The 144,179-nt window shown below is 47.2% G+C and overlaps 1 protein-coding gene and 1 pseudogene across 1 annotated transcript; one reads left to right on the top strand and one right to left on the bottom strand.

Moving 5' to 3' along the window:
- Positions 1 to 50,095: 50,095 nt before the first annotated feature.
- LOC146754577 (uncharacterized) lies at positions 50,096 to 110,438 on the bottom strand. The gene is made up of 6 exons (XM_085527801.1): positions 109,193 to 110,438; positions 79,915 to 79,932; positions 51,162 to 51,218; positions 51,007 to 51,126; positions 50,571 to 50,893; positions 50,096 to 50,191 (listed from the first exon to the last, which is right to left on the bottom strand). Exons 1-6 carry the CDS (start codon positions 110,436 to 110,438, stop codon positions 50,096 to 50,098), a joined length of 1,860 nt encoding a protein of 619 aa, XP_085383927.1.
- Positions 110,439 to 110,609: 171 nt separating this feature from the next.
- On the top strand, positions 110,610 to 114,268 carry LOC146754576 (uncharacterized; annotated as a pseudogene).
- The last annotated feature ends 29,911 nt before the right edge of the window (positions 114,269 to 144,179 follow it).

The following is a 144,179-nucleotide window of genomic DNA, read 5'->3' as shown; positions in this document are numbered from 1 at the left end:
TGTGAAATACTCACGAGTCTTGTTCAGTTTTAAGTTGATACCTCCCAAATCCCTGCCTGATCTATCCCAGGGAGATTACTGGAATTTGCTCCATTCCTCAAAAGTCTGTTGTTAGATCCTTCACCGTGATTCTATCTATCCCATCCTATCTGTTTCTAACTCATTTCTTGTGCAAATATTCCCTATGAAAGATAAACATCAATAGAAGCAGCTTGGACATGGCATGCAGTTGATCACTGTTTTACTGTTCATTCAATTGCATCACCTTTCCTTCTGTTTGTTGGCCATAAATAAAGAGAATTCTTTCTTTTTCTGTGTGCAGCTGGTTCTCTGTGGAAAGCCAGTAGGAGTTGGTGCAAAGATGGTTTAGCACTGTGCGGGTGACAACAGAGGAGAAGAGTGATGTGAGGAAAAGTGATGCAAGTACCATGGGGCCAATGTGAGTAGAAATGTGGTGGGGATGTTGAGGAGCTTTGTCAACACATTAACAGAACAGAAGTCATTGGGACATCCTGGATCACTATCAGTTGCTCAGTGCTGCTTTAATGACTTGTTTTAACCCAACTATAAATAAATAGACTATAAGTGTCTGCTAGATTCTTCCTCCTTAAGCTCTCTCTAGATATCTCTCCATTTTGCTGAACAAGTTCTGAAAACCTGGAGAACAGGAAGGCACAAGGAACAAGATGCTCGTTAGGTTATAATGGGCCCCAGGGCGCATTTGATGCCGAATCGATCAATCTCCAGTGCAGAGTGAAGTTTTCACAGAGTACTCAGCAAGACAAAGGCAGAAGTAACAATGAAGATTCTTGGAGTATTAATGGGCCCACTGAGGGCCATTAGCAAGCAAGCTTCCCAAAGCACTAGTTAGAGCCGATAATTGGAAGCCATGACTCCAGTCAGGCAAAGGCACTGGCATGGTGGCTCTGATGCTAAGAAAATCCTTCTTTGTCTTAAGAAGCAAACAAGACAAGCCCGATTCCCAGACCCTTGGCAGGGAGATCCTGTCCCTCATGTTGGCTCTGGGCCCTTCCTGGGGCAGTGGGATGGAGGTCTGTATGATGTTAAATGAAAGACATGGGGACAGAAGATCCCAGGCTCTGCATGGGGTGCAAGGACGGTGTGAAGTTCATGTCCCGTGTGTGCCCTGTGTCTCATCACAGGATGTGGGATGTGAGAAGGGCCCAGTCTGAACAAGCAGTCAATCCCAATGAAACTCTGAACTTCAGATCTCTCAGTTCCAGTGCCCTCCTGTGCACACTCTGCCATAGTTTGATGTCCTTTCTATTCTGCATTGCCCAGAAATGCACCTAGTGCTCCAGGTGATGCTGGAGCAGCGCAGAGCAGAGGGTGACAATCCTTTCCTTTACCCAGATAGCAATAAATTGCTTGATGCACTTTAGGGGACCGTTGGCCTTCCTGGCTGTCTGGGCACACTGCTGACTCACATTCAATTTGATGCTGACCAGGACCCTCAATCCTTTTCAGTCAGACCACCCTCCAATTTCCCATATCCAGTCAGTGTTTATGTCCATGGTAGCCCCTACCGAGATGCACAAGCAGGCACTTGTTCTTGTTATGCTTTATGTACTTGGTGCTTAGTACCAACTGGTACCCACTTCTCTGTCTAGTCCACATCTCTCTGCAAGTCCTCTCCACCCTCAGTGGAGGCAACAGCACATCCTCATCTGGTCTCATCAGCAAACTTGCTCAGAACATCTTCTAGTCCTGCATGCAAGTCATCCACAAAAACATGAAAGAGAAGTGGCCCTAAAATGGAGCCCTGGGGAACCCTGACAATGACCATCTACCTGCCCGATGAAACACAATGACTATAGTCTGTTTGGCCTGACATACTGGCCAACTGTTTACCCACCACATTCTGTTTCTTTCTAGCCGTATGCAGAACATTCTGCCCAGAAGGGTGCTGTGAGTAGTCTCAAAAACTCTAATGAATCCTCTGGGATAACATTAGCTAACTTCCCTTGGTCAGCTAAATGGATAATCGTGTCATAAAAAGATCAGAAGTTAAACAGGACCTTCCCCTCGGGAACTTGAGATGGCTGCAACCAATGACAGAATTGTCCTTCAGCTGTTTTTTTCACCATCATTTTCTCCAGAATTTTACCAGGCACTGGAGTGAGACTGACAGGTCCATAGTTGCCCGTGTCGTCTTTCTTGCTCTTCCTTACCATAAGACTACATTTGCCAGCTTCCCATCAACTGGTATGACCCTAGGCTTATTTAGATGCAATTGAAATGAGAGCCCAGAGCATACTAAGGTGTCATCATTGCAAGAACGTAGATGAGCCATAGCTTTGCAGTGCCTTGAATTCTAGAGTATGCCACAGATGGAGCATAGAGAAAGACTGGCCTCATCTGTTGTTAAGCAGAATAACACTACATGATACATGGGGACTGTGTCTCTGCTCTGCTCACAGGGGAAAGGTGCAGGGGGTTGCTCTCATGTCAGTGCTCATATCTGAGGTGTGCGGTCAAAGAGGAGAGACCAGGCTCTTTTCAGCAGTGTGTGGAGACAAGACAAGGGGAAATGGACAGAAACTGGAGCATAGGAAGTTCTGCACGAATGTGTGCAAGAACATCTTTACAGTGAGGGTGACGGAGCCCTGGAACAGGCTTCCCAAGGGGTTGGGGAGTCCCTTTCTCCGGAGATATTCCAGACCCTCCTGGACGCCTACCTGTGTGCCTACCTGGTGTTCCCCAGGGGTCTGTGCTGAGGCCTGTCCTCCTCAGTATCTTTATTGATGACCTGGATAAGGGCATTGAGTGCATCCTGTGTAAGTTTGTAAATTACACCAAATTGGCTGGGAGTGTGGATCTCCCTGAAGTTAGCAAGGCCCTACTGAGGGATCTAGACAGGCTGGAGAGCTAGGCTGAAGCCAATGGGATGAGGTTAACCAAGACCAAATGCCACGTCCTGAACTTTGGGATTTGGAATGGACTGCCCAGGGGGGTGGTGGATTCACCGACCCTGGAAGCGTTCAAGGAATGATTGGATGTTGTGATGAGGGACATGGTTTAGTGGGAGCTATTGGTGATAGGTGAACAGCTGGACTGGATGATCTTTTAGGTCTTTTCCAGTCTTGGTGATTCTATGAATCTATGACATCCTGTCATTGTATGAATGCCCTCTTTGAGCAAACACTCTCTGAGAGGCCTCACCACATGTCAGGAATTAGTCACTGATCACTAGAAATCTGGTGTTAAATTCAACAGATTTCAAAGCTCATTCATGATACTGTTGTCTTTCAGGAGCTGTTGACCATGATGATGCAGGGAAACGAGTGGGAAGGATAAAAGTGACATCCTCTACTGCTCAGCTAGGTTGGGCTCATGGTACACAGGGAGCTCATAAAAGTGGGCAGAGATGTAGAGAGACAGCTGTGCCCAGGAGAAGCTCTTGTGCACAGCACAGCCTGCAGGTGACAGAAGGAGAGGAGAGAAATTGGAGTAAGCTTACAAGATATGTACTGTGTGAGCGGGCTGTGAGCTCTATGAAGGAGCATTGCTCACAGACCACGACACGGTAAGTCTCATGCAGTAGGCAATGTAGCTGCTTTTAATAGAGGGTTAACAAAATATGCGACATTCCATAGCAGCTTGGCTGCAGGTAATGCATGCTTCTATACTTTGGAGAAAGCCTTCTGGTCCATCTGAGGGCTTCTGTGCTGCAGCTAAAAAGCTGGGGGGGGGGGGGGGGGGGAGGGGGAGCAGCATGTCCCAGCACGGCTGCAGGCTGTTCAGCTGGGGCTGCAGGCGGGTGCCCAGGGCTGTCCTGCAGAGCAGGGTCCATGCTGTGCCCCAGGGGCTGTGTGCTGGGTATGGGACTCAGCTGCCTGCCAAGGTCAGCATGGAGCCTGCCTGGGCAGCTGCCCAGGGGTAGGAGCCCCCTGGCAGGACTTCTGCCACCACATCTGCTGCCTGGGGCAAGGGAACACAGCTCCACTGCACAACAGTATGTTTGTGAGGGTGCTTTGCTTGAGGAGAGTCAAGGCAGGGGGTTTCCTCTTCCTGTTCTGGGGGAATCTTAATTTTCAGTAGACTTGAATAATTCACTTAATCTGCAAACAGGCAGTTTTTATAGGATTCACACTGAATGGCACAGAGGCTGTTTTTGGGACTCTAAGAGCAGTTGGGTTTAAGGTATGAGACATGAAACACATGAAAATATCCAGGGAGGCGGAATAAAAAAATAAGAGGAAGGTTCGAGCTCCATATGCTGCTTCTGCTTAAGGAATGCTGAACAACATGAAATTAAATGCAAGTAATGGTGCTAGATCTACACTCTTGTAGGAGAATGAAAACATTTTATATTACTGCAGAAGGAGTGTCTCTGAGAATGGTCTGGACTTGTCATTACCTTCTGCACTCTGAACAGGACTCCAATCCAGGAACAGCAGATGCCCAACAGCAGCTCCATCAGCGAGTTCCTCCTGCTGCCATTTGCAGACATGCGGCAGCTGCAGCTCCTGCACTTCTGGCTCTTGCTGGGCATCTACCTGGCTGCCCTCCTGGGCAACGGCCTCATCAGCACAGCCGTAGCCTGCGACCGCCGCCTGAATACCCCCATGTACTTCTTCCTCCTCAACCTGACCCTCCTTGACCTGGGCAGCATCTCCACCACTCTCCCCAAAGCCATGGCCAACATCTTCTGGGACACCAGGGCCATCTCCTACGCAGGATGTGCTGCACAGCTTTTTTTTCTATCTCTTCTTCACGTCAGCAGAGTATTCCTTTCTCGCCATCATGTCCTATGCCTTCTCTACGTGCCTTCCTCACCTGGCCGTGGTCTCCCTTTTTGTCAGCACTGGCTTTCTTGCATACCTGAAGCCCCCCTCCATTTCCTCCCCACTCCTGGATCTGACAGTGGCTCTTCTGTATGCAGTGGTTCCTCCAACGCTGAACCCTCTTATCTACAGCATGAGGAACAGGGAGATCAAGCACGCTCTCTGGAAGGTGTTGCAATACGCACTATTCCAGGTTCGATAATATGCACAACTTTCTCACAGAATTGCCAGTGATGGTTCTTTATGTTCTATGCATCTTTGATTGTCTGTTTGTGTGTGAGATAGCAACGTGCAAAAAAAAAAAACAAAACTATGATTGAACTTATAAATAAAAATTTATTTCACTTCTTTCCTATCTACTTTCCATTTTCTCACTCAAAGAGCTCATTTAAACATGGAACCAGATTCCCTGAATAGTTTAAAAGTTTCCCAAAAGGCTTTCAAGTTAGACTTGAAATCTCTTCTCTCTTCCTTCTTTGTATGGGTCTGGGGGAGGTACAGCCACAGACAACGGCACAACATGCTCTTTTCATTCCTTTTCACTTTATCCTGCCACAGTGCCCTCAAGTCCTCTCATTTGTTCTGGATTGAAGGTCTTGTGTGTCTTGCAACAGTCCTGTACTCTACAGGAGCACACTATTGCTGCAGTCAGTAGCCGGCAATATGAACGTCTCTGTCAGAGCTGGTCTCCTTGCTGGCACTGCCATAACAAGAGGGCCCCTTCAGAGCAGGACCAGAGAACTGGAGGCCTCTTCCAAAGCAGATGTAAGGAATATACCTCAGGAGCTGCTCCCTGAGAATGCTTCAAGATGTTTTGTTGCTTTTTACTGCATGACTGGGTCAGATTGAAGAGTCCCAAGGAGATCTGTAAAAGACTCAGGGCAGTGCTGTAGTTTAAAGTTTATGGGTTGAGATAAAGAGAAAAAGAAAATGATAATAATTATGACAAATGTATTTATACATACATAATATATTTAGAATATTTTCACATATATGCAACATATGAATTAGCAAACATATGTGAATAGATAATAATACGTATGCATAACTGTTTGCAAGTCCAGGACCTGTTGCAGGGGTTTTAACAGCCACAGGGTTCACTGTAGGAGCTGAAGCGGCTGTCAAGATGCTGCAGGAACTGGAACAAGTGCAGAGCTCATTGCCGGGGCTGCAGTCACCACAGGACCTGTGACTAAATTGGAACAGCCACTGTGCTCATTGGTAGGGTTGGAGTGACCACAGGGCTGTACTTCCTGGCACCGTGCACCTCCCTTGGGAGGAATTTGTTTCATTTCCTTATCACAATACTTGGAACAGCTACAGGACCTGTAGCAGGAGTGACTGCAGAGCTCATTATGTGGGGTGGAATGACAGCGGTATCTGTCCAGAGCATGGAGCAACTGCAGGACATGTAGCAAAAACATGCATCTACTGCCTATAAATATGTAGATGAGTTCCTGTAGATTTGTTGAATATGTACGAGCTTGGTTTTGAGATATGTAATGATTCTGCATGCTAGTGTGCATGACAGGAGGAGTGATTCCCCTTTGCACCCTGCTCTGAATAAACACATCCCTGCTTTATGACCTAACCCTGGGTTATAGCGTTTGATTCCACAAGTCAGTTTGGTGACCCAGATGGGACCAGCTCTGTTTGGCTGTAGGACCAGCTGAGAGGGGGAACACTTTTGGCTCACCCCAAGATTTCTCTGCCCTACTGGAATGAAAGGAGAGTGCACACTGCAGTGGGACACTGGTGGAGAAATCCTACCAAGATGGGTGAGAGGGAACCTTCTCCGATTGCCAAGTTTACCATATCAGATCCACTGGTGAAATTGTAGCTAGGAGAGCAGGATAAAGAGGTTTGTTTTCTGGTGCAGATGGGTGCTTCTTACTACGCATCTATGACTTTGTAACAGCAGTAGAAACTATTGCCCCAAAGTGAAAAGTCTTGCTTTCTTAAGACTTTAATATTTGTTCTAGGTAAACAGGTAGGAATACATAGTTTTCTACATGCCGCATTCACCAAAGCCTTTGCTAGGGCAAGATTTACTAGAAAAAAAATGGAAGTAGAAATAAAGTCTAAAGGAAAAGTGGAGTCTGAGGTAAAAGAAGAACAGTTAAAAGAGATGCTTAGTTTAATACTGATCACTACCCCTGCAGGGACTAGGATTTCAGACAAAGTGAGTAAGTTCACCCTGGGGTGTGTGTTGTGCAAAACCAAGGAAGGGCTAAGAATGCAGCACCAATGGCATTCAGAATAAAGCAGGGAGCTCAGCCGGTTTGGATTACACAGTACTCCTTCATATACAAAGACAGGAAAGCAATCCAGCCAATAATTGATCATATTCAGAAACTCAGGTTGTTAATGGAGTGTGAGTCAAAAATACAACGCACCCATCCTCCTGATTAGAAAAATGTACAGGAACTACTGGATACTACAAGATTCAAGGGCTATCAACAGAACAGTGGAGGATTTATATCCATTGGTAGCATATCCCTATACACCGTTTACAAAATTATCAGGGGAACTGGCATGGTCCCTCTTGTGCCATCCCGTGGCACTCAGTCTGCGTTGCTGCAAGGGTTGGACTGAGGCACCAGCTCTGTCAGCCTCATCTCAATTTTGTTGTACCACAGCGGCATCTCCCGGTGGTGGGTGATGAGGTTGTAGAGGCTGTCAAATGCTCGGCTGTCAGTCAGAAAGAACCTGTGGATGCTGGCGTCCTGCTGCCGGTGGATGTGACAATGCTGCACCTTCCTATTACAAGAGACGGACAGAATACAGTCCCCAACCAAAATTTCACACTCCCTGACAAGAAAGGAGCCATTAGGAGCCCCCATCTCAGTGCAGTACTCTGTCAGCAGCCACTCAGCAATGTGCTGCCCACCGCGTGGCTCATCTTCCACCATTTGGCACTCTGCTGTCTGCTCCTCTGGATTCGCCATCTGCTCCTTTGTCAGACATGAACCCATGGCTCCTTACCGCTCACTTCAAGCCACCTCAGCTTTGGTGGGGCTTGCCAATGGTCTTTATAGCATCTGCTAACACCCACACTAGGTGTCTGGTGATTATGTTGAGAGGGTCTGTCTGGCATGGACAGTCACAGTCTTTCAGTTTTCTCCCTCCATGTCTGCTGAAATTAATGGCAGGGGGAAGAGCAGGGGGGTTTGGAGAGTATACAAAAATGGAGGACATGGAGGCACAGGCTTTGTTTCCAGACAGTAAATATTTAAAATGAAATTAAAAAACAAGATACCAAAAATTGATAGAGGTCTTAGGAGGGCAGATGGGAGAAGGAGGGTGGGTTAGGGTTCAAAACAAAATAATAGTCCCTATTATGCGCCATAATTATGGTTGAGCACAGGAAAACTTACAGGGGAACAGAGGCTCTTTATAAATAGCTGAGCCATAAGATTATGGCTCGGAGGTTATACACCACCACTGAATAGGTAACACAGCAATGTGAGGTTTGTTTGCAGAATAATCCTAGAACCAGCCCCAAGGTTTCTGTGGAACAAATAGGGAAGGGAATTCACCCTGTGCAACAGTGGCAAATGGATTTCCCTGAACTCCCAAGAAATGGATGGTTTCGTTATATGCTAGTTCTGACCAATACATTTCAGAATAGCCATATGGGATTCATTCCCTGACCATACTCAGAATGTCCAGCATAGGGAAAAGAGAGTGAATAAACCCTGCAGTTGTAATAGTTGCAGAAATAAAAGATCTCAGACAGGCATTTGAAATTGAGACAGGGTACGGGAATATGAATACCTGGGTAGAATGTATTAAATATACCGTCCAGAGTCTCAACCATAGCGATTGCTATGCTTCATCATTCATCAGGATGGCCTGTGGATCAGGTAGTACACCTTCCACTGCAGTGGACCCGGGACCTCCAAGGGATGTGATACATGATTACCCTGTATCAAAAGAAAGCTGCCTGAGGAAACAGAGCCTGTAAATCACTATCTTTTCTTCTCTCTCCAGTGCCTGAGGTGGATGCCAAAAGCCTTCCTGCATTCACCATGGCCACATGTAACCATACAGCTTGCCTCTCAAGGCAGGGTGTAAGAGCTACCAGGCCTACAGGGAATTTCTCCCTATGCAGTGAGACCCTGAATGTTATGGAAGATTCAGCAGGAAACTATTTGAGATTGGGAATCTGTAGAGCAGATCTCTGGTGGTGTTGCAGCGGGTGGGAAGATCTTACGGTTCACTCTCCCATCTCACTGTGAGGTACCTGTGCACTTGCTCAATGAGTTCTACCATTCACCCTGGCATTCACAAAGGGGATGTCACATAGCCCCTAAAGGAACAAAAGGAGCTTAGGGTTCTTCTCATTTGATGATGCTGTATATAGATACAGATTCAAATGGAGTGATCAGAGGTGTCTCTGATAAATTTAAGTTGAGAAATACAATTGCTGCAGGGTTTGAATCACTGTTCTGGTGGGTGACAATTAACAATGTGGGCTGAATTAACTACATCTCTTACAAACAACAAAAAAGAGAATCCGAACTACTATATTTGGGAATATATTAAACTACTTCATCAAGTATCGATAGATAGATATTTGGATTCACCCGAACTGTGGGAAAAACTTACTGGTTGGCTACCACATTTTGCATGGCTAAAGCAACTCTTTATTTCTTTGTACTATTGTAATCATCTTGCTGTATTTTGAAATGAGGTGTGCAATGTAAAACCTGTGGGAATAGCTATGAAGAATAGAAAAAGCACAAGCTAAGACAGAAAGTGGAGAGCAGAAGTTATTTGAAATCTTACCTTTCCCAGAATGTAATAATCTAGCAAAAGTATTTGCTAGGTCCAAGAAAAGTGGGGATTGAGTTCAAACAAGGGGACAATCTAAGGCTTAACTATTGCAGAGGGGCTTGGGTAAGCAGGATGTCAGGTCAGATAAGAAAAGAATATTTTGAAACTCCTTTGTCAGCGTTGTGGGCAACACTGGGCAAGGGACCAGCTGGAAAGTGTTTCAAGCTGAAGTCACCGCATAGTTTGATGAACAGCTGTGTGCTTCCTGCTGGATTGCGGGGTTTCTGAGAACATCCGACCCCAACAGCTCCAGAAATGTCGTACAAGAAGGAGGACAGACAGAGTCACTGCACATCCTTTATTCTGTTAAGGTTCACACAGAGCCTGATACATTATGTACAGTGTGTCTGGGCTACACTAAAAAGTTACAAACTGAAGAGGAATAGATTTGTGTAATGATGTTTTAGTGAAAAACATTACAGTATTAAAATAATAATAATAAAAATTATAGTTATAAAAATTGATCAGAACAAAACAAAACAAAGAGTTTGCATCAGTAAAAAGCTGCATTACATGACATGAATTCAAAAGGATGGGCAGTTCGATGTTTGTGAAACACATCTGGTCAACACTTTCCTCACTGCACCCTTGACCAAGTGGTTCCTCATGCTGTAGATGAGGGGGTTCACTGCTGGAAGTACCACGGAGAACAGAACTGCCACCACCAGGTCCATGGAGGGCTAGGAGACGGAGGGGGGCTTCAGGTCGGCAAAAAAGGCAGTACTGAGAAAGAGGGAGACAACAGCCAGGTGAAGAAGGCACGTAGAGAAGGCTTTGTGCCATCCCTGCTCAGAGGGCATCCTCAGCACAGCCACGAAGACCTGCACATAGGACACCACTATGTAAACAAAGCATACAAAGCCTAAACTTAAACTAAACATGATAAACACAACTTCCCTGAGATTTGATTCTGAGAAGGAGAGCTTGAGGATCTGGGGGATTTCACAGAAAAACTGGTTCACTACACTGCCTTGGCAGAGAGGCAGTGAAAATATGTTGGTAGTGTGCAGCAGGGAATTGAGAACCCCAGTGCCCCAGGCAGCTGCTGCCATGGTGGCACAAGCTCTGCTGTCCATCAAGGTCCAGGGGCTTGCAGATGGCAACGTAGCGGTCATAGGACATGATGGTGAGAAGGGAATACTCTGCTGACATGAAGAAGAGAAGGAAAAAGAGCTGTGCAGCACATCCTGTGTAGGAGATGGCCCTGCTATCCCAGAGTGCGTTGGCAATGGCTTATGGGAGAGTGGTGGAGATGCAGCCCAGGTTGAGGAGGGCCAGGTTGAGGAGGAAGAAGTACATGGGGGTGTGCAGGCGGTGGTTGCAGGCTACGGCTGTGCTGATGAGGTCGTTGCCCAGGAGGGCAGCCAGGTAGATGCACAGGAAGAGACAGAAGTGCAGGAGCTGCAGCTGCCGCGTGTCTGCCAACGGCAGCATGAGGAACTCGCTGATGGAGCTGCTTTTGGGCATCTGCTGTTCCTGGGCTTGGAGTCCTGTTCAGAGTGCAGAAGATAATGACAAGTCCAGACGATTCTCATAGACACTCCTCCTACTATACTATGAAAAGTTTTCATTCTCCTATGACAATATTCATTTAGCAACACTAATTGAATTTAACTTCATTAAGTTCACCATTCTATAAGCAGAAGAAGCATATGGAGCTTTAACCTTCCTTTCATCTTCTAATCTTATCCCATTTCCCTAAACTTCTTCATCTGTTTCGTGTCTCAAATCTTTACCCTCACTCCTGTCAAAATCCTCAGTCCCAACCTTTGTGCCCTTCACTTTCTATTCAGGAAACCTGCCTATTTGCAATATAAGTGCATTTTTCTTGCCAACAAAATAGATAATTTCAACTAGTACCACCCTTGGAAAGGTTCCATTTCGTAAAAGGAGAGGCTGAATACACTTCTCGTGTGACAGTTCACATAACAAGCAATTGACTGAAGAAGAATTGGGAGTCTCAGAGCTGTGTTTGAATTTGACAGACTCTTAGATTTCTGCTTCCAATCCTTTCGCCTTCCGTCCAAACAAGAAATAGAAAATTGCTACCTTGGCTCTCCTGTTTCAAAGTACGCACAGAAACTTTCAGTTGTGCAGTGGAGCTGTGATCCCCCTGCCCCAGGCAGCAGCTGTGGCAGCACAAGCCCTGCCGGGGGCTCCTTCCCCCCTCACGTCTCCCCGCAGCGCCCTGGGCAGCTCCCTGGGCAGGCTGAGTGCTGAGCCTGGCAGGCGGCAGAGTCCCATACCCGGCACACAGCCCCTGGGGCACAGCAGGGACTCTGCTCTGCAGGACAGCCCTGGGCAACCGCCTGCAGCCCCAGCTGCACAGCCTGCAGCTGTGCTGGGACACGCAGCCTTCAGGGCTGTGCTCAGACCCTGCAGCACAGAAGCCCTCAGCTAGAGCAGAAGGCTTTTAACACAGTAAAGAAACATGCAGTGCCTGCATGCATATCTGCTATGGGATATCCCAAATTAAGTTAACCCTCTATGAAAAGCAGCTCACGGTTTGCATTGAGACTTACCATGTCGTGGTCTGTGAGCAATGCTCCTGCACTGAGCTCACAGCCCACTCATACCGTACATATCCTGTAAGCTCTCTCCAATTTCTCTCCTCTCCTTCTGTCACCTGAAGGCTGTGCTGTGCACAGGAGCTGCTCCTGGGCACATCTGTCTCTGTGCAGCTCTGCCCACCTTATGAGCTCCCTGTGTCCAAGGAGACCGGAAAAGCAAGCAGCAGATAATATCATTTTTATCCTTCCCACTCATCTCCCCTGACATGTCCCTGGGTCCTCATGGCCAACAGCTTCTGAAAAAAAGCAGCATCATGACTGTGCTTTGAAATCTGCTCAGTTAACCACCACATGTCCAGTGGTCAGTGACTGATTGGAGACGTATAGTGAGTTCTACCAGAGTTCATTTGATGAATCACAAAGGGCACCCAGACAAGGACGGGGTGGTTTGGACATTCTCTGTGCAGGACAGTGATCCAGCTGAGGCAGTGCAGGAGTCTCATCCCTTGTCAGAAATCCTGGAGCTGAAATGGGATACAGCTCCCCACAGAACCACAGGAGCTGGGATTCCTCTGGTTCAGTTCAGAAGTGCACAAGGAGTTGCCTGCATGTGAGCTCCTGCTCTGAGTCCTTGGTCCTTCATCTGGGAGGCAGCTGCTCACACACAGACACTGGGTAATGCCCAAGGTGCCTGGGCTGCTCCTGATGTGTGCCAGTGTTTGTAAACCGTGTGGGAAATCCCTGAGATAGACACCTCCTTCCTGGGCATCAGCTGGAGGCCAGAGAAGGGTTAGCACTGGCTGTCTGGTGAATTCACTCGCAGCTGCAAGAACAGCACAGGGCCTTCAGGAAAGCCATGCCATAAGTGCATCTGTGCTGCTAAGTCAAATCCAAGACCCACAATGGGTCTAATGTCTGTGTGCCACCTTCTGCACACTGATACCATAGATGAGCTGCAAACCTGAGCTCCTTATTTGACCACAGGGACACAGTTAAATGGCTTCCACAACTTCACTGTAGCACAAGGGGGATACAGAGTCTTTAGGATGGATGGGCGAGGAGTCAAGGAAGGGCGACTGCCCTCTGTGAGAGTGCACTGAGCTCTGCTTTGGAATGGAAGAGCAACCAGGTCAGAGGTAATGGAAATGGCCAACAGAGGAGACCATCAGTGTCTGTTCCTGGCTTCTTGATCATGGAGAGCAAATGGAAGGTGCCCTCTGAAAACAGATGGGAGTCTCATGTTATCAGGCCATTGTCCCCTTTGGGAGCCTTTTGCACTCCAGTATCTGCTGCAGGGACAGCACAGCAGGACATGTGCCATCCAGCAAATCCGTGGAGAGCACAGATGGCAGCTTCTTGACCAAGCCATGGAGGAACCAAAGAGGAGAAGTTCTCTGCTGGATCTCATACTGTCCGGCAATGAAGGTCTGGTGGGAACTTTGAAGGTCAAAGGGGCATCAGGCCAAGTACAAGGCGTAAATGGATGTCTTTTTATTTATTTATTTATTTATTTATTTATTTATTCATTTATTTATTTATTTATTTTAGGCTGTAAGCTTAAATGATGTTCATAAATTTCAATAAAATTGAGACAAAGAATTAAAAACAAAGATCAAAATCAATGAAAATGTGTTAACCCTTCTCAACATGAGAAATTCTCATGAGTCTTGTACCATTTTAAGTTGTAAATATGAATCTGTGAGGTGATTTGATGTCTTTTTTTTTTTTTTTTCTTTTTTAATTCTTTTTCTGAAACTACGATGTTTTTCAGAACTGTGTTTGCTGGACATGAATGCCTTACAGTTCAGGGACACAGACACTGGTGCTAGTGCCAATGCTCTTTTTTCAATCAGATACCTCCCAATTATCTGTCTGATAACTGACTTTTAGGGGGATTACTCAAATTTGCTCCATCTCACCAAAGTCTGATGGACTGTGTTGTCATCTCCTTCACTGTGATTCTATCTAGCCCTACCTGTCTTTTTTTTTTTTCTTTTTCTTTTTCTATGTTGTTTTCTTCTCCATTTCCTTTTCCTTTTCCTTTTCCTTTTCCTTTTACTTTTCCTTTTACTTTTCTTTTTCCTTTTCCGTTTCCTTTTCCTTTTTTTTTCCTTTTCCTTTTCTTTTTCCTTTTCCTTTTCCTTTTCCTTTTCCTTTTCCTTTTCCTTTTCCTTTTCCTTTTCCTTTTCCTTTTCCTTTTCCTTTTCCTTTTCCTTTTCCTTTTCCTTTTCCTCCTTTTTCTCTTTTTTTTCTCTTTCTTTTTTTTTTTTTCATGATTTAAAAAAAGCATGAATTCTGAAAGTTGTTCATCAGTGTCAGTAAAATTGAAAAAAATAGTTGAAGACAAAGATAGAAATCAATAAGAACATGCTAACCCGTCTCAGTGTGTGAAATACTCACGAGTCCTGTTCAATTTTAAGTTGATTCCTCCCAACTCCCTGGCTGATCTACCTGTCATGGTTTAAACGAAAATCCACTTGCGTCTGTGACAGGGGCCGTGGGCTCTGCAGAGGCCCTAGGCCGAAAGGAAAAAAAGTTAATTAGGAAAAGAAAACAGCGGCAACAATCTAAGGAGGCACACTTATTTACTAAATACTATATCGAAATACAGGATAATACAATATAATACAATATAATTGAAAATTGAGCTAACGAATCAAGCAAAATAGGAGAGAGAATGAGTCCCATAACCGAGAGGCCTACTGTGAATCTAGGCAAAACGGTGAAGGCTCCCACACACTCCCCTGAACGCCAGAACTCGAAAGACCTCAGTCCAGCCTGCGACAGACTTAATATAGTGTCCAGGTCCCGTGACCTATCTCTCTGCTCATGTTGTTCTCTGAGAGATGTAGTCTTCTTCTGTAAGTTGCAGATTCAGTAAAATTATTCATTCTTTATATGATGTTATGATGTGGAATACTGATAGCAAAATTACAAAATTATTAAACCATGACACAATATCAGTTGCCCCTGTGGAAGGCAAGAAATGGAAACGGGTGTCCATTCAACGGCTGAGGTTTAACAAAAGCAAGTGTAGAGTCTTGCACCTAGGAAAAAATAATTGCATGCACCAGTACAGGCTGGGGAATGAGCTGCTGGAGAGGAGCTCTGCAGAGAGGGACCTGGGCTTCTTGGTGGACGACAGGTTGGCCATGTGGCACCAGTGTGCCCCTGTAGCCAAAAAGTCCAATGGCATGCTGGGGTGCATTAAAAAGAGCGTGTCCAGCAGGTTGAGGGAGGTGATCCTCCCCCTCTACTCTGCCCTGGTGAGGCTTCATCTGGAGTAGTGTGTCCAGTTCTGGTCTTGCCAGTACAGAAAAGACAGGGATCTCTTTAAAAAAGTCGAGCATATGGCCACAAAGATGGTGAAGGGCCTGGAGCATCTCCCCTATGAAGAAAGGCTGAGTGAATTGGGTCTGTTTAGCCATGAGAAAAGAAGACTGAGAGGGGACTTGATCCAGGTCTGTAATATCTGAGGTGTTATAAGGATGTCACGGGGGACAGTATCAAATGCCATGCTGAAATCAAGGTAGACAACATCCACTGCTCTCGCCCCATCCACCCAGCCAGTGAAAATGTCATTGAAGGTTACCAGGTTGGCTGACCATGACCTCCCCTTGGTGAAACCATGCTGACTACTCCTGATAACCTCCTCTTCTTCCAACTGTCTGGAGATGGCATCCAGCACAAGGTGTTTCATCGCCTTTCCAGGGACAGAGGTGAGGCTCCCTGGCCTGTAATTACCCGGATCTTCCTTCTTGCCCTTTTTGCAGACAAGAGGGACAATGGCTATCCTCCAGTCTTCAGGCAACTCCCCTTTTCTCCATGACATCTCAAATATGATAGAGAGCAGTTCAGCAATCACCTCTGCCAGCTCCCTCAGCAACCTTGGATGCACCTCATCATATCCAATGGCTTTATGAAACTCATCGTGGCCTAGGTGCTCACGAACCAGCTCTTCCTTAACTAAAGGGAAATCTTCCATTCCCCAGACCCTCTCACTAAGCTTCAGGGTCTGAGATTCGGGAGGGAGAGCTTTCTCACTGTAGACAGAAGCAAAGAAGGCCTTCAGTATCTCCACCTTCTCAGCATGCCTCATTATAAGAATACCCCTCTCACTTAGTAGGGGTCCCAAAGTCACCCTAGTCTTCCTTTTACTCTTAACATACTTTAAAAAACCTTTTTTATTGTCCATTTCAATGAGTGTCAACCCATTTATGTAATACTATGTTCTGCTTGTGAGGAAGCGTGTGAGGGAGGTGGGACAATCAGTGCTTGTACAGTGGCGATGTATTTATAACTGAACAATACACATTGTTTTACAGAAGGCATTAAGGGTGTGTATGGAAACAAAAAATATTGTTTCACAAACTGTTTTGATGGTATAAGACAGTGTAATAGTTGATGGCATATGGAAGTGTACTTGAGGGTATGTGGAAGTGTATCTGAGGGTACAAATAGTGGAATTGTTTACAGAGGAAAAAGGGTTAAAGAGAAAGTGAGTTTATCTGCACTGACATGAGAGCAAGGCCCCGCTCCGTTCCTCTGTGAGCAGAGCACAGCAGAGCAGAGCAGAGCACAGACACAGTCCCCATGTATCAGGTAGTTCTATTCTGCTTACCAAATGGATGAGCTCACAACAGAAGAGGCAGATCTTCCTCTCTGCATCTTCCATCTGTGGCATATTCTGGAGTTCAAGGCATTGCAAAGTTATGGCACATCTACGGTCTTTTGCTGATGACAACTTAGTGTGCTCTGGGCTCTCATTTCTATGGCATCTAAAGTCTAGGGTCATGCCAGTTGACAGGAAGCTGGCAAATGTTGTCTCATTGTAAGGAAGAGCAAGAAAGATGACAGGGGCAATTATGGACCTGTCAGTCTCACTTCAGCGCCTGGTAAAATTCTGGAGAAAATGATGGTGGGAGTTATGGAAAAAAAGCTGAAGGACAATTCTGTCATTGGTTGCAGCCAACGCAAGTTCCTGAGGGGAAGATCCTGTTTAATTTCTGATCCCTTTATGACTCGGTTATCCATTTAGCTGACCAAGGGAAGCCAGCTGATATTATCCCTGAGGATTTCAGTAGAGTTTTTGACACTACTTCTCACAGCACCCTTCTGGGCAGAATGTCCTGCATACGGCTAGACAGAAACAGAATGTGGTGGGTGAGCTGTTGGCCAATATGTCAGGCCAAACAGACTATAGTCATTGTGTTTCATCGGGCAGGTAGATGGTCATTGTCAGGGTTCCCCAGGGCTCCATTTTAGGGCCACTTCTCTTTCATGTTTTTGTGGATGACTTGCATGCAGGAGTAGAAGATGTTCTGAGCAAGTTTGTTGATGAGACCAGATGAGGAGGTGCTGCTGCCTCCACTGAGGGTGGAGAGGACTTGCAGAGAGATGTGGACAAGGCAGAGAAGTGGGTACCAGTTGGTACTAAGCACCAAGTGATTAACGTATAACAAGAACAAGTGCCTGATTGTGCACCTGGGTAAGGGCAACCCTGGACATACACACTGACTGGATACGTGACATTGGAAAAAGTTCTTACTGAAAAGGATTGGGGTCCTGGTCAGCATCAAATTGAATATGAGTCAGCAGTGTGCCCAGGCAGCCAGGAAGGCCAACAATCCCCTAAAGTTCATCAAGCAATTTATTGCCATCTGGGTGAGGGAAAGGATCATCCCCCTCTGCTCTGCACTGCTACAGCTGCACTTGGAGCACTGGGTGTATTTCTGGGCAATGCAGAACATAACAGACATTAAACTATGGCTGAGTGTGCACAGGAGGGCAAGGGAACTGAGAGATCAGAAGTTCAGAGTTTCACTGGGATAGACTGCTTGTTCAGACTGGGTCCTTCTCACATTCCACATCCTGTGATGAGACACAGGGCATACATGGGCACACATGAGACATGAACTTCACAGCATCCTTGAACCCCATGCAGAGTCTGGGATCTTCTGTCCCCGTGTCTTTCATTTAACATCATACAGACTTCCATCCCACTGTTCCAGTAAGGATCCTTAGTCAGCATGAGGTTCTCCTAACCAACGGTCTGGGGATTCAGGCTTTCGCCATTCTGCTTCATAAGACAAAGGAGGATTTTCTTAGCATCAGAGCCACCATGTCAGTGCTTTTACCTGCCTGTAGTCACGGCTTCCAATTATCTTCTCTAACAAGTCCCTTGGGAAGCTTGCTTGTTAATGTTCCTCAGTAGGCCCATTAATACTCCAAGAAACTTCACTGTTATTTCTGACTTTGTCTTGCTGAGTTCTTTGTGCAAACTTCTCTCCGCACTGGAGGTTGATGGACGCAGCAGCAAATGCGCCCTGGGGCCCATTATAACCTAAAGAGCCTCCAGTGCCTTGTGCCTTCCTGTTCTCTTCTTCAGGTTTTCAGGACTTGTTCAGGAAAATGGAGAGAGCCTGAAGAGCAAGAATCCAAAATGCAGTTATTGTCTATTTATTTAGAGTTTGTTTTATACAAGAAGTTAAAGAAGCACTTTGCAATTGATGTCAATCCAGGATGTCCCCATTGAGTTCTATTCTGTTTCTGAGTGGACAAAGTTCCTCCTCAACCTCCCCACCTCGCTTCTACTCACAATGGCCCCATGGGACTTGCATCACTTTTCCTCACATCACTCTTCTCCTCTGCCGTCACCCGCTCAGTGTTAAACTTCCTTTGTACCAATTCCCACTGGCTTTCCACAGAGAACCAGCTGCACACAGAAAAAGAAAGAATTCTCTTTATTTATGGCCAACAAACAGTAGGAAAGGTGATGCAATTGAATGAACAGTAAAACACAGTGATTAACTGCATGCCATGTCCAAAATGCGTCCAAATTCCAGTAATCTCCCTGGGATAGTGTCATGGTTTAATAATTTTGTAATTTTACTAACAGTATTCCACATCATAACATCATATAAAGCATGAATAATTTTACTGAATCTGCAACTTACAGAAGAAGACTACATCTCCCAGAGAACAACACGGTTAGAGATGGGTCACGGGACCTGGACACTATATTATCTCTGTCGCAGGCTAGACTGACGTCTTTCGAGTTCTGGCATTCAGGGGAGTGTGTGGGAGCCTTCACCGTTTCGCCTAGATTCACAGTAGGCCTCTCGGTTACGGGACTCATTCTCTCTCCTATTTTGCTTGATTCGTTAGCTCAGTTTTAAATTATATTGTATTGTATTGTGTTATCCTGAATTTCGATATAGTATTTAGTAAATAAGTGTGCCTCCTTAGATCGTTGCCGCTGTTTACTTTTCCTAATTAACTTTTTTTCCTTTTGGCTGAGGGCCCCTGTGGGGCCCACGGCCCCCTGTCACGGACGCAGGTGGATTTTCATTTAAACTGTGACAGATTTTGGTGGAGAATGCGTGCAAATTGAGTTGCTGTTTTTCTGTGTTTTCTTCTGTTGCTCTTTTAGCTTTTAACAGAGGTACGAGTTTTTTTTTCTGTTAAGGAGCTATCTTAGGTTTGAGATTCTGCACCTGCGAGCTTGACCTTGAAAGTCCAGGCGGACTGCCAATATTCCGGGAGATTTTGTAAACACTGCTGAGCTTTGCTTTTTTACTTTTTTTTCTCTCTATTGAAGAAAAAAAAAAAAGAAAAAAAAATGTTTTCTCTAGTAATTTTTTTTACAAGGGACTGCATGTCATTAGTTCCTCTTTTGTGATGCTCCAAACATATTGGACCATGTTTAAGCTAGCCACTTTTTCCTATGGAGCTATAGAAATGTATAATGGATTGAAAGCAAGGTTAGCAACGCTTACTTGGTATCTGCATGCAGAGAGAGCATCTAGTGCAACTAATAGTACAGAAATGGTGGTTTTTGGGCATGCTCCTCGTTTTCTCTTTGCATCATTTAAGCAGTCTTCGAATTACCAGTTGTCCCTGTGGACCACACTGTCAATTGTGTCAATCTCCCTGAACTTACTGTTGACTTTTTTACTTATTGGTTCTTGGATTTATTACATTAGTTACATCAGGAGGAAGTCTTCCCTAGAACCAGAGAATACTGAGTGGCAGGGAGTGTGGAGAGACTTTGGAGAGACTTTTAGAAGACAGACATCTTTAGTGTCATGGAGCTTTACTCCTGAACACTTAAAGAATCCTGAGAGTTTGACCGCATATTTGAGACAGGAATGTTGTGGCTCAGGCAGATCTAAGGAGGCACAAATGACTTGGGGCCTAGCTAATGCTCATCGGGCTTTATTCAATACCTTTCCTGAGAGGGAAGATTTTGAGGTTGAGAGAGAGAGTCTCAGGGCCGAGAATGAAAGTATGCAATCCAAACTCGACACCCTCCAGTCCGAGCACAACGCTCTCCAGTCTGAGCACAACGCCCTCTGGTCAGAGCACAGTGCCCATTGGTCTGAGTGTAACATTCTCCAGTCAGAGCACAACGCCCTCCGGTCCGGGTACAACACTCTCCAGTCCAAGTACGACGCCCTCCTGTCTGAGCGCGGCACTCTCCAGCCCAAGCACGATGCCTTGCAACCCAAGTGCGACACCCTCCAGTCCGAGCACAACACTCTTCATGCCGAGCACAGCACCCTCCGGACCGAGCACAACACTCTCCAGTCTGAGCACAACACTCTTCAGACTGAGCACAATGCCCTCCGGACCGAGCACAACACTCTCCAAACTGAGCACAATGCCCTCCGGTCCGAGCATAACGCCCTCCGGACCGGGTACAACACTCACCAGTCCAAGTATGACGCCCTCCAGTCTGAGCGCGACACCCTCCAGCCCAAGCACAACGCCTTCCAATCCGAGAGTGACACCTTCCAGTCCAAGTATGACACTCCAGTCAGAGCACAATGCCCTCCTGAACAACACTCTCCAGACTGAGCATAATGCCCTCCAGTCTAAGAATAACACCGTCCAGTTCGAGTGTAAAACCCTCCTATCTGAGCGCGACACCCTCCAGTGGAAGTACGACAGCCTCCAGACTGAGTTCGGTGCTGTCCAGTTCGAGCGGAACACTCTCCAAAACCAGCTATGTGCCCTCCGGGGTGAACTGAATGTATTTAACCAACTACCAGGGGCACATGTAGTCCAATTTGACCAGCCACTGGGGGCACATGAAGTCCAATCTGACCAACCACAGGGGGCACATGTAGTCCAATTGGACCAACCATCAGGGGCACCAGATACAATGTTGGTTGCCCCTGTAAGAGGGCGAAAGACAAAACGAGTTTCAACTCAGATAGAGAAAATGCAGAAGGAGTTAGAGGAGCGGAGGGAGTTAGGAGAGCAGGGAGACTCAGGAGAGCAGGGGGAGTCAGAAAAGCAGAGTAAGTTGGAGGAGCAGAGGATGTTAGAGGAGCAGAAGAAGTTAGAGGAGCAGAGGAAGTTAGCAGAGAGGAAAAAAAAGGAGGGTTACCTGGAGGAAATAATACAAGAGTCAGAGTCAGAAGAAGAAGAGGAGCCAAAAGCTAGATTTTCTTTACGAGAATTACTCGAGTCCAAACTTCTAGATGGGGCAGCCTCATTAACACAGTTGCCACCATCAACACCTGGGACTCTTGATAGAGCAAAAGGCGAGCAAAGTATTACGACCATTATTGAACGATCATTTAAACTGAGTGAAATTCGGGATCTAAGAAAGGATTTCACACGTCAGCCAAAAGAACATATGGTCACTTGGTTACTTCGATGCTGGGACAATAGTGCCAGCAGTGCATGGCTCGATGGCAGTTAAGCTCGCCAACTGGGTAGCATTTCCAGGGACTCACGTGTGGACAGAGGTATTGGCACCTGCCAAAATCAGTCCTACACCCTCTGGAAGTGGATGTTGATAGCGGTAAGAGATAGATTCCCATTTAAATGGGACTTGGAGCCTGAGAAAAAGAAATGGACTGATATAGAGAAAGGTATCCAATTTTTGAGAGAGAGTGCTCTGGTGGAAATACAGTACAGCTGCCACTTCAATCGTAATGACCCAAACCAATTACATGATCCTGAAACAGTCCGCGTTCCATGACAAATGTGGCGTGACATTACAAAGGCAGCTCCAGAAAAGCATGCCAGTGCACTTGCATTAGTATATGGCAAAGGGGAAAGGAAACCCCTTGTGAATGAACTAATTAGAAGACTTCAGGAACTTGAATTATTTATAAGCGCTACAGAAGTTAATCTGTATACTTCAGCCATTGTCAAAATAGTGGAAAGATTAAACAAAATGGAGGGAACACAAAGTGATATTATTGACAAATTGGCTAACGTGCCTGATGTAGATGAATCCATGGTTGTACCAGATGATGGAAACCAGGATTTCCACGATCGCCTATTGACAAAGCTAAACAACGTGAGTTCCTCTCGACCTGTATCATTGAAAATCTCAACCATAAAAAAGAGACGTCCTCGTATTCAAGCAAATGACAACGCTAAGACACCTCGTATTCAAGCAAATGACAACGATAAGACTACACGTCTTGCCTTGTTGTTTTTCCTCTGTAGTCATGGGGAGGACATGAAGAAGTGGTGTAATTCATCTACTTCTGCACTTCAGGCACGAGTGAAAGAATTACAGTGCAAAACAACCACCAAGGTGAACTCTTCCAAGTAGGGGAGAGTTCCAGTTGCTGCAAGCCACCGAGGTAAACAATAGAGGGGCCCTGCCCCCAGCCAGGGGGGGGAAAGGGACAATAGAGTATACTGGACTGTGTGGATTAAGTGGCCTGGCACATCTCAACCACAGAAATATAAAGCCTTGGTGGACACTGGTGCACAATGCACCATAATGCCCTCAAGTCACCAAGGGACACAACCAATATATATCCATGGAGTGACTGGGGGTTCCCAAGAATTGACTACGTTGGAGGCCGAAATAAGCCTCACTGGTAAAAACAGGCAGACACCCTATTGTGACTGGTCCAGAGGCTCCATGTATACTGGGAATCGATTACCTTAGGATGGGATATTTTAAGGATCCCAAGGGGTATCGATGGGCCTTTGGGATAGCTGCTGTTAACACAAACGGTGTTAAACAGCTGTCAGCTTTACCTGGTCTGTCAGATGATCCTTCTGCTGTGGGGTTGCTCCAGGTAAAAGATCAAGAGGTACCAATTGCTACCAAAGTGATTCACAGACGGCAGTACCACACCAATAGGGACTCATTGCTCCCCATTCACAAGCTAATTTGCCAATTAGAGAATCAGGGAGTGATTAGCAAAACTCACTCGCCTTTTAACAGCCCCATATGGCCAGTGCATAAAGCCAGAGGGGAATGGAGGCTGATGGTGGATTACCGTGGCCTGAATGAAGTCACACCTCCATTGAGTGCTGCTGTACCAGGCATGCTAGAACTCCAGTATGAGTTGGAGTCAAAAGAAGCTAGGTGGTATGCCACCATTGACATTGCTAATGCCTTCTTTTCCATCCCATTGGCTGCAAAATGTAGGGCACAGTTTGCTTTTACCTGGAGAGGTATTCAGTATACCTGGAAACGTTTACCTCAAGGGTGGAAGCACATCCCAACCATTTGCCATGGGTTGATCCAAGCCATCTTGGAATAGGGTAATGCTCCTGAGCACTTGCAGTATATTGATGATATTGTGGTGTGGGGCCATACAGCAGCAGAGGTTTTCAAGAAAGGGAAACAGATAATCCAAATTCTCTTGCAAGCTGGTTTTGCCATTAAGCGCAGCAAGGTGAAGGGGCCTGCCCAGGAAATCCAGTTCTTAGGTATAAAATGGCAAGATGGATGTCGCCACATCCCAGCAGATGTGATTGACAAAATCACTGCTATGTCTCCGCCCACTGACAAGACAGAGACCCAATCTTTTCTGGGAGTAGTGGGCTTTTGGAGAATGCATGTCCCAAACTACAGCCACATAGTGAGCCCCCTCTATCAGGTAACATGGAAGAAGAATAATTTCTCATGGGGTCCTGAGCAGCAGCAGGCTTTTGAGCAGATAAAACAAGAAATAGCCTGTGCCGTGGCCTTGGGGCCAGTACGGACGGGACAGGATGTGAAGAACATCCTCTACACTGCTGCTGGAGAGAAAGGTCCCACCTGGAGATTGTGCCAAAGAGCCTCAGAAGAGACCCGAGGCCGACCCCTAGGATTTTGGAGTCGAGCATATAAAGGGTCTGAGGAGCGCTACACTCCAACTGAGAAGGAGATCTTAGCCATGTATGAGGGGGTTCGGGCTGCTTCTGAAGTAGTTGGGACAGAGGTTCAGCTTCTTCTAGCACCTCACTTGCCAGTAATAAACTGGATGTTTAAAGGACAGGTTCCCTCCACCCATCATGCTACTGATGCCACTTGGAGTAAGTGGATTTCATTAATTACTCAACGAGCTAGAACGGGAAAACTCAGCCGTCCTGGAATTCTAGAAGTGATCATGGACTGGCCTGAGAGTAAAAAAATTGAAACACCACATACAGAAGAGGTATCACGTGCTAAAGAGGCACCACCATACAAGGAGCTACCAGAAAACGAAAAGAAATTTACCCTATTCACAGACGGATCATGTCGTATTGTAGAGAAGCATCGCAGATGGAAAGCTACTGTATGGAGCCCCACACAACAAGTTGCAGAGGCCACTGAGGGTAAAGGAGAATCAAGTCAATTCGCAGAGGTAAAGGCTGTTCAGCTGGCTTTAGATGTGGCTGAACGGGAAAGGTGGCCAATGCTTCATCTTTATACTGATTCATGGATGGTGGCAAATGACTTATGGGGGTGGTTGCAGCAGTGGGAAGATGATAACTGGCAATGAAAGGGTAAACCTGTTTGGGCTGCTGAACTATGGAAAGTTATTGCTGCCCAAATAAAGAACACTGTTGTAAAGGTGAGCCATGTAGATGCTGTCACGGGTTACTTAGATTTACCTATGCCCGTGACAGGGGAAGCCACCCCACGGCCCCCCCCCCGGGGCCCGGAAAGGAGGGGGAAAAGGGGAGTGGGATAAAACAGCGACAATCTAAGGAGGAAAAACTTATTTTACTAAATATGATATTGAAATACAAGATAACACAATATAATATAATTAAGGCTAACAAATCGAACGAAACAGAGAGAGAGAGAGAGTCTCCGAAAACCGAGAGGCCTACTGTGAACTCTAGGCGACACGGCTGGAATTACAAAACCATGACATTCCACCCCTTATTCTACATTATTACATCATGGTTAATATATACATATATATACATATATATACACGTATGTAAAATTGTGATAGCTAAATAGTAGAATTGCATGTAACATAACTAAATGTACAACTATAATAACTAAAATACACTACACATGCAAACATATATATATATAGAGAGATACATAAAATTATTGACTGCACTCCCCCAGCATCAAATTCCCTTGTGGCACACATTGAACATCCCCATTTTTGAAATGTGTCCCATTATCAGATTCAATTCTTTCTGGGGTGCCATGTCGCCACAGGACTTGTTTCTCAAGACCTAATATGGTGTTTCGAGCAGTTGCATAGGGCACTGCGTATGTTTCAAGCCACCCAGTGGTTGCCTCTACCATAGTGAGTACATAACACTTACCACTGCGAGATCGTGGCAAGGTGATATAATCAACCTGCCACGCCTCCCCATATTTATACTTTTGCCATCGCCCTTCCTCCCAGAGAGGTTTCATCCTTCTGGCTTGTTTAATTATGGCACATGTTTCACAATCATGAATAATCTGCGCAATAGCGTCCATGGTTAAGTCCACCCCTCGGTCTCTGGCCCACTTATATGTTGCGTCTCTTCCTTGATGGCCTGAGGTCTCATGAGCCCATCGAGCTAGAAATAATTCACCCTTATTCTGCCAGTCCAAGTCAATTTGAGCCACCTCAATTTTGGCAGCTTTATCTACCTGATGGTTGTTTTGTTGTTCTTCAGTAGCCCGACTTTTGGGCACATGTGCATCCACATGACGCACCTTTACAACCATATTCTTTGTTCGGGAAGCAATGTCCTTCCATAGTTCAGCGGCCCAAACAGATTTTCCCCTCCGTTGCCAGTTATTTTGTTCCCACCGCTGTAACCACCCCCATAAGGCATTTGCCACCATCCATGAGTCAGTATAAAGATACAGCATTGGCCACCTCTCCCGTTCCGCAACATCTAAGGCCAGCTGGACAGCTTTTACCTCTGCAAACTGACTTGATTCTCCCTTACCTTCAGTGGCCTCTGCAACCTGTCGTGTGGGGCTCCACACAGCAGCTTTCCATTTGCGATGCTTCCCTACAATGCGACATGATCCGTCAGTGAATAGGGCATATTTCTTTTCATTTTCTGGTAATTTGTTGTATGGTGGGGCCTCTTTAGCACGTGATACCTCTTCTGCTGGTGATGTTCCAAACTTTTTATCTTCAGGCCAGTCCATGATTACCTCTAGGATTCCTGGACGATTGAGGTTTCCCATTCGCGCTCGCTGTGTAATCAGCGTAATCCACTTGCTCCAGGTGACATCGGTAGCATGATGGGTGGAGGGAACCTGTCCTTTGAACATCCAGTTCAGCACTGGCAGTCGAGGTGCCAAAAGGATCTGTGTTTCAGTCCCGACTACTTCAGAAGCAGCCCGAACCCCCTCATACGCGGCTAAGATCTCCTTCTCAGTTGGAGTGTAGCACTCTTCAGACCCCTTATATGATCGACTCCAGAATCCCAGGGGTCGGCCTCGGGTCTCTCCTGAGGCTCTTTGGCACAATCTCCAGGTGGGACCTTTCTCTCCAGCAGCAGTATAGAGGATGTTCTTTACATCCTGTCCAGTTTGTACTGGCCCCAGGGCTACAGCACGGGTGATCTCTTGTTTAATCTGTTCAAAAGCCTGCTGCTGCTCAGGGCCCCATGCAAAATCATTCTTCTTCCGCGTTACCTGATAAAGGGGGCTTACAATGAGGCTGTAGTTTGGAATGTGCATCCTCCAAAAGCCCACTGCACCCAGGAAAGATTGTGTCTCTTTCTTGCTAGTTGGTGGAGACATGGCAGTGATTTTGTCGATCACATCTGTGGGGATGTGACGACGTCCATCCTGCCACTTTATACCTAAGAACTGAATTTCCTGGGCAGGTCCTTTTACTTTGCTTCGCTTAATAGCAAAGCCAGCTTGTAGAAGAATCCGGATTATCTGCTCTCCTTTTGTGAAAACTTCTTCTGCTGTATCGCCCCACACAACAATTTCATCAATGTACTGCAGGTGTTCAGGAGCACCTCCGTGTTCCAGTACAGTTTGGACCAACCCATGGCAAATGGTTGGGCTGTGTTTCCACCCCTGGGGCAAACGGTTCCAAGTATACTGAATGCCCCTCCAGGTGAAGGCAAACTGTGGCTTGCATTCTGCGGCCAAAGGAATAGAAAAGAAGGCATTGGCAATGTCAATGGTGGCATACCATTTGGCTGCTTTTGACTCCAGCTCGTACTGGAGTTCCAACATGTCTGGCACAGCAGCGCTCAATGGGGGTGTGACCTCATTCAGGCCACGGTAGTCTACTGTCAGCCTCCATTCTCCACTGGCTTTACGCACTGGCCATATGGGACTGTTAAAAGGTGAGTGAGTTTTACTGATCACTCCCTGATTCTCCAACTGGTGAATCAAATCATGAATGGGGAGCAAGGAATCCCTGTTGGTGCGATACTGCCGTCTGTGCACTGTCTTTGTAGCAATCGGTACCTGATGCTCTTTTACTCGTAGCAGCCCCACAACAGACGGGTCCTCTGACAGGCCAGGCAAAACAGACAGCTGCTTAATGTTGTCCATGTCTACAGCAGCTATCCCAAAGGCCCATCGATACCCCTTAGGATCCTTGAAATGCCCCCTTCTGAGGTAATCAATACCCAGTATACATTGAGCCCCGGGGCCAGTCACAATAGGATGTTTTTGCCAGTCTTTGCCAGTGAGGCTTATTTCAGCCTCCAGCACAGTCAATTCTTGAGAGCCCCCAGTCACTCCAGAAATATGGATTGATTCTGTCCCTTCATGACTGGAGGGCATTAGGGTGCACTGTGCACCGGTATCCACCAGCGCCTTATATTCCTGTGGTTCTGATGTGCCAGGCCATCGAATCCACATAGTCCAATAAACTCTATTATCCCTTTCCCTCGCCTGACTGAGGGCAGGGCCCCTCTATTGGTTACCTGTGATGACTGGAGCAACTCCACTGGTGGTTGGTATGTCTAGTAGTTCTTTCACCCGTGCTCGTAGTGCAGAAGTGGGCTGATCATGCCACTTCTTCATGTCTTCTCCACGGTCACATAGGTAGCGCCACATGGAAACACGCGTTGCAATCGTACTGTTGTTCTTTGCTCGAGCTGGGAAGCATGTGCGTTTAACAGCTGAGACTTTTGATGATGCAGGTGGGGAGTAGGACTGGACTAGTTTGATCAGATCCTTCATTAGACCTGGTGGCCCGTACGAGGATTGACCTTCATCAGTTGTTTCTGATACTATTACGGGATCATTACAATTAGTTGATGGAAACAATTTCTTGCACATTTCATCTACTCGGTTTTCTAGCCGTGAGATGGCAGAAACTGTGGCATGCAGTTGGGGGAGCTGCTGATCGGTGGTTTGAAGCATTATAATCAGCTCAACAACTCGGGGCCATCTGTCCACGAATCCTTTAGATCCTGATACCAATGACTGTGCAATTCTCTCTGGTGCTGTACTTGTGATTTTCTGCCACATGTCAGGATCGGCCCTCACTCTCTCAGGGTCAAGTTCACTTGGATCAGGGCTGTACAACATTTTCGCCATGGCCAATTCCCTCAGGCGCTGAATACCTTTTTGGACGGTATTCCAACTATCAAATTTAGGCTTCAAAGCATCCTTATAGGGGTACCTTTCTCTCACGGCTTCTAACAGCCGCAACCAGAGAGTGGCAGCTCCATCCGAACATCTGCTAATCCCTCTGTCGATACCTGCATCTTGGGCAATGCTTCCTAGTTGGCGAGCTTCATTACCATCTAGAGACAAGCTGTTGGCCCCGTTGTCCCAGCAGCGAAGCAACCAAGCAAGGATACCTTCATCTTGACGCCGTGTGAACTCCTTTCTTGAGCCTTGGATTTCAGTCAGCTTCAGAGGTCGACAATAGGTGATTTCCTCCTCATCATCAGACTCTTCTTCATGCCTCTTGGTTTTTGCCTTTGCTTTTTTCGGTTCTGCTCCATGCCCGGCACCTGGGTCTTCTGCTGCCCCCCCCGTGCTTCTCCTTCTTTTCGTTCTAGACGCATGGACACCCTTTTCCATTTCTTGCCTTCCACAGGGGCAACTGATATTGCTACTGATGCCTCCTGTGACTGATCAGAATTAACTTGGGCTTGAATCTCAGATCGGAAACTCTCTCTCTCCAGAATAGTATGATACAAAGCACGGTATGCATAAGCCAAACCCCACATAAGGTTTACCTCCTTAGATCTCTGACCCAAATACTCAATTTCTTAGGGTCCCTTAGGTGTTCAAGAGTGAAATCCCATGACACTGCGGGTCCCCATGCTTCTAAGACTTTTCCTAAACCTTTCCATATTCCCTGCCAGTCATCATTCTCTGGTTCTGGAGGAGACTTCCGCATAGAACGAATGCATAGGAACATATATGCATGCATTGATAGTGATAACATGAATGCAAGTATGAACCCTATCTCAGTTATTGAAAAGCGTGTGGAAATCTGAGAGTACAGCCTAAATAAAAAGGGTTTTTTTAGCCTGTACAATGAATTAAACATGGTGGTGTTTGTAAAATTGCCTGTTCCATCTGGGATGCAAGTACTTGTAAAATTGCCTGTTCCATCTGGGATGCAAGTTTTTGTAAGATTCACAATTCCATCTGGGGTATAGATGCCAAAATTCTGACCATACCACATATCGTAAAATTACCAGGCAGGTGTCTCCATCAGTATCCACCTTATTAGGCCATATACCTGCACAATTCCACAACACCAAATTATGGTGTTAATAGTTGACCAATACTTTAAGAAGATCATAATTGCTTTCAATCCCTTAAACAGAGCAACTGGGATGAAGATTGGATTCATAGCTGGCAGGCTCTGTAAAAGTCAGAGCTAGCTAGCTTTGCTCTAAGGGAGAAAGAAATCCCTTTGTTTTCTACACAAAAGTTAGATAGCAATGCTGAGAATGTGCAGCAGCCCTTAATGTTGACAATTTGTCTGGTATTTCAAGGTCACGTTCTCCGTGAGCAGCTACGGAAAGATAGCACTCCCAACACTCCCGTAACGAAGCTCTTTAAGAGCAAAGAGAGAGTCGTTCTAAAAGCTAAAAAGCTCTATGCCCGCATTCTCCACCAAAAATCTGTCACGGGTTACTTAGATTTACCTATGCCCGTGACAGGGGAAGCCACCCCACGGCCCCCCCCCCCCGGGGCCCGGAAAGGAGGGGGAAAAGGGGAGTGGGATAAAACAGCGACAATCTAAGGAGGAAAAACTTATTTTACTAAATATGATATCGAAATACAAGATAACACAATATAATATAATTAAGGCTAACAAATCGAACGAAACAGAGAGAGAGAGAGAGTCTCCGAAAACCGAGAGGCCTACTGTGAACTCTAGGCGACACGGCTGGAATGCTTCCCACTCTCCGAGAAGTTCGAGAGAAGAAAAAGGGCACTCCAGCCTGGGAACGAGATTACATAGAGTCCTGGTCCCGTGACTTATTGTTACTCCTGTTGTTCTCTGGGATATGTAGTCTTCTTCTGTGGACTGCACATTCAACAGAAGTATCCATACTTGACATGATGTTATGATGTGGAATACTGATAGCAAAATTACAGAATTACAAAACCATGACAGATGCTCATGTGCCTGTCCTCATAGGGGAGGTGCTCCAGCCCCGTGATCATCTTTGTGGCCCTCCTCTGGACCCTTTCCAAAATCTCCATATCTTTTTTGTACTGAGGGCTCCACACCTGGACACAGTACTCCAGATGGGGCCTCACAAGAGCAGAGTAGAGAGGGACGATCACCTCCCTATCCCTGCTGACCACCCCTCTCCTGATGGAGCCCAGGATCCCATTTGCTTTCCGGGCTGCCAGAGCGCACTGCTGGCTCATGTTTAGTTTCTCATCTATCAGGACCCCTAGGTCTTTTTCTGCTGAGCTGCTCTCAAGGACAACTCCTCCCAGGCTGTACAGGTGCCTGGGGTTCTTCCGGCCCAAGTGCAAAACCTTGCACTGTGCCGTGTTGAACCTCATTAGGTTCACCCGAGCCCAGCTTTCCAGCCTGTCAAGGTCCCTCTGAATGGCATTCGTTCCCGCGACCGTATCAGCTGCACCACTCAGCTTGGTGTCATCAGCAAACTTGCTGAGGGTGCACTCCATTCCCTCATCGATGTCATTGATAAAGATGTTAAAGAGCACCGGTCCCAAGACAGACCCTTGAGGGACACCGCTCGTTACCGGTCTCCACCTGGACATAGAGCCATTGACCACCACCCTCTGTCTGCGGCCTTTCAACCAATTGCTTATCCATCTAGTTGTCCACCCATCAAATCCACCTCCCTCAAATTTGGAGATTAGGATGTGATGAGGGACCATGTCAAAGGCCTTGCTCAGGTCCAGGTAAATGACATCGGTCGCCTTCCCTTCATCCACCATGCAACATACAAGTGGGCCAGAGACCGAGGGGTGGACTTAACTATGGACGCTATAGCTCATGTTATTCATGACCGTGAAACACGCGCCATAATTAAACAAGCCAAGAGGATGAAACCTTTTTGGGGGGAAGGGCGATGGCAAAAGTATAAATATGGAGAGGCATGGCTGGTTGATTATATCACCTTGCCACGATCTCGCAATGGTAAGCGTTATGTACTCACCATGGTGGAGGCAACCACTGGGTGGTTCAAAACATATGCAGTACCCCATGCTACCACCCAAAACACCATATTAGGGTTTAAAAAGCAAATCCTGTGGCGGCATGGCACTCCGGAAAGAACTGAATCAGATAATGGGACCCATTTCAAAAATTCTCTTGTAACCACTTGGGCCAAAAATCATGGCATTGAGTGGATTTACCATATTCCCTATCATGCACCAGCTTCTGGTAAGATTGAACGATTCAATGGGTTGTTGAAAACTATGTTGAAAGCAATGGGTGGCGGAACATATAAAAATTGGGAGAACCATTTAGCAGAAGCCACCTGGTTTGTCAACACTCGAGGATCTAGTAATCGTAATGGTCCTAACCAATCCAGCTCCCTACGTACCGTGGAGGGAGATAAGGTTCCTGTAGTACACATAAAGAGTGTGTTGGGAAAAACAGTTTGGGTCCTTCCAGCGTCTGGAAAGGGCAAACCTCTCCGGGGTACTGTCTTTGCCCAGGGACCTGGGTGCATGTGGTAGGTGATGGACAAAAATGGGAATGTCCAATGTGTACCACAAGGGAATTTGATGTTGGGGGAGTGCAGCCAATGATTTCTTGTAGATATATAGGTAGAGTCACAGAAATATTTGACGAATGTCCAATTAGGTACAGGACTTAAGATAGAGTGGATTAATGTTAAGGAAACACATTTTTTCTATATACCTTAATTAGGCATTCTGTAAGCAAGTTTTCCATCTGGACTCTATATCGTGCACTGGCTATGCATGTGTAGAGCACACATGGAAAGAAGTATAAGTCAAAAGGAAATCTGCTGTGGCGGCTGGGAAAGGATGAGTGCACCTTGATGTGGGGGACGCCCTACTAGCGCTGCCTTTCTCCTCCACCGCTGTCATGTTTTACTTTTTCTGGCAGTTTTGCCATGTTTCTCAAAATTAATAAATAATAGTGGTTTAGGTTATAGAGTTTTATTCTCAACTTAGGGATTTGTATGGAATAAATATAAATTGTTGAGAAAATAAGGTTGCTGATTACTCACAACTATACGTATGAGTGTGTATGTGTGTATAAGCATAATGTAATGATGTAGAATAAGGGGTGGAATGTCATGGTTTAATAGTTTTATTATTTTGCTATCAGTATTCCACATCATAACATCATATAAAGAATGAATAATTTTACTGAATCTGCAACTTACAGAAGAAGACTACATCTCCCAGAGAACGACACGAGCAGAGAGATAGGTCACGGGACCTGGACACTATATTAAGTCTGTCGCAGGCTAGACTGACGTTTTTTGAGTTCTGGCGTTCAGGGGAGTGTGTGGGAGCCTTCACCGTTTCGCCTAGATTCACAGTAGGCCTCTCGGTTACGGGACTCATTCTCTCTCCTATTTTGCTTGATTCGTTAGCTCAGTTTTCAATTATATTGTATTATATTGTGTTATCCTGTATTTCGATATAGTATTTAGTAAATAAGTGTGCCTCCTTAGATCGTTGCCGCTGCTTTCTTTTCCTAATTTACTTTTTCCTTTCGGCCTAAGGCCCCTGCGGGGCCCACGGCCCCCTGTCACGAACGCAGGTGGATTTTTCGTTTAAACCGTGACAGATTTTGGTGGACCATCAACCTTTCGGTTAACAGCTGGTTACTGGTGCCTCATGTGACTGATTAGAGTTGACTTGGTGATTTTCTTTTTTGGCTTGAACCTCAGCTTGGAAACTCTCTCTCTCCAGAATAGTATTATACAGAGTACAGTACGCATAAGCCAAACCACAAATAAGGTTTACCTCCTTAGATCTCTGTAAGCCACACCATCTCTGACTCAAATACTCACTTAATTTCTTAGGGTGCCTCATGTGTTCAGGAGTTAAATGCCACAGCACTGAGGGTTCTAAGATTTTTCCTAAACCTTTCTATATACCCTGCCAGTCAGCATTCTCTGGTTTTGAAGGAGACTTCTGCATAGAACGAATGGAGAGAAGTACATTCTCTGATATTGATAACATGAACGTGAGTATGAATATGAGAATGAACACTAACTCAGCTTTCCAAAAACGTGTGGCAATCTGGGAAGACAGCCTGGAAACCGGATTGAACATCGTGGAGTTTGTAAACGAAAAGACAGATGTTCTGAATGCCTTCTTTACATCTGTCTTTAAACGTCAGACCAGTTATCCTCAGGGTACTCCTCTCTCTGACCCGGTAGTCTCGGCTTGGGAGCAAACTAACCCCCCTGTGATTTTGGAAGAAACAGTCAAGACTTACTACTCCAACTGGACTGCCACAAGTCCGTGGGGCCGGATGAGATCTACCCGAGAGTGCTGAGGGAACTGGCAGAGGTGATAGCCAATCTGCTTTCAATTATCTAACAGCGCTCCTTGTTGACTGGTGAGTTCCCAGATGTCTGGAGGCTCACCAATGTGACTCCCATCTACAAGAAAGGTCGTAAGGAGGATACAGGGAACTACAGGCCTGTTAGCCTGACCTAGGTTCCAGGGAAGGTTATGGAGCAGATTGTCTTGAGGGAGATCACGGGGCATGCACAGGACAACTCGGGGATCAGGCCCAGCAAGAATGGGTTCATGAGGGCAGGTCTTGTTTGACCAACCTGATCTCCTTCTATGATCTAGTGACCCATCTGCTGGATGAGGGAAAGGCTGTTGATGTAGTCTGCATAGACTTCAGCAAAGCCTTTGATGCTGTCTCCCACAGTATTCTCCTGCAGAAGCTGGCAGCCCGTGGCTTGGATGGGTACACTCTTGGCTGAGTAAGGAGCTGGCTGGAGGGCCAGGCTCAGGAAATGGTGGTGAATGGAGCTCAATCCAGCTGTCAACTGGTCACGAGTGGTGTTTCCCAGGGGTCGGTGCTGGGGCCTGTCCTCTTCAACATATTTCTTGATGACTTGGATGAGGGCAACGAGTGCACCCTCAGTAAGTTCGCAGATTACACCAAATTGGCTGGGAGTGTGGATCTGCTTGGGGGTAGCTCGGCCCTGCAGAGGGATCTGGACAGGCTGGAGAGCTGGGCTGAAGCCAATGGGATAAGGTACATCAAGACCAAATGCTGCGTTCTGCATTTCAGCTACAACAACCCCGAGTGACACTACAGGATTGGGCCGGAGTGACTGGAAGACTGCGTAGAGGAAATGGACCTGGGGGTATTGATTGATGCTTGGCTGAACGTGAGCCGACTGTGCCCGGGTGGCCAGGAAGTCCAATGACATCCTGGCTTGTGTCAGAAACAGTGTTGCCAGCAGGAGCATAGTGGTGATTGTTCCCCTGTACTCAGCTCTGGTGAGGCCGCACTTCAGGTACTGTGTCCAGTTTAGGGCTCCTCAATGCAGGAAAGACATGGAGGCCCTGGAATGTGTTCAGAGGAGGGCAACAAAGCTGGTGAGGAGTCTGGAGCACAGGCCGTATGAGGAGAGGCTGAAGGAGCTGGGAATGTTCAGCCTGGAGAAGAGGAGGCTCAGGGGAGATCTCATTGCTCTCTATAACTTCCTGAAGCAAGGTTGTGGTGAGCTGGAGATCGGCCTCTTCTCTCGTGTTATTAGTGATAGGACCCGAGGGAATGGCTTCAAGCTACCGCAGAGGAAATTCAGGCAGGAAATTAGGAAGTATTACTTCTCAGAAAGGGTGGTCAGGCAGTGGAATGGACTTCCCAGGGAGGTGGTGGAGTCCCTGGCCGTGAAGGTGTTCTAGGAATGACTGGATGTTGTGTTGAGGGACATGGTTTAGTGGGAGCTATTGATAATAGGTGAACGGTTGGACTGGATGATCTTTCAGGCCTTTTCCAACCTTGGTGATTCTATGATTCTAGGACGGAGGTTAAACAGTTATTCAGGTATATCAGTGAGAGATCTGCCCCAAGGTGAGAAGGCTCTGCATGGCCTTCTGGAAAGCTGCCTGGAGCAGTGGGCACCCCCAGGGCTTTGGAATTTCATCTCCGAGCAACTACAGGATCCTGAGAAATTGGTAGAATATTGGGGGCAGGTCTGCTGTGGCACTGGTAATCCTAATCAGGCACAAATGACTGCAGTGTGCCAGGGCCTGCCCACACCTACTGAGCTGTGTTCAACACTCTTCAGCATCTTCAAGGGGAAGAGAGCTGGATCTGCTGACAGTGCTGCAGCCTCTGCAACTCCTGGCACAGACCCTGCAATAGCTCCAAGTTTTGCTACACATCCTGCAGTTGCTCCACGCTCTGGAAAGATCCCACTGTCACTCCACCCCTCATAAGGAGCTCTGCGGTCACTTCTGCTACAGGTCCTGTAGCTATTCCAAGTATTGAGATAAGAAAATGAAACAAATTCCTCCCAAGGGAGGTGCACTGTGCCAGGAGGTACAGCCCTGTGGTCACTCCAACACCTCCAATGAGCACAGTGGCTGCTCCAACTTAGTCACATGTCCTGTGGTGTTCCAGTTCTGACAATGAACTCTGAGGTCGCTTCAAATCCTGCAACAGCCGGACAGTCACTTCAGCTCCAACAGTGAACCCTATGGCTGTTAAAACCCCTGCAACTAGTCCTGGACTTGCAAACAGATAAGCATAGTTCATAAATGTTTGCACCTGCATATGTTGTATATGTGTGAAAATATACTCAAGATATTATATATGTATAAACACATTTGTCATATATTCCTTTTTTTTTTCTCTTGATCTCAACTCACAAAATTTAAACCACAGCACTGCCCTGAGTCCCTTACAGATCTCCTTGTGAATAGTCAATCTCTCCCAGTCATGCAGTGAAGAGCAACAAAAGATCTCAAATTATTCTCAGGGAGCAGCTCCTCCTTATATTCCTTACTATACTTACTATATTCCTTACACCAGCTTTGGAAGACGCCTCCTGTTCTCTGGTCCTGCTCTGAAGCAGCCCTCTTGTTATGGCAGTGCCAGCAAGGAGACCAGCTCTGACACAGCCGTTCATATTGCTGGCTACTGACTGCAGTCCCGGAGTGCTGCTGTAGAGACAACAGGACTGCTGTGAGACACACAAGACCTTCAGGCTTGCAAAACTGAGAGGACTTGAGAGCACTGTGGCAGGGTAACGAGAGCAGGAATGAAAAGAGCTTGTTAGACTGCTGTCTGTGGCTGTACCTCCCCATGACCCAGACATGATAAGAAGAGAGAAGTGCTAAGGAAAAGTCTGTTTTTAAAACTTTTTATTTATCTCTTAATATATTCAAGGAATATGGATCCATGTTTACCTGAGCACCTGGAGTAAGAAAATGGGAATTAGGTAGGAAAGAAGTAGTGAAATAAATTGCAACTTATTTGCAGATTACAGTATTACAAAAAAAAAAAAAAACCAAAAAGAATAAAACATAAAGAACCATCACTGAGTGTTGGGTGAGGAAGATGTGCACTTCATCGAAGTTGGAATCGTACATATTGCAACACCTTCCTAAGAGCGTGCTTGATCTCTCTGTTCCTCATGCTGTAGATAATAGGGTTAGTTGTTGTATTAGGCGAAATTCGACCCTCGGGATGTAACGTGATAGGCCTTCCCCTGCTGGGTCATGCATATGTAAAAAAGATAAGGATGAAACTGGATACCTATATAAGAGACCCTCACATTCCAATAAACGCCATTTTACCGCTGACCATATTGGTGTAACAAGCAGCTGTGACTTGGTCAGGGCCGTCGATACACATTCACAAAGGGACTTGACTTTCCAGGTTACCAGATTGAGGTAACAATTAGTGCCCTGTGTGAGGAAAGTCCTGGAGGTGAGTGTGCGATGGCTAAAACCGCGCTGATGGACGTGGTATCCACGGTTCGAGCCCTTGGAAGCACTCTCGGTGGGGTGCAAAGGGGAATGCAGCGCTGCGCCTATCCTACGGCCGATAGTTCGTAGAAGACCAGGAAGACTTCAGGTCTCTGGGTAAATGGATTCCGTCCTTAGAGTAGTATTGCAACTTTGTAAAACCTATTGTGGTAAGAATGCTCCTTCTAAGAAGGATATTGCCGCTGTTGTCTCTTGCTTGGAGTCGGCGCGGCTTTTACCCTCCCCTGGCGTTTTGCTCCATTCGGGGTGGTGGGACTCTTTCACTGAGGCCCTGCTCCAGAGAGCCACCCGCGAGCATAAAGCGAAAGAATTAAAAACCTGGGGTTTGGTCCTAGGTGCGCTTAAAGCGGCTAGGGAGGAGAAGCAAGTCCAGGCCATTGCGAAAGGGGTCTTTGGTCTGGATTCCGGGACATCCGGGGTCTCGGGGGGTGCGGGGGATCTGCTTTCTTGCAGTGACTCCGGATCCAAGATGGCGTCGGCCACGCCGGCTGTTTCCAAGATGGCCATGGCCGCGCTCGAAACAACAACTCCGGAAGAGAAGGCGGAAGCTGAGTCATCGGAGGAGGCGCCACCATCATATCCCCGCCTTTACCCCTCTTTGCAGAGCTTTCACTCACCCGAAGGGGGCGGTTCTTGTCCGGAGGGGGGAGGATTTATGGAGGCGGCGCGCCGTGGAGGCGTGGGCTCGCCCTCATACCCGCCCCCCTCAGAGGAGGGATCGTGTTCCAAAAAGGGGGAGGAACGGAAGGCTTTGCCCGGCCCCACTGGATCAGGTTCGCCTCCACGGAGGGAGGAGTTGTGGGGGGACCAAGAGTTAACATGCAAGCCCACTAATTGGGCTGACATCCAGGAATCAATGCGTGAGTTGGGGCTCAAGGAGCGAGATCATGCAGTGTTCCCGATTGTCGTCAGACAGGAGGAATCGGTTTGGGTACCTTTGGAAGCAAAAGCAGTTACTCGGTTTGCAGAAGCGATTGAGAAAAAGGGGCTGAGATCTCCGATGACACTAAGTGCCTTTGAGGCACTCATTGCCCCAGGTCCCCGACTCCCGTATGACATTGAGAGTCTAATGAGAGTCGTTCTCGAGCCAGTTCAGTTTACTTTGTGGAGGGAGGAGTGGATGATACAACTTAAAGCTATTGTAGCTGAGGCTGGACGTGATGCACAACACCCAGCTAATGGGAGGGAGGGGGAACCGAGAACTGATATAATGAGGCTTTCGGGAGTAACTGCGGAAATGGCTGGGTCCCTGGAGAGACAGCTTAGGCTCCTGCGCCCAGGGGAATTGCTTTCCACTACAGGGGCGGCTGCTACTGCCTTTAGAAACTTTATAAGAAAGGCAGAGCCTGCAGCCCCGTGGTCAGAGATTGCTCAGGGTCCCACAGAGTCATTCTCTGATTTTGCTAATCGATTGATACGAGCAGTAGAAGGATCGGATCTACCTAAGGACGCGCAAGCTTCTGTTTTAAAGGATTGCCTGAAGCAGAAGGCTCACAAAAATGTTAGGGACATCATTCGAGCTGCCCCTGACGATCTTGAGACTCCGGGTGAAATTATTAAGTATGTGCTGGACAAACAACAAACAACACCGCTGTCTAATGAGGGGCTAGCAAGCGCATTGCTTTCTGTCATGGCCATGCAAAATGGTCAGTCCAAGGGCAACTGCTTTAAATGTGGTCAGCCTGGCCATTTCAAGGTACAGTGTAAAGCTTCAGGTGGGCAGCTGAAGACTAACAGCAAGTGTCAAGCCTGTAATAGGCTGGGTCGTACAGCTCGTCAATGCCGAAAATACACTCTTATGCCGCAGGGAAACGAGAATGGGAGGGCACCTCAGGCCCAGGGTCCCTCCCCCAGTCAAGTACTTGGACCCCACATGTCATTGAGTTCGGCGCAGGGGAGAGTCCACATCTCTCACCCGCAGTGGCCTTAACTATGGATCTCAGTCAACGGCCTATAGTCAAGATAATTATGGCTTATATGGGACAATTGCCTTATAAAAAGATTCCTCGCTCCGTCCTTATCACAGCCTTGCTTGACTCAGGAGCGGATGTTATGGTAATAGCAGAAAAGGACTGGCCTCCATCCTGGCCAGTGCTTGATTTGACGAAATCCATCTCTGGGGTTGGGGGTACAGTGTCAACTGGCAAGTCAGCGGAACGGGTGGAAATCACTCTGATTAATAGGGACGGTTCCATAGACAAACCTGTACTGATGGGACCTCTGATTGGGTCTGTTCCAGGCACAATTTTGGGCCGAGACTTCCTTGATGCCTTAGGGGTTCGCATGACAAATTTATAGTAAGGGCCACTGTCTACCAATTAGCAATGAAACACGCTATTCCCTTGCGCTGGAAGCAGGATGCTCGTCCTGCTTGGGTAGATCAGTGGCCCCTTACTCATGAAAAGTTAACAGCGCTCAAGAAGTTGGTTTCGAGAGAGCTTTTTTTAGGTCATTTGGAGCCCTCTCTTAGTTCTTGGAACACTCCTGTTTTTGTTATCCGAAAATCTTCAGGGTCATTTCGGTTGTTACACGACCTTCGCGTGGTTAATGCACAACTCATCCTCTTTGGTCCGGTGCAACAAGGTGGTCCTCTGCTATCAGCCATACCGGAGGGATGGCCTTTGGTGGTTATTGATCTTAAAGATTGTTTCTTCTCTATCCCCTTAGCAGTGAAAGATCGGGAGGCCTTTGCTTTTACTGTACCCACTCTCAATAACCAAGGGCCTTCGGAGAGGTTCCATTGGAAGGTACTTCCTCAAGGTATGGCATGCTCTCCCACAATCTGCCAACTCGTGGTGGGAAGAATAATTGAGCCGGTACGAACATCACTGCCTGATTGTCGAATTACTCATTATATGGATGACTTGTTGCTTGCTGCTCCCAGTGAGGTTCAGTTACACGATTTGGAAAGGCGAGTGGTTGATGCTCTCACTACAGCGGGTTTTACCATCTCCCTGGAAAAGATACAGAAGGGGCCAGGGATTGAATTTCTGGGATATCGTTTTGGGCCCATAATGGTAGCTCCCCAGGGCCTGGATATTAAACCCCACGTTAGGACCTTGTGGGACGTCCAGAAGCTGGTGGGGGCTATTCAGTGGGTGCGCAATGCCCTTGGCATACCTCCACGACTCATGAAGCCATTTTATGATCAGTTGAAGGGTTTGGATCCCAGGGAAGAGAGAGCATGGACACAGGAAATGGATTTGGCCTGGCGGGAAATCCTACAGGCTTGTTCCTCCAATGTCCTTGCTCGATGGAGCCCTGATCGACCCTTGGAGGGGGCTGTCACCAAGTGCCAAGATGGGGCGGTGGGGATACTTGGACATACTCTGGGTTCCCGGCCGCGTCCGCTCTGGTGGCTGTTCTCTGTACAGCCAGTGAGAGCATTTACCTCCTGGCTTGAACAGTTATCCTCCTTGCTTCAGATTAGGCTTGCTGCTGTGAGAGCGTTAGGAAAAGAACCAGATATCATATACATGCCAAGTGCCTTCAGAAATGTCAACCCTCTGCCTGATGCCATTTTACTTGCTTTGCAAGGCTTTAGTGGAAAAATCTTCTACTCGGATTCATTGCCGATCTTTGAACTTGCAAAGCCCCTTCAGATTTCATTAAAGCTCAGGGTACTTGACACCCCGATGGAGGGACCAACTGTATTCACAGATGCCTCTTCTGCCACGGGTCAGGGAGCGGTGGTTTGGCAGAATTCATCCAATAGGTGGGAACACAAGCTGATAACAGATAAAACGGTCAGTGTTCAGGTGCTTGAAGCCAGGGCCGTAGCAGTGGCTTTACGTCTGTGGCCAGAAACTCCGTGTAATGTGGTCACTGATTCAGCATTTGTGGCTAAGTTACTGCTTCGCATGGGCAATGAGGGTGTGCCTAACACTGAGATCGCTTTCTTGCTGGAGGAGGCTCTGGTCTCCCGATCTGCATCTGTGGCCATTCTTCATGTCCGCAGTCATTCGGAGGTACCAGGGTTCTTTACAGCTGGAAACGCGGTGGCTGACCGGGTAGCGGGTGGACAGGTGCTTACCCTTCAAAAGGCACGTGACTTACACTCCTCTCTGCACATTGGAGCACGAGCTTTGCCACGAGCATGTTCCATTCCTCTATCCACCGCTCGAGAAGTGGTTCAAACATGCCCACACTGTAATTCAGCACCTGCGTTGGGGGCGGGAGTTAACCCCCGGGGGCTCTCTCCTCTAGATATCTGGCAGACTGACTTCCCTTTAGAACAACGTATGGCTCCAAAGCAATGGTTGGCGGTCACCGTGGACACATCATCGACGATCATCATTGCCACCCAACATACGCGTGCTAACTCTCCTGCTGCTCAGCAACATTGGGCCACTGCCATCGCGGTCCTGGGGGTGCCGCGACACATCAAGACAGACAATGGCTCGTGTTTCATCTCGCGATCTACACAAGATTGGCTTGAACGGTGGGGAATATCTCACTCTACAGGCATCCCTGGGAATTCCCAGGGACAAGCAATTGTGGAGAGGGCCAACCGCCTCCTGAAGGATAAGATACGTGTCCTTGGGGAGGAGGAGGGTCACAGAGGTAGGATCCCAATAGCCCAACAGGCAGAAGTATTGGCCTGAGCACTTTATGCAATCAATCATTTTGAACGAGGAGAGAGTAAGCACACCCCAATACAGAAACACTGGCAACCACGAATCATTGACGAGGGGCCACCAGTAAAGATAAAACAGGATGATGGTACCTGGGAATCAGGGTGGTCTGTTTTAGTTTGGGGCAGAGTTTATGCTGCAGTAAAGGACAGAGAATCGGGAAAAATATTATGGGTTCCATCGAGAAAAATAAAACCTGATACAGTGATCACCCATAAGGGTGTTCTGGGAGAAACAGAAAACTAATCGAAAAGCTGAGTACTTTCCTTCTAGGTACGGTTGATGGGAGCCCACCAGCTGCATCCACGAAGCGACCCCACTGGAAAAAGAAAAGGGACGAATGAAGAACAGCTGTCAGTACCCACGAGAAAGATATCTGTTACATCACTGACTGTGTGCCTTTGTGTGATTGTTTTTGTTATAAGGGGATGAGGTTCGTTTGTGGGGTCCTACAGCCAGAATTTTTGCATTTATTTTAGCTCTAGGAGTAGTTGTAGTCTATGCTTTTAGAGAAATTGAGAGGCTGGCATGCTGGCCCGTTAAGCTAATGCCACCACAGTGTTCCTATCATTTTAGTCTTTTTAGTTTTAAGGATTTGTTTACCTTGTTTGTTTCAATGTATTCAGGGTTGTTTACAGCGCATGATAATGAGCTGTGTAAGCCCAAGATGCCTTGAAAATACTAACTAAAGAACCACTAACATTACTATACACTGCACCACATACCTCTGCATGTTTACGCCACTTTTTAAATAACTCACCACAAAATTTATATATGAAAACTAACACTTTTATATGTTAGGGATAGTGTTAGCGGTTGCGTTGTTACGAATCTTGATTTTGTTGGGCATGGGGAAGGGGAGATGTTGTATTAGGCGAAATGCGACCCTCGGGATGTAACGTGATAGGCCTTCCCCTGCTGGGTCATGCATATGTGAAAAAGATAAGGATGAAACTGGATACCTTTATAAGAGACCCTCACATTCCAATAAACGCCATTTTACCGCTGACCATATTGGTGTAACAAGCAGCTGTGACTTGGTCGGGGCCGTCGATACACATTCACAATGGGACTTGACTTTCCAGGTTACCAGATCGAGGTAACAGTGTTGGATGAACCACTGCGTACAGAAGAGCCACTGTCAGATCCAGGAGTGGGAAAGAAACAGAGAAGGGCTTCAGGTAGGCAAAAAAGTCAGTGCTGACAAATAAGGAGACCACGGCCAGGTGAGGGAGGCACGTGGAGAAGGCTTTGTGCCTTCCCTGCTCAGAGGGCATCCTCAGCACAGCCATGAAGATCTGCACATAGGATACCACTATGAAAACAAAGCATCCAAAGATTAAACAGGCACTAAAAATGATAAGCACAACTTTCCCTGAGGTAGGAGCCAGAGCAGGAGAGCTTGAGGATCTGGGGGATTTCACAGAAAAACTGGTTCACAATGTTGCCTTGGCAGAGAGGCAGTGAAAACGTACTGGCAGTGTGCAGCAGGGAATTGAGAAGTCCAGTGCCCCGGGCAGCTGCTGCCATGGTGACACAAGCTCTGCTGTCCATCAACGTCCCGTAGAGCAGGGGCTTGAAGATGGCAACGTAGCGGTCATAGGACATGATGGTGAGAAGGGAATACTCTGCTGACGTAAAGAAGAAAATGAAAAAGAGCTATGCAGCACATCCTGTGTGGGATATGGCCTTGATGTCCCAGAGGGCGTTGGCCATGGCTTTGGGAAGAGTGGTGGAGATGCAGCCCAGGTCGAGGAGGGCCAGGTTGAGGAGGAAGAAGTACATGGGGTTGTGCAGGTTGCAGTCGCAGGCTACGGCTGTGCTGATGAGGTCGTTGCCCAGGAGGGCAGCCAGGTAGATGCCCAGGAAGAGCCAGAAGTGCAGGAGATGCAGCTGCCGTGTGTCTGCCAATGGCAGCAGGAGGAACTCACTGATGGAGCTGCTGTTGGGCATCTGCTGTTCCTGGCCTTGGAGTCCTGTTCAGAGTGCAGAAGATAATGACAAGTCCAGACCATTCTCAGAGACACTCCTTCTACTGTATTATGAAATTTTTTCATTCTCTTATTACAATGTTTATTTAGCACCACAAATAGAATTGAATGTCATGAAGTTCAGCATTCTATAAATAGAAGAAGCATATGGAGCTTTAATTTTCCTTTCATCTTCTAGTCTTATTCCATCTCCCTGGACTTTTTCACCTGTTTTGTGCCTCATATCTTTACCCTCACTGCTCTTAAAGCCCTCTGTCACAACGTTTGTGCCATTCACTTTCTGTTCAGGAAACATGCCTATCTGCAATGTGCATTATTCTTGTCAACAAAATTGATAATTTCAACTAGTTCCACCCTTGGAAAGGTTCCTTTTCGTAAAAGGAGAGGCTGAAAATATATCACGTGTGACAGTTCACATAACAAGCAATTGACTGAAGAAGAATTGGGAGTCTCAGAGCTGTGTTCAAATCTGACAGACTCTTAGATTTCTGCATCCAATCCTTTCGCCTAACGTCCAAACAAGAAATAGAAAATTGCTACCTTGTCTCTCCTCTTGAAGAGTACGCACAGAAACTTTCAGTTGTGCAGTGGAGCTGTGATCCCCCTGCCCCAAGCATCAGCTGTGGCAGCACAAGCCCTGCCGGGGGGCTCCTTCCCCCCTCACGTCTCCCCGCAGCGCCCTGGGCAGCTCCCTGGGCAGGCTGAGTGCTGAGCCTGGCAGGCGGCAGAGTCCCATACCCGGCACACAGGCCCTGGGGCACAGCAGGGACCCTGCTCTGCAGGACAGCCCTGGGCACCCGCCTGCAGCCCCGGCTGCACAGCCTGCAGCCGTGCTGGGACATGCAGCCCTCAGGGCTGTGCTCAGACGCTGCAGCATGGAAGCCCTCAGCTGTAGCAGAAGGATTTAACACTGTAAAGAAACATGCAGTGCCTGAAGCTTGATCTGCTACAGGATGTCCCAGATTAAGTTAACCCTCTATGAATAGCAGCTGAAATACCTACTGCAAGGGACTTACCATGTCATGGTCTGTGAGCAATGTTCCTGCAGTGAGCTCACAGCCCGTTCACTCTGCACACATCCTGTAAGCTCTCTCCAATTTCTCTCTTCTTTTTCTGTCACCTGCAGGCTGTGCTGTGCACAAGAGCTGCTCCTGGGCACAGCTGTGTCTTTACAGCACCATCCACTTTTATGAGCTCTTTGTGTCCCAGGAGCATGGCCCAGCTGAGCAGCAGATAATGTCATTTTAATCCTTCCCACTCATCTCCCCAGAGTTGTCCCTGTGTCCTCATGGCCATCAGATCCTGAGAGGCAACAGTATCATAACTGTTCGTTAAAATTTGCTCCATTATTCACCAGTCAATTTTTAACCTGTGATGAGTCCTACCAGAGGGTTTTTTATGAAACAAAAAGGGCACCGAGACAAGGATAAGGAGGGTTGGACTTGCCCTGTGCAGGGCAGTTATCCAGAGGAGACAGTGCAGGTAACTCATTCCCAGATAGAAATCCTGGGGCTGAAATTGGATGCAGCTTCCCACAGACCCATGGCAGCTGGGATTCCTCTGGTTCAGCTCAGATGTTCACAAGTAGTTTTACAGTGATTCTTTAATACCTTCTTTAAACAGAACTATAAACAAATAAACAGTAAATGTCTGCTGAATTCTTTGTCTTTAAGCTCTCTCCAGATATCTCTCCATTTTGCTGAACAAGTTCTGATAACCTAAAATAGATAACAGGAAGGCACAAGGCACAAGATGCTCTTTAGGTTAGAATGGGTCCCAGGGCGCATTTGATGCTGAGTCCATCAAACTCCAGTGCAGAGAGAAGTTTGCCCAATGTGCTCAACAAGACAAAGTCAGAAGTAACAGTGAAGTTTCTTGGAGTACTAATGGACCCACTGAGGTCCATTAGCAAGCAAGCTTCGCAAGGGACTTTTTAGAGCAGATAATTGGAAGCCATGACTACAGGCAGGCAAAGGCACTGGCATGCAAAGAAACCTCTCCTTTGCCTTACGAAGCAGACAGGTCAAGCCCTGATTGCAAGACCAGTGGTAGGGAGATCCTGTCTCTCATGTTGGCTCAGGGCACTTCCTGGGGCAGTGGAATGGAGGTCTGTATGATGTTGAATGAAATACAAGGGGAGAGAAGATCCCAGGCTCTGCATGGGGTGCAAAGATACTGTCAAGTTCATATCCCACATGTGCCCTGTGACTTGCGGAATCAAACTCTATAATCCAGAGATGGGTTATAAAGCAGGTATGTTTATTCCAGCGTTGCGCAGCGCCGGGTGCAAGGGGGATAGCTCCACCAAACTTGCACACCGTAAGGAGAAAAGTGTGTTACAGATATAGGTTAAGCTAATACATAATCAATAGTCTCCTCCTCAGTTTGATTACATATTCATTACATTCCCTATGGCTCCGTTCCCCGCAACCCCATTCCCTCATTCCCCCTGACCCCATTCCCCGCGACCCTTGCCGTTGTTTTGGGGTGAAATTCTTCTTCTGTTTTCTTCTTGGTGTTATCTGCTGGTACCATTCTCCCACGTAAGCATCGTCTTGCCCGGGGGTATCTAATCCTTCTTCTTGTCAGAGGTCTCTGGACAATTTCTTCTTATCTTTATTGCCCTCTTCTCTGGTTTTCTTTTGACTAAGTGTCTGTAATTCCCCCTTTCCCTGCCCTTTTAAATGTAAACTATCTACAGTTACCCTTTGTCTTGGTTTCTGTTAAGTTCCCCTTTCCCTTTCTATAGCAAAGTGTTACCTTACCACCATTTTGAGGCTTTGCTCACTCTTCACTGTGTCTCAGCGCAGGATATGGGGTGTGAGAAGGGCTCAGTCTGAACAAGCAGTCAGTTACAGTGAAACTCTGAACTTCAGATCTCTGAGTTCCAGTGCCCTCCTGTGCACACTCTCCCATAGTTTAATGTCCTCTGTGGTGCCCAGAAGTGCACCCAGTGATCCAGGTGAGGCTGTAGCAGTGCAGAGCAGACAGGGATGATCCTTTACCTCACCCAGATTGCAATAACTTGCTTGATGCACTCCAGGGGACCGTTGGCCTTCCTTGCTGCCTGGGCACACTGCTGACTCACGTTCAGTTAGATGTTGTGCAGGACCCCCAATCCTTTTCAGTCATACCGCTCTCCAGTGTCCCATACCTAGTCAGTGTGTATGTCCAGTGTTGCCCCTACCCAGGTGCACAATCAGGCACTTGTTCTTGTTATATTTTATGGACCTGGTGCCGTATGCAGTATATTCTGTGCAGAAGGGTACTGTGAGAAATAGTCTCAAAAGCTCTACTGGTAACCTCAACTATCTACCCTTGGTCAACCAATTTGGTAACCTTGTCATGAAAAGACCTACAGTTAAACAGGACCTTCCCCTCAGGAAGTTGTGTTGGCTGTGACCAATGACCCAATTGTTCGTCAGGTGTTTTTCAGTCACTCCCACCATCACTTTCTCCATAATTTTACCAAGAACTGGAGTGAGACTGAGAGGTCCATAATTGCCCCTGTCATCTTTCTTGCTCTTCCTTACAATGAGACAACATTTTCCAGCTTCCTGTCAGCTGGCATGACCCTAGACTTCTTTAGATGCCATTGAAATGAGAGCCCAGAACATACTAAGGTGTCATCAGTGCAAGAACGTAGATGTGCCATAGCTTTGCAATGCCTTGAACTCCAGAGTATGCCACAGATGGTGCAGAGAGGAAGATCTGCCTCTTCTGTTGTGAGCTCATTCATTTGGTAAGCAGAATAACACTATCTGATACATGGGGACTGTGTCTCTGCTCTGCTCTGCTCACAGAGGAACGGTGTGGGGGCTTGCTCTCATGTCAGTGCAGATAAACTCACTTTCCCTTTAACCCTTTTTTCCTCTGTAAACTCTTCCACTATTTGTACCCTCAGATACAATTCCACATAGCCTCAAGTACATTTCCACATGCCAGTAACAATTACACTGTCTTATACTATCAAAACAGTTTGTCAAACAGCGTTGCAGCAGGGAAGCCCATGGGATACCAGGGATACTCGTGATATGATGGATCTCCCATGTTGCTAACCATTTCTTTGTTGAGCGAGACATGAAACAGGACCCATTATCGTTCTTGATCTGACAAAGTTGGCCAACTACAGCAATAGCAACAGTCCAGTGACTCTGTGCTGCCGATGAGTTTGCTTTATCATGCTGACTGGCTACAATGACAGTTGAAGACGTGTCCACTGTTACAGCCAACAATTTGCGGGGCCCCGTGCAGTCTTCTCAAGTGAAATCCTTCTGCCAGACCTGCAATGGGGCAGGACTACGAGGGTTCACTCCCACCCCTATCACCAGCGCTGAATTGCAAAGAGGGCATGTTTGGGCAACATCGTGTGCAACAGACAGCGGAATGGAGCAAGTCCTAGATAGCGTATGGGCACCTATTTGAAGGGTGGAGTGAAGATCACAGGCATCCTGAACTGTAAAAATGTGTGTACTAGCAGCTCTATCTGCTACCTCATTGCCTGTGGTGAAGAAACCTGGCACCTCAGAGTGGCTATGCACATGGAAGATTGCAATAGGGGCTATGCGGGTAGCCAGGCCTTCTTCCAAAACACCAGCAGCTTTTGTACTTGGGAAGCCCTCTCGGCCCATCCTGGTCAGCTGATTGGCAGCAAATGCGGAATCAGTGACAATATTACAGGGTATCTCCAGCCAAAAGTGAACTGAAACTGCTACGGCCATTACTTCAAGCATCTGCACACTAACCACTGGGTCTACGAAAATAGCGGTCTGCCAGTTATTATTAGATGCTTGCCAAACCACTGCCCCCTGGCCTGTTCTTGAAGAGGCATCTGTGAACAGTGTAGGCCCCTCAAGCGGAGAGGTTTGAACTCGAAACCACAGAGAAACATCCAGAGGTTTAGCTACATCAAAGATAGGCAGGGTGTCCGAGGATGTGATCGTCCCTCCGAAGTCCTGTAACCCTGTGAGGAGGCTCTCAGGGAGCGGCTGTACATCACAAAACACACTCGGCAAGTATCAGGCTCTTTCCCCAGGACCTGTAATGAAAGCAGTCAGGATCTCCTGAGCAGCACTGCTAGTATCTCAGTCCAAGATGTGTAGGCACGTGTAGGCTGTAGCGAAAACAGCCACCAAAGCAGTTGTGGTTTAGCATCGAGGGAATGGTCCAGCATAGCAGCGGCACCTGCCTCGCACCTACAAACAGCTATTTCAAGGGCCTGGGCAGGATCCCACCGCTTAAGCAACTTTTCCATACAGCTCTGTAAGATCTCTTGCCAAGCTGCAGCCATCTAGGGGGTCAGTTCTCGGGACTCCCTTGGGTTAGACCCTCTCAGCTGATCATAAAAGGGCTTCATTAATTGTGGAGATATTCCCAAGGCGCCCTGAACCCACTGGAGGGCTCCCAACAATTTCTGTATGTCCCATAGTTACTCTATATGTGGCTGAATATCAAGGCCATCAGGTTGCACCATTCAGGACCAAACTTATACCCCAGGTATTCAACTCCTGGGCCTCTCTGTACTTTGTGCTCCGAAACAGTGAACCCAGCAGCAGTAAGCGTGGTGATTACCTGTGTTTCAAGTGTCTGTAACCATAACTCGGTAGGGGCTGCAAGCAAAAGGTTATCCATGTAATGCAGGATCATATATTGAGGGAAATCTCACCTGATTGATTCTAACACTCCGCCTACTGCTAACTAACAGATCATGGTGGATACGTCATTCCTTGCGGGAGGACGCACCACTGAAATCTCTTAGCGGGACTTTAATAATTGAGTGTCGATACCATGAAGGCAAACGTCTCCCAATCTTCTTCTGCGAGGGGAATGGAGAAAAAGCAGTCTTTAAGATCTATGACCACCAGTGGCCATTCTTTGGATATAGCTGATAACACTGGCCCTCATTGCTGTACTGCTCTGAAAGGTACTAATTGGGCACAGCAAGCGAAAGGCACCAGAGCGTTTTTTGATGACAAAGATCAGAGTGTGCCATTGACTGAGGGAGGGAACTATATGTCCAAATGGAAGCTCTTGTGAGACTAACTGTTAGAGTGCATCAAGTTTATCATGAGGAAGTGGCCACTGATCTACCCAAACGGGGCATGCGTCCTGTTTCCACCGCAATGGGATTGCATGTGTGGTAGACAATTGGTAGACAGTGGTCTATATTATAAATTTGTAATATGTGCACCCACGCTGTTTATGAAATCCTGTCCTAGTTGACTCCCTGGTATTTTGGTAATAAGCGGAACAAGCAAAGCCAGTTTTTCCAGCGAGCCGTCTCTGTTAACTATGACAGTTTCCACCTCAGCCAGGGACCTTTTAGAGGTGGTCACTCCCACCCCTCTAATCACCTGAGAGGGGCCCACTGGCCAAGCTTCAGGCCAGTCCTTATGTAACATCCCATCCGCTCCCGAATCAATAAGCGCTGTAATCGGAACGGAGTAACAACCTGAGAAGTCAGGCGGCAAGTCAAGGTAGGACATGAAAGCCCTGACTAAGGGGCGATCTTGACCGTCTAGTGTTAACACCATGGTATGTGTGTTATGAACTTCAAGGGTGAAGCTGGCATAACCAGTGGGTTGAGTATAGGTGTTGTTGATGGCCCTTTCTGTGGAATGTGGGAGGGGCCTCGGGCCTGTGCCCCCCCCCCATCCCCCCCGTTTCCCTGTTGCTGGACTCTGTGGTTTCTGCACGGCCAAGCGGTATGTCCTCCCTTACCACACAGCTGACAAGCAATTTTTTCTCTCACTGCTGACATGCAATTTTTTCTCTCTCTCCCCCACTTGTAGCTTTACACTGAGCCTTAATTTGACCATACTGGCCACACTGATAACAAGGGCCTTTGGAAGGCTCTATGGCTCGCAGTGGTACAGAAGCTGCAGCCATCACATTAGTGATAGCATCTGCAAGCCCCTCGTTGGTTAAGGTTGCGGACTTCTGCTTATCCAGAAGCAATATTATTAAAGTTATTATATTATTAAGGTTATTATTCATCACTTCACAGAACGCCTCTACGGCCACCGAAAAGCCTTTTTCTTCCACCTCTTCTCTTATTTTTAACCAATCTGTGATCTAACCACACAAGCATCCTCTGGTCCCCATCGCAGCCTTACGACCATTCACCACATTCACTGGGGGGGGGCTGTCTCGCTCCAATTTAGGAGTGAGGCATAGGTTCTTTTGATATGTTATGCCCAGCGTGAGATTAAGAAGAAGAGCATTCAAATGTTGATCCGACCAGTTTATTAGAAATGATAGACAATTGAGGGGATGGGGAAGGGAGAGCGACGAATATCAAAATTAGGGTGATGGGAAGGGAAAGTAGGCGATAGAAAAAGGTAGAAAAGAGCAAGAATTACGTTAAAGCGGGTAATAGTCACCTCCTGGATGCAGCAGTGTCCCGTAGCACGTTGTTAATGTTGGTCTGGGGCAAAACAAGCGTAGGGGAGAGCAGCAGCAGTGTAGCAGGCCGCAAACAGCAGATCGGTGAAACGCAGAGAAAGTGGTCAACGTAGCGAGGTCTCAAGAAGCAGAGTCTCGGGCAGCGAGGTCTCACGAAGCAGAGTCTCGAGCAGCAATCTCAGAAGAGACAGTAGGCAGCAGTAGGACAACGGTGGAGGAATCTGAGGTCAGATACCTAGAAAACCTAAAAGGTTCTTCAGCATGCAGGCATCTTCTTCAGCATGCAGGCGTTCATGCAGAGAGGCATTTGATGACAGAAAACCTCCTTGTTTCCGTAGTGAGGCATCTGGTGTCAGAAAACCTCCATTCGGGGTTTGTACGTGCCCTTTTTATCCTTCTTCTTCCCAGCTTTCGTGACATTTCTGGAAGGCTTGGGTCAGAGTCATGTGAATTCCTCGGAGATGGCCATCTTCCTTGAGATAGGCCCACACAAAAAGACCACTTTAGGGCCATTAATCATCTTATCTCCCTTTGCATCTTATCTCCCTTTCATAGCTCCCGGACTTGTCCATCTCTTGAACAAAGGGATTTCTCGAACCTTGGTTCCTGTGTGTCTCAGACAAAGGGAACCCTGGAACCTTGGCCAGGACTTGCCTGAACTTGTCCATTTCAGCAAACTTTGAGACAGTAATGTAAAAAGCATGGTCTCTTACAGGGGCAGAAGAACCACCCCTTTCTGGCCTTACGAGCTCCACCCCTTTCTCTTCCCCCTTTCCCCTCCAACAGGAGAGGTAGAGTTACACAATAATGGGTATAATAATGAGTATATATAATAATATATAATAAATATATAATAAATAATGTACAATAATGGGTATAATGACTGCCAAGGATATGGGGCGGGGATTCAAGCTCATGCAGTGGAATGTTGCTGGCAGATAAAGGTGCTGTTGGTTGAAGCTAGTCACCTTGCCTTTTGTCTTTTGTTAGTTGTGCGAGTGTGATACAGTGTGCACCGTCTACCCCAGTATAGCACCCACACAGGGGGATAAAACACAACATTCTTGCCTCACAAGGGGCACCACTGGTGGCATATGGTTCTTCAAGCCTGTGTGCTAACCCTTGCATGTCTGAACAACCGCTTGGTCGGGGCCAATAACTGCGGGCATACACCAATCTGGTGTATTTGCAAAATACAGTATTACACAAAATCAAAAATACAAACACGAATAAAAGATAAAGAACCATCACAGGGAATCTTGTGAGGAAGATGTGCACTTTATGGAACCTGGAATAGTGCATATTGCAACACCCTGCTGAGAGCGTGCTTGATCTCCCTGTTCCTCAAGCTTTAGATAATAGGGTTCAGTGCTGGAGGAACCACTAAGTACAGAAGTGCAACTGTCAGATCCAGGAGTGGGGAGGAAAGTGAAGGGAGCTTCAGGTAGGCAAAAAAGGCAGTGATGAGAAAGAGGGAGACCACGGCCAGGTGAGGAAGGCACGTGGAGAAGGCTTTGTGCCGTCCCTGCTCAGAGGGCATCCTCAGCACGGCAATGAAGATCTGCACATAGGACACCACTTTGAAAACAAAGCACCAAAACATTAAGCTGATACTAAAAATTTGGGAGATGCAGGCTGTGCTGTGCACAAGAGCTGCTCCTGGGCACAGCTGTCTCTCTGCAGCTTTGCCCACATGTATGAGCTCCCTGTATCCCAGGAGCCCAGCCCAGATCAGCACACTCGAGGATTTGAGTTTCTCTTCCTCACTGCTTCCCCTGGAGATTTCCCTGGGGCTCCATGGCTGAAAGCTCTTGATAGACAGCAGGCTCATCTCTGCTGAATGCATTTGGATGACATATTATTTATTCATCAGTGGACAGACTGATTCCAGAGGCATGGCTTTGAGTTGCGGAATCAAACTCTATAACCCAGAGTTAGGTTATAAAGTAGGAATATGTTTATCAGGCACCTGGTGTAAGGGGATCATTCTTATCTTGCATACCTGCAAGCAGAAGTGTTATATATTTGAAAGCCAAACAGATACATATCCAACAAATTTCCTGGAACTCATCTTCATATTCATTATTTTCCTGAAACTCATTTACATTCTGCCTGAGTGCACCAGGGGACGGACACATGTGTGGGACATTTGGGTCAGGGGTACTCGGTGCGTGTGTCTGTTCTGTGTGCTCTGAGCTGTGGATGTCCAGAATGTAGGGGGCTAGCCTAGCTGGTTTGCCATTCAATCAACGCAGGTCTTTAGCATCGTGGCAACATTTGGTGACCCCAATTTGATACAACTGAGTGCACACTCGTGGTGAGAGAAGGCTGCTCATTATGGCTTCATTGAAGCGAGTGGTGAGTATGCTTACAGGGACAGGGCAGAATGTGGACTATCCAGTCCATGAAAAGGAACTGAAGCCGCTAATACACTGGATGATGAAGAAGCGGTTTGGCTCAACCCCTGGGGAATGCATTAGAAAAAGTAATTTAGAGAAGGCGGGAGGATAACTATTCCAGAACTATTCTTGCACTGGTAGTAAAGAAGCAGCAAATCTGCTTCCAGCCTTTGGGTCATTACAATGTCTTTTTTCCTGGGCGGAGGAATCACAGCAGCTATGGAAAGCAGTGTATGACTGCTTGTCTAATAAGGTTTGTCCCAAGTCTGAGTCTGACAACCTTGCCACTCCCTCAGACGCGGCACTGGACAAGGGGAATCAGATGGAGCCTGTGGCTGGTGAAATACCAAATACCGATGCCAAAGCGACTTTAGATCAGGAACCATCAACAGGGGTGGGAGGGGAGGAGTCAAGGAAGTCGGACGAGAACAGTTCAAGAAGGGCTGTGGTGGTTGCTGTAACTTCAGCCTTAATGGATCCTAAGTCCCCTGTGGCACAAATTTTGATGAAACTGTCCAGCATTACGTCAAGGAGATCTGTGATCTGTTCAAGGCTTCCCCATATTCTAGCCTGAATAGAAGGATACATCTGCTTTTCATTTACTGCTATTGTTATAGGCTTAGCTAGGATAGCAGTGACTCGCTGACGCTTTGCATTGTCATTGTGTTTGCAGAATCAGACCAGATTGGACGGCCAGGGAGTCATATACTCCAGACAAATATGTTTCAGTTCAAGACTAGATTTCTTAAATCCTGAAATACAATCTTCCATGAACTCCAGGGTAAGACCTCTACATTGCCTATCCTTGATTCTTTCACTTCTGCTCAACCATGTGGCATCTCCTTTCTGGAAAGAGTTGGCCACTCTGACTTCCCACCGGGAGAATGGCGTGATATGCCTGGCCTTATCATCTGTAGGGGACCCTTTCTCACTCTGCTCATTTGGGGTTTCCCTCCTTGGGTATTTCTTGAAGCCAGGGAACTACAGCGCAAGACTTAATATCTCAGTTTTTACCTTCAATGTGTCGGTAAACAACACCTGACATGCCAGGACCCTTGGCGAGCCCTCATTTGCACCTACTCAGTGGCTGTGCCGTGCAACATGCCAGGGGCATTTTGAGTGCTGGTGGATGAGGAGGATGAGGAAGAGGAGGAACTTCAGAGGGTGCTGCTCCACCCTCCATTGGCCACTAACCAAGGTCACCGGGATTGCAGTAATGACTGAGGTTCTTAACACGCTCAAAAGGAATAGAACCTCAGACGGGGAAAAGAACACTACTACCACCCTGCAGTGAGTGAAGGATGCTTTGCAGAGGCTCTTAGAAAAGAAAGGGTACATCAGTCGCGACTTGTGGGGCAGCAAGCTGGGTATCTCTGACTTCTGGAATTGGTTGTGGTTTGGTGGTGTTCATGGCACTGTGCTCATGTGTCTGGAAATTGGCTCTGTGATCTTATGCTTTACACTAACTGTTATCTGGCTCATCCAAGGCCTCATCAGGAGGCAGGTGATGGCCACACAGTACGTGCTGCTTGCAATCCAAGAGTCATAAGTGCCATAGTTGAAGCTGTGACGTGATTGATGCGTTTTGTCACAGAGTTCTCTCTAGAGCTCACTCCGTGACAGTGGAAATAAACCCGGGGAGAGAAGGGACAAAGTACATCCCTGCTCTAACAGCGTGGTACTGCACAGAGGCACGGCCCGGCCACGTGCGCTCCAAGAGAGTGGATGGTGAGGGAGATTGCGAATAGGAATTTCCCCCTAGGGAGGGAAAAAATGAAAAAAAAACAACGATCTGAGAACAAGCGGCATTTTAATGAACCCTGTGACACTAAACAGCAAAGAGAGAGTTTCAACAAGGAGAAAAAAAAGGCGAAATCTCACCGATAGGCTGTGGGAGGTGGGAAGTTCCAACCACGCTGTCTCCTGCAGGGAACCGGCTTAGACCCCAACCCCTTCCTGACCTTCCCTCCAGTGCCACTTCCCTCCCCCCATGCCCATTTAAGGTAGTCCACAGAAAAAGAAAAGAAAGAAAAAAGTTGTCCCCTTAACTCCCATTATCCCACATGACATTCTGATGTGGAATAGCAATACCAACCAAATTACAAAACCACAACAGCGAGCTTTCCCGGCCTTGCTCACTAACCAGCCGAAGCCTGCCTTGTCATATGGATGTGATCCCTCCAGGCAGAAGCTCTGCTGTACGTACCCTCAGGGTCAGGAGGAGAGGCCTGTCAAGTCCAAGCCTTACCCGGCCGTGCTGCAGCCTGCTGGCCAGGCCATCCTTGTTGGGCCCCTTGGAGTCCATTTTGAGCTCCCACAGCGCACACGGGAGCCCTGCCTTTGGAAGCAACCTCTTCAGCCCTGCCGAATGTCTGTCATTGGTCGCAGCCAACACAAGTTCCAAAGGAGACGGTCCTGTTTAACTATAGATCCTTTTATGACTTAGTTATGCATTTAGCCGAACAAGGGAAGCCAGTTGATGTTATCCTTGAAGATTTCAGAAGAGCTTCTGAGACTATTTCTCACAGTACTCTTCTGTACAGAATGTACTGCATATGGCTAAACACAAACATAACGTGGTAGGTGAACAGCTGGTCAATAGGTCAGGCCCAAAGGATTGTAGTAATTGGGTTCCATCAGGCTGGTAGATGGTTGTTGTATTAGGCGAAATCGGACCCTCGGGATGTAACGTGATAGGCCCTCCCCTGCTGGGTCATGCATATGTAAAAAAGATAAAGATGAAACTGGATACCTATATAAGGGACCCTCACATTCCAATAAACGCCATTTTACCACTGACCATATTGGTGTAACAAACAGCTGTGACTTGGTCGGGGCCGTCGATACACATTCACAAAGGGACTTGACTTTCCAGGTTACCAGATCGAGGTAACAAATGGTGCCCCGTGTGAGGAAAGTCCTGGAGGTGAGTGTGCGACGGCTAAAACCGCGCTGACGGACGCGGTATCCACGGTTCGAGCCCGTGGAAGCACTCTCGGTGGGGTGCAAAGGGGAATGCAGCGCTGCGCCTATCCTACGGCCGATAGTTCGTAGAAGACCAGGAAGACTTTAGGTCTCTGGGTAAATGGATTCCGTTATTAGAGTAGTATTGCAACTTTGTAAAACCTACTATGGTAGGAAAGGTACGCCTTCTAAGAAGGACATTGCGGCCGTCATTAGTTGTCTTGAAAAGGAGAGGGAGCTTTCCTCTCCTCGGGAGATTTTGGATCACAATAAGTGGGACTCTTTAACTTTTTCGCTCTGTGAGCGCGCAATGAATGAGCAGAAAGATGCTGAGATCAAAACGTGGGGGTTGGTGCTTGGGGCGCTGAAAGCGGCTTGGAAAGAAGGGAAGACTGATGCTCGGCTTGGGGCTGCTTTGGGAATTGGGTCGGGAGGCTTTTTCTCTTGCAGATGTGAGGATTTGAAAGACAAAGACAAGGTGGCGCGAGCCATCCCGACCGCACCCATCACTCCGGCTGAACAACAAGCAGACGGCCCTGTCCAGCGGCATTCCACACATTCCACATCCTTATCTCTTGACCCGCAGAAGCCTTCCTATGAGGCCCCATATCGGTATCCAAAGCAACCGGTGTCTTCTGCACTCCTTCGCCCATCCTTGAGGGTGGGGAAGGGGAGTGAGCAGGGGCGGGAGGATGGGTCCTTTCCTCGAGATGGGATGGGTTGTGGGTGTGGCTCTGCCCCGGGGGGCGGGGTGGATAGGCGTAACCAAGATGGAAGCCAATCCGCATCAGCGGAGGCGGAGGCGTTCCTAGTCATCATAACCTTTCCCCAAGAGGGTGGGCTGCTGGTCCGGCTCTACCTGGGGGGAGGGAGAGGGGAGAACAAGAGCGACCAAGTCTCGGATTGGTCAAAGATAAGGGAGGCATTCCTTTTTATCGTTAATTGGGGGTCCAGTCAGGGGGCCCCGGGCACAAGTGGAGTCTCTGAAGCTGAAACAAGACCAGCTGATGAGAGAGCCACGGGCAGTCGGAGTCGGTTAAACTGCTGTTAACAACTTTGAGAAGTCTTTTTCATCTATGTTTTTGTTTGTTGTGGTTGTGGATTGTGATTGATATCAGTCCTTGGATGTGTTAAAACTACATAATTTGGTTATGGCTTGAAGATTGGTGGTTTAAGTAACTTGTAACGTATCTTGGAATTTGGAAAGTTTTGTGTGTGCACCTCTTGGGGAAGTGAGAAAGTAATTTTTTGACGTTTGTGCTTCTCCAAGAAGTTTATTGCTTTTGAAAAACCTAGAAGTGTTTGTATATGAAAGTATAAATGCAAATGGTATATGGAACTGTTAATGTTATAGGGATGTGTAAACATGAATGCTATATGGAAGTGGAATTATTAATGTTACATGGAAGTGTAATTGAGGGTACGAGTAGTGGAATTGTGAAAAACAAAAAACAGCAAAAAGGTTACAGAAGAACAGTGAGTTAAAATATTGAATGTGATCTGCTCTAGCCAGAGAAGTTTAAGTGCCAGCAAGAGAATGCAAACCCCCGCGCTGCCCCTCCTCACTGCCTACCCCCCCACCATCCTCCTCCGCTTGTGAAAGTAAACAAATCGTTACTTCTTAATGGGGTCAAAAGCAAAACATTAGAAGTATCTCTTGCTAGTCGGAGCAAGAATGTCTTCATTTTCTCCCAATAATATACACATTTAGGGAACTAGGGTAGGGTACTTGGACAAATTTATTTATGGAGCTTGGAAATTGTATGGAGGGGGAATTGTGGTGGTGGAGTTGGATGGAACGGTGGCAGCTTTACTAGAGCAGGACCTGAAGATCCCAGGATGAGTTTTGCCCCCAGTGGGCTGAACGCAGTGTGCACACAGCGGTGTTAAGATCTTTGTTTTCTGACAGTTACAGGTGCATCTCACTCTATACTGCATCAAGAATTATTACCCATAGATGATTTTTGTATCTATAGTAGGAGTAGGTCAACAAGAAAAAGCTTACCAATTAAAAGAAAAAGGGGGGGGGGGAGCTAAGGGTGAAGCAAGTAACAATAGAAATAAGTAACTATAGCTGTAAATAACTTTTCTGAGTAGTTTGTATTGTAGAGAGATCTAATATAGTGGTTTGTTATGTTTTATGAGCAGGTGTTCCACCTGGGCTCTGTATCATGCACTGGCCATGCATATATGGAGTACGTGTGAAAAAACCCTGCACAGGAGAGAGTCTGTGATGGGTGAGAAAGACAAAGTGCACTTTGAAGCAGGGGACGCCCTGCAGGCACTGCCTATCGCATCCACCACTATTGTGTTCCTTCTCTCTCCTTTTGGTGGTTTGCCACCTCATAGTTATCGATAAGTAATAATACATTAGCTTAGAAATTTCCATTTATAGAATTGTCTAAAATGAATGCTGGAATGAGTGTGTATACGTCTACTCAAAAAATTATGACCTTACATGTAACCTTATGTTTAGTGCATTATCAGTCAAGGTTTTGATTGAGTGATGATGATTATGTTAACATTTAAGTCCCCTGCAGCTCAGCGACACTGGGCCACTGCCATCATGGTCCTTGGTGTGCTGCGACACATCAAGACAGACAATGGCTCGCGCTTCATCTCGTGATCTACTCAAGAATGGCTCGAGCATTGGGGAATATCTCACTCAACAGGAATCCCTGGGAATTCCCAGGGGCAAGCAATTGTGGAAAGGGCCAACCTCTCCTGAAGGACAAGATACGTGTCCTTGGGGAGGGGGAAGGTCACAGAGGTATGATCCCGGTAGCCCAGCAGGCGGAAGTATTGGCACAGCACATTATGCAATCAATCATTTTGAACGAAGAGGTTATGGCACAGTAAAGGATAGAGAATCCAGAAAAATTTTATGGGTCCCGTCGAGAAAAATAAAACCTGATGCAGTGATCACCCAAAAGGGCGGTCTGGGAGAAACGGAAAACTAATCGAAAGCTGAGTACTTTTCTTTCAGGCATGCTGTTTTACAGAATAGAGCTGCAATAGTTTTCCTGCTGCTGGTTCAAGAGGCACAGGTGCAAGGACTTTGAATGAGAGAATGGAGTTCCAGCAGATATACGAGAAGCTTTGAGCAGAAGGATGAACTGTATAATATAACCAAAGATGCCTTGGGCATACTGTTTAGAACACCGCTAACATTGTTAGACATTGCACCACTTATCTCTGCATGCTTTTTAACCTGTATGCCTCACTTTATAGTTAATATGTGACAAAGTTTAAATTATATAAGTACTAACACTTTTATATGTTAGGATTAGGATCGGCGCTTGCGTTGTAACGGGGCATGGTTTTGTTAAGCATGGGGAGAGGGAAATGTTGTATTAGGCGAAATCGGACCCTCGGGATGTAACGTGATAGGCCCTCCCCTGCTGGGTCATGCATATGTAAAAAAGATAAAGATGAAACTGGATACCTATATAAGGGACCCTCACAATCCAATAAACGCCATTTTACCGCTGACCATATTGGTGTAACAAACAGCTGTGACTTGGTCGGGGCCGTCGATACACATTCACAAAGGGACTTGACTTTCCAGGTTACCAGATCGAGGTAACAGATGGTCACTATCAGGGGTCCCCAGGGCTCCATTATAGGGCCACTTCTCTTTCATGTTTTTGTGGATGACTTGCATGCAGGACTAGAAGATGTTCTGAGCAAGTTTGCTGATGTGACCAGATGAGGAGGTGCTGTTGCCTCCACTGAGGGTGGAGAGAACTTGCAGTGAGATGTTGACAAGTCAGAGAACTGGGTACCAGTTGGTACAAAGCACCAAGTGCATAAAGCATAACAAGAAAAAGTGCCTGCTTGTGCACCTGGCTAGGGGCAACCCTGGACATACACACTGGCTGGATATGGGACACATGAGAGATGTCTGACTGAAAAGAATTGGAGGTCCTGGTCAGAATCAAATTGAACATGATTCAGCAGTGTGCCCAGGCAGCCAGGAAAGCCAACAGTCCCCTGGAGCGCATCAAGCAATTTATTGCCATCTGGGTGAGGGAATGGATTGTCCCTGTGTGCACTGCACTGCTGCAGCATCACCTGGAGCAGTGGGTGCACTTCTGGGCAATGCAGAAAATAAAGGACATCAAATTATGGGAGGGTGTGCACAGGAGGGCACTGGAACTGAGAGATCTGAAGTTCAGAGTTTCATTGGGATTGACTGCTTGTTCAGACTGGGCCCTTCTCACATCCTACATCCTGTGATGAGACACAGGGCACACACGGGACATGAACTTGACAGCATCCTTGCACCACATGCAGAGCCTGGGATCTTCTGTCCCCATGTCTTTCATTAAACATCATACAGACTTCCGACTCACTGCTCCAGGAAGGATCCTTAGTCAAAATGAGGTCCTCCCTGCTAAGGTTCGGGGAATCAGGGCTTTCTGCTTCATAAGACAAAGGAGGGGTTTCTCAGCATCAGAGCCACCATGAAGAGTGAGCAAAGCCTCAAAATGGTGGTAAGGTAACACTTTGCTATAGAAAGGGAAAGGGGAACTTCACAGAAACCAAGACAAAGGGTAACTGTAGATAGTTTACATTTAAAAGGGCAGGGAAAAGGGGAATTACAGACACTTTGTCAAAAGAAAACCAGAGAAGAGGGCAATAAAGATAAGAAGAAACTGTCCGGAGACCTCTGACAAGAAGAAGGATTAGATACCCCCGGGCAAGATGATGCTGACATGGGAGAACGATAGCAGCAGATAACACCAAGAAGAAAACAGAAGAAGAATTTCACCCCAAAACAACGGCAAGGGTCGCAGGGAATGGGGTCAGGGGGAATGAGGGAATGGGGTTGTGAGGAATGGGGCCGTAGGGAATGTAATGAATATGTAATCAAACTGAGGAGGAGACTATTGATTATGTATTAGCTTGACCTATATATGTAACACACTTTTCTCCTTACAGTGTGCAAGTTTGGTGGAGCTATCCCCCTTGCACCCGGGGCTGCGCAATGCTGCAGCAATACCTGCTTTATAACCCCTCTTTGGATTATAGAGTTTGATTCCGCAAGTCAACCATTCCAGTACCTTTGCCTGACTGGAGTCATGGCTTCCAATTATCTTCTCTAACAAGTCCCTTGGGAAGCTTGCCTGTTAATGTTCCTCAGTGGGCCCATTAATGCTCCAAGAAACTTTACTGTTACTTCTGACTTTGTCTTGTTAAGTACTTTGTGCAAACATCTCACTGCACTGGAGGCTGATGAACTCAGCATCAAATGCGCCCCGGGGCCCATTATAACCTAAAGAGTCTCCAGTGCCTTGTGCCTTCCTGTTCTCTTCTTCAGGTTTTCAGAACTTGTTCAGCAAAATGGAGAGAGCTTAAAGAGCAAGAATCCAAAATGCATTTATTGTCTATTTATTTATAGTTGGGTTTATACAAGAAGTTAAAGAAGCACTTTGCAACTGATGTCAATCCAAGATGTCCCAATGAGTTCTATTCTGTTTCTGTGTGGTCAAAGTTCCTCCTCAACCTCCCCACCCCTCTTCTACTCACATTGGCCCCATGGGACTTGCATCACTTTTCCTCACATCACTCTTCTCCTCTGCCGTCACCCACTCAGTGTTAAACCTCCTTTGTACCAACTCCCACTGGCTTTCCACAGAGAACCAGCTGCACACAGAAAAAGAAAGAATTCTCTTTTTTTATGGCCAACAAACAGAAGGAAAGTTGATGCAATTGAATGAACAGTAAAACACAGTGATCAACTGCATGCTATATCCAAGCTGCTTCTATTGATGTTTATCTTTCATAGGGAATATTTGCACAGGAAATGAGTTAGAAACAGATAGGATGGGATAGATAGAATCACGGTGAAGGATCTAACAACAGACTTTGGGGAATGGAGCAAATTTCAGTAATCTCCCTGGGATAGATCAGCCAGCGAGTTGGGAGGTATCAACTTAAAATTGAACAGGACTTGTATTTCACACATTGAGACAGGCTAACACATTCTTATTGATTTCTATCTTTATCTTCAACTCTTTTTTCACTTTTACTGACATTAATGAACATCTTACAGAATTCATGATTTTTTTAAAGCATGAAAAAAAAAAGAGAAAAAAAAAATGAAAGAGAAAAAGAAGGAGAAGGCAAAGGAAAAGGAAAAAGAAAAGGAAAAGGAAAAGGAAAAGGAAAAGGAAGAGGAAAGAAAAAGAGGAAGAAATCCACATACAAAAAGAAAAAGAAAGAGAAAAATAAAAAATAAAAAATAAAAAATAAAAAATAAAAAAGGATAGATAGAATCACGGTGAAGGAGCTGACAACACAGTCCATCAGACTTTGGCGAGATGGAGCAAATTTGAGTCATCCCTCTAAAAGTCAGAAATCAGACAGATAATTGGGAGGTATCTGACTGAACAAAGAGCAAGGGATGGGGAAATCTGGCAGGCTGTGGCATGAGCGTGTGTCTAAATTGCCTGCTGAAAACATGACCTTAGCCACGGCCATTTATTTAGGAGAGCAGGAGACACCTGGAGGATGAGGGACATCAAATAGGCAGCAGGGAAGAGCAGCGGTGACGCCAGGATTTAGTCACAGGGCATTGGCACTAGCACCAGTGTCTGTGTCCCTGAACTGTATGGCATTCATGTCCAGCAAACACAGTTCTGAAAAACATCGTAGTTTCAGAAAAAGAATTAAAAAAGAAAAAAAAAAAAAAAAAAAGACATCAAATCACCTCACAGATTCATATTTACAACTTAAAATGGGACAAGACTCATGAGAATTTCTCATGTTGAGAAGGGTAAACACATTTTCATTGATTTCGCTCATTGTCTTCAATTTTTTCTGTCAATTTTATTGACATTAATGAACATCTTTTAAGCTTACGGACTCAAATAAAAAAAATATATATATATATAAATAAATAAATAAAAGAGATAAATTTGCGTCTTGTACTTGGCCTGATGCCCCTTTGACCTTCACAGTTCCCGCCAGACCTTCATTGCCGGACAGTATGAGATCCAGCAGAGCACCTCTCCTATTTTGTTCCTCCATGGCTTGGTTAAGAATCTGCCATCTGTGCTCTCCACAGATCTGCTGGATGGCACATGCCCTGCTGTGCTGTCCCTGACTCCCAAAGGGGACTCAGGTTTGACAACATGAGACTCGCATCTGTCTGCAGAGGGCACCTTCCACTTGCTCTCCATGATCAAGAAGCCAGGAACAGACACTATGGGAATCCTCTCTTTACCATTTCCATTAGCTCTGACCTGGCTGCTCTTCCATCCCCAGGCAGAGCTAAGTGCACTCTCACAGAGGGCAGTCACCCTTCCTTGAATCCTCGCCCATCCATCCTAAAGACTCTGTATCCCCCTTGAGCTACAGTGAAGTTGTGGAAGCCATTTAACTGTGTCCCTGTGGTCCTAACAGGAGTGCAGGTCTGCAGCTCATCTATGGTATCAGTGTGCAGAAGGTGGCACACAGACATTAGACCCATCATGGGTCTTGGAGTTGACTTAGCAGCACAGACGCACTTATGGCATGGCTTTCCCGAAGGCCCTGTGCTGCTCTTGTAGCTGCATGTGAATTCACCAGACAGCCGGTGCTATCCCTTCTCTGGCCCTCAGCTGATGCCCAGGAAGGAGGTGTCTATCTCAGGGATTTCCCACACGGTTTACAAACACTGGCACACATCAGGAGCAGCCCAGGCACCATGGGCATTGCCCAGTGTCTGTGTGTGAGCAGCTGCCTCCCAGATGAAGGACCAAGGACTCAGAGCAGGAGCTCACATGCAGGCAACTCCTTGTGCACTTCTGAACTGAACCAGAGGAATCCCAGCTCCTGTGGTTCTGTGGGGAGCTGTATCCCATTTCAGCTCCAGGATTTCTGACAAGGGATGAGACTCCTGCACTGCCTCAGCTGGATCACTGTCCTGCACAGAGAAAGTCCAAACCACCCCGTCCTTGTCTGGGTGCCCTTTGTGATTCATCAAACGAACTCTGGTAGTACTCGCTATATGTCTCCAATCAGTCACTGACCACTGGACATGTGGTGGTTAATTGAGCGGATTTCAATGCAGAGACATGATGCTGTTGTCTTTCATGAGCTGTTGGCCATGAGGACCCAGGGACATGTCAGGAGAGATGACTTAGAAGGATATAAATGACATCATCTGCTGCTTGCTTGTCCGGGCTTCTGGGACTCAGGGAGCTCATAAAACTGGGCAGAGCTGCACAGAGACAGCTGTGCTGAGGAGCAGCTCTTGTGCACAGCACAACCTGCAGGTGACAGAAAGAGAGGAGAGAAATTGGAGTGAGCTTACAAGATATGTACTGTGTGAGCGCACTGCGAGCTCTCTGAAGGAGCATTGCTCACAGACCACGACACGCTAAGTCTCATGCAGTAGGCAATGCAGCTGCTTTTAATTGATAGTTAACTAAATCTGGGACATTCCGTAGCAGATTGGCTACAGATAATGCATGTTCTTTACAGTGGAAAAAAGACTTCTGCTCCAGCTGAGGGCTTCTGTGCTGCAGCATAAGAGTTAAGGGGGGAGCTGCATGTCCCAGCACAGCTGCAGGCTGTGCAGCCGGGGCTGCAGGCGGGTGCCCAGGGCTGTCCTGCAGAGTAGGGTCCCTGCTGTGCCCCTGGGGCTGTGTGCCGGGTATGGGACTCTGCCGCCTGCCAGGCTCAGCACTCAGCCTGCCCGGTGAGCTGCCCAGGGCGCTCCAGGGAGATGTGGGGGGGGAAGGAGCCCCCCAGCAGGGCTTGTGCTGCCACAGCTGCTGCCTGGGGCAGGGGAATCGCAGCTCCACTGCACAACAGTATGTTATGGAAGGCCCTTGGCAAGAGCTGAGCCATGGCAGGGAGTTTCCATTTCCTGTTCTGAGGCAAAGAGAATTAGAGTCAGAAATCTAAAAGGGGAAATAAGAGTTCTGAGAATTTTTTGTCAATCAATTGCTTGTTTTGTGAACACTCACACATGATGTGCTTTCATTCTCCCCTTTCTCGAAGGATGGAACCAATTGTAATTATCATCATTTTCTGTAAGCATGAATAATTCACTTATCATACGAACAGGCAGCATTTTCTATCTGAAACTGAATGCCACAGAAGCTGGGGTAGGGGGCTCTAAGAGCACTTGGGGTAAAGTTATAAGACATGAAACAGATGAAAATATCCACGGAGAAGAGATAAGAAAAGAAGAGGAAGGTCAGATCACCATGAGCTGCTTCTGCTTAAGGAATGCTGAACAACATGAAATTAAATGCAAGTAATGGTGCTAAATGTACACTGTTGTAGGAGAATGAAAACATTTCATATTATAGCAGGAGGAGTGTCTCTGAGAATGGTATGGATTTGTCATTACCTTCTGCACTCTGAGCAGGACTCCAAGCCCAACAACAGCAGATGCCCAACAGCAGCTCCATCAGCGAGTTCCTCATGTTGCCGCTGGGAGACAGAAGGCAGCTGCAGCTCCTGCACTTCTGGCTATTCCTGGGCATCTACCTGGCTGCCCTCCTAGGCAATGGCCTCATCAGCACAGCAGCAGCATGCGACCGCCGCCTGCACACCCCCATGTACTTCTTCCTCCTCAACCTGGCCCTCCTCGACCTGGGCTGCATCTCCACCACTCTCCCCAAAGCCATGGCCAACTCCCTCTGGGACACCAGGGCCATCTCCTACGCAGGATGTGCTTCACAGCTCTTTTTCCTTCTCTTCTTCATGTCAGCAGAGTATTCCCTTCTCACCATCATGTCCTATGACCGCTACGTTGCCATCTGCAAGCCCCTGGACCTTGATGGACAGCAGAGCTTGTGCCACCATGGCAGCAGCTGCCTGGGGCACTGGGGTTCTCAATTCCCTGCTGCACACTACCAACATATTTTCACTGCCTCTCTGCCAAGGGAATAATGTCAACCAGTTTTTCTGTGAAATCCCCCAGATCCTCAAGCTCTCCTGCTCAGAATCAAATCTCAGGGAAGTTGTGTATATCATTTTTAGTGCCAGTTTGGTGTGCTTCCAAACCATGGTGCCTTCAATTTCTTCGACGGCTTCTCGGTCTTTGAAGCCTCTCTCTCTTACTTATTTTACTTGATTTATTAGCCTCAAATTCAAGTATCTTGTACTATATTGTGTTATCTTGCATTCCGATATCATACTTAGTAAAATATATTTTTCCTCCTTAGATCTTAGCCATTGCTCTGTTTGTATTCTATGAGCCCAGCTTCCATCTCCATACCATTTCCCATTTTCCCGTACCCAATTTCGTGGTAAGGGGCCTGACTTGCGGAATCAAACTCCATAACCACAAAGTAGTTATAAAGCAGGTATTTTTAATGAGTGATGCGCATACACCCTGGTGCAAGGGGGATAGCTCCACCTCACTTCCACACTGTCAGGAGAAAGCGTGCAACAGATATAGGCTGAACTAATACATCATCAATAGTTTGCAGGAATTTGGATACATATTCATTACGTTCCTGTGACCCCATTAGCATGCAGTCCCTGCCCCCTTGCGCATGCCTAGTGAGTTGTGGGGGTGGTCATGGGATGAAGGCTCATCATCTTCCTCGTCGTAAACTTTTGACCCTTCAGGAGGGGCACCCCCCAAACTGGTTCCAGCTTGCTCTGTGGACATCTAATCACCACACTGTTCTCGGGCTGTTCCACCCTTATCTACATGGCCTTCATTATCTTGTTTTCTCAAACTTAGCGTCTGCAATTCCCCCTCTCTCTGACCCCCTTAACATAAACTATCTATCTGTAACTACCCTTTGCCTTAGTCAGGCCTCTTTTCTCTTTCTGTAGCAAAGTGTTCTCTTTTCATCTACTATGGAGTCCTTTTTCACTATTCAATTCCCCCCTTTTCTTTAATCTAGCAGGGCTTCCACCTGCTAGATTATTCTATTCTTTCTTGACGTGTCCTGAAATAAGCCCTGCTCTCTACCTTTTGTCTCAGCTCATGCCTCTCCCATACCCTATATTCCCTTCTGGAATCCTGGCACAGACACAAAAAGCATCTTATAACAACACAAGTAAAACACACCAAGAGTAGCAAGGTGATTCAGACTAAGAAAAGCTGTTTTAGTCATCCTAAATTTGGCAACTAGTAAGTTTATCCCATGGTCCAGAGAAAACTATTCCCGAATCGGTGTTATCCCTGCCTACTCCATGTTGCAATGCAACTTTGGGTAAACAGGATACCTCCTCTTGGATTGTCCATCAGGCATCTGCTGCAGCATCCTCAATTGTTTCTAAGGTTACAGAGATTTTCATACAGCGATACCCCCCTTTTCTTGGGAGTTCTTTAAAATCAATTTGCCATTGTTGCCCTGGAAGGCCCTTTCCCGTGAGGCCCACTTGTGCCCTGTTCCTGGTACTGGGATTGTACTTTGTAGTGTTGGTTTGCCCAATATATTCTCTCATCTTCTCTTAGAACCAATTTCCATAAAACATCAAAGGGCATAACATTGTGTCCATCTGGGCGCGAACCCATCTGTCAGCATGCTCTCTTCCCTTCTAAATCATTAATTGGATTCCTGTCTTCTTTAGAATATTTTACAGGTTTTGACTTGGCTTCAGAGATTTTAAGTTTACCGTCTGGAATTGAAGCCTTCTTCAACTGCCTGTTCTGCCACCTGATCTATCATCGTATTTTCTGTTTCCTGTACAGTGTTACATTTCTGATGTCCTTTACAACATATAGTAGCAATTGGTAGATTTACATCATGCTGTTTTCCTTGTGTGTGAGCAATCCTTGCTCTTTTCAGATGATACTATGACCGTGTGGCACCCAAACACATATTTAGCATCTGTCCATATGATTAAGGCTCTTGTCAAGGCAGTTATTTCAGCCTTCTGAGGGGAAATCCCCACAGCTGGTGGTTGTGCTTCGATTACCTGGTCAGTAGCAGTGACTGCATGTCCTGCCTTACAGTCTCCTTGTCTCACAAAACTGCAGCTGCTGGTAAACCAGGCATCTTCTGCATCTTCTAAGGGTTCGTCCTCCAGGTCCAACTGACTGGCTGGAATGTGCAGCTTTGGTTGTTTCAAAGCAGTCATGTCATCCTGGTTCTCCACCAGGGGAGTTCCGTTAAGGAAAGATACTGGGTTGACAATATTAGTTATCATTATTTATACATCACCCTGCTCTACCAGGATGGCCTGGTATTTCAGGAATCTTTGGGGTGAGAACCAATGAACTAATGTCCCCCTTTTTGTCACCAATACAGTAAACACTGTATGAGATATTAAAACTGGTATCCTTTGGCCCAATGTACATTTACAGGCTTCTTGAATATTAAGCACCAGTGCAGCCACCACCCTCATGCACCCTGGCCATCCCTTACTCACTTTATCAAGCTGTTTGGAGCTTTACCATCAGTCCATAGCTGTGTATCCACAGTCAGCACAATCCTGTCATTCCTGGGAAAGCATGGAGTTCCTTGGCAATTTGCGGCTCAGTGGTTTTGCAGATGGCTTCTTTCCTGGCAGTCCTTAAGGTTCAAAGTCCAGCTGTAATCCCATATCCCAAATATGTCACTTGCTATTATAGTTATTTGTGCTTTTCTGTAAACCAAGAAACTCAGCAAACTCACAGTCCATTACACAGTTCTCTTTTGTTGCTGTGGCATCCACGTGCTGCAGTAAAGTTCCACCCTGGGATGGAGGATCCCAGATCTCAGGCTCACGAGTTGACCAGTTCTCAAAAATCATTAAGCTGTTCTCACAACCCTGGGTAACACTGTCCTGGTTAACTGAGTCGCTTCTCCCCGTATTGGCCAAGCCAGGCAGAAGAGACATCCTTCAAATCCAGAAGGAAAACTCCACCTTTTCATTCCTTAACTGGGTTAATAAAGTGCATGGATTTGCCACCACTGGGTGTATCCTTTCACAGAATCACAGAATCACAGAATTGTAGGGGTTGGAAGGGACCTCTAGAGATCATCGAGTCCAACCCCCCTGCCAAAGCAGGCTCCCTACACCATGTCGCACAGGTAGGCATCCAAGTGGGTCTTGAATATCTCCCGAGAAGGAGACTCCACCACCTCCCTGTGCAGCCTGTTCCAGTGCTCCGTCACCCTCACCGTAAAGGAGTTCTTGCACACATTTCTGCGGAACTTCCTATGCTGTAGTTTCATCCCATTACCCCTAGTCCTGTCCCCACGCACTACTGAAAAGAGACCAGCCTCACCACTATGGCTCCCACACCTCAGGTATTTATAAACCTGGATCAAATCCCCTCTCAGCCTTCTTTTCTCAAGGCTAAACAGACCCAGTTCCCTAAGTCTCTCCTCATAGGGGAGATGCTCCAGGCCCTTCACCATCCTAGTGGCCCTCCGCTGGACTCTTTCCAAGAGATCCCTTTCTTTTTTGTACTGGGGAGCTCAGAACTTGACACAGTATTCCAGATGAGGTCTCGCCAGGGCAGAGTAGAGTGGGAGGATCACCTCCCTCGACGTATCTCTTGAAGAAATGAACTGCATTGAAGAATACAGGGATGCCGTCCAGACTTGCAGACGTGGGATCAGGGAAGCCAAGGTGCAGGCAGAACTGAACTTGGCAAGGGACGTGAAAAACAATAAGAAAACCTTCTACAGGTACATGGGCCAGAAGAGACAGGCCAAATCGTGCGTACCTACTTTAGTAAATTTAAAAGGAGAATTGGCTTCAACAGATGAAGAGAAAGCTGAGGTGCTGAATGAGTTCTTCACCTCGGTCTTCACTGGTGGCCAGGATTCTAGTCTTGTTCACATCCCTAAGCCCTGCACCCCCATACCTCTATGTGGGGACCAAGGAGGAAAATCCCTCCCCACTGTAAGGCAGAGCAAGTCCAAGAGTGCCTCCTTAGACTGAATGAGTACAAGTCTATGGGGCCAGACGGTGTGCATCCCAGGGTTCTGAAGGAGCTGGCTGAGGTGGTTGCCAAGCCGTTCTCCATCATATTTGAGAAGTCAGGTGAGGTCCAGGATGACTGGAGGAAGGGTCACGACACTCCCATATACAAGAAGGGGAGAAGAGAGGACCCGGGGAACTACAGACCGGTGAGTCTCAACTCTGTGCCTGGGAAGATGATGGAACAGATCCTCCTGAACAACATGCTCGATCAGATAAAGAATGGGCATGTGATCTGAGACAGCCAGCACGGCTTCACCAGGTCATGCTTAAACAACCTTGTGGCCTTCTATGATGGAGTGAAGGCGTTGATGGACGAAGGGAAGGCGACCGATGTCATTTACCTGGACCTGAGTAAGGCCTTTGACACGATCCCCCATCACATTCTCATCTCCAAATTGGAAGGAAGTGGATTTGATGGGTGGACAACTGGATGGATAAGCAATTGGTTGAAAGGCCGCAGACAGACGCTGGTGGACAATGGCTCTATGTCCAGGTGGAGGCCAGTAATGAGCTGTGTCCCCCAAGGGTCTGTCTTGGGAATAGTGCTCTTTAAGATCTTTATTAATGACATCAATGAGGGAATTGAGTGCACCCTCAGCAAGTTTGCTGACTACACCAAGCTGAGTGGTGTGGTCGATACGGTGGAAGGAAGGGATGCCATTCAGAGGGACCTCAACAGGCTGGAAAGATGGGCTCAGGTGAACCTAACGAGCACCTTTCAACCTCATTGCAGCCTTTCAATACCTGAAGGGAACTTACACCCAGGAGGGGAGTAAACTCTTCGAACAGGCTGACAATAGCAGGACACAGGGAAATGGTTTTAAGTTGAAAGCGGGAAGATTTAGGTTGGATGTCAGGGGGAAGTTCTTCACTAGGAGAGTGGTTAGGCCCTGGAACAGGCTGCCCAGGGAGGTTGTTGATGCCCCGTCCTTGGAGGTGTTCAAGACCAGGATGGAAAGGGCCCTGAGCAACCTGATCTAGTTAATGTGCATGTTTGGTGGCCCTGCTAGGCAGGGGGGTGGGAACTACATGATCCTTGAGGTCCCTTCCAACCCGGGTCATTCTGTGATTCTGTGATTCTGTGATTCTGTGATCTGTGACCTGCTGGCCATGCTCTTTTTAATGCAACCCAGAATGCCATTGGCCTTTTTGGCTACAGGGGCACACTTCTGACTCAGTGCCAACCTGTTGTCCACCAGGACGCTCAGGTCCCTCTCTGCAGAGCTCCTCTCCAGCAGGTCTTCCCCCAGCCTGTACTGGTGCATGCAATTATTTCTTCCTAGGTGCAAGACTCTACACTTGCTTTTGTTAAACCTCAACCGTTGAATGGACACCCATTTCCATTTCTTGCCTTCCGCAGGAGCAACTGATATCGTTACTGGTGCCTCCTGTGACTGTTCAGAGTTGACTTGGTGATTTTCCTTTTCAACTTGAACCTTAGCTTGGAAACTCTCTCTCTCCAGAATAGTATTATACAGAGCACAGTAAGCATAAGCCAAACCACAAATAAGGTTTACCTCCTTAGATCTCTGTAAGCCGCACCATCTCTGACTCAAATACTCACTTAATTTCTTAGGGTGCCTCATGTGTTCAGGAGTTAAATGCCACAGCACTGAGGGTTCTAAGATTTTTCCTAAACCTTTCTATATACCCTGCCAGTCAGCATTCTCTGGTTTTGAAGGAGACTTCTGCATAGAACGAATGGAGAGAAGTACATTCTCTGATATTGATAACATGAACGTGAGTATGAATATGAGAATGAACACTAACTCAGCTTTCCAAAAACGTGTGGCAATCTGGGAAGACAGCCTGGAAACCGGATTGAACATCGTGGAGTTTGTAAAGGAAAAGACGGATGTTCTGAATGCCTTCCTTACATCTGTCTTTAAAAGTCAGACCAGTTATCCTCAGGGTACTCCTCTCTCTGACCTGGTAGTCTCGGCTGGGGAGCGCACTAACCCCCTGTGATTCTGGAAGAAACGGTCAGAGACCTATGGCTCCAACTGGACTGCCACAAGTCCGTGGGGCTGGATGAAATCTACCCGAGAGTGCTGAGGGAACTGGCAGAGGTGATAGCCAATCTGCTTTCAATTATCTAACAGCGCTCCTTATTGACTGGTGAGTTCCCAGAAGTCTGGAGGCTCACCAATGTGACTCCCATCTACAAGAAAGGTCGTAAGGAGGATACAGGGAACTACAGGCCTGTTAGCCTGACCTAGGTTCCAGGGAAGGTTATGGAGCAGATTGTCTTGAGGGAGATCACGTGGTATCTGCGGGACTAATGGGGGATCAGGCCTAGCCAGGATGGGTTCATGAGGGCAGGTCCTGCATGACCAACCTTATCTCTTTCCATTATCAAGTGAACCATCTGCTGGATGAGGGAAAGGCTGTTGATGTAGTCTGCATAGACTTCAGCAAAGCCTTTGACACTGTCTCCCACAATATTCTCCTGCAGAAGCTGGCAGCCCATGGCTTGGATGGGTACACTCTTGGCTGGGTAAGGAGCTGGCTGGAGGGCCAGGCTCAGAAAGTGGTGGTGAATGGAGCTCAGTCCAGCTGTCAACCGGTCACGAGTGGTGTTTCCCAGGGGTCGGTGCTGGGGCCTGTCCTCTTCAACATCTTTATTGATGACCTCGATGAGGGCACTGAGTGCACCCTCAGTAAGTTCGCAGATGACAACAAATTGGCCTGGAGTGTGGATATGCCTGGGGGTAGCGAGGCCCTACAGAGGGATCTGGACAGGCTGGAGAGCTGGGCTGAAGCCAATGGGATGAGGTTCATCAAGACCAAATGCTGCGTTCTGCATTTCAGCTAAAACAACCACAAGCAACGCTACAGGATTGGGTAGGAAGACTGCTGAAGAGGAAATGGACCTGGGGGTATTGATTGATGCTTGGCTGAACGTGAGAGGACAGTGCCCAGGTGGCCAGGAAGTCCAATGACATCCTGGCTTGCGTCAGAAACAGTGTTGCCAGCAGGAGCAGAGAGGTGATTGTTCCCCTGTACTCAGCTCTGGTGAGGCAGAACCTCAAGTACTGTGTTCAGTTTTGGACCCCTCACTGCAAGAAAGACATGGAGGCCCTGGAACGTGTTCAGAGGAGGGCAACAACGCTGGTGAGGGGTCTGGAGTACAGGCCGTATGAGGAGAGGCTGAAGGAGCTGGGAATGTTCAGCCTGGAGAAGAGGAGGCTCAGGGGAGACCTCATTTCTCTTTATAACTTCCTGAAGGGAGGCTGTGGTGAGCTGGGGTTCAGATTCTTCTCTCATGTTATTAGTGATAGGACCAGAGGGAATGGCTTCAAGCTACCGCAGGGGAAATTCAGGCAGGAAATTAGGAAGTATTACTTCTCAGAAAGGCTGGTCAGGCTCTGGAATGGACTTCCAAGGGAGGTGGTGGAGTCCCTGTCCCTGGAGGTGTTCAAGGAGCGACTGGATGTTGTGTTGAGGGACATGGTTTCGTGGGAGCTATTGGTAATAGGAGAACAGTTGGACTGGATGATCTTTTAGGCCTTTTCTAACCTTGGTGATTCTATGATTCTAGGATTGAGGTTAAACAATTATTCAGGAATATCAGTGACAGATCTGCCCCAAGGTGAGAAGGCTCTGCTTGGCAGGGGGTGTGGGACAATCTGGGAAGCTGCTTGCAATTGTGGGCACCCCAGGGCTTTGGAACTTTGTCTCTGAGCAACTGCAGGATCCTGAGAAACTGGTAGAATATTGGGGGCAGGTCTGCTGTGGCTCTGGTAATCCCAAAGAAGCACAAATGACTGCAGTGTGCCAGGGCCTGGCCCACACCTACTGAGCTGTGTTCAACACTCTTCACCATCTTCAAGGGGAAGAGAGCTGGATCTGCTGACAGTGCTGCAGCCTCTGCAACCCATGGCACAGACCCTGCAGCAGCTCCAAGGTTTTCTGCTACACGTTCTGCAGTTACTCCATGTTCTGGACAGATCCCGCTGTCACTCCACCCCTCATAATGAGCTCTACAGTCACTCTTGCTACAGGTCCTGTAGCTGTTCCAAGTCCTGTGATAAGAAAATGAAACAAATGCCTCCCATGTGAGGTGCACTGTGCCAGGAGGTACAGCCCTGTGGTCACTCCAACCCCTCCAATGAGCCCAGTGGCTGCTAAAATTTCAATCCCAGGTTGTGCGGTGATTCCAGCTCTGGCAATGAGCTCTGCAGTTGCTGCAATTCCTGCAACAGCCTGACAGTCACTTCAGTTCCTACAGTGAATCCTATGGCTGTTAAAACCCTGCAACTAGTCCTGGAATTGCAAACAGATAAACATAGGGATTAGTTCATATATGTTTGCAACTGCATGTGTTGTATATGTGTGAAAATATACTAAATATATATGTATAAATACATTTGTCATAATTATTATCCTTTTCTTTTTCTCTTTGTCTCAACCCATAAAGCTGAAACCACAGCACTGCCCTGAGACGCTTACTGATCTCCTTGGGACTATTCAGTCTGATCCGGTCATGCACTGAAGAGCACCAGAAGATCTCAAGGTATTCTCAGGGAGCAGCTCCGGAGGTATATTCCTTACACCAGCTTTGGAAGAGGCCTCCAGATCTTTGGACCTGCTCTGAAGGGGCCCTCTTGTTATGGCAGTGCCAGCAAGGAGACCAGCTCTGACACAGCCGTCTTTATTGAGGGCTACTGACTGCAGCAATGGATTCCTGCTGTAGAGGCAACAGGACTGTCGTGAGATACAGAAGACCATCAGGACTGCACAAATGACAGGGCTTGAGAACACTGTGGCAGTGTAAAGAGATCAGAAATGGAAAGAGCTCGTTGTTCTGCTGTCTGCCGCTGTACCTCCAAAATCCAGTCAAAGAAGGATAAAAGAAAAGCTAAGTAAAAGTCTATTTTGAAACACTTTTAGGTATCTTACAAGATATTCAGGGAATCTGCTTACAAGTTTACATGAGCTCCTGGAGTGAGAAAATGGAAAGTAGGTAGGAAAGAAGTGAAATTAATATTTATTTATAAGTTAAATACCATTTTTTTTTTTTTTTTTTTTAATGCACGTTGCTATATCTCACATAATCAAACAACCAAAGATGCATAAAACATAAAGAACCATCACTGGGAATCCTGTGAGAAAGTTGTGCATTTTATGGAAGCTGGAATAGTGTGTATTGCAACACCTTCCTGAGAGCCTCCTTGATCTCCCTGTTCCTCATGCTGTAGATAATAGGGTTCAGTGTTGGAGGAACCACTGCGTACAGAAGTGCCACTGCCAGATCCAGGAGTGGGGAGGAAATGGAGAGGGGCTTCAGGTTGGAAAAAAAGGCAGTGCTGAGAAATAGGAAGACCACAGCCAGGTGAGGAAGGCACGTGGAGAAGGTTTTGTGCCATCCCTGCTCAGAGGGCATCCTCAGCACAGCAAGGAAGATCTGCACATATGAAACAACTATGAAAACAAAGCACTCAAGGGCAAAACTGGCACTAAAAATGATATACACAACTTCCCTGAGATTTGATTCTGAGCAGGAGAGCTTGAGGATCTGGGGGATTTCACAGAAAAACTGGTTGACATTATTCCCTTGGCAGAGAGGCAGTGAAAATATGTTGGTAGTGTGCAGCAGGGAATTGAGAACCCCAGTGCCCCAGGCAGCTGCTGCCATGGTGGCACAAGCTCTGCTGTCCATCAAGGTCCAGGGGCTTGCAGATGGCAACGTAGCGGTCAGAGGACATGATGGTGAGAAGGGAATACTCTGCTGACATGGAGAAGGAAAAAGAGCTGTGCAGCACATCCTGCGTAGGAGATGGCCCTGGTGTCCCAGAGGGAGTTGGCCATGGCTTTGGGGAGAGTGGTGGAGATGCAGCCCAGGTCGAGGAGGGCCAGGTTGAGGAGGAAGAAGTACATGGGGGTGTGCAGGCGGCGGTCGCATGCTACTGCTGTGCTGATGAGGCCATTGCCTAGGAGGGCAGCCAGGTAGATGCCCAGGAATAGCCAGAAGTGCAGGAGCTGCAGCTGCCTTGTGTCTCCCAGCGGCAACATGAGGAACTCGCCGCAGACAGAGGGTGGTGGTCAATGGCTCTATGTCCAGGTGGAGGCCGGTAATGAGCGGCGTCCCTCAAGGGTCTGTCTTGAGACGGGTGCTCTTTAACATCTTTATTAATGACATCGATGAGGGAATGGAGTGCACCCTCAGCAAGTTTGCTGATGACACCAAGCTGAGTGGTGCAGTCGATACGGTGGAGGGAACAGATGCCATTCAGAGGGACCTTGACAGGCTGGAAAGCAGGGCTCGGGTGAACCTAATGAGGTTCAACACGGCAAAGTGCAAGGTTTTGCACTTGGGCTGGAAGAACCCCAGGCACCTGTACAGGCTGGGAGGAGTTGTCCTTGAGAGCAGCTCGGCTGAAAAAGACCTAGGGGTCCTGATAGATGAGAAACTTAACATGAGCCAGCAGTGCGCTCTGGCAGCCCGGAAAGCAAATGGGATCCTGGGCTCCATCAGGAGAGGGGTGGTCAGCAGGGATAGGGAGGTGATCGTCCCTCTCTACTCTGCTCTTGTGAGGCCCCATCTGGAGTACTGTGTCCAGGTGTGGAGCCCTCAGTACAAAAAAGATATGGAGATTTTGGAAAGGGTCCAGAGGAGGGCCACAAAGATGATCAGGGGGCTGGAGCACCTCCCCTATGAGGACAGGCTGAGGGAGTTGGGTTTGTTCAGCCTGGAGAAGAGAAGGTTGCGGGGTGACCTCATTGCAGCCTTTCAGTACCTGAAGGGAACTTATTCCCAGGAGGGGAGTAAACTCTTCGAAAGGGCTGATAATAGCAGGACTAGGGGAAATGGTTTTAAGTTAAAAGAGGGAAGATTTAGGTTGGATGTTAGGGGAAAGTTCTTTACTAGAAGGGTGGTTAGGTCCTGGAAAAGGCTGCCCAATGAGGTTGTGGATGCCCCGTCCTTGGAGGTGTTCAAGACCAGGTTGGACGGGGCCCTGGGCAACCTGATCTAGTAAATGTGTATGTTTGCTGGCCCTGCTAGGCAGGGGGGTTGGAACTACATGATCCTTGAGGTCCCTTCCAACCCGGGTAATTCTGTAATTCTGTGATTCTGTGATTCTGTGATTCTGTGAACTCGCTGATGGAGCTGCTGTTGGGCATCTGCTGTTGTTGGGCTTGGAGTCCTGCTCAGAGTGCAGAAGGTAATGACAAATCCATACCATTCTCAGAGACACTCCTCCTGCTATAATATGAAATGTTTTCATTCTCCTACAACAGTGTACATTTAGCACCATTACTTGCATTTAATTTCATGTTGTTCAGCATTCCTTAAGCAGAAGCAGCTCATGGTGATCTGACCTTCCTCTTCTTTTCTTATCTCTTCTCCGTGGATATTTTCATCTGTTTCATGTCTTATAACTTTACCCCAAGTGCTCTTAGAGCCCCCTACCCCAGCTTCTGTGGCATTCAGTTTCAGATAGAAAATGCTGCCTGTTCGTATGATAAGTGAATTATTCATGCTTACAGAAAATGATGATAATTACAATTGGTTCCATCCTTCGAGAAAGGGGAGAATGAAAGCACATCATGTGTGAGTGTTCACAAAACAAGCAATTGATTGACAAAAAATTCTCAGAACTCTTATTGCCCCTTTTAGATTTCTGACTCTAATTCTCTTTGCCTCAGAACAGGAAATGGAAACTCCCTGCCATGGCTCAGCTCTTGCCAAGGGCCTTCCATAACATACTGTTGTGCAGTGGAGCTGCGATTCCCCTGCCCCAGGCAGCAGCTGTGGCAGCACAAGCCCTGCTGGGGGGCTCCTTCCCCCCCCACATCTCCCTGGAGCGCCCTGGGCAGCTCACCGGGCAGGCTGAGTGCTGAGCCTGGCAGGCGGCAGAGTCCCATACCCGGCACACAGCCCCAGGGGCACAGCAGGGACCCTACTCTGCAGGACAGCCCTGGGCACCCGCCTGCAGCCCCGGCTGCACAGCCTGCAGCTGTGCTGGGACATGCAGCTCCCCCCTTAACTCTTATGCTGCAGCACAGAAGCCCTCAGCTGGAGCAGAAGTCTTTTTTCCACTGTAAAGAACATGCATTATCTGTAGCCAATCTGCTACGGAATGTCCCAGATTTAGTTAACTATCAATTAAAAGCAGCTGCATTGCCTACTGCATGAGACTTAGCGTGTCGTGGTCTGTGAGCAATGCTCCTTCAGAGAGCTCGCAGTGCGCTCACACAGTACATATCTTGTAAGCTCACTCCAATTTCTCTCCTCTCTTTCTGTCACCTGCAGGTTGTGCTGTGCACAAGAGCTGCTCCTCAGCACAGCTGTCTCTGTGCAGCTCTGCCCAGTTTTATGAGCTCCCTGAGTCCCAGAAGCCCGGACAAGCAAGCAGCAGATGATGTCATTTATATCCTTCTAAGTCATCTCTCCTGACATGTCCCTGGGTCCTCATGGCCAACAGCTCATGAAAGACAACAGCATCATGTCTCTGCATTGAAATCCGCTCAATTAACCACCACATGTCCAGTGGTCAGTGACTGATTGGAGACATATAGCGAGTACTACCAGAGTTCGTTTGATGAATCACAAAGGGCACCCAGACAAGGACGGGGTGGTTTGGACTTTCTCTGTGCAGGACAGTGATCCAGCTGAGGCAGTGCAGGAGTCTCATCCCTTGTCAGAAATCCTGGAGCTGAAATGGGATACAGCTCCCCACAGAACCACAGGAGCTGGGATTCCTCTGGTTCAGTTCAGAAGTGCACAAGGAGTTGCCTGCATGTGAGCTCCTGCTCTGAGTCCTTGGTCCTTCATCTGGGAGGCAGCTGCTCACACACAGACACTGGGCAATGCCCAAGGTGCCTGGGCTGCTCCTGATGTGTGCCAGTGTTTGTAAACCGTGTGGGAAATCCCTGAGATAGACACCTCCTTCCTGGGCATCAGCTGAGGGCCAGAGAAGGGATAGCACCGGCTGTCTGGTGAATTCACATGCAGCTACAAGAGCAGCACAGGGCCTTCGGGAAAGCCATGCCATAAGTGCGTCTGTGCTGCTAAGTCAACTCCAAGACCCATGATGGGTCTAATGTCTGTGTGCCACCTTCTGCACACTGATACCATAGATGAGCTGCAGACCTGCACTCCTGTTAGGACCACAGGGACACAGTTAAATGGCTTCCACAACTTCACTGTAGCTCAAGGGGGATACAGAGTCTTTAGGATGGATGGGCGAGGATTCAAGGAAGGGTGACTGCCCTCTGTGAGAGTGCACTTAGCTCTGCCTGGGGATGGAAGAGCAGCCAGGTCAGAGCTAATGGAAATGGTAAAGAGAGGATTCCCATAGTGTCTGTTCCTGGCTTCTTGATCATGGAGAGCAAGTGGAAGGTGCCCTCTGCAGACAGATGCGAGTCTCATGTTGTCAAACCTGAGTCCCCTTTGGGAGTCAGGGACAGCACAGCAGGGCATGTGCCATCCAGCAGATCTGTGGAGAGCACAGATGGCAGATTCTTAACCAAGCCATGGAGGAACAAAATAGGAGAGGTGCTCTGCTGGATCTCATACTGTCCGGCAATGAAGGTCTGGCGGGAACTGTGAAGGTCAAAGGGGCATCAGGCCAAGTACAAGACGCAAATTTATCTCTTTTATTTATTTATTTATATATATATATTTTTTTTTTATTTGAGTCCGTAAGCTTAAAAGATGTTCATTAATGTCAATAAAATTGACAGAAAAAATTGAAGACAATGAGCGAAATCAATGAAAATGTGTTTACCCTTCTCAACATGAGAAATTCTCATGAGTCTTGTCCCATTTTAAGTTGTAAATATGAATCTGTGAGGTGATTTGATGTCTTTTTTTTTTTTTTTTTTTCTTTTTTAATTCTTTTTCTGAAACTACGATGTTTTTCAGAACTGTGTTTGCTGGACATGAATGCCATACAGTTCAGGGACACAGACACTGGTGCTAGTGCCAATGCCCTGTGACTAAATCCTGGCGTCACCGCTGCTCTTCCCTGCTGCCTATTTGATGTCCCTCATCCTCCAGGTGTCTCCTGCTCTCCTAAATAAATGGCCGTGGCTAAGGTCATGTTTTCAGCAGGCAATTTAGACACACGCTCATGCCACAGCCTGCCAGATTTCCCCATCCCTTGCTCTTTGTTCAGTCAGATACCTCCCAATTATCTGTCTGATTTCTGACTTTTAGAGGGATGACTCAAATTTGCTCCATCTCGCCAAAGTCTGATGGACTGTGTTGTCAGCTCCTTCACCGTGATTCTATCTATCCTTTTTTATTTTTTATTTTTTATTTTTTATTTTTCTCTTTCTTTTTCTTTTTGTATGTGGATTTCTTCCTCTTTTCTTTCCTCTTCCTTTTCCTTTTCCTTTTCCTTTTCCTTTTCCTTTTCTTTTTCCTTTTCCTTTGCCTTCTCCTTCTTTTTCTCTTTCATTTTTTTTTTCTCTTTTTTTTTTCATGCTTTAAAAAAATCATGAATTCTGTAAGATGTTCATTAATGTCAGTAAAAGTGAAAAAAGAGTTGAAGATAAAGATAGAAATCAATAAGAATGTGTTAGCCTGTCTCAATGTGTGAAATACAAGTCCCGTTCAATTTTAAGTTGATACCTCCCAACTCGCTGGCTGATCTATCCCAGGGAGATTACTGAAATTTGCTCCATTCCCCAAAGTCTGTTGTTAGATCCTTCACCGTGATTCTATCTATCCCATCCTATCTGTTTCTAACTCATTTCCTGTGCAAATATTCCCTATGAAAGATAAACATCAATAGAAGCAGCTTGGATATAGCATGCAGTTGATCACTGTGTTTTACTGTTCATTCAATTGCATCAACTTTCCTTCTGTTTGTTGGCCATAAAAAAAGAGAATTCTTTCTTTTTCTGTGTGCAGCTGGTTCTCTGTGGAAAGCCAGTGGGAGTTGGTACAAAGGAGGTTTAACACTGAGTGGGTGACGGCAGAGGAGAAGAGTGATGTGAGGAAAAGTGATGCAAGTCCCATGGGGCCAATGTGAGTAGAAGAGGGGTGGGGAGGTTGAGGAGGAACTTTGACCACACAGAAACAGAATAGAACTCATTGGGACATCTTGGATTGACATCAGTTGCAAAGTGCTTCTTTAACTTCTTGTATAAACCCAACTATAAATAAATAGACAATAAATGCATTTTGGATTCTTGCTCTTTAAGCTCTCTCCATTTTGCTGAACAAGTTCTGAAAACCTGAAGAAGAGAACAGGAAGGCACAAGGCACTGGAGACTCTTTAGGTTATAATGGGCCCCGGGGCGCATTTGATGCTGAGTTCATCAGCCTCCAGTGCAGTGAGATGTTTGCACAAAGTACTTAACAAGACAAAGTCAGAAGTAACAGTAAAGTTTCTTGGAGCATTAATGGGCCCACTGAGGAACATTAACAGGCAAGCTTCCCAAGGGACTTGTTAGAGAAGATAATTGGAAGCCATGACTCCAGTCAGGCAAAGGTACTGGAATGGTTGACTTGCGGAATCAAACTCTATAATCCAAAGAGGGGTTATAAAGCAGGTATTGCTGCAGCATTGCGCAGCCCCGGGTGCAAGGGGGATAGCTCCACCAAACTTGCACACTGTAAGGAGAAAAGTGTGTTACATATATAGGTCAAGCTAATACATAATCAATAGTCTCCTCCTCAGTTTGATTACATATTCATTACATTCCCTACGGCCCCATTCCTCACAACCCCATTCCCTCATTCCCCCTGACCCCATTCCCTGCGACCCTTGCCGTTGTTTTGGGGTGAAATTCTTCTTCTGTTTTCTTCTTGGTGTTATCTGCTGCTATCGTTCTCCCATGTCAGCATCATCTTGCCCGGGGGTATCTAATCCTTCTTCTTGTCAGAGGTCTCCGGACAGTTTCTTCTTATCTTTATTGCCCTCTTCTCTGGTTTTCTTTTGACAAAGTGTCTGTAATTCCCCTTTTCCCTGCCCTTTTAAATGTAAACTATCTACAGTTACCCTTTGTCTTGGTTTCTGTGAAGTTCCCCTTTCCCTTTCTATAGCAAAGTGTTACCTTACCACCATTTTGAGGCTTTGCTCACTCTTCATGGTGGCTCTGATGCTGAGAAACCCCTCCTTTGTCTTATGAAGCAGAAAGCCCTGATTCCCCGAACCTTAGCAGGGAGGACCTCATTTTGACTAAGGATCCTTCCTGGAGCAGTGAGTCGGAAGTCTGTATGATGTTTAATGAAAGACATGGGGACAGAAGATCCCAGGCTCTGCATGTGGTGCAAGGATGCTGTCAAGTTCATGTCCCGTGTGTGCCCTGTGTCTCATCACAGGATGTAGGATGTGAGAAGGGCCCAGTCTGAACAAGCAGTCAATCCCAATGAAACTCTGAACTTCAGATCTCTCAGTTCCAGTGCCCTCCTGTGCACACCCTCCCATAATTTGATGTCCTTTATTTTCTGCATTGCCCAGAAGTGCACCCACTGCTCCAGGTGATGCTGCAGCAGTGCAGTGCACACAGGGACAATCCATTCCCTCACCCAGATGGCAATAAATTGCTTGATGCGCTCCAGGGGACTGTTGGCTTTCCTGGCTGCCTGGGCACACTGCTGAATCATGTTCAATTTGATTCTGACCAGGACCTCCAATTCTTTTCAGTCAGACATCTCTCATGTGTCCCATATCCAGCCAGTGTGTATGTCCAGGGTTGCCCCTAGCCAGGTGCACAAGCAGGCACTTTTTCTTGTTATGCTTTATGCACTTGGTGCTTTGTACCAACTGGTACCCAGTTCTCTGACTTGTCAACATCTCACTGCAAGTTCTCTCCACCCTCAGTGGAGGCAACAGCACCTCCTCATCTGGTCACATCAGCAAACTTGCTCAGAACATCTTCTAGTCCTGCATGCAAGTCATCCACAAAAACATGAAAGAGAAGTGGCCCTATAATGGAGCCCTGGGGACCCCTGATAGTGACCATCTGTTACCTCGATCTGGTAACCTGGAAAGTCAAGTCCCTTTGTGAATGTGTATCGACGGCCCCGACCAAGTCACAGCTGTTTGTTACACCAATATGGTCAGCGGTAAAATGGCGTTTATTGGATTGTGAGGGTCCCTTATATAGGTATCCAGTTTCATCTTTATCTTTTTTACATATGCATGACCCAGCAGGGGAGGGCCTATCACGTTACATCCCGAGGGTCCGATTTCGCCTAATACAACATTTCCCTCTCCCCATGCTTAACAAAACCATGCCCCGTTACAACGCAAGCGCCGATCCTAATCCTAACATATAAAAGTGTTAGTACTTATATAATTTAAACTTTGTCACATATTAACTATAAAGTGAGGCATACAGGTTAAAAAGCATGCAGAGATAAGTGGTGCAATGTCTAACAATGTTAGCGGTGTTCTAAACAGTATGCCCAAGGCATCTTTGGTTATATTATACAGTTCATCCTTCTGCTCAAAGCTTCTCGTATATCTGCTGGAACTCCATTCTCTCATTCAAAGTCCTTGCACCTGTGCCTCTTGAACCAGCAGCAGGAAAACTATTGCAGCTCTATTCTGTAAAACAGCATGCCTGAAAGAAAAGTACTCAGCTTTCGATTAGTTTTCCGTTTCTCCCAGACCGCCCTTTTGGGTGATCACTGCATCAGGTTTTATTTTTCTCGACGGGACCCATAAAATTTTTCTGGATTCTCTATCCTTTACTGTGCCATAACCTCTTCGTTCAAAATGATTGATTGCATAATGTGCTGTGCCAATACTTCCGCCTGCTGGGCTACCGGGATCATACCTCTGTGACCTTCCCCCTCCCCAAGGACACGTATCTTGTCCTTCAGGAGAGGTTGGCCCTTTCCACAATTGCTTGCCCCTGGGAATTCCCAGGGATTCCTGTTGAGTGAGATATTCCCCAATGCTCGAGCCATTCTTGAGTAGATCACGAGATGAAGCGCGAGCCATTGTCTGTCTTGATGTGTCGCAGCACACCAAGGACCATGATGGCAGTGGCCCAGTGTCGCTGAGCTGCAGGGGACTTAAATGTTAACATAATCATCATCACTCAATCAAAACCTTGACTGATAATGCACTAAACATAAGGTTACATGTAAGGTCATAATTTTTTGAGTAGACGTATACACACTCATTCCAGCATTCATTTTAGACAATTCTATAAATGGAAATTTCTAAGCTAATGTATTATTACTTATCGATAACTATGAGGTGGCAAACCACCAAAAGGAGAGAGAAGGAACACAATAGTGGTGGATGCGATAGGCAGTGCCTGCAGGGCGTCCCCTGCTTCAAAGTGCACTTTGTCTTTCTCACCCATCACAGACTCTCTCCTGTGCAGGGTTTTTTCACACGTACTCCATATATGCATGGCCAGTGCATGATACAGAGCCCAGGTGGAACACCTGCTCATAAAACATAACAAACCACTATATTAGATCTCTCTACAATACAAACTACTCAGAAAAGTTATTTACAGCTATAGTTACTTATTTCTATTGTTACTTGCTTCACCCTTAGCTCCCCCCCCCCCTTTTTCTTTTAATTGGTAAGCTTTTTCTTGTTGACCTACTCCTACTATAGATACAAAAATCATCTATGGGTAATAATTCTTGATGCAGTATAGAGTGAGATGCACCTGTAACTGTCAGAAAACAAAGATCTTAACACCGCTGTGTGCACACTGCGTTCAGCCCACTGGGGGCAAAACTCATCCTGGGATCTTCAGGTCCTGCTCTAGTAAAGCTGCCACCGTTCCATCCAACTCCACCACCACAATTCCCCCTCCATACAATTTCCAAGCTCCATAAATAAATTTGTCCAAGTACCCTACCCTAGTTCCCTAAATGTGTATATTATTGGGAGAAAATGAAGACATTCTTGCTCCGACTAGCAAGAGATACTTCTAATGTTTTGCTTTTGACCCCATTAAGAAGTAACGATTTGTTTACTTTCACAAGCGGAGGAGGATGGTGGGGGGGTAGGCAGTGAGGAGGGGCAGCGCGGGGGTTTGCATTCTCTTGCTGGCACTTAAACTTCTCTGGCTAGAGCAGATCACATTCAATATTTTAACTCACTGTTCTTCTGTAACCTTTTTGCTGTTTTTTGTTTTTCACAATTCCACTACTCGTACCCTCAATTACACTTCCATGTAACATTAATAATTCCACTTCCATATAGCATTCATGTTTACACATCCCTATAACATTAACAGTTCCATATACCATTTGCATTTATACTTTCATATACAAACACTTCTAGGTTTTTCAAAAGCAATAAACTTCTTGGAGAAGCACAAACGTCAAAAAATTACTTTCTCACTTCCCCAAGAGGTGCACACACAAAACTTTCCAAATTCCAAGATACGTTACAAGTTACTTAAACCACCAATCTTCAAGCCATAACCAAATTATGTAGTTTTAACACATCCAAGGACTGATATCAATCACAATCCACAACCACAACAAACAAAAACATAGATGAAAAAGACTTCTCAAAGTTGTTAACAGCAGTTTAACCGACTCCGACTGCCCGTGGCTCTCTCATCAGCTGGTCTTGTTTCAGCTTCAGAGACTCCACTTGTGCCCGGGGCCCCCTGACCGGACCCCCAATTAACGATAAAAAGGAATGCCTCCCTTATCTTTGACCAATCCGAGACTTGGTCGCTCTTGTTCTCCCCTCTCCCTCCCCCCAGGTAGAGCCGGACCAGCAGCCCACCCTCTTGGGGAAAGGTTATGATGACTAGGAACGCCTCCGCCTCCGCTGATGCGGATTGGCTTCCATCTTGGTTACGCCTATCCACCCCGCCCCCCGGGGCAGAGCCACACCCACAACCCATCCCATCTCGAGGAAAGGACCCATCCTCCCGCCCCTGCTCACTCCCCTTCCCCACCCTCAAGGATGGGCGAAGGAGTGCAGAAGACACCGGTTGCTTTGGATACCGATATGGGGCCTCATAGGAAGGCTTCTGCGGGTCAAGAGATAAGGATGTGGAATGTGTGGAATGCCGCTGGACAGGGCCGTCTGCTTGTTGTTCAGCCGGAGTGATGGGTGCGGTCGGGATGGCTCGCGCCACCTTGTCTTTGTCTTTCAAATCCTCACATCTGCAAGAGAAAAAGCCTCCCGACCCAATTCCCAAAGCAGCCCCAAGCCGAGCATCAGTCTTCCCTTCTTTCCAAGCCGCTTTCAGCGCCCCAAGCACCAACCCCCACGTTTTGATCTCAGCATCTTTCTGCTCATTCATTGCGCGCTCACAGAGCGAAAAAGTTAAAGAGTCCCACTTATTGTGATCCAAAATCTCCCGAGGAGAGGAAAGCTCCCTCTCCTTTTCAAGACAACTAATGACGGCCGCAATGTCCTTCTTAGAAGGCGTACCTTTCCTACCATAGTAGGTTTTACAAAGTTGCAATACTACTCTAATAACGGAATCCATTTACCCAGAGACCTAAAGTCTTCCTGGTCTTCTACGAACTATCGGCCGTAGGATAGGCGCAGCGCTGCATTCCCCTTTGCACCCCACCGAGAGTGCTTCCACGGGCTCGAACCGTGGATACCGCGTCCGTCAGCGCGGTTTTAGCCGTCGCACACTCACCTCCAGGACTTTCCTCACACGGGGCACCATTTGTTACCTCGATCTGGTAACCTGGAAAGTCAAGTCCCTTTGTGAATGTGTATCGACGGCCCCGACCAAGTCACAGCTGTTTGTTACACCAATATGGTCAGTGGTAAAATGGCGTTTATTGGAATGTGAGGGTCCCTTATATAGGTATCCAGTTTCATCTTTATCTTTTTTACATATGCATGACCCAGCAGGGGAGGGCCTATCACGTTACATCCCGAGGGTCCGATTTCGCCTAATACAACAACCATCTACCAGCCTGATGGAACCCAATTACTACAATCCTTTGGGCCTGACCTATTGACCAGCTGTTCACCTACCACGTTATGTTTGTGTTTAGCCATATGCAGTACATTCTGTACAGAAGAGTACTGTGAGAAATAGTCTCAGAAGCTCTTCTGAAATCTTCAAGGATAACATCAACTGGCTTCCCTTGTTCGGCTAAATGCATAACTAAGTCATAAAAGGATCTATAGTTAAACAGGACCGTCTCCTTTGGAACTTGTGTTGGCTGCGACCAATGACAGACATTCGGCAGGGCTGAAGAGGTTGCTTCCAAAGGCAGGGCTCCCGTGTGCGCTGTGGGAGCTCAAAATGGACTCCAAGGGGCCCAACAAGGATGGCCTGGCCAGCAGGCTGCAGCACGGCCGGGTAAGGCTTGGACTTGACAGGCCTCTCCTCCTGACCCTGAGGGTACGTACAGCAGAGCTTCTGCCTGGAGGGATCACATCCATATGACAAGGCAGGCTTCGGCTGGTTAGTGAGCAAGGCCGGGAAAGCTCGCTGTTGTGGTTTTGTAATTTGGTTGGTATTGCTATTCCACATCAGAATGTCATGTGGGATAATGGGAGTTAAGGGGACAACTTTTTTCTTTCTTTTCTTTTTCTGTGGACTACCTTAAATGGGCATGGGGGGAGGGAAGTGGCACTGGAGGGAAGGTCAGGAAGGGGTTGGGGTCTAAGCCGGTTCCCTGCAGGAGACAGCGTGGTTGGAACTTCCCACCTCCCACAGCCTATCGGTGAGATTTCGCCTTTTTTTTCTCCTTGTTGAAACTCTCTCTTTGCTGTTTAGTGTCACAGGGTTCATTAAAATGCCGCTTGTTCTCAGATCGTTGTTTTTTTTTCATTTTTTCCCTCCCTAGGGGGAAATTCCTATTCGCAATCTCCCTCACCATCCACTCTCTTGGAGCGCACGTGGCCGGGCCGTGCCTCTGTGCAGTACCACGCTGTTAGAGCAGGGATGTACTTTGTCCCTTCTCTCCCCGGGTTTATTTCCACTGTCACGGAGTGAGCTCTAGAGAGAACTCTGTGACAAAACGCATCAATCACGTCACAGCTTCAACTATGGCACTTATGACTCTTGGATTGCAAGCAGCACGTACTGTGTGGCCATCACCTGCCTCCTGATGAGGCCTTGGATGAGCCAGATAACAGTTAGTGTAAAGCATAAGATCACAGAGCCAATTTCCAGACACATGAGCACAGTGCCATGAACACCACCAAACCACAACCAATTCCAGAAGTCAGAGATACCCAGCTTGCTGCCCCACAAGTCGCGACTGATGTACCCTTTCTTTTCTAAGAGCCTCTGCAAAGCATCCTTCACTCACTGCAGGGTGGTAGTAGTGTTCTTTTCCCCGTCTGAGGTTCTATTCCTTTTGAGCGTGTTAAGAACCTCAGTCATTACTGCAGTCCCGGTGACCTTGGTTAGTGGCCAATGGAGGGTGGAGCAGCACCCTCTGAAGTTCCTCCTCTTCCTCATCCTCCTCATCCACCAGCACTCAAAATGCCCCTGGCATGTTGCACGGCACAGCCACTGAGTAGGTGCAAATGAGGGCTCGCCAAGGGTCCTGGCATGTCAGGTGTTGTTTACCGACACATTGAAGGTAAAAACTGAGATATTAAGTCTTGCGCTGTAGTTCCCTGGCTTCAAGAAATACCCAAGGAGGGAAACCCCAAATGAGCAGAGTGAGAAAGGGTCCCCTACAGATGATAAGGCCAGGCATATCACGCCATTCTCCCGGTGGGAAGTCAGAGTGGCCAACTCTTTCCAGAAAGGAGATGCCACATGGTTGAGCAGAAGTGAAAGAATCAAGGATAGGCAATGTAGAGGTCTTACCCTGGAGTTCATGGAAGATTGTATTTCAGGATTTAAGAAATCTAGTCTTGAACTGAAACATCTTTGTCTGGAGTATATGACTCCCTGGCCGTCCAATCTGGTCTGATTCTGCAAACACAATGACAATGCAAAGCGTCAGCGAGTCACTGCTATCCTAGCTAAGCCTATAACAATAACAGTAAATGAAAAGCAGATGTATCCTTCTATTCAGGCTAGAATATGGGGAAGCCTTGAACAGATCACAGATCTCCTTGACGTAATGCTGGACAGTTTCATCAAAATTTGTGCCACAGGGGACTTAGGATCCATTAAGGCTGAAGTTACAGCAACCACCACAGCCCTTCTTGAACTGTTCTCGTCCGACTTCCTTGACTCCTCCCCTCCCACCCCTGTTGATGGTTCCTGATCTAAAGTCGCTTTGGCATCGGTATTTGGTATTTCACCAGCCACAGGCTCCATCTGATTCCCCTTGTCCAGTGCCGCGTCTGAGGGAGTGGCAAGGTTGTCAGACTCAGACTTGGGACAAACCTTATTAGACAAGCAGTCATACACTGCTTTCCATAGCTGCTGTGATTCCTCCGCCCAGGAAAAAAGACATTGTAATGACCCAAAGGCTGGAAGCAGATTTGCTGCTTCTTTACTACCAGTGCAAGAATAGTTCTGGAATAGTTATCCTCCCGCCTTCTCTAAATTACTTTTTCTAATGCATTCCCCAGGGGTTGAGCCAAACCGCTTCTTCATCATCCAGTGTATTAGCGGCTTCAGTTCCTTTTCATGGACTGGATAGTCCACATTCTGCCCTGTCCCTGTAAGCATACTCACCACTCGCTTCAATGAAGCCATAATGAGCAGCCTTCTCTCACCACGAGTGTGCACTCAGTTGTATCAAATTGGGGTCACCAAATGTTGCCACGATGCTAAAGACCTGCGTTGATTGAATGGCAAACCAGCTAGGCTAGCCCCCTACATTCTGGACATCCACAGCTCAGAGCACACAGAACAGACACACGCACCGAGTACCCCTGACCCAAATGTCCCACACATGTGTCCGTCCCCTGGTGCACTCAGGCAGAATGTAAATGAGTTTCAGGAAAATAATGAATATGAAGATGAGTTCCAGGAAATTTGTTGGATATGTATCTGTTTGGCTTTCAAATATATAACACTTCTGCTTGCAGGTATGCAAGATAAGAATGATCCCCTTACACCAGGTGCCTGATAAACATATTCCTACTTTATAACCTAACTCTGGGTTATAGAGTTTGATTCCGCAACTCAAAGCCATGCCTCTGGAATCAGTCTGTCCACTGATGAATAAATAATATGTCATCCAAATGCATTCAGCAGAGATGAGCCTGCTGTCTATCAAGAGCTTTCAGCCATGGAGCCCCAGGGAAATCTCCAGGGGAAGCAGTGAGGAAGAGAAACTCAAATCCTCGAGTGTGCTGATCTGGGCTGGGCTCCTGGGATACAGGGAGCTCATACATGTGGGCAAAGCTGCAGAGAGACAGCTGTGCCCAGGAGCAGCTCTTGTGCACAGCACAGCCTGCATCTCCCAAATTTTTAGTATCAGCTTAATGTTTTGGTGCTTTGTTTTCAAAGTGGTGTCCTATGTGCAGATCTTCATTGCCGTGCTGAGGATGCCCTCTGAGCAGGGACGGCACAAAGCCTTCTCCACGTGCCTTCCTCACCTGGCCGTGGTCTCCCTCTTTCTCATCACTGCCTTTTTTGCCTACCTGAAGCTCCCTTCACTTTCCTCCCCACTCCTGGATCTGACAGTTGCACTTCTGTACTTAGTGGTTCCTCCAGCACTGAACCCTATTATCTAAAGCTTGAGGAACAGGGAGATCAAGCACGCTCTCAGCAGGGTGTTGCAATATGCACTATTCCAGGTTCCATAAAGTGCACATCTTCCTCACAAGATTCCCTGTGATGGTTCTTTATCTTTTATTCGTGTTTGTATTTTTGATTTTGTGTAATACTGTATTTTGCAAATACACCAGATTGGTGTATGCCCGCAGTTATTGGCCCCGACCAAGCGGTTGTTCAGACATGCAAGGGTTAGCACACAGGCTTGAAGAACCATATGCCACCAGTGGTGCCCCTTGTGAGGCAAGACTGTTGTGTTTTATCCCCCTGTGTGGGTGCTATACTGGGGTAGACGGTGCACACTGTATCACACTCGCACAACTAACAAAAGACAAAAGGCAAGGTGACTAGCTTCAACCAACAGCACCTTTATCTGCCAGCAACATTCCACTGCATGAGCTTGAATCCCCGCCCCATATCCTTGGCAGTCATTATACCCATTATTGTACATTATTTATTATATATTTATTATATATTATTATATATACTCATTATTATACCCATTATTGTGTAACTCTACCTCTCCTGTTGGAGGGGAAAGGGGGAAGAGAAAGGGGTGGAGCTCGTAAGGCCAGAAAGGGGTGGTTCTTCTGCCCCTGTAAGAGACCATGCTTTTTACATTACTGTCTCAAAGTTTGCTGAAATGGACAAGTTCAGGCAAGTCCTGGCCAAGGTTCCAGGGTTCCCTTTGTCTGAGACACACAGGAACCAAGGTTCGAGAAATCCCTTTGTTCAAGAGATGGACAAGTCCGGGAGCTATGAAAGGGAGATAAGATGCAAAGGGAGATAAGATGATTAATGGCCCTAAAGTGGTCTTTTTGTGTGGGCCTATCTCAAGGAAGATGGCCATCTCCGAGGAATTCACATGACTCTGACCCAAGCCTTCCAGAAATGTCACGAAAGCTGGGAAGAAGAAGGATAAAAAGGGCACGTACAAACCCCGAATGGAGGTTTTCTGACACCAGATGCCTCACTACGGAAACAAGGAGGTTTTCTGTCATCAAATGCCTCTCTGCATGAACGCCTGCATGCTGAAGAAGATGCCTGCATGCTGAAGAACCTTTTAGGTTTTCTAGGTATCTGACCTCAGATTCCTCCACCGTTGTCCTACTGCTGCCTACTGTCTCTTCTGAGATTGCTGCTCGAGACTCTGCTTCGTGAGACCTCGCTGCCCGAGACTCTGCTTCTTGAGACCTCGCTACGTTGACCACTTTCTCTGCGTTTCACCGATCTGCTGTTTGCGGCCTGCTACACTGCTGCTGCTCTCCCCTACGCTTGTTTTGCCCCAGACCAACATTAACAACGTGCTACGGGACACTGCTGCATCCAGGAGGTGACTATTACCCGCTTTAACGTAATTCTTGCTCTTTTCTACCTTTTTCTATCGCCTACTTTCCCTTCCCATCACCCTAATTTTGATATTCGTCGCTCTCCCTTCCCCATCCCCTCAATTGTCTATCATTTCTAATAAACTGGTCGGATCAACATTTGAATGCTCTTCTTCTTAATCTCACGCTGGGCATAACATATCAAAAGAACCTATGCCTCACTCCTAAATTGGAGCGAGACAGCCCCCCCCCAGTGAATGTGGTGAATGGTCGTAAGGCTGCGATGGGGACCAGAGGATGCTTGTGTGGTTAGATCACAGATTGGTTAAAAATAAGAGAAGAGGTGGAAGAAAAAGGCTTTTCGGTGGCCGTAGAGGCGTTCTGTGAAGTGATGAATAATAACCTTAATAATATAATAACTTTAATAATATTGCTTCTGGATAAGCAGAAGTCCGCAACCTTAACCAACGAGGGGCTTGCAGATGCTATCACTAATGTGATGGCTGCAGCTTCTGTACCACTGCGAGCCATAGAGCCTTCCAAAGGCCCTTGTTATCAGTGTGGCCAGTATGGTCAAATTAAGGCTCAGTGTAAAGCTACAAGTGGGGGAGAGAGAGAAAAAATTGCATGTCAGCAGTGAGAGAAAAAATTGCTTGTCAGCTGTGTGGTAAGGGAGGACATACCGCTTGGCCGTGCAGAAACCACAGAGTCCAGCCACAGGGAAACGGGGGGGATGGGGGGGGGGCACAGGCCCGAGGCCCCTCCCACATTCCACAGAAAGGGCCATCAACAACACCTATACTCAACCCACTGGTTATGCCAGCTTCACCCTTGAAGTTCATAACACACATACCATGGTGTTAACACTAGACGGTCAAGATCGCCCCTTAGTCAGGGCTTTCATGTCCTACCTTGACTTGCCGCCTGACTTCTCAGGTTGTTACTCCGTTCCGATTACAGCGCTTATTGATTCGGGAGCGGATGGGATGTTACATAAGGACTGGCCTGAAGCTTGGCCAGTGGGCCCCTCTCAGGTGATTAGAGGGGTGGGAGTGACCACCTCTAAAAGGTCCCTGGCTGAGGTGGAAACTGTCATAGTTAACAGAGACGGCTCGCTGGAAAAACTGGCTTTGCTTGTTCCGCTTATTACCAAAATACCAGGGAGTCAACTAGGACAGGATTTCATAAACAGCGTGGGTGCACATATTACAAATTTATAATATAGACCACTGTCTACCAATTGTCTACCACACATGCAATCCCATTGCGGTGGAAACAGGACGCATGCCCCGTTTGGGTAGATCAGTGGCCACTTCCTCATGATAAACTTGATGCACTCCAACAGTTAGTCTCACAAGAGCTTCCATTTGGACATATAGTTCCCTCCCTCAGTCAATGGCACACTCTGATCTTTGTCATCAAAAAACGCTCTGGTGCCTTTCGCTTGCTGTGCCCAATTAGTACCTTTCAGAGCAGTACAGCAATGAGGGCCAGTGTTATCAGCTATATCCAAAGAATGGCCACTGGTGGTCATAGATCTTAAAGACTGCTTTTTCTCCATTCCCCTCGCAGAAGAAGATTGGGAGACGTTTGCCTTCATGGTATCGACACTCAATTATTAAAGTCCCGCTAAGAGATTTCAGTGGTGCGTCCTCCCGCAAGGAATGACGTATCCACCATGATCTGTTAGTTAGCAGTAGGCGGAGTGTTAGAATCAATCAGGTGAGATTTCCCTCAATATATGATCCTGCATTACATGGATAACCTTTTGCTTGCAGCCCCTACCGAGTTAGGGTTACAGACACTTGAAACACAGGTAATCACCACGCTTACTGCTGCTGGGTTCACTGTTTCGGAGCACAAAGTACAGAGAGGCCCAGGAGTTGAATACCTGGGGTATAAGTTTGGTCCTGAATGGTGCAACCTGATGGCCTTGATATTCAGCCACATATAGAGTAACTATGGGACATACAGAAATTGTTGGGAGCCCTCCAGTGGGTTCAGGGCGCCTTGGGAATATCTCCACAATTAATGAAGCCCTTTTATGATCAGCTGAGAGGGTCTAACCCAAGGGAGTCCCGAGAACTGACCCCCTAGATGGCTGCAGCTTGGCAAGAGATCTTACAGAGCTGTATGGAAAAGTTGCTTAAGCGGTGGGATCCTGCCCAGGCCCTTGAAATAGCTGTTTGTAGGTGCGAGGCAGGTGCCGCTGCTATGCTGGACCATTCCCTCGATGCTAAACCACAACTGCTTTGGTGGCTGTTTTCGCTACAGCCTACACGTGCCTACACATCTTGGACTGAGATACTAGCAGTGCTGCTCAGGAGATCCTGACTGCTTTCATTACAGGTCCTGGGGAAAGAGCCTGATACTTGCCGAGTGTGTTTTGTGATGTACAGCCGCTCCCTGAGAGCCTCCTCACAGGGTTACAGGACTTCGGAGGGACGATCACGTCCTCGGACACCCTGCCTATCTTTGATGTAGCTAAACCTCTGGATGTTTCTCTGTGGTTTCGAGTTCAAACCTCTCCGCTTGAGGGGCCTACACTGTTCACAGATGCCTCTTCAAGAACAGGCCAGGGGGCAGTGGTTTGGCAAGCATCTAATAATAACTGGCAGACCGCTATTTTCGTAGACCCAGTGGTTAGTGTGCAGATGCTTGAAGTAATGGCCGTAGCAGTTTCAGTTCACTTTTGGCTGGAGATACCCTGTAATATTGTCACTGATTCCGCATTTGCTGCCAATCAGCTGACCAGGATGGGCCGAGAGGGCTTCCCAAGTACAAAAGCTGCTGGTGTTTTGGAAGAAGGCCTGGCTACCCGCATAGCCCCTATTGCAATCTTCCATGTGCATAGCCACTCTGAGGTGCCAGGTTTCTTCACCACAGGCAATGAGGTAGCAGATAGAGCTGCTAGTACACACATTTTTACAGTTCAGGATGCCTGTGATCTTCACTCCACCCTTCAAATAGGTGCCCATACGCTATCTAGGACTTGCTCCATTCCGCTGTCTGTTGCACACGATGTTGCCCAAACATGCCCTCTTTGCAATTCAGCGCTGGTGATAGGGGTGGGAGTGAACCCTCGTAGTCCTGCCCCATTGCAGGTCTGGCAGAAGGATTTCACTTGAGAAGACTGCACGGGGCCCCGCAAATTGTTGGCTGTAACAGTGGACACGTCTTCAACTGTCATTGTAGCCAGTCAGCATGATAAAGCAAACTCATCGGCAGCACAGAGTCACTGGACTGTTGCTACTGCTGTAGTTGGCCAACTTTGTCAGATCAAGAACGATAATGGGTCCTGTTTCATGTCTCGCTCAACAAAGAAATGGTTAGCAACATGGGAGATCCATCATATCACGAGTATCCCTGGTATCCCATGGGCTTCCCTGCTGCAACGCTGTTTGACAAACTGTTTTGATAGTATAAGACAGTGTAATTGTTACTGGCATGTGGAAATGTACTTGAGGCTATGTGGAAGTGTATCTGAGGGTACAAATAGTGGAAGAGTTTACAGAGGAAAAAAGGGTTAAAGGGAAAGTGAGTTTATCTGCACTGACATGAGAGCAAGCCCCCACACCGTTCCTCTGTGAGCAGAGCAGAGCAGAGACACAGTCCCCATGTATCAGATAGTGTTATTCTGCTTACCAAATGAATGAGCTCACAACAGAAGAGGCAGATCTTCCTCTCTGCACCATCTGTGGCATACTCTGGAGTTCAAGGCATTGCAAAGCTATGGCACATCTACGTTCTTGCACTGATGACACCTTAGTATGTTCTGGGCTCTCATTTCAATGGCATCTAAAGAAGTCTAGGGTCATGCCAGCTGACAGGAAGCTGGAAAATGTTGTCTCATTGTAAGGAAGAGCAAGAAAGATGACAGGGGCAATTATGGACCTCTCAGTCTCACTCCAGTTCTTGGTAAAATTATGGAGAAAGTGATGGTGGGAGTGACTGAAAAACACCTGACGAACAATTGGGTCATTGGTCACAGCCAACACAACTTCCTGAGGGGAAGGTCCTGTTTAACTGTAGGTCTTTTCATGACAAGGTTACCAAATTGGTTGACCAAGGGTAGATAGTTGAGGTTACCAGTAGAGCTTTTGAGACTATTTCTCACAGTACCCTTCTGCACAGAATATACTGCATACGGCACCAGGTCCATAAAATATAACAAGAACAAGTGCCTGATTGTGCACCTGGGTAGGGGCAACACTGGACATACACACTGACTAGGTATGGGACACTGGAGAGCGGTATGACTGAAAAGGATTGGGGGTCCTGCACAACATCTAACTGAACGTGAGTCAGCAGTGTGCCCAGGCAGCAAGGAAGGCCAACGGTCCCCTGGAGTGCATCAAGCAAGTTATTGCAATCTGGGTGAGGTAAAGGATCATCCCTGTCTGCTCTGCACTGCTACAGCCTCACCTGGATCACTGGGTGCACTTCTGGGCACCACAGAGGACATTAAACTATGGGAGAGTGTGCACAGGAGGGCACTGGAACTCAGAGATCTGAAGTTCAGAGTTTCACTGTAACTGACTGCTTGTTCAGACTGAGCCCTTCTCACACCCCATATCCTGCGCTGAGACACAGTGAAGAGTGAGCAAAGCCTCAAAATGGTGGTAAGGTAACACTTTGCTATAGAAAGGGAAAGGGGAACTTAACAGAAACCAAGACAAAGGGTAACTGTAGATAGTTTACATTTAAAAGGGCAGGGAAAGGGGGAATTACAGACACTTAGTCAAAAGAAAACCAGAGAAGAGGGCAATAAAGATAAGAAGAAATTGTCCAGAGACCTCTGACAAGAAGAAGGATTAGATACCCCCGGGCAAGACGATGCTTACGTGGGAGAATGGTACCAGCAGATAACACCAAGAAGAAAACAGAAGAAGAATTTCACCCCAAAACAACGGCAAGGGTCGCGGGGAATGGGGTCAGGGGGAATGAGGGAATGGGGTTGCGGGGAACGGAGCCATAGGGAATGTAATGAATATGTAATCAAACTGAGGAGGAGACTATTGATTATGTATTAGCTTAACCTATATCTGTAACACACTTTTCTCCTTACGGTGTGCAAGTTTGGTGGAGCTATCCCCCTTGCACCCGGCGCTGCGCAACGCTGGAATAAACATACCTGCTTTATAACCCATCTCTGGATTATAGAGTTTGATTCCGCAAGTCACAGGGCACATGTGGGATATGAACTTGACAGTATCTTTGCACCCCATGCAGAGCCTGGGATCTTCTCTCCCCTTGTATTTCATTCAACATCATACAGACCTCCATTCCACTGCCCCAGGAAGTGCCCTGAGCCAACATGAGAGACAGGATCTCCCTACCACTGGTCTTGCAATCAGGGCTTGACCTGTCTGCTTCGTAAGGCAAAGGAGAGGTTTCTTTGCATGCCAGTGCCTTTGCCTGCCTGTAGTCATGGCTTCCAATTATCTGCTCTAAAAAGTCCCTTGCGAAGCTTACTTGGTAATGGACCTCAGTGGGTCCATTAGTACTCCAAGAAACTTCACTGTTACTTCTGACTTTGTCTTGTTGAGCACATTGGGCAAACTTCTCTCTGCACTGGAGTTTGATGGACTCAGCATCAAATGCGCCCTGGGACCCATTCTAACCTAAAGAGCATCTTGTGCCTTGTGCCTTCCTGTTATCTATTTTAGGTTATCAGAACTTGTTCAGCAAAATGGAGAGATATCTGGAGAGAGCTTAAAGACAAAGAATTCAGCAGACATTTACTGTTTATTTGTTTATAGTTCTGTTTAAAGAAGGTATTAAAGAATCACTGTAAAACTACTTGTGAACATCTGAGCTGAACCAGAGGAATCCCAGCTGCCATGGGTCTGTGGGAAGCTGCATCCAATTTCAGCCCCAGGATTTCTATCTGGGAATGAGTTACCTGCACTGTCTCCTCTGGATAACTGCCCTGCACAGGGCAAGTCCAACCCTCCTTATCCTTGTCTCGGTGCCCTTTTTGTTTCATAAAAAACCCTCTGGTAGGACTCATCACAGGTTAAAAATTGACTGGTGAATAATGGAGCAAATTTTAACGAACAGTTATGATACTGTTGCCTCTCAGGATCTGATGGCCATGAGGACACAGGGACAACTCTGGGGAGATGAGTGGGAAGGATTAAAATGACATTATCTGCTGCTCAGCTGGGCCATGCTCCTGGGACACAAGGATCTCATAAAAGTGGATGGTGCTGTAAAGACACAGCTGTGCCCAGGAGCAGCTCTTGTGCACAGCACAGCCTGCAGGTGACAGAAAAAGAAGAGAGAAATTGGAGAGAGCTTACAGGATGTGTGCAGAGTGAACGGGCTGTGAGCTCACTGCAGGAACATTGCTCACAGACCATGACATGGTAAGTCCCTTGCAGTAGGTATTTCAGCTGCTATTCATAGAGGGTTAACTTAATCTGGGACATCCTGTAGCAGATCAAGCTTCAGGCACTGCATGTTTCTTTACAGTGTTAAATCCTTCTGCTACAGCTGAGGGCTTCCATGCTGCAGCGTCTGAGCACAGCCCTGAGGGCTGCATGTCCCAGCACGGCTGCAGGCTGTGCAGCCGGGGCTGCAGGCGGGTGCCCAGGGCTGTCCTGCAGAGCAGGGTCCCTGCTGTGCCCCAGGGCCTGTGTGCCGGGTATGGGACTCTGCCGCCTGCCAGGCTCAGCACTCAGCCTGCCCAGGGAGCTGCCCAGGGCGCTGCGGGGAGACGTGAGGGGGGAAGGAGCCCCCCGGCAGGGCTTGTGCTGCCACAGCTGATGCTTGGGGCAGGGGGATCACAGCTCCACTGCACAACTGAAAGTTTCTGTGCGTACTCTTCAAGAGGAGAGACAAGGTAGCAATTTTCTATTTCTTGTTTGGACGGAAGGCGAAAGGATTGGAAGCAGAAATCTAAGAGTCTGTCAGATTTGAACACAGCTCTGAGACTCCCAATTCTTCTTCAGTCAATTGCTTGTTATGTGAACTGTCACACGTGATATATTTTCAGCCTCTCCTTTTACGAAAAGGAACCTTTCCAAGGGTGGAACTAGTTGAAATTATCAATTTTGTTGACAAGAATAATGCACATTGCAGATAGGCATGTTTCCTGAACAGAAAGTGAATGGCACAAACGTTGTGACAGAGGGCTTTAAGAGCAGTGAGGGTAAAGATATGAGGCACAAAACAGGTGAAAAAGTCCAGGGAGATGGAATAAGACTAGAAGATGAAAGGAAAATTAAAGCTCCATATGCTTCTTCTATTTATAGAATGCTGAACTTCATGACATTCAATTCTATTTGTGGTGCTGAATAAACATTGTAATAAGAGAATGAAAAAATTTCATAATACAGTAGAAGGAGTGTCTCTGAGAATGGTCTGGACTTGTCATTATCTTCTGCACTCTGAACAGGACTCCAAGGCCAGGAACAGCAGATGCCCAACAGCAGCTCCATCAGTGAGTTCCTCCTGCTGCCATTGGCAGACACACGGCAGCTGCATCTCCTGCACTTCTGGCTCTTCCTGGGCATCTACCTGGCTGCCCTCCTGGGCAACGACCTCATCAGCACAGCCGTAGCCTGCGACTGCAACCTGCACAACCCCATGTACTTCTTCCTCCTCAACCTGGCCCTCCTCGACCTGGGCTGCATCTCCACCACTCTTCCCAAAGCCATGGCCAACGCCCTCTGGGACATCAAGGCCATCTCCCACACAGGATGTGCTGCATAGCTCTTTTTCATTTTCTTCTTTACGTCAGCAGAGTATTCCCTTCTCACCATCATGTCCTATGACCGCTACGTTGCCATCTTCAAGCCCCTGCTCTACGGGACGTTGATGGACAGCAGAGCTTGTGCCACCATGGCAGCAGCTGCCCGGGGCACTGGACTTCTCAATTCCCTGCTGCACACTGCCAGTACGTTTTCACTGCCTCTCTGCCAAGGCAACATTGTGAACCAGTTTTTCTGTGAAATCCCCCAGATCCTCAAGCTCTCCTGCTCTGGCTCCTACCTCAGGGAAAGTTGTGCTTACCATTTTTAGTGCCTGTTTAATCTTTGGATGCTTTGTTTTCATAGTGGTATCCTATGTGCAGATCTTCATGGCTGTGCTGAGGATGCCCTCTGAGCAGGGAAGGCACAAAGCCTTCTCCACGTGCCTCCCTCACCTGGCCGTGGTCTCCTTATTTGTCAGCACTGACTTTTTTGCCTACCTGAAGCCCTTCTCTGTTTCCTTCCCACTCCTGGATCTGACAGTGGCTCTTCTGTACGCAGTGGTTCATCCAACACTGTTACCTCGATCTGGTAACCTGGAAAGTCAAGTCCCTTTGTGAATGTGTATCGACTGCCCCGACCAAGTCACAGCTGCTTGTTACACCAATATGGTCAGCGGTAAAATGGCGTTTATTGGAATGTGAGGGTCTCTTATAAAGGTATCCAGTTTCATCCTTATCTTTTTCACATATGCATGACCCAGCAGGGGAAGGCCTATCACGTTACATCCCTGTTATGGTTTTGCAATTTGGTTGGTGTTGGTATTCCACATCAGAACACCATGCTAATAATGGGAGTAAAGGGGACAAGTTTTTTTTTCTGTGAACTGCCTTAATGAGCATGTGGGGTGGGGCACCGGAAGGGAAGTGAGGAAGGGGACGGCGTTGCTGGACCGGCTCCCTGCGAGGAGACAACGTGGTCAGACCTCCCTGCCTTCCACAGCTCCATCGGTGAGATTTGGGACTTGGTATTCTCTTTGTTGAAACTCTCTTGTTGTTGTTTAGTGTTATTAGGCTATTAAACTGCCATTCGTTCTCAGATCACCTTTTTTCTCCCTTATTTTTTTTGTTAGACCTAATCGCAATCTCCCTTCCCTTCCCCTCTCCCGAAACGCACGTGGCCGGGCCGGGCCACGCTGCACTTTGCCGTACCGTGCCGTGAGAGAAAAAGGGGGGGGGGCTTTTGTTCCTGCTGCCCCGGGTTTGTGCCCACTGTCCCGGAGTGAGCTCTAGAGAGAACTCCGTGACATTTTTGGTGGAGAATGCGGGCAGAGCTCAGGGCAATGTTTTGGGCAGTAATTAGGTGGTTTTTTTCAGCAGCCCTGTATGTAGGACTGATAGTCCCTAGGTTCCTGTGGTCCTGGCTTAAGGACTTCCTGATGTTGGGGGTAGGGGTAGATTTATTAAGCCGATGGCTGGCAGGGTTAGAGATATCTGCCTGGCTCCTTTCCAGACTAATGAACATCACAGGCACCGTGCTTGAACTGGCTCACGAATGCTCTGAATTCCTTAAGTATGACTGGGGTGTCAATTGGAATACTGTGTTGTTAGTCTCTCTAATTGCAGTAGTTTACTATAAATTGCAGAGAGACTTGCAAAGAATAGTGCAGAGAGACTCAGGAAAAGGGCCAGAAGCATCGGGACCCCCAGTATCAGGTAATCTCACCCCTGAACACCAGAGGGACCTTGGGAAATTAATAGAACCCCTGAGTGAGTGTGGGAGATCAGGGGGATCTCAGATCGAATGGCTTATGAAAAAGATAGAGAGTCTCGAGAATGAGATCCAAACCCTAAGGGGAAGGCAACAAGTCAATCCCAGCCGACCACAGGAAGCACCAGCATCAGTGTCAGTCGCCCCAGTGGAAGGCCAGAGACGGGAACGTGTGTCCTCACGTCTGGAACGGATGGAGGAAGTAGAGGAAGATCCGGGCGAGGGACCCTCCCCAAAACCACCAAGGAAGGCAACTCAGAAGACTAACAGACATGGAGAAGATAGTGACGATGAAGGCCAGAGATGGGAACGTGTGCCCTCACGTCTGGAACGGATGGAGGAAGTAGAGGAAGATCCTGGTGAGGGACCCTCCCCAAAACCACTGAGAAAGGCAACCCAGAAGACTAACAGACGCGGAGAAGATAGTGATGATGAGGGAAAAGTCACTGCTTCCTCTACTCGTAAACCTCTGAAAATTACTGAAATCCAAAGTGCGAGAAAGGAGTTTGCCCGACTCCCAGGTGAACGCCTTGTCACTTGGCTGCTCCGGTGTTGGGACAATGGGGCCTCCTGCATGTCCCTAAGCTGCGATGAGGCTCGTCAATTAGGAAACATTGCTCGAGACTCATCTATTGATAGAGGGATCAGCAGATGTCTCGATGGAGTCGCCAAACTCTGGGAGAGGATTCTATCAGCTGTAAAGGCAACCTGTCTTCTCAAAAGTGATTTGGAGCCTGTACTGGAAAAATGGAGTACAGCTGAGGAAGGTATCCAGTACCTGAGAGAAATGGCTGTGGCAGAAATGCTGTTCAATCCCACGTTTGTCCCTGGGGACCCAGAGGATTACCATGACCCAGAAAAGGTGAGCGGTACTCCGGAAATATGCAAGAAACTCATACGGTCAGCACCAGTGAAGTATTCCAGTATACTATTAACGAACTCTAACAGGTATGATGAGCTGGATAGGAGACCTGAAATTTTTGAGCTCATCCTTTCACTGCAAAATATCGAATACTCACTACTGCCACACCGTACCACCATCGCAGCCATCTGTCAAATGGTGGATAGAATGGACCAAATGGAGAGAAGACAGGACAACATGCAGAAGAGCTGGTCTGCGGCAAGGAACCACTGTGAACCTGTGGCAGTCTCAGCTGTCAGACGCAAACGCACACCTGTCCGAGTGAAGGACCGCAGTGAGCCTATGTCACGTGGTGCCATGTGGAACTACCTGCGTGACCATGGAGAGGATATGAAGAAGTGGCATGACGAACCCAATTTTGTACTGCGAGCATGGGTAAGAAAATTACAAAAGAGGTCAGCCACTACTGAGGTTGCCTCTACCGCCTCAGACAACCAATAGAGGGGCCCTGCCCTCAGCCAGGGGGGGGAAAGGGATAATAGAGTGTATTGGACTGTGTGGATTCGGTGGCCTGGCACATCAGAACCACAAAAAATATAAAGCACTGATGGATACCGGTGCACAGTGCACTCTGATATCCTCAGGTTTCGAAGGGACAGAACGGATACATATACATGGGGTGACTGGGGGTTCGCAGGAACTGTCTGTATTGGAGGCCGAGATAAGCCTCACTGGTAGAGACTGGCAGAAACATCGTATAGTGACTGGCCAGGGGGCTCCTTGCATACCTGGAGGGGTGTTCAGTACACTTGGAATCGTTTGCCCCAGGGGTGGAAACACAGCCCGACCATCTGCCATGGGCTGATCCAAGCCACGTTGGAACAGGGCGGTGCTCCAGAGCACCTGCAGTATATAGATGATATCATTGTGTGGGGTGATACAGCGACGGAGGTTTTTAAAAAAGGAGAACGGATAATCCAAATCCTCCTGTCTGCTGGTTTCACTATTAAGCGAGACAAAGTGAAGGGCCCTGCCCAAGAAATCCAGTTTCTTGGGGTGAAATGGCAAGATGGGCGTCGCCATAGAGTGGATCTATCACATCCCCTATCACGCACCAGCCGCTGGTAAGATCGAGCGCCACAATGGTTTGCTGAAAACCATGCTGAAAGCGATGGGTGGTGGAACATTTAAGAACTGGGAGAAACATCTAGCAGAAGCCACCTGGCTGGTAAACACCCGAGGATCAGCCAACTGAGACGGCCCTACACAGTCCAACTCCCTGCGTACCGTGGAGGGAGACAAGGTTCCTGTGGTGCATGTAAAGAATATGCTGGGAAAAGCGGTTTGGGTCCTTCCAGCCTCTGGAAAAGGGAGGCCCCTCCGTGGAACTGTCTTTGCACAGGGACCTGGGTGCACCTGGTGGGTGATGCAGAAGGATGGGGATGTTCAGTGTGTGCCACAGGGAAATTTGATGCTGGGGGAGTGCAGCCTGTGATTCCATGTGTGTATATATATATATATATGTATGTACATATGTAATGCATGTTAACTACTGTTCTGTTTATATGTTGATAAAAGTTAGGCATGATGTGATGATGTGTAATAAGGGGTGGAATGTTATGGTTTTGCAATTTGGTTGGTGTTGGTATTCCACATCAGAACACCATGCTAATAATGGGAGTAAAGGGGACAAGTTTTTTTTTCTGTGAACTGCCTTAATGAGCATGTGGGGTGGGGCACCGGAAGGGAAGTGAGGAAGGGGACGGCGTTGCTGGACCGGCTCCCTGCGAGGAGACAACGTGGTCAGAGCTTCCTGCCTTCCACAGCTCCATCGGTGAGATTTGGGACTTGGTATTCTCTTTGTTGAAACTCTCTTGTTGTTGTTTAGTGTTATTAGGTTATTAAACTGCCATTCGTTCTCAGATCACCTTTTTTCTCCCTTATTTTTTTTGTTAGACCTAATCGCAATCTCCCTTCCCTTCCCCTCTCCCGAAACGCACGTGGCCGGGCCGGGCCACGCCGCACTTTGCCGTACCGTGCCGTGAGAGAAAAAGGGGGGGGGGCTTTTGTTCCTGCTGCCCCGGGTTTGTGCCCACTGTCCCGGAGTGAGCTCTAGAGAGAACTCCGTGACAATCCCGAGGGTCGAATTTCTCCTAATACAACATCTCCCCTTCCCCATGCCCAACAAAATCAAGACTCGTAACAACGCAACCGCTAACACTATCCCTAACATATAAAAGTGTTAGTTTTCATATATAAATTTTGTGGTGAGTTATTTAAAAAGTGACGTAAACATGCAGAGGTATGTGGTGCAGTGTATAGTAATGTTAGTGGTTCTTTAGTTAGTATTTTCAAGGCATCTTGGGCTTACACAGCTCATTATCATGCGCTGTAAACAACCCTGAATACATTGAAACAAACAAGGTAAACAAATCCTTAAAACTAAAAAGACTAAAATGATAGGAACACTGTGGTGGCATTAGCTTAACGGGCCAGCATGCCAGCCTCTCAATTTCTCTAAAAGCATAGACTACAACTACTCCTAGAGCTAAAATAAATGCAAAAATTCTGGCTGTAGGACCCCACAAACGAACCTCATCCCCTTATAACAAAAACAATCACACAAAGGCACACAGTCAGTGATGTAACAGATATCTTTCTCGTGGGTACTGACAGCTGTTCTTCATTCGTCCCTTTTCTTTTTCCAGTGGGGTCGCTTCGTGGATGCAGCTGGTGGGCTCCCATCAACCGTACCTAGAAGGAAAGTACTCAGCTTTTCGATTAGTTTTCTGTTTCTCCCAGAACACCCTTATGGGTGATCACTGTATCAGGTTTTATTTTTCTCGATGGAACCCATAATATTTTTCCCGATTCTCTGTCCTTTACTGCAGCATAAACTCTGCCCCAAACTAAAACAGACCACCCTGATTCCCAGGTACCATCATCCTGTTTTATCTTTACTGGTGGCCCCTCGTCAATGATTCGTGGTTGCCAGTGTTTCTGTATTGGGGTGTGCTTACTCTCTCCTCGTTCAAAATGATTGATTGCATAAAGTGCTCAGGCCAATACTTCTGCCTGTTGGGCTATTGGGATCCTACCTCTGTGACCCTCCTCCTCCCCAAGGACACGTATCTTATCCTTCAGGAGGCGGTTGGCCCTCTCCACAATTGCTTGTCCCTGGGAATTCCCAGGGATGCCTGTAGAGTGAGATATTCCCCACCGTTCAAGCCAATCTTGTGTAGATCGCGAGATGAAACACGAGCCATTGTCTGTCTTGATGTGTCGCGGCACCCCCAGGACCGCGATGGCAGTGGCCCAATGTTGCTGAGCAGCAGGAGAGTTAGCACGCGTATGTTGGGTGGCAATGATGATCGTCGATGATGTGTCCACGGTGACCGCCAACCATTGCTTTGGAGCCATACGTTGTTCTAAAGGGAAGTCAGTCTGCCAGATATCTAGAGGAGAGAGCCCCCGGGGGTTAACTCCCGCCCCCAACGCAGGTGCTGAATTACAGTGTGGGCATGTTTGAACCACTTCTCGAGCGGTGGATAGAGGAATGGAACATGCTCGTGGCAAAGCTCGTGCTCCAATGTGCAGAGAGGAGTGTAAGTCACGTGCCTTTTGAAGGGTAAGCACCTGTCCACCCGCTACCCGGTCAGCCACCGCGTTTCCAGCTGTAAAGAACCCTGGTACCTCCGAATGACTGTGGACATGAAGAATGGCCACAGATGCAGATCGGGAGACCAGAGCCTCCTCCAGCAAGAAAGCGATCTCAGTGTTAGGCACACCCTCATTGCCCATGCGAAGCAGTAACTTAGCCACAAATGCTGAATCAGTGACCACATTACACGGAGTTTCTGGCCACAGACGTAAAGCCACTGCTACGGCCCTGGCTTCAAGCACCTGAACACTGACCGTTTTATCTGTTATCAGCTTGTGTTCCCACCTATTGGATGAATTCTGCCAAACCACCGCTCCCTGACCCGTGGCAGAAGAGGCATCTGTGAATACAGTTGGTCCCTCCATCGGGGTGTCAAGTACCCTGAGCTTTAATGAAATCTGAAGGGGCTTTGCAAGTTCAAAGATCGGCAATGAATCCGAGTAGAAGATTTTTCCACTAAAGCCTTGCAAAGCAAGTAAAATGGCATCAGGCAGAGGGTTGACATTTCTGAAGGCACTTGGCATGTATATGATATCTGGTTCTTTTCCTAACGCTCTCACAGCAGCAAGCCTAATCTGAAGCAAGGAGGATAACTGTTCAAGCCAGGAGGTAAATGCTCTCACTGGCTGTACAGAGAACAGCCACCAGAGCGGACGCGGCCGGGAACCCAGAGTATGTCCAAGTATCCCCACCGCCCCATCTTGGCACTTGGTGACAGCCCCCTCCAAGGGTCGATCAGGGCTCCATCGAGCAAGGACATTGGAGGAACAAGCCTGTAGGATTTCTTGCCAGGCCAAATCCATTTCCTGTGTCCATGCTCTCTCTTCCCTGGGATCCAAACCCTTCAACTGATCATAAAATGGCTTCATGAGTCGTGGAGGTATGCCAAGGGCATTGCGCACCCACTGAATAGCCCCCACCAGCTTCTGGACGTCCCACAAGGTCCTAACGTGGGGTTTAATATCCAGGCCCTGGGGAGCTACCATTATGGGCCCAAAACGATATCCCAGAAATTCAATCCCTGGCCCCTTCTGTATCTTTTCCAGGGAGATGGTAAAACCCGCTGTAGTGAGAGCATCAACCACTCGCCTTTCCAAATCGTGTAACTGAACCTCACTGGGAGCAGCAAGCAACAAGTCATCCATATAATGAGTAATTCGACAATCAGGCAGTGATGTTCGTACCGGCTCAATTATTCTTCCCACCACGAGTTGGCAGATTGTGGGAGAGCATGCCATACCTTGAGGAAGTACCTTCCAATGGAACCTCTCCGAAGGCCCTTGGTTATTGAGAGTGGGTACAGTAAAAGCAAAGGCCTCCCGATCTTTCACTGCTAAGGGGATAGAGAAGAAACAATCTTTAAGATCAATAACCACCAAAGGCCATCCCTCCGGTATGGCTGATAGCAGAGGACCACCTTGTTGCACCGGACCAAAGAGGATGAGTTGTGCATTAACCACGCGAAGGTCGTGTAACAACCGAAATGACCCTGAAGATTTTCGGATAACAAAAACAGGAGTGTTCCAAGAACTAAGAGAGGGCTCCAAATGACCTAAAAAAAGCTCTCTCGAAACCAACTTCTTGAGCGCTGTTAACTTTTCATGAGTAAGGGGCCACTGATCTACCCAAGCAGGACGAGCATCCTGCTTCCAGCGCAAGGGAATAGCGTGTTTCATTGCTAATTGGTAGACAGTGGCCCTTACTATAAATTTGTCATGCGAACCCCTAAGGCATCAAGGAAGTCTCGGCCCAAAATTGTGCCTGGAACAGACCCAATCAGAGGTCCCATCAGTACAGGTTTGTCTATGGAACCGTCCCTATTAATCAGAGTGATTTCCACCCGTTCCGCTGACTTGCCAGTTGACACTGTACCCCCAACCCCAGAGATGGATTTCGTCAAATCAAGCACTGGCCAGGATGGAGGCCAGTCCTTTTCTGCTATTACCATAACATCCGCTCCTGAGTCAAGCAAGGCTGTGATAAGGACGGAGCGAGGAATCTTTTTATAAGGCAATTGTCCCATATAAGCCATAATTATCTTGACTATAGGCCGTTGACTGAGATCCATAGTTAAGGCCACTGCGGGTGAGAGATGTGGACTCTCCCCTGCGCCGAACTCAATGACATGTGGGGTCCAAGTACTTGACTGGGGGAGGGACCCTGGGCCTGAGGTGCCCTCCCATTCTCGTTTCCCTGCGGCATAAGAGTGTATTTTCGGCATTGACGAGCTGTACGACCCAGCCTATTACAGGCTTGACACTTGCTGTTAGTCTTCAGCTGCCCACCTGAAGCTTTACACTGTACCTTGAAATGGCCAGGCTGACCACATTTAAAGCAGTTGCCCTTGGACTGACCATTTTGCATGGCCATGACAGAAAGCAATGCGCTTGCTAGCCCCTCATTAGACAGCGGTGTTGTTTGTTGTTTGTCCAGCACATACTTAATAATTTCACCCGGAGTCTCAAGATCGTCAGGGGCAGCTCGAATGATGTCCCTAACATTTTTGTGAGCCTTCTGCTTCAGGCAATCCTTTAAAACAGAAGCTTGCGCGTCCTTAGGTAGATCCGATCCTTCTACTGCTCGTATCAATCGATTAGCAAAATCAGAGAATGACTCTGTGGGACCCTGAGCAATCTCTGACCACGGGGCTGCAGGCTCTGCCTTTCTTATAAAGTTTCTAAAGGCAGTAGCAGCCGCCCCTGTAGTGGAAAGCAATTCCCCTGGGCGCAGGAGCCTAAGCTGTCTCTCCAGGGACCCAGCCATTTCCGCAGTTACTCCCGAAAGCCTCATTATATCAGTTCTCGGTTCCCCCTCCCTCCCATTAGCTGGGTGTTGTGCATCACGTCCAGCCTCAGCTACAATAGCTTTAAGTTGTATCATCCACTCCTCCCTCCACAAAGTAAACTGAACTGGCTCGAGAACGACTCTCATTAGACTCTCAATGTCATACGGGAGTCGGGGACCTGGGGCAATGAGTGCCTCAAAGGCACTTAGTGTCATCGGAGATCTCAGCCCCTTTTTCTCAATCGCTTCTGCAAACCGAGTAACTGCTTTTGCTTCCAAAGGTACCCAAACCGATTCCTCCTGTCTGACGACAATCGGGAACACTGCATGATCTCGCTCCTTGAGCCCCAACTCACGCATTGATTCCTGGATGTCAGCCCAATTAGTGGGCTTGCATGTTAACTCTTGGTCCCCCCACAACTCCTCCCTCCGTGGAGGCGAACCTGATCCAGTGGGGCCGGGCAAAGCCTTCCGTTCCTCCCCCTTTTTGGAACACGATCCCTCCTCTGAGGGGGGCGGGTATGAGGGCGAGCCCACGCCTCCACGGCGCGCCGCCTCCATAAATCCTCCCCCCTCCGGACAAGAACCGCCCCCTTCGGGTGAGTGAAAGCTCTGCAAAGAGGGGTAAAGGCGGGGATATGATGGTGGCGCCTCCTCCGATGACTCAGCTTCCGCCTTCTCTTCCGGAGTTGTTGTTTCGAGCGCGGCCATGGCCATCTTGGAAACAGCCGGCGTGGCCGACGCCATCTTGGATCCGGAGTCACTGCAAGAAAGCAGATCCCCCGCACCCCCCGAGACCCCGGATGTCCCGGAATCCAGACCAAAGACCCCTTTCGCAATGGCCTGGACTTGCTTCTCCTCCCTAGCCGCTTTAAGCGCACCTAGGACCAAACCCCAGGTTTTTAATTCTTTCGCTTTATGCTCGCGGGTGGCTCTCTGGAGCAGGGCCTCAGTGAAAGAGTCCCACCACCCCGAATGGAGCAAAACGCCAGGGGAGGGTAAAAGCCGCGCCGACTCCAAGCAAGAGACAACAGCGGCAATATCCTTCTTAGAAGGAGCATTCTTACCACAATAGGTTTTACAAAGTTGCAATACTACTCTAAGGACGGAATCCATTTACCCAGAGACCTGAAGTCTTCCTGGTCTTCTACGAACTATCGGCCGTAGGATAGGCGCAGCGCTGCATTCCCCTTTGCACCCCACCGAGAGTGCTTCCAAGGGCTCGAACCGTGGATACCACGTCCATCAGCGCGGTTTTAGCCATCGCACACTCACCTCCAGGACTTTCCTCACACAGGGCACTAATTGTTACCTCAATCTGGTAACCTGGAAAGTCAAGTCCCTTTGTGAATGTGTATCGACGGCCCTGACCAAGTCACAGCTGCTTGTTACACCAATATGGTCAGCGGTAAAATGGCGTTTATTGGAATGTGAGGGTCTCTTATATAGGTATCCAGTTTCATCCTTATCTTTTTTACATATGCATGACCCAGCAGGGGAAGGCCTATCACGTTACATCCCGAGGGTCGAATTTCGCCTAATACAACAACTAACCCTATTATCTACAGCATGAGGAACAGAGAGATCAAGCACGCTCTTAGGAAGGTGTTGCAATATGTACGATTCCAACTTCGATGAAGTGCACATCTTCCTCACCCAACACTCAGTGATGGTTCTTTATGTTTTATTCTTTTTGGTTTTTTTTTTTTTTTGTAATACTGTAATCTGCAAATAAGTTGCAATTTATTTCACTACTTCTTTCCTACCTAATTCCCATTTTCTTACTCCAGGTGCTCAGGTAAACATGGATCCATATTCCTTGAATATATTAAGAGATAAATAAAAAGTTTTAAAAACAGACTTTTCCTTAGCACTTCTCTCTTCTTATCATGTCTGGGTCATGGGGAGGTACAGCCACAGACAGCAGTCTAACAAGCTCTTTTCATTCCTGCTCTCGTTACCCTGCCACAGTGCTCTCAAGTCCTCTCAGTTTTGCAAGCCTGAAGGTCTTGTGTGTCTCACAGCAGTCCTGTTGTCTCTACAGCAGCACTCCGGGACTGCAGTCAGTAGCCAGCAATATGAACGGCTGTGTCAGAGCTGGTCTCCTTGCTGGCACTGCCATAACAAGAGGGCTGCTTCAGAGCAGGACCAGAGAACAGGAGGCGTCTTCCAAAGCTGGTGTAAGGAATATAGTAAGTATAGTAAGGAATATAAGGAGGAGCTGCTCCCTGAGAATAATTTGAGATCTTTTGTTGCTCTTCACTGCATGACTGGGAGAGATTGACTATTCACAAGGAGATCTGTAAGGGACTCAGGGCAGTGCTGTGGTTTAAATTTTGTGAGTTGAGATCAAGAGAAAAAAAAAAGGAATATATGACAAATGTGTTTATACATATATAACATCTTGAGTATATTTTCACACATATACAACATATGCAGGTGCAAACATTTATGAACTATGCTTATCTGTTTGCAAGTCCAGGACTAGTTGCAGGGGTTTTAACAGCCATAGGGTTCACTGTTGGAGCTGAAGTGACTGTCCGGCTGTTGCAGGATTTGAAGCGACCTCAGAGTTCATTGTCAGAACTGGAACACCACAGGACATGTGACTAAGTTGGAGCAGCCACTGTGCTCATTGGAGGTGTTGGAGTGACCACAGGGCTGTACCTCCTGGCACAGTGCACCTCCCTTGGGAGGAATTTGTTTCATTTTCTTATCTCAATATTTGGAATAGCTACAGGACCTGTAGCAGAAGTGACCGCAGAGCTCCTTATGAGGGGTGGAGTGACAGTGGGATCTTTCCAGAGCGTGGAGCAACTGCAGGATGTGTAGCAAAACTTGGAGCTATTGCAGGGTCTGTGCCAGGAGTTGCAGAGGCTGCAGCACTGTCAGCAGATCCAGCTCTCTTCCCCTTGAAGATGCTGAAGAGTGTTGAACACAGCTCAGTAGGTGTGGGCAGGCCCTGGCACACTGCAGTAATTTGTGCCTGATTAGGATTACCAGTGCCACAGCAGACCTGCCCCCAATATTCTACCAATTTCTCAGGATCCTGTAGTTGCTCAGAGATGAAATTCCAAAGCCCTGGGGGTGCCCACTGCTCCAGGTAGCTGTCCAGAAGGCCATGCAGAGCCTTCTCACCTTGGGGCAGATCTCTCACTGATATACCTGAATAATTGTTTAACATCAGTCCTAGAATCATAGAATCACCAAGGTTGGAAAAGGCCTGAAAGATCATCCAGTCCAACCGTTCACCTATTATCAATAGCTCCCACTAAACCATGTCCCTCAACACAACATCCAGTCGCTCCTAGAACACCTTCACGGCCAGGGACTCCACCACCTCCCTGGGAAGTCCATTCCACTGCCTGACCACCCTTTCTGAGAAGTAATACTTCCTAATTTCCTGCCTGAATTTCCCCTGTGGTAGCTTGAAGCCATTCCCTCGGGTCCTATCACTAATAACACGAGAGAAGAGGCCGATCTCCAGCTCACCACAACCTTGCTTCAGGAAGTTATAGAGAGCAATGAGATCTCCCCTGAGCCTCCTCTTCTCCAGGCTGAACATTCCCAGCTCCTTCAGCCTCTCCTCATACGGCCTGTGCTCCAGACTCCTCACCAGCTTTGTTGCCCTCCTCTGAACACATTCCAGGGCCTCCATGTCTTTCCTGCAGTGAGGAGCCCTAAACTGGACACAATACCTGAAGTGCGGCCTCACCAGAGCTGAGTACAGGGGAACAATCACCACTATGCTCCTGCTGGCAACACTGTTTCTGACACAAGCCAGGATGTCATTGGACTTCCTGGCCACCCGGGCACAGTCAGCTCGCGTTCAGCCAAGCATCAATCAATACCTCCAGGTCCATTTCCTCTACGCAGTCTTCCAGTCACTCCGGCCCAATCCTGTAGTGTCACTCAGGGTTGTTGTAGCTGAAATGCAGAACGCAGCATTTGGTCTTGATGAACCTTATCCCATTGGCTTCAGCCCAGCTCTCCAGCCTGTCCAGATCCCTCTGCAGGGCCGAGCTACCCCCAAGCAGATTCACACTCCCAGCCAATTTGGTGTAATCTGCGAACTTACTGAGGGTGCACTCGTTGCCCTCATCCAAGTCATCAAGAAATATGTTGAAGAGGACAGGCCCCAGCACCGACCCCTGGGAAACACCACTCGTGACCAGTTGACAGCTGGATTGAGCTCCATTCACCACCATTTCCTGAGCCTGGCCCTCCAGCCAGCTCCTTACTCAGCCAAGAGTGTACCCATCCAAGCCACGGGCTGCCAGCTTCTGCAGGAGAATACTGTGGGAGACAGCATCAAAGGCTTTGCTGAAGTCTATGCAGACTACATCAACAGCCTTTCCCTCATCCAGCAGATGGGTCACTAGATCATAGAAGGAGATCAGGTTGGTCAAACAAGACCTGCCCTCATGAACCCATTCTTTCTGGGCCTGATCCCCGAGTTGTCCTGTGCATGCCCCGTGATCTCCCTCAAGACAATCTGCTCCATAACCTTCCCTGGAACCTAGGTCAGGCTAAAAGGCCTGTAGTTCCCTGTATCCTCCTTACGACCTTTCTTGTAGATGGGAGTCACATTGGTGAGCCTCCAGACTTCTGGGAACTCACCAGTCAACAAGGAGCGCTGTTAGATAATTGAAAGCAGATTGGCTATCACCTCTGCCAGTTCCCTCAGCACTCTCGGGTGGATCTCATCCGGCCCCACGGACTTGTGGCAGTCCAGTTGGAGTAGTAAGTCTTGACTGTTTCTTCCAGAATCACAGGGGGGTTAGTTTGCTCCCAAGCCGAGACTACCGGGTCAGAGAGAGGAGTACCCTGAGGATAACTGGTCTGACGTTTAAAGACAGATGTAAAGAAGGCATTCAGAACATCTGTCTTTTCGTTTACAAACTCCACGATGTTCAATCCGGTTTCCAGGCTGTCTTCCCAGATTGCCACACGTTTTCGGAAAGCTGAGTTAGTGTTCATTCTCATATTCATACTCACGTTCATGTTATCAATATCAGAGAATGTACTTCTCTCCATTCGTTCTATGCAGAAGTCTCCTTCAAAACCAGAGAATGCTGACTGGCAGGGTATATAGAAAGGTTTAGGAAAAATCTTAGAACCCTCAGTGCTGTGGCATTTAACTCCTGAACACATGAGGCACCCTAAGAAATTAAGTGAGTATTTGAGTCAGAGTTGGTGTGGCTTACAGAGATCTAAGGAGGTAAACCTTATTTGTGGTTTGGCTTATGCGTACTGTACTCTGTATAATACTATTCTGGAGAGAGAGAGTTTCCAAGCTGAGGTTCAAGCCAAAAAAGAAAATCACCAAGTCAACTCTAATCAGTCACATGAGGCACCAGTAACCAGCTGTTAACCAAAAGGTTGGTGGTCCACCAAAATCTGTCACGGTTTAAACGAGAAATCCACCTGCGTTCGTGACAGGGGGCCGTGGGCCCCGCAGGGGCCTTAGGCCGAAAGGAAAAAGTAAATTAGGAAAAGAAAGCAGCGGCAACGATCTAAGGAGGCACACTTATTTACTAAATACTATATTGAAATACAGGATAACACAATATAATACAATATAATTGAAAATTGAGCTAACGAATCAAGCAAAATAGGAGAGAGAATGAGTCCCGTAACCGAGAGGCCTACTGTGAATCTAGGCGAAACGGTGAAGGCTCCCACACACTCCCCTGAATGCCAGAACTCGAAAGACGTCAGTCTAGCCTGCAACAGAGATAATATAGTGTCCAGGTCCCGTGACCCATCTCTAACCGTGTTGTTCTCTGGGAGATGTAGTCTTCTTCTGTAAGTTGCAGATTCAGTAAAATTATTCATGCTTTATATGATGTCCTCCTTAGATCTGCCTGAGCCACAACATTCCTGTCTCAAATATGCGGTCAAACTCTCAGGATTCTTTAAGTGTTCAGGAGTAAAGCTCCATGACACTAAAGATGTCTGTCTTCTAAAAGTCTCTCCAAAGTCTCTCCACACTCCCTGCCACTCAGTATTCTCTGGTTCTAGGGAAGACTTCCTCCTGATGTAACAAATGTAATAAATCCAAGAACCAATAAGTTAAAAAGTCAACAGTAAGTTCAGGGAGATTGACACAATTGACAGTGTGGTCCACAGAGACAACTGATAATTCGAAGACTGCTTAAAGGATGCAAAGAGAAAATGAGGAGCATGCCCAAAAACCACCGTTTCTGTACTATTAGTTGCACTAGTTGCTCTCTCTGGAGCTGCATGCAGATACCAAGTAAGCGTTGCTAACCTTGCTTTCAATCCATTATACATTTCTATAGCTCCATAGGAAAAAGTGGCTAGCTTAAACATGGTCCAATATGTTTGGAGCATCACAAAAGAGGAACTAATGACATGCAGTCCCTTGTAAAAAAAATTACTAGAGAAAATATTTTTTTTTCTTTTTTTTTTTTCTTCAATAGAGAGAAAAAAAAGTAAAAAAGCAAAGCTCAGCAGTGTTTACAAAATCTCCCGGAATATTGGCAGTCCACCTGGACTTTCAAGGTCAAGCTTGCAGGTGCAGAATCTCAAACCTAAGATAGCTCCTTAACAGAAAAAAAAAAACTCGTACCTCTGTTAAAAGCTAAAAGAGCAACAGAAGAAAACACAGAAAAACAGCAACTCAATTTGCCCGCATTCTCCACCAAAATCTGTCACAGTTTAAACGAAAATCCACCTGCGTCCGTGACAGGGGGCCGTGGGCCCCGCAGGGGCCCTCAGCCAAAAGGAAAAAAAGTTAATTAGGAAAAGTAAACAGCGGCAACGATCTAAGGAGGCACACTTATTTACTAAATACTATATCGAAATTCAGGATAACACAATACAATACAATATAATTTAAAACTGAGCTAACGAATCAAGCAAAATAGGAGAGAGAATGAGTCCCGTAACCGAGAGGCCTACTGTGAATCTAGGCGAAACGGTGAAGGCTCCCACACACTCCCCTGAATGCCAGAACTCGAAAGACGTCAGTCTAGCCTGCAACAGAGATAATATAGTGTCCAGGTCCCGTGACCCATCTCTAACCGTGTTGTTCTCTGGGAGATGTAGTCTTCTTCTGTAAGTTGCAGATTCAGTAAAATTATTCATGCTTTATATGATGTTATGATGTGGAATACTGTTAGTAAAATTACAAAATTATTAAACCATGACACTATCCCAGGGAGATTACTGGAATTTGCTCATTCCTCAAAAGTCTGTTGTCAAATCCTTCACCGTGATTCTATCTATCCCATCCTATCTGTGTCTAACTCATTTCCTGTGCAAATATTCCCTATGAAAGATAATCCTCAATAGACGCATTTTGGACATGGCATGCAGTTAATCACTGTGTTTTACTGTTCATTCAATTGCATCACCTTTCCTACTGTTTGTTGGCCATAAATAAAGAGAATTCTTTCTTTTTCTGTGTGCAGCTGGTTCTCTGTGGAAAGCCAGTGGGAATTGGTACAAAGGAGGTTTAACACTGAGCGGGTGACGGCAGAGGAGAAGAGTGATGTGAGGAAACGTGATGCAAGTCCCATGGGGCCTATGTGAGTAGAAGTGGGGTGGGGAGGTTGAGGAGGAACTTTGTCCACACAGAAACAGAATAGAACTCAATGGGGACATCCTGGATTGACATCAATTGCAAAGTGCTTCTTTAACTTCTTGTATAAAACAAACTCTAAATAAATAGACAATAACTGCATTTTGGATTCTTGCTCTTCAGGCTCTCTCCATTTTCCTGAACAAGTCCTGAAAACCTGAAGAAGAGAACAGGAAGGCACAAGGCACTGGAGGCTCTTTAGTTTAGAATGGGCCCCAGGGCGCATTTGCTGCTGTGTCCATCAACCTCCAGTGCAGAGAGAAGTTTGCACAAAGAACTCAGCAAGACAAAGTCAGAAGTAACAGTGAAGTTTCTTGGAGTATTAATGGGCCTACTGAGGAACATTAACAAGCAAGCTTCCCAAGGGACTTGTTAGAGAAGATAATTGGAAGCCGTGACTACAGGCAGGTAAAAGCACTGACATGGTGGCTCTGATGCTAAGAAAATCCTCCTTTGTCTTATGAAGCAGAATGGCGAAAGCCTGAATCCCCAGACCGTTGGTTAGGAGAACCTCATGCTGACTAAGGATCCTTACTGGAACAGTGGGATGGAAGTCTGTATGATGTTAAATGAAAGACATGGGGACAGAAGATCCCAGACTCTGCATGGGGTTCAAGGATGCTGTGAAGTTCATGTCTCATGTGTGCCCATGTATGCCCTGTGTCTCATCATAGGATGTGGAATGTGAGAAGGACCCAGTCTGAACAAGCAGTCTATCCCAGTGAAACTCTGAACTTCTGATCTCTCAGTTCCCTTGCCCTCCTGTGCACACTCAGCCATAGTTTAATGTCTGTTACGTTCTGCATTGCCCAGAAATACACCCAGTGCTCCAAGTGCAGCTGTAGCAGTGCAGAGCAGAGGGGGATGATCCTTTCCCTCACCCAGATGGCAATAAATTGCTTGATGTACTTTAGGGGATTGTTGGCCTTCCTGGCTGCCTGGGCACACTGCTGACTCATATTCAATTTGATGCTGACCAGGACCCCAATCCTTTTCAGTAAGAACTTTTTCCAATGTCACGTATCCAGTCAGTGTGTATGTCCAGGGTTGCCCTTACCCAGGTGCACAATCAGGCACTTGTTCTTGTTATACGTTAATCACTTGGTGCTTAGTACCAACTGGTACCCACTTCTCTGCCTTGTCCACATCTCTCTGCAAGTCCTCTCCACCCTCAGTGGAGGCAGCAGCACCTCCTCATCTGGTCTCATCAACAAACTTGCTCAGAACATCTTCTACTCCTGCATGCAAGTCATCCACAAAAACATGAAAGAGAAGTGGCCCTAAAATGGAGCCCTGGGGAACCCTGACAATGACCATCTACCTGCCCGATGAAACACAATGACTATAGTCTGTTTGGCCTGACATATTGGCCAACAGCTCACCCACCACATTCTGTTTCTGTCTAGCCGTATGCAGGACATTCTGCCCAGAAGGGTGCTGTGAGAAGTAGTGTCAAAAACTCTACTGAAATCCTCAGGGATAATATCAGCTGGCTTCCCTTGGTCAGCTAAATGGATAACCGAGTCATAAAGGGATCAGAAATTAAACAGGATCTTCCCCTCAGGAACTTGCGTTGGCTGCAACCAATGACAGAATTGTCCTTCAGCTTTTTTTCCATAACTCCCACCATCATTTTCTCCAGAATTTTACCAGGCGCTGAAGTGAGACTGACAGGTCCATAATTGCCCCTGTCATCTTTCTTGCTCTTCCTTACAATGAGACAACATTTGCCAGCTTCCTGTCAACTGGCATGACCCTAGACTTTAGATGCCATAGAAATGAGAGCCCAGAGCACACTAAGTTGTCATCAGCAAAAGACCGTAGATGTGCCATAACTTTGCAATGCCTTGAACTCCAGAATATGCCACAGATGGAAGATGCAGAGAGGAAGATCTGCCTCTTCTGTTGTGAGCTCATCCATTTGGTAAGCAGAATAGAACTACCTGATACATGGGGACTGTGTCTGTGCTCTGCTCTGCTCTGCTGTGCTCTGCTCACAGAGGAACGGAGCGGGGCCTTGCTCTCATGTCAGTGCAGATAAACTCACTTTCTCTTTAACCCTTTTTCCTCTGTAAACAATTCCACTATTTGTACCCTCAGATACACTTCCACATACCCTCAAGTACACTTCCATATGCCATCAACTATTACACTGTCTTATACCATCAAAACAGTTTGTGAAACAATATTTTTTGTTTCCATACACACCCTTAATGCCTTCTGTAAAACAATGTGTATTGTTCAGTTATAAATACATCGCCACTGTACAAGCACTGATTGTCCCACCTCCCTCACACGCTTCCTCGCAAGCAGAACATAGTATTACATAAATGGGTTGACACTCATTGAAATGGACAATAAAAAAGGTTTTTTAAAGTATGTTAAGAGTAAAAGGAAGACTAGGGTGACTTTGGGACCCCTACTAAGTGAGAGGGGTATTCTTATAATGAGGCATGCTGAGAAGGTGGAGATACTGAAGGCCTTCTTTGCTTCTGTCTACAGTGAGAAAGCTCTCCCTCCCGAATCTCAGACCCTGAAGCTTAGTGAGAGGGTCTGGGGAATGGAAGATTTCCCTTTAGTTAAGGAAGAGCTGGTTCGTGAGCACCTAGGCCACGATGAGTTTCATAAAGCCATTGGATATGATGAGGTGCATCCAAGGTTGCTGAGGGAGCTGGCAGAGGTGATTGCTGAACTGCTCTCTATCATATTTGAGATGTCATGGAGAAAAGGGGAGTTGCCTGAAGACTGGAGGATAGCCATTGTCCCTCTTGTCTGCAAAAAGGGCAAGAAGGAAGATCCGGGTAATTACAGGCCAGGGAGCCTCACCTCTGTCCCTGGAAAGGCGATGAAACACCTTGTGCTGGATGCCATCTCCAGACAGTTGGAAGAAGAGGAGGTTATCAGGAGTAGTCAGCATGGTTTCACCAAGGGGAGGTCATGGTCAGCCAACCTGGTAACCTTCAATGACATTTTCACTGGCTGGGTGGATGGGGCGAGAGCAGTGGATGTTGTCTACCTTGATTTCAGCATGGCATTTGATACTGTCCCCCGTGACATCCTTATAACACCTCAGATATTACAGACCTGGATCAAGTCCCCTCTCAGTCTTCTTTTCTCATGGCTAAACAGACCCAATTCACTCAGCCTTTCTTCATAGGGGAGATGCTCCAGGCCCTTCACCATCTTTGTGGCCATATGCTCGACTTTTTTAAAGAGATCCCTGTCTTTTCTGTACTGGCAAGACCAGAACTGGACACACTACTCCAGATGAAGCCTCACCAGGGCAGAGTAGAGGGGGAGGATCACCTCCTTCAACCTGCTGGACACACTCTTTTTAATGCACCCCAGCATGCCATTGGACTTTTTGGCTACAGGGGCACACTGGTGCCACATGGCCAACCTGTCGTCCACCAAGAAGCCCAGGTCCCTCTCTGCAGAGCTCCTCTCCAGCAGCTCATTCCCCAGCCTGTACTGGTGCATGCAATTATTTTTTCCTAGGTGCAGGACTCTACACTTGCTTTTGTTAAACCTCAGCCGTTGAATGGACACCCGTTTCCATTTCTTGCCTTCCACAGGGGCAACTGATATTGTGTCATGGTTTAATAATTTTGTAATTTTGCTATCAGTATTCCACATCATAACATCATATAAAGAATGAATAATTTTACTGAATCTGCAACTTACAGAAGAAGACTACATCTCTCAGAGAACAACATGAGCAGAGAGATAGGTCACGGGACCTGGACACTATATTAAGTCTGTCGCAGGCTGGACTGAGGTCTTTCGAGTTCTGGCATTCAGGGGAGTGTGTGGGAGCCTTCACCGTTTCGCCTAGATTCACAGTAGGCCTCTCGGTTATGGGACTCATTCTCTCTCCTATTTTGCTTGATTCGTTAGCTCAATTTTCAATTATATTGTATTATATTGTGTTATCCTGTATTTCGATATAGTATTTAGTAAATAAGTGTGCCTCCTTAGATTGTTGCCGCTGTTTTCTTTTCCTAATTAACTTTTTTTCCTTTCGGCCTAGGGCCTCTGCAGAGCCCACGGCCCCTGTCACAGACGCAAGTGGATTTTCGTTTAAACCGTGACAGATAGATCAGCCAGGGAGTTGGGAGGAATCAACTTAAAATTGAACAGGACTCGTGAGTATTTCACACACTGAGACGGGTTAGCATGTTCTTATTGATTTCTATCTTTGTCTTCAACTATTTTTTTCAATTTTACTGACACTGATGAACAACTTTCAGAATTCATGCTTTTTTTTAAATCATGAAAAAAAAAAGAAAGAGAAAAAAAAGAGAAAAAGGAGGAAAAGGAAAAGGAAAAGGAAAAGGAAAAAAAAAGGAAAAGGAAAAGGAAAAGGAAAAGGAAAAGGAAAAGGAAAAGGAAAAGGAAAAGGAAAAGGAAAAGGAAAAGGAAAAGGAAAAGGAAAAAGAAAAGGAAAAGGAAAAAAAAAAGGAAAAGGAAACGGAAAAGGAAAAAGAAAAGTAAAAGGAAAAGTAAAAGGAAAAGGAAAAGGAAAAGGAAATGGAGAAGAAAACGACATAGAAAAAGAAAAAGAAAAAAAAAAAAAAAGACAGGTAGGGCTAGATAGAATCACAGTGAAGGAGATGACAACACAGTCCATCAGACTTTGGTGAGATGGAGCAAATTTGAGTAATCCCCCTAAAAGTCAGTTATCAGACAGATAATTGGGAGGTATCTGATTGAAAAAAGAGCATTGGCACTAGCACCAGTGTCTGTGTCCCTGAACTGTAAGGCATTCATGTCCAGCAAACACAGTTCTGAAAAACATCGTAGTTTCAGAAAAAGAATTAAAAAAGAAAAAAAAAAAAAAAGACATCAAATCACCTCACAGATTCATATTTACAACTTAAAATGGTACAAGACTCATGAGAATTTCTCATGTTGAGAAGGGTTAACACATTTTCATTGATTTTGATCTTTGTTTTCAATTCTTTGTCTCAATTTTATTGAAATTTATGAACATCATTTAAGCTTACAGCCTAAAATAAATAAATAAATAAATAAATAAATAAATAAATAAATAAATGAAAAGATCCATTTACGTCTTGTACTTGGCCTGATGCCCCTTTGACCTTCAAAGTTCCCACCAGACCTTCATTGCCGGACAGTATGAGATCCAGCAGAGAACTTCTCCTCTTTGGTTCCTCCATGGCTTGGTCAAGAATCTGCCATCTGTGCTCTCCACGGATTTGCTGGATGGCACATGTCCTGCTGTGCTGTCCCTGCAGCAGATACTGGAGTGCAAAAGGCTCCCAAAGGGGACAATGGCCTGATAACATGAGACTCCCATCTGTTTTCAGAGGGCACCTTCCATTTGCTCTCCATGATCAAGAAGCCAGGAACAGACACTGATGGTCTCCTCTGTTGGCCATTTCCATTACCTCTGACCTGGTTGCTCTTCCATTCCGAAGCAGAGCTAAGTGCACTCTCACAGAGGGCAGTCGCCCTTCCTTGACTCCTCGCCCATCCATCCTAAAGACTCTGTATCCCCCTTGTGCTACAGTGAAGTTGTGGAAGCCATTTAACTGTGTCCCTGTGGTCAAATCAGGAGCTCAGGTTTGCAGCTCATCTATGGTATCAGTGTGCAGAAGGTGGCACACAGACATTAGACCCATCATGGGTCTTGGATTTGACTTAGCAGCACAGATGCACTTATGGCATGGCTTTCCTGAAGGCCCTGTGCTGTTCTTGCAGCTGCGAGTGAATTCACCAGACAGCCAGTGCTAACCCTTCTCTGGCCTCCAGCTGATGCCCAGGAAGGAGGTGTCTATCTCAGGGATTTCCCACACGGTTTACAAACACTGGCACACATCAGGAGCAGCCCAGGCACCTTGGGCATTACCCAGTGTCTGTGTGTGAGCAGCTGCCTCCCAGATGAAGGACCAAGGACTCAGAGCAGGAGCTCACATGCAGGCAACTCCTTGTGCACTTCTGAACTGAACCAGAGGAATCCCAGCTCCTGTGGTTCTGTGGGGAGCTGTATCCCATTTCAGCTCCAGGATTTCTGACAAGGGATGAGACTCCTGCACTGCCTCAGCTGGATCACTGTTCTGCACAGAGAATGTCCAAACCACCCCGTCCTTGTCTGGGTGCCCTTTGTGATTCATCAAATGAACTCTGGTAGAACTCACTATACGTCTCCAATCAGTCACTGACCACTGGACATGTGGTGGTTAACTGAGCAGATTTCAAAGCACAGTCATGATTCTGCTTTTTTTCAGAAGCTGTTGGCCATGAGGACCCAGGGACATGTCAGGGGAGATGAGTGGGAAGGATAAAAATGATATTATCTGCTGCTTGCTTTTCCGGTCTCCTTGGACACAGGGAGCTCATAAGGTGGGCAGAGCTGCACAGAGACAGATGTGCCCAGGAGCAGCTCCTGTGCACAGCACAGCCTTCAGGTGACAGAAGGAGAGGAGAGAAATTGGAGAGAGCTTACAGGATATGTACGGTATGAGTGGGCTGTGAGCTCAGTGCAGGAGCATTGCTCACAGACCACGACATGGTAAGTCTCAATGCAAACCGTGAGCTGCTTTTCATAGAGGGTTAACTTAATTTGGGATATCCCATAGCAGATATGCATGCAGGCACTGCATGTTTCTTTACTGTGTTAAAAGCCTTCTGCTCTAGCTGAGGGCTTCTGTGCTGCAGGGTCTGAGCACAGCCCTGAGGGCTGCGTGTCCCAGCACAGCTGCAGGCTGTGCAGCCGGGGCTGCAGGCGGTTGCCCAGGGCTGTCCTGCAGAGCAGAGTCCCTGCTGTGCCCCAGGGGCTGTGTGCCGGGTATGGGACTCTGCCGCCTGCCAGGCTCAGCACTCAGCCTGCCCAGGGAGCTGCCCAGGGTGCTGCGGGGAGACGTGAGGGGGGAAGAAGCCCCCGGCAGGGCTTGTGCTGCCACAGCTGCTGCCTGGGGCAGGGGGATCACAGCTCCACTGCACAACTGAAAGTTTCTGTGCGTACTTTGAAACAGGTGAGCCAAGGTAGCAATTTTCTATTTCTTGTTTGGACGGAAGGCGAAAGGATTGGAAGCAGAAATCTAAGAGTCTGTCAAATTCAAACACAGCTCTGAGACTCCCAATTCTTCTTCAGTCAATTGCTTGTTATGTGAACTGTCACACGAGAAGTGTATTCAGCCTCTCCTTTTACGAAATGGAACCTTTCCAAGGGTGGAACTAGTTGAAATTATCTATTTTGTTGGCAAGAAAAATGCACTTATATTGCAAATAGGCAGGTTTCCTGAATAGAAAGTGAAGGGCACAAAGGTTGGGACTGAGGATTTTGACAGGAGTGAGGGTAAAGATATGAGGCACAAAACAGGTGAAAAAGTCCAGGGAGATGGAATAAGACTAGAAGATGAAAGGAAAATTAAAGCTCCATATGCTTCTTCTATTTATAGAATGCTGAACTTCATGACATTCAATTCTATTTGTGGTGCTGAATAAACATTGTAATAAGAGAATGAAAAAATTTCATAATACAGTAGAAGGAGTGTCTCTGAGAATGGTCTGGACTTGTCATTATCTTCTGCACTCTGAACAGGACTCCAAGGCCAGGAACAGCAGATGCCCAACAGCAGCTCCATCAGCGAGTTCCTCATGCTGCCGTTGGCAGACACGCGGCAGCTGCAGCTCCTGCACTTCTGTCTCTTCCTGTGCATCTACCTGGCTGCCCTCCTGGGCAACGACCTCATCAGCACAGCCGTAGCCTGCAACCACCGCCTGCACACCCCCATGTACTTCTTCCTCCTCAACCTGGCCCTCCTCAACCTGGGCTGCATCTCCACCACTCTCCCATAAGCCATTGCCAACGCACTCTGGGACAGCAGGGCCATCTCCTACACAGGATGTGCTGCACAGCTCTTTTTCCTTCTCTTCTTCATGTCAGCAGAGTATTCCCTTCTCACCATCATGTCCTATGACAGCTACGTTGCCATCTGCAAGCCCCTGGACCTTGATGGACAGCAGAGCTTGTGCCACCATGGCAGCAGCTGCCTGGGGCACTGGGGTTCTCAATTCCCTGCTGCACACTACCAACATATTTTCACTGCCTCTCTGCCAAGGCAGTGTAGTGAACCAGTTTTTCTGTGAAATCCCCCAGATCCTCAAGCTCTCCTTCTCATAATCAAATCTCAGGGAAGTTGTGTTTATCATGTTTAGTTTAAGTTTAGGCTTTGTATGCTTTGTTTACATAGTGGTGTCCTATGTGCAGGTCTTCGTGGCTGTGCTGAGGATGCCCTCTGAGCAGGGATGGCACAAAGCCTTCTCTACGTGCCTTCTTCACCTGGCTGTTGTCTCCCTCTTTCTCAGTACTGCCTTTTTTGCCGACCTGAAGCCCCCCTCCGTCTCCTAGCCCTCCATGGACCTGGTGGTGGCAGTTCTGTTCTCCGTGGTACTTCCAGCAGTGAACCCCCTCATCTACAGCATGAGGAACCACTTGGTCAAGGGTGCAGTGAGGAAAGTGTTGACCAGATGTGTTTCACAAACATCGAACTGCCCATCCTTTTGAATTCATGTCATGTAATGCAGCTTTTTACTGATGCAAACTCTTTGTTTTGTTTTGTTCTGATCAATTTTTATAACTATAATTTTTATTATTATTATTTTAATACTGTAATGTTTTTCACTAAAACATCATTACACAAATCTATTCCTCTTCAGTTTGTAACTTTTTAGTGTAGCCCAGACACACTGTACATAATGTATCAGGCTCTGTGTGAACCTTAACAGAATAAAGGATGTGCAGTGACTCTGTCTGTCCTCCTTCTTGTACGACATTTCTGGAGCTGTTGGGGTCGGATGTTCTCAGAAACCCCGCAATCCAGCAGGAAGCACACAGCTGTTCATCAAACTATGCGGTGACTTCAGCTTGAAACACTTTCCAGCTGGTCCCTTGCCCAGTGTTGCCCACAACGCTGACAAAGGAGTTTCAAAATATTCTTTTCTTATCTGACCTGACATCCTGCTTACCCAAGCCCCTCTGCAATAGTTAAGCCTTAGATTGTCCCCTTGTTTGAACTCAGTCCCCACTTTTCATTGGACCTAGCAAATACTTTTGCTAGATTATTACATTCTGGGAAAGGTAAGATTTCAAATAACTTCTGCTCTCCACTTTCTGTCTTAGCTTGTGCTTTTTCTATTCTTCATAGCTATTCCCACAGGTTTTACATTGCACACCTCATTTCAAAATACAGCAAGATGATTACAATAGTACAAAGAAATAAAGAGTTGCTTTAGCCATGCAAAATGTGGTAGCCAACCAGTAAGTTTTTCCCACAGTTCGGGTGAATCCAAATATCTATCTATCGATACTTGATGAAGTAGTTTAATATATTCCCAAATATAGTAGTTCGGATTCTCTTTTTTGTTGTTTGTAAGAGATGTAGTTAATTCAGCCCACATTGTTAATTGTCACCCACCAGAACAGTGATTCAAACCCTGCAGCAATTGTATTTCTCAACTTAAATTTATCAGAGACACCTCTGATCACTCCATTTGAATCTGTATCTATATACAGCATCATCAAATGAGAAGAACCCTAAGCTCCTTTTGTTCCTTTAGGGGCTATGTGACATCCCCTTTGTGAATGCCAGGGTGAATGGTAGAACTCATTGAGCAAGTGCACAGGTACCTCACAGTGAGATGGGAGAGTGAACCGTAAGATCTTCCCACCCGCTGCAACACCACCAGAGATCTGCTCTACAGATTGCCAATCTCAAATAGTTTCCTGCTGAATCTTCCATAACATTCAGGGTCTCACTGCATAGGGAGAAATTCCCTGTAGGCCTGGTAGCTCTTACACCCTGCCTTGAGAGGCAAGCTGTATGGTTACATGTGGCCATGGTGAATGCAGGAGGGCTTTTGGCATCCACCTCAGGCACTGGAGAGAGAAGAAAAGATAGCGATTTACAGGCTCTGTTTCCTCAGGCAGCTTTCTTTTGATACAGGGTAATCATGTATCACATCCCTTGGGGGTCCCGGGTCCACTGCAGTGGAAGGTGTACTACCTGATCCACAGGCCATCCTGATGAATGATGAAGCATAGCAATCGCTATGGTTGAGACTCTGGACGGTATATTTAATACATTCTACCCAGGTATTCATATTCCCGTACCCTGTCTCAATTTCAAATGTCTGTCTGAGAGCCTTTATTTCTGCAACTATTACAACTGCAGGGTTTATTCACTCTCTTTTCCCTATGCTGGACATTCTGAGTATTGTCAGGGAATGAATTCCATATGGCTATTCTGAAATGTATTGGTCAGAACTAGCATATAACGAAACCATCCATTTCTTGGGAGTTCAGGGAAATCCATTTGCCACTGTTGCACAGGGTGAATTCCCTTCCCTATTTGTTCCACAGAAACCTTGGGGCTGGTTCTAGGATTATTCTGCAAACAAACCTCACATTGCTGTGTTACCTATTCAGTGGTGGTGTATAACCTCCGAGCCATAATCTGATGGCTCAGCTATTTATAAAGAGCCTCTGTTCCCCTGTAAGTTTTCCTGTGCTCAACCATAATTATGGCACATAATAGGGACTATTATTTTGTTTTGAACCCTAACCCACCCTCCTTCTCCCACCTGCCCTCCTAAGACCTCTATCAATTTTTGGTATCTTGTTTCTTAATCTCATTTTAAATATTTACTGTCTGGAAACAAAGCCTGTGCCTCCATGTCCTCCATTTTTGTATACTCTCCAAACCCCCCTGCTCTTCCCCCTGCCATTAATTTCAGCAGACATGGAGGGAGAAAACTGAAAGACTGTGACTGTCCATGCCAGACAGACCCTCTCAACATAATCACCAGACACCTAGTGTGGGTGTTAGCAGATGCTATAAAGACCATTGGCAAGCCCCACCAAAGCTGAGGTGGCTTGAAGTGAGCGGTAAGGAGCCATGGGTTCATGTCTGACAAAGGAGCAGATGGCGAATCCAGAGGAGCAGACAGCAGAGTGCCAAATGGTGGAAGATGAGCCACGCGGTGGGCAGCACATTGCTGAGTGGCTGCTGACAGAGTACTGCACTGAGATGGGGGCTCCTGATGGCTCCTTTCTTGTCAGGGAGTGTGAAATTTTGGTTGGGGACTGTATTCTGTCCATCTCTTGTAATAGGAAGGTGCAGCACTGTCACATCCACCGGCAGCAGGACGCCAGCATCCACAGGTTCTTTCTGACTGACAGCCGAGCATTTGACAGCCTCTACAACCTCATCACCCACCACCGGGAGATGCCGCTGTGGTACAACAAAATTGAGATGAGGCTGACAGAGCTGGTGCCTCAGTCCAACCCTTGCAGCAACGCAGACTGAGTGCCACGGGATGGCACAAGAGGGACCATGCCAGTTCCCCTGATAATTTTGTAAACGGTGTATAGGGATATGCTACCAATGGATATAAATCCTCCACTGTTCTGTTGATAGCCCTTGAATCTTGTAGTATCCAGTAGTTCCTGTACATTTTTCTAATCAGGAGGATGGGTGCGTTGTATTTTTGACTCACACTCCATTAACAACCTGAGTTTCTGAATATGATCAATTATTGGCTGGATTGCTTTCCTGTCTTTGAATATGAAGGAGTACTGTGTAATCCAAACCGGCTGAGCTCCCTGCTTTATTCTGAATGCCATTGGTGCTGCATTCTTAGCCCTTCCTTGGTTTTGCACAACACACACCCCAGGGTGAACTTACTCACTTTGTCTGAAATCCCAGTCCCTGCAGGGGTAGTGATCAGTACTAAACTAAGCATCTCTTTTAACTGTTCTTCTTTTACCTCAGACTCCACTTTTCCTTTAGACTTTATTTCAATTTCCATTTTTTTTCTAGTAAATCTTGCCCTAGCAAAGGCTTTGGTGAATGTGGCATGTAGAAAACTATGTATTCCTACCTGTTTACCTAGAATAAATATTAAAGTCTTAAGAAAGCAAGACTTTTCACTTTGGGGCAATAGTTTCTACTGCTGTTACAAAGTCATAGATGCGTAGTAAGAAGCACCCATCTGCACCAGAAAACAAACCTCTTTATCCTGCTCTCCTAGCTACAATTTCACCAGTGGATCTGATAGGGTAAACTTGGCAATCGGAGAAGGTTCCCTCTCACCCATCTTGGTAGGATTTCTCCACCAGTGTCCCACTGCAGTGTGCACTCTCCTTTCATTCCAGTAGGGCAGAGAAATCTTGGGGTGAGCCAAAAGTGTTCCCCCTCTCAGCTGGTCCTGCAGCCAAACAGAGCTGGTCCCATCTGGGTCACCAAACTGACTTGTGGAATCAAACGCTATAACCCAGGGTTAGGTCATAAAGCAGGGATGTGTTTATTCAGAGCAGGGTGCAAAGGGGAATCACTCCTCCTGTCATGCACACTAGCATGCAGAATCGTTACATATCTCAAAACCAAGCTCATACATATTCAACAAATCTACAGGAACTCATCTACATATTCATAGGCAGTAGATGCATGTTTTTGCTACATGTCCTGCAGTTGCTCCATGCTCTGGACAGATACCGCTGTCATTCCACCCCACATAATGAGCTCTGCAGTCACTCCTGCTACAGGTCCTGTAGCTGTTCCAAGTATTGTGATAAGGAAATGAAACAAATTCCTCCCAAGGGAGGTGCACGGTGCCAGGAAGTACAGCCCTGTGGTCACTCCAACCCTACCAATGAGCACAGTGGCTGTTCCAATTTAGTCACAGGTCCTGTGGTGACTGCAGCCCCGGCAATGAGCTCTGCACTTGTTCCAGTTCCTGCAGCATCCCGACAGCTGCTTCTGCTCCTACAGTGAACCCTGTGGCTGTTAAAACCCCTGCAACAGGTCCTGGACTTGCAAACAGTTATGCATATGTATTATTATCTATTCACATATGTTTGCTAATTCATATGTTGCATATATGTGAAAATATTCTAAATATATTATGTATGTATAAATACATTTGTCATAATTATTATCATTTTCTTTTTCTCTTTATCTCAACCCATAAACTTTAAACTACAGCACTGCCCTGAGTCTTTTACAGATCTCCTTGGGACTCTTCAATCTGACCCAGTCATGCAGTAAAAAGCAACAAAACATCTTGAAGCATTCTCAGGGAGCAGCTCCTGAGGTATATTCCTTACACCTGCTTTGGAAGAGGCCTCCAGTTCTCTGGTCCTGCTCTGAAGGGGCCCTCTTGTTATGGCAGTGCCAGCAAGGAGACCAGCTCTGACAGAGACGTTCATATTGCCAGCTACTGACTGCAGCAATAGAGTGCTCCTGTAGAGTACAGGACTGTTGCAAGACACACAAGACCTTCAATCCAGAACAAATGAGAGGACTTGAGGGCACTGTGGCAGGATAAAGTGAAAAGGAATGAAAAGAGCATGTTGTGCCGCTGTCTGTGGCTGTACCTCCCCCAGACCCATACAAAGAAGGAAGAGAGAAGAGATTTCAAGTCTAACTTGAAAGCCTTTTGGGAAACTTTTAAACTATTCAGGGAATCTGGTTCCATGTTTACATGAGCTCTTTGAGTGAGAAAATGGAAAGTAGATAGGAAAGAAATGAAATAAATTTTTATTTATAAGTTCAATCATAGTTTTGGTTTTTTTTTGCACGTTGCTATCTCACACACAAACAGACAATCAAAGATGCATAGAACATAAAGAACCATCACTGGCAATTCTGTGAGAAAGTTGTGCATATTATCGAACCTGGAATAGTGCGTATTGCAACACCTTCCTGAGAGCGTGCTTGATCTCCCTGTTCCTCATGCTGTAGATAAGAGGGTTCAGTGTTGGAGGAACCACTGCATACAGAAGAGCCACTGTCAGATCCAGGAGTGGGGAGGAAATGGAGGGGGGCTTCAGGTAGGCAAGAAAGCCAGTGCTGACAAAAAGGGAGACCACAGACAGGTGAGGAAGGCACGTAGAGAAGGCTTTGTGCCATCCCTGCTCAGAGGGCATTCTCAGCACAGCCACGGAGATCTGCACATAGGACACCACTATGAAAACAAAGCACCCAAAGGCTAAACTGATAGTAAAAAAGATAAACACAACTTCCCTGAGATTTGATTCTGAGCAGGAGAGCTTGAGGATCTGGGGGATTTCACAGAAAAACTGACTGACAACATTGCCTTGGCAGAGAGGCAGTGAAAATGTACTGGCAATGTGCAGCAGGGAATTGAGAACCCCAGTGCCCCAGGCAGCTGCTGCCATGGTGGCACAAGCTCTGCTGTCCATCAAGGTCTCGTAGTGCAGGGGCTTGCAGATGGCAACGTAGCGGTCATAGGACATGATGGCGAGAAAGGAATACTCTGCTGACGTGAAGAAGAGATAGAAAAAAAAGCTGTGCAGCACATCCTGCGTAGGAGATGGCCCTGGTGTCCCAGAGGATGTTGGCCATGGCTTTGGGGAGAGTGGTGGAGATGCTGCCCAGGTCAAGGAGGGCCAGGTTGAGGAGGAAGAAGTACATGGGGGTATTCAGGCGGCGGTCGCAGGCTACGGCTGTGCTGATGAGGCCGTTGCCCAGGAGGGCAGCCAGGTAGATGCCCAGCAAGAGCCAGAAGTGCAGGAGCTGCAGCTGCCGCATGTCTGCAAATGGCAGCAGGAGGAACTCGCTGATGGAGCTGCTGTTGGGCATCTGCTGTTCCTGGGCTTGGAGTCCTGTTCAGAGTGCAGAAGGTAATGACAAGTCCAGACCATTCTCAGAGACACTCCTTCTGCTATACTATAATATAAAATGTTTTCATTCTCCTACAAGAGTGTAGATCTAGCACCATTACTTGCATTTAATTTCATGTTGTTCAGCATTCCTTAAGCAGAAGCAGCATATGGAGCTCGAACCTTCCTCTTATTTTTTTATTCCGCCTCCCTGGATATTTTCATGTGTTTCATGTCTCATACCTTAAACCCAACTGCTCTTAGAGTCCCAAAAACAGCCTCTGTGCCATTCAGTGTGAATCCAATAAAAACTGCCTGTTTGCAGATTAAGTGAATTATTCAAGTCTACTGAAAATTAAGATTCCCCCAGAACAGGAAAAGCAAACCCCCTGCCTTGACTCTCCTCAAGCAAAGCACCCTCACAAACATACTGTTGTGCAGTGGAGCTGTGTTCCCTTGCCCCAGGCAGCAGATGTGGTGGCAGAAGTCCTGCCAGGGGGCTCCTACCCCTGGGCAGCTGCCCAGGCAGGCTGCATGCTGACCTTGGCAGGCAGCTGAGTCCCATACCCAGCACACAGCCCCTGGGGCACAGCATGGACCCTGCTCTGCAGGACAGCCCTGGGCACCCGCCTGCAGCCCCGGCTGCACAGCCTGCAGCCGTTCTGGGACATGCAGCTCCCTTTCCCCCCCCCCCCCCCCCCCCCCAGCTCTTTAGCTGCAGCACAGAAGCCCTCAGATGGACCAGAAGGCTTTTTCCAAAGTATAGAAGCATGCATTACCTGCAGCCAATCTGCTATGGAATGTCGCATATTTTGTTAACCCTCTATTAAAAGCAGCTGCATTGCCTACTGCATGAGACTTACCGTGTCGTGGTCTGTGAGCAATGCTCCTTCATAGAGCTCACAGCCCGCTCACACAGTACATATCTTGTAATCTCAATCCAATTTCTCTCCTCTCCTTCTGTCACCTGCAGGCTGTGCTGTGCACAAGAGCTTCTTCTGGGCACAGCTGTCTCTCTACATCTCTGCCCACTTTTATGAGCTCCCTGTGTGCCATGAGCCCAACCTAGCTGAGCAGTAGAGGATGTCATTTTTATCCTTCCCACTCGTCTCCCCTGAGATTTCCCTGCATCATCATGGTCAACAGCTCCTGAAAGACAACAGTATCATGAATGAGCTTTGAAATCTGTTGAATTTAACACCAGATTTCTAGTGATCAGTGACTAATTCCTGACATGTGGTGAGGCCTCTCAGAGAGTGTTTGCTCAAAGAGGGCACTCATACAATGACAGGACGTCATAGAATCATAGAATCACCAAGACTGGAAAAGACCTAAAAGATCATCCAGTCCAGCTGTTCACCTATCACCAATAGCTCCCACTAAACCATGTCCCTCAACACAACATCCAATCATTCCTTGAACGCTTCCAGGGTCGGTGAATCCACCACCCCCCTGGGCAGTCCATTCCAGGTCCCAAAGTTCAGGACGTGGCATTTGGTCATGGTTAACCTCATCCCATTGGCTTCAGCCTAGCTCTCCAGCCTGTCTAGATCCCTCAGTAGGGCCTTGCTAACTTCAGGGAGATCCACACTCCCAGCCAATTTGGTGTAATTTACAAACTTACACAGGATGCACTCAATGCCCTTATCCAGGTCATCGATAAAGATACTGAGGAGGACAGGCCTCAGCACAGACCCCTGCGGAACACCAGGTAGGCACACAGGTAGGCGTCCAGGAGGGTCTGGAATATCTCCGGAGAAAGGGACTCCCCAACCCCTTGGGCAGCCTGTTCCAGGGCTCCGTCACCCTCACTGTAAAGATGTTCTTGCACACATTCGTGCAGAACTTCCTATGCTCCAGTTTCTGTCCATTTCCCCTTGTCTTGTCTCCACACACTGCTGAAAAGAGCCTGGTCTCTCCTCTTTGACCGCACACCTCAGATATGAGCACTGACATGAGAGCAACCCCCTGCACCTTTCCCCTGTGAGCAGAGCAGAGCAGAGCAGAGACACAGTCCCCATGTATCATGTAGTGTTATTCTGCTTAACAACAGATGAGGCCAGTCTTTCTCTATGCTCCATCTGTGGCATACTCTAGAATTCAAGGCACTGCAAAGCTATGGCTCATCTACGTTCTTGCAATGATGACACCTTAGTATGCTCTGGGCTCTCATTTCAATTGCATCTAAATAAGCCTAGGGTCATACCAGTTGATGGGAAGCTGGCAAATGTAGTCTTATGGTAAGGAAGAGCAAGAAAGATGACACAGGCAACTATGGACCTGTCAGTCTCACTCCAGTGCCTGGTAAAATTCTGGAGAAAATGATGGTGAAAAAAACAGCTGAAGGACAATTCTGTCATTGGTTGCAGCCATCTCAAGTTCCCGAGGGGAAGGTCCTGTTTAACTTCTGATCTTTTTATGACATGATTATCCATTTAGCTGACCAAGGGAAGCCAGCTGATGTTATCCCAGAGGATTCATTAGAGTTTTTGAGACTACTCACAGCACCCTTCTGGGCAGAATGCTCTGCATACGGCTAGAAAGAAACAGAATGTGGTGGGTAAACAGTTGGCCAGTATGTCAGGCCAAACAGACTATAGTCATTGTGTTTCATTGGGCAGGTAGATGGTCATTGTCAGGGTTCCCCAGGGCTCCATTTTAGGGCCACTTCTCTTTCATGTTTTTGTGGATGACTTGCATGCAGGACTAGAAGATGTTCTGAGCAAGTTTGCTGATGAGACCAGATGTGGATGTGCTGTTTCCTCCACTGAGGGTGGAGAGGACTTGCAGAGAGATGTGGACTAGACAGAGAAGTGGGTACCAGTTGGTACTAAGCACCAAGTGCATAAAGCATAACAAGAACAAGTGCCTGATTGGGCATCTCGGTAGGGGCTACCCTGGACATAAACACTGACTGGATATGGGAAATTGGAGGGTGGTCTGACTGAAAAGGATTGAGGGTCCTGGTCAGCATCAAATTGAATGTGAGTCAGCAGTGTGTCCAGACAGCCAGGAAGGCCAACGGTCCCCTAAAGTGCATCAAGCAATTTATTGCTATCTGGGTAAGGGAAAGGATTGTCACCCTCTGCTCTGCGCTGCTCCAGCATCACCTGGAGCACTAGGTGCATTTCTGGGCAATGCAGAATAGAAAGGACATCAAACTATGGCAGAGTGTGCACAGGAGGGCACTGGAACTGAGAGATCTGAAGTTCAGAGTTTCATTGGGATTGACTGCTTGTTCAGACTGGGCCCTTCTCACATCCCACATCCTGTGATGAGACACAGGGCACACACGGGACATGAACTTGACAGCATCCTTGCACCACATGCAGAGCCTGGGATCTTCTGTCCCCATGTCTTTCATTTAACATCATACAGACCTCCATCCCACTGCCCCAGGAAGGGCCCAGAGCCAACATGAGGGACAGGATCTCCCTGCCAAGGGTCTGGGAATCGGGCTTGTCTTGTTTGCTTCTTAAGACAAAGAAGGATTTTCTTAGCATCAGAGCCACCATGCCAGTGCCTTTGCCTGACTGGAGTCATGGCTTCCAATTATCGGCTCTAACTAGTGCTTTGGGAAGCTTGCTTGCTAATGGCCCTCAGTGGGCCCATTAATACTCCAAGAATCTTCATTGTTACTTCTGCCTTTGTCTTGCTGAGTACTCTGTGAAAACTTCACTCTGCACTGGAGATTGATCGATTCGGCATCAAATGCGCCCTGGGGCCCATTATAACCTAACGAGCATCTTGTTCCTTGTGCCTTCCTGTTCTCCAGGTTTTCAGAACTTGTTCAGCAAAATGGAGAGATATCTAGAGAGAGCTTAAGGAGGAAGAATCCAGCAGACACTTATAGTCTATTTATTTATAGTTGGGTTAAAACAAGTCATTAAAGCAGCACTGAGCAACTGATAGTGATCCAGGATGTCCCAATGACTTCTGTTCTGTTAATGTGTTGACAAAGCTCCTCAACATCCCCACCACATTTCTACTCACATTGGCCCCATGGTACTTGCATCACTTTTCCTCACATCACTCTTCTCCTCTGTTGTCACCCGCACAGTGCTAAACCGTCTTTGCACCAATTCCCACTGGCTTTCCACAGAGAACCAGCTGCACACAGAAAAAGAAAGAATTCTCTTTATTTATGGCCAACAAACAGAAGGAAAGGTGATGCAATTGAATGAACAGTAAAACAGTGATCAACTGCATGCCATGTCCAAGCTGCTTCTATTGATGTTTATCTTTCATAGGGAATATTTGCACAAGAAATGAGTTAGAAACAGATAGGATGGGATAGATAGAATCACGGTGAAGGATCTAACAACAGACTTTTGAGGAATGGAGCAAATTCCAGTAATCTCCCTGGGATAGATCAGCCAGGGATTTGGGAGGTATCAACTTAAAACTAAACAAGACTCGTGAGTATTTCACACATTGAGACTGGCTAACACATTCTTATTGATTTCTATCTTTGTCTTCAGCTCATTTTTTCACTTTTACTGACATTAATGAACATCTTTCATAATTCATGCTTTTTAAGGTATGAAAAATTAAAAAGAGAGAAAGAAAGAGAAAGAGAAAGATGAAAGAGAAAAAAAAAGGAAGATAAAGAGAAAAAGGAAAAGGAAATGGAGAAGAAAACGACAGAAAAAGAAAAAGAAAGAGAAAAAAAAGACAGGAAGGGCTAGATAGAATCACGGTGAAGGAGCTGACAACACAGTCCATCAGACTTTGGCGAGATGGAGCAAATTTGAGTCATCCCTCTAAAAGTCAGAAATCAGACAGATAATTGGGAGGTATCTGACTGAACAAATAGCAAGGGATGGGGAAATCTGGCAGGCTGTGGCAGGAGCGTGTGTCTAAATGGCCTGCTGAAAACATGCCCTTAACCACAGCCATTTATTTAGGAGAGCTGGAGACACCTGGAGGTTCAGGGACATCAAATAGGCAGCAGGGAAGAGCAGCGGTGACGCCGGGATTTAGTCACAGGGCACTGGCACTGGCACCACAGTCTGTGTCCCTGAACCTGAAGGCATCTGTGTCCAGCAAACATAATTCTGGAAAAACATCATAGTTTCAGAAAAAGAAAATAAAAAAAACAATAAAAAAAATCAAATCAACTGAAAGATTCGTATTAACAACTTAAAATGGAAGAAGACTCATGAGAATTTCTCATGTTGAGAAGGGTAAACACATTTTCATTGATTTTGATCTTTGTTTTCAATTCTTTGTCTCAATTTTATTGACATTTTTGAACATCTTTTCAGCTTACGGCCTAAGTATAAATAAATAAACAAATAAATAATTAATTAAATAAAAAGAGATCCATTTGCATCTTGTAATTGGCCTCATGCCCCTTTGACCTTCACTGTTCCCACCAGACCTTCATTGGCGGACAGTATGAGATCCAGCAGAGAACTTCTCCTCTTTGGTTCCTCCATGGCTTGGTCAAGAAGCTGCCATCTGTGCTCTCCACGGATCTGCTGGATGGCACATGCCCTGCTGTGCTGTCCCTGCAGCAGATACTGGAGTGAAAAATGCTCCCAAAGGGGACAATGGCCTGACAACATCAGGCTCCCATCTGTCTGGAGAGGGCACCTTCCACTTGCTCTCCATGATCAAGAAGCCAGGAACAGACACTGCGGGAATCCTCTGTTTGCCATTTCCATTAGCTCTGACCTGCTCTTCCATCCCCAGGCAGAGCTCAGTGCACTCTCACAGAGGGCATGCACCCTTCTTTGACTCCTCGCCCAACCATTGTAAAGACTCTGTATTCCCCTTCCGTTACAGAGCAGTTGTGGAAGCCATTCAACTGTGTCCCTATGGTCCAAACAGGAGCACAGGCCCGCAGCTCATCTATGGTATCAGTGTGCAGAAGGTGGCACACAGACATTAGAGCGATCGTGGATCCTGGAGTTGACGTAGCAACACGGACACTCCTAGGGCATGGCTCTCCTGAAGGCCCTGTGCTGCTCTTGCAGCTGCGAGTGAACTCATCAGACAGCCGGTGCTATCCCTTCTCTGGCCCTCAGCTGATACCCAGGAAGGAGGTGTCTATCTCAGGTATTTCCCACACGGTTTACAAACACTGGCACACATCAGGAGCAGCCCAGGCACCTTGGACATTACACAGTGTCTGTGTGTGAGCAACTGCCTCCAAGGTGAAGGACTGAGGACTCAGAGCAAGAGCTCACATGCAGGCAACTCCTTTTGCACTTCTGAACTGAACCAGAGGAATCCCAGCTCCTGTGGGTGTGTAGGGTGCGGAATCTCATTTCAGCACCAGGATTTCTGTCAAGGGATGAGACTCCTGCACTGCCTCAGCTGGATCACTGTCCTGCACAAGGAAAGTCCAAACCTCCCCGTCCTTGTCTGGTTGCCCTTTGTGCTTCAGCAAACGAACTCGATTAGTACTTGCTATATGTCTCCAATCAGTCACTGACCACTGGACATGTGGTGGTTAATTGAGCGGATTTCAAAGCACAGTCATGATGCCGTTTTTTTTCAGAAGCTGTTGGCCATGAGAACCCAGGGACGTGTCAGGGGAGATGAGTGGGAAGGATAAAAATGGCATCATCCGCTGCTTGCTTGTCTGGGCTCCTGGGACACAGGGAGCTCATAAAAGTGGGCAGAGATGTAGAGAGACAGCTGTGCCCAGGAGCAGCTCTTGTGCACAGCACAGCCTGCAGGTGACAGGAGGAGAGGAGAGAAATTGGATTGAGATTACAAGATATGTACTGTGTGAGCGTGCTGTGAGATCACTGCAGGAGCATTGCTCACAGACCATGACATGATAAGTCTCTCTGCAGACCATGAGCTGCTTTTCATAGAGGTCTAACAATCTGGGACACCCCATAGCAGATATGGATGCAGGCACTGCATGTTTCTTTACTGTGGAACAATACCTCTGCTCCAACTGAGGGCTTCCGTGCTGCAGTATGAAAGCACAGCCCTGAGGGCTGCATGTCCCAGCACGGCTGCAGGCTGTGCAGCCGGGGCTGCAGGCGGGTGCCCAGGGCTGTCCTGCAGAGCAGGGTCCCTGCTGTGCCCCAGGGGCTGTGTGCCGGGTTTGGGACTCTGCCGCCTGCCAGGCTCAGCACTCAGCCTGCCCGGGGAGCTGCCCAGGGTGCTGACGGAGACGTGTGGTGTGGGGGGAAGGAGTCCCCCGTCAGGGCTTGTGCTGCCACAGCTGCTGTCTGAGGCAGAGGATCACAGCTCCATTGCACAACAGTATGTTTTTAAGGGTGCTTTGCAAGAGGAGAGCCAAGGCAGGGATTTTCCATTTCCTGTTCTGAGCGAAGGCAAAAAGGATTGGGGGCCGAAATCTAAAAGTGTATGTCTAATTTAAACACATCTCTGAAATGAGCAAATGTTTCGTCAATCCATCGTTTGTTCTCTGAACAGTCAGAGAGCAAGGTGAAAACACAGGTTGTGCTTTCAGCCTCTCCTTAATAAAAGGAAACAATCAGTTTAACTTATTGGATTCTGCGGATATTAATAGTTGATTCCTCCTGTAAACAGGCAGATTTCTCTAAGAGAAACTGAAGTGCACAGATGCTGGGTCTGGGGTCTCAAAGAACAGCTGCAGTAAAGTGGAATATATCCAGGATGCTGGGATGTGATTAGGAAATGAGAAATAAGTAAGATCTCCTTTATCTTCTACTCCTTAAGGGATGGTGAAATTCATGAAAATAAATACAAGTTCTGGAGTTAAATGAACATCTTCTTAAGGGAAAGAAAAATATTATAGTATAGCAGAAGGAGTGTCTCTGAGAATGGTCTGGACTTGTCATTATCTTCTGCACTCTGAACAGGACTCCAAGACCAGGAACAACAGATGTCCAACAGCAGCTCCATCAGCGAGTTACTCCTCCTGCCGTTGGCAGACACGCGGCAGCTGCAGCTTTTGCACTTCTGGCTCTTCCTGGGCATCTACGTGGCTACTCTCCTGGGCAATGGCCTCATCAGCACAGCCGTAGCCTGCGACCGCCGCCTGCACACCCCCATGTACTTCTTCCTCCTCAACCTGGCCCTCCTCGACCTGGGCTGCATCTCCACCACTCTCCCCAAAGCCTTGGCTAACGTCCTCTGGGGCACCAGAGCCATCTCCTACGCAGGATGTGCTGCACAGCTCTTTTTCTTTTCCTTCTACTTGTCAGCAGAGTACTTCCTTCTCGCCATCATGTCCTATGACCACTACGTTGCCATCTACAAGCCCCTGCACTACAAGACCTTGATGGACAGCAGAGCTTGTGCCACAATAGCAGCAGCTGCCTGGGGCACTGTGCTTCTCTATTCACTGCTGCACACTGCCAGTACGTTTTCACTGCCTCTCTGCCATGGAAATGTTGTCAGTCAGTTTTTCTGTGAAATCCCCCAAATCCTCAAGCTATCTTGCTCGGAATCAAATCTCAGGGAAATTGCATTTCTCATTTTTAGTGCCAGTTTAGCCTTTGGGTGCTTTGTTTTCATAGTTGTGTCCTATGTGCAGATCTTCAAGGCTGTGCTGAGGATGCCCTCTGAGCAGGGATGGCACAAAGCCTTCTCCACATGCCTCCCTTACATGGCTGTGGTCTCCCTCTTTCTCAGCACCGCTGTTTTTGCCTACCTGAAGCCCCTCTCCATGTCCTCCCCACTCCTGGATCTGACATTGGCATCTCTGTATGCAGTGGCTCCGCCGACACTGAACCCGATTATCTACAGCATGCGGAACAGGGAGATCAAGCACGCTCTCAGGAAGGTGTTGCAATTTGTAGTATTCCAGCTTCAATAAAGCACATCTTCCTCACATGATTTCCAGTGATGGCTCTTTATATTTTATGCATCTGTGATTGATTGTGTGTGATATAGCAACCCACAAAAAATGTTATTGAACTTATAAATAAAAATTTATTTCACTTCTTTCCTACCTACTTTCCATTTTCTTTCTCCAAGAGCTCATGTAAACATGGAACCAGATTCACTGAATAGATTAAAAGGTACCTAAAAAGCTTTCAAAGTAGACTTTTCCTTAGCTCTTCTCAACCTTGTTTGGGTCTGGGGAGGTACAGCCGCAGATAGCAGCACAACATGCTCTTTTCTTTCCTGCTCTCTTTACAATGCCTCTCTTTACAAGTCCTCTCATTTGTTCTGGCCTGAAAGTCTTGTGTCTCTCATAACAGTCGTTTTTTCTCTACAGCAGCACTCTGGGGCTGCAGTCAGTAGCCAGCAATACGAACGGCTGCTTCAGAGCAGGTCTCCTTGCTGGCACTGCCATAACAAGAGGGCCCCTTCAAGAGCAGGACCAGAGAACTGGAGGCCTCTTCCAAAGCAGGTGTAAGGAATATACCTCCGGAGCTGCTCCCTGAGAAGACCTGGAGATCTTTTTGTGCTCTTCACTGAGTGACTGGGACAGACTCAAGACAGGACTCAAGATGGGGACAGACTCAATGTTGTGATTTAAATTATACGCATTGTGGTAAAAAGAGAAAGTATAACAATTATGAGAAATATATTTATACATATAAAATATATATTATATTACTACATATATACAACATATTCATTTGCAAACACATATGCATAGATAATAATTTATATGCATATCTTTTTGCAAGTCCAAGACCTTTTGCAGTGGTTTTAACAGCCACAGGGTTCACTGTAGGAACTGGAGAGGCTGTTGGGCTGTTGCCGGAGTTGGAGCAAATGCAGAGCTAATTGCCAGAGCTGGAATCACCACAGGACCTGGGACTGAAGTTGGAGCAGCCACTGGGCTCATTGCAGGTGTTGGAGAGACCACAGGGCTGTACCTCCTGGAACAGTGCATCTTCCTTGGGAGGCATTTGTTTCATTTTCTTATAGCAATACTTGGAACAGCTACTGGACCTGTAGCAGGAGTGAATGCAGAGCTCATTATGAGGGTGGAATGACAGCGGGATCTTTCCCAGAGCTTGGAGCAACTGCAGGATGTGTAGCAAAACCTTGGAGCTGCTGCAGTGTCTGTGTCAGGAGTTGCAGAGGCTGCAGCACTGTCAGCAGATCCAGCTCTCTGGATCTGGTACACTGCAGTCATGTGTGTCTCTTTAGGATTACCAGGACCACAGCAGACCTGCCCCAAATATTCTACCAGTTTCTCAGGATCCTGCAGTTGCTTGGAGATGAAGTTCCAAAGCCCTGGGAATTCCCACCGCTCCAGGCAGCTGCCCAGTCTTTCCCACACCCCCAGCCATGCAGAGCCTTCTCACCTTGGGGCAGATCTCTCAGTGGTATTCCTGAATGATATTTTAACCTCAGACATAACCTGAAACACATTAATGACACGTAGCATTGGGAGCGTGCTGGTTTGGGCATTCCACAGTCAAAATCCTAAGGAGCTATTGGAACAAGCTCCACCAATAGGGAAACAATCATCATTATGGCCTGCAATTCTCCAGCTCCCACAAATCCCTGTGTTATCTCGCTCTGGACAGATGTGCTGTTAACTCAAGCCTTGGAGCCCCACATCGGGCACCAAAATGATGGTGGTTGTTGAACCCAACAGGTGTCTCAGCAGCACATAGTGCTTTGTGCACTGCCCCATTCCCAGTGGAGGAATGCCCTCTGAGCAGAGTCGGCACAAAGCCTTCTCCACATGCCTCCCTCACCTGGCTGTGGTCTCCCTGTTTGTCAGCACTGGCTTTTTTGCCTACCTGAAGCTCCCCTCCATTTCCTCCCCAGTCCTTGATATGACAGTGGCACTTGTGTATGCAGTGGTTCCTCCAACACTGAACCCTATTATCTACAGCATGAGGAACAGGGAGATCAAGCACACTCTCAGGAAGGTGTTGCAATAAGCACTATTGCAGCTTCCATAAAGTGCATATCTTCCTCACATGATTCCCTGTGATGGTTCTTTATCTTTCATGTATATCTGATGGTTTGATTTTCTGTGATACAGGAATCTGCAGAAAAATGTTGAAAATTATTTCACATTTTTTCCTAACTACTTTCTATTTTTGCTCTCCAAGAGCTCATGTAAACATTGATCCAGATTACCTGGATAGGTTAAGTGATAAATAAATGCTTTCTAAATAGACTTTTCTTATTCTCTTCTGATCTTCCTACCTTGTTTGGGTCTGGGGGAGGTACAGCCACAGACAGCAGCACAACACGCTCTTTTCATTCCTGCTCTCTTTACACTGCCACAGTGCTCTCAGGACCATTCATTTGTGGAAACCTGAAGGTCTTGTGTGTCTGACAACAGTCCTGTGGTCTCTACAGCAACACTCTGGGGCTGCAGTCAGTAGCCAGCAATATGAACAGCTGTGTCAGTGCTGGTCTTCTTGTTGGCACTGTTGTAATAAGATGGCCTTTTCAGAGCAGGACCAAAGAACTGGAGGCCTTTTCCTAATCTGGTGTAAGGAATATACCACAGGAACTGCTTCCTGAGAAGACCTCAGGATCTCCTGGTGCTCTTCTCTGCATGAACCATTTCAGATTCAAGAGTCCCATGGAGATCTGTAAGGGAATCAGGGCAGTGCTGTGGTTTAGGATTTACCAGGTTAAAGCTATTTACGAAGACAGAGAAACAGAAAAGGATAATAATTATGACATATGCATATATACATATATGATATATATAGTATACTTTCACATACATATCATATAGGCAGTTGCAAACATACGCATCGTTAATAATAGATATGCGTATCTATGGAATCACCACAGGAATCGCCTTGGGGCAGATCTCTCAGTGACGCAATTGAATAATTTTTTGATCTGAGACATAACCTGAAACACATTAACGACACATAGCAACATAGCAATGGGGGCGTGCTGGTTTAAGCATCCCACAGATAGTCAAAATCCTCAGGAGCTATTGTAACTAGCTCTGGAGCTCCAGGGAAAGAAGAAGAAGAAGTGAGAGGGAGGCTGAGGGTCTTGCCCCACTCTCACTGTATGCACCTTTCAGATACTGGAAGAGAGCGATAAGATCTCCCCTCAGCCTCCTTTTTCCCAGACTAAACAGCCCCAGCTCCCTCAGCCTCACCTCATAGGGTTGATTTTCAAGCCCTTCACAAGTCCCGTTGCCCTTCTCTGGACCTTCTCCAGTACCTCTGAAGAGTGAGCAAAGCCTCAAAATGGTGGTAAGGTAACATTTTGCTATAGAAAGGGAAAGGGGAACTTCACAGAAACCAAGACAAAGGGTAACTGTAGATAGTTTACATTTAAAAGGGCGGGGAAAAGGGGAATTACAGACACTTAGTCAAAA

This window comes from Coturnix japonica, chromosome W, assembly GCF_054131305.1.
Source record: "Coturnix japonica strain WE chromosome W, WE-NBRP24, whole genome shotgun sequence".
Lineage (NCBI taxonomy): Eukaryota > Metazoa > Chordata > Aves > Galliformes > Phasianidae > Coturnix > Coturnix japonica.
This window is presented reverse-complemented; position numbering and strand designations above follow the sequence as displayed.

Bases quoted from the DNA above. Each gene is read 5' to 3' on its own strand.
- LOC146754577 (XM_085527801.1), bottom strand. From the start codon at position 110,438: ATGGCGTCGGCCACGCCGGCTGTTTCCAAGATGGCCATGGCCGCGCTC. The intron at 50,894-51,006 runs GCCCCTCCCACA...TGTTAACACTAG, and splicing joins GGGGGGGGCACAGGCCCGAG to ACGGTCAAGATCGCCCCTTA. The intron at 50,192-50,570 runs GTGGGTGCACAT...TTCCCCTCGCAG, and splicing joins GACAGGATTTCATAAACAGC to AAGAAGATTGGGAGACGTTT.